Source organism: Mustela putorius, unplaced genomic scaffold (assembly GCF_011764305.1).
Source record: "Mustela putorius furo isolate JIRA1106 unplaced genomic scaffold, ASM1176430v1.1 tig00000743_pilon_pilon_pilon, whole genome shotgun sequence".
Classification (NCBI taxonomy): Eukaryota; Metazoa; Chordata; class Mammalia; order Carnivora; family Mustelidae; genus Mustela; species Mustela putorius.
In genome coordinates, this window is record NW_025421464.1 from 4,252,442 (window position 1) to 4,387,385 (window position 134,944).

Sequence of the window (134,944 nt, forward strand, 5' to 3'; positions counted from 1 at the left end):
CCCAGGGCTTTGGCAGAGGTGGGATCTCGAATAACGGGATTGGCACAATTCTGAGGGTTGAAAGTTTGAATCAATCTCTAGAAGCTTGGATATGCGTGGATATTTGATGGAAAAGGAAACTGAGGCCCACAGAAGTAATACGCCTTTGCTTGAGGCCACACAGCAAGTTTGGGGACAGTCAGGACTGGACCTTAGTTTCCCTGGAGAGGCAGAGGCACTCTGGGGGTTAGATGCATGTAGAGAGTGAAGAGGTTGGGGCCAGGAACTATGGGTTCAGACCCTGGTTCTGCTATTTATTATAGTTTGCAACCTGTAAGGAATCAGTTAGGCTCTCTGAGTCTGTGTCCTCAACTGGAAAATGGGGATAATACTCACCTCTGTTGTTGTCGTGGAGATGAAAACACAAAGTGCTAGAGCAGGGTGCCTGGCGCTCAGTGTTTAGTAAACGTCAGGCAGCCGTCTGGCAGCCGGCAATGCTGGGTACAATGTTTGCTGGATGCATTATTGAAAATGAATCCTCAAAGTGACAGTGAGATGTGCGAGCCTAAGTTTCCCGGTGTGTAAATCGGGACAAATAAACCTTGCCTTGTCACTTTTCTGTCCAGTCCTGGTAGCAATGTGGATTAAATAAAGTCTGAACGCTCTCTAGATGAGCTATTCAGCCCAGGGTAATTCCTCTCCGAGTCCCACTCGGCAAAATTGCCCGTCAGCCTCGCCAATTCCTCTACACTCCCGGGTGCTCCCCTGGAACCAGGGAAGGGGATGTCCTCCACCTCTCAAGCCTGTCCGACTGAGGAAAAACAGAAACAAGAGGGAGAGAGAGGAGGGAGGAGGTTGGTGGGGAGCATGGAGGTGCACGGACGTTGGTGTGGAGTTGACAAAAGGGCTGGGGGACAAGGATAGAGGATGCCAGTGAAAGGATACGGGGGGGGGGCAGTGGGTACGGAGGGAATGAGAAAGATGGGGATCTCGTAGGGGGTGGGGGCTCTCCTCAGTAAGAGGTCCGTGGGTCGCCCTGCGGCAAGGAGTCGAAGCTCCTAGCAGTGGCCTCCCCGGGAGGCCCCCCGAGGCTCGGAGTTGGGCTCCGGAGCAGGAGCCACTAGCCAGCGAATCGTGGAGGGGGTAGGGAGGGGGTATCCGCAGCCTGGGATTGGCCACCGCACCGCCGGCCGGTGACGCGAGGCGGGCGGGCCCCTTTGTGATGTCACAATCAGCTGTTTGAACGTTCCAATTTGTGCCGTGAGCCCAGCAGCGGCAGCACAGTCTCAAAGCCCCGCGGGCGAGCGCAGCAGCTGCGAGCTTCCGAGTCGGAGCCCCGCCGCCTCCCCGTCCAGCCCCCGCGATGCAGCCCGGCCTGTGATCAGCACCGACGCCGGGACGCTCCGCCGCGCAACTACCTCAGAGCCACCCCGCCCGCCGCACCGCCCCCTCCCCCAGGTGAGTCCCCACCGGCTTCGGCCCAGGGGGTCCTGCGTCCGGAGACACGCCCCGCGGTCCCAGCTCCCGGGTCTTTGTTTCCGCCCGCGGCCGCCGGGCTGCATTCCCGTTTTTTGATTGGCTGCCGCAGGCCGGTAGACCGTGACGTCTCCCTATTTGCATATGACATTGAGACGTCACCAAGGCCGCACCGCCCCCCGGCTCGGGTCGCTTGTCCTCCCCTGACCCAGTAGGCGCTGGGTCGGGGCTGGGCCCACGGGTGAGGGACGCAGAAAGGCAGCAAGACCGGAGGGGTCTCTGCAGTTTCCTAAGCTAACCCAGGTGTTGGGGGCAGGCCTCCGATCCCGGACTTTCTCCTTGCCTTCGCGCGGCGCTGCTGGGTCTAGGCTGTGGGGGAGGGGGGGCGGTCCTCAAGAGTTCGGGGGCAGTCCAGAGATCCAGCTCTAGGTCGTTGGGGCGGCACCAGATGGCGGAATACCCTCTCTCCAGCTCCAAGCTCTGCACCCCCCGGGGACAACCCTAACATCTCCCCCATCCCTGTTCTCTGCCAAGCTTTAGCTGATGTCACTCCCAGCCTCCAAACAAGGGGTCTTAGACTCCTTTTCATGGAAGGAGAAACTGAGGCCCAGAGAGGGGAAGTTGATTACCGCAGGTCCTGAAGCCGATTAGAGTCATGCCTACTGAGTGAATGACAAATACATCCGCCACGGCACATGCCTGGTTGGAACTCAGTACAAGTAACAAGTTACACATCCTCCAACACTGGGCATTGACTCTACCTTAGGCTCAGTACCATCCGAATTCGATAGGGCTTTTAGGTCCCCTCATTCCTGGATCTTTTTCCAGGAGGTCTCTGGAGACAGGGTCCCCTTTTGTGGCCTTGACCCTCCCTCTGTACCTTGGAGTCCCAGAGCCCAATAAAATCGCTGCCTCCCAGCTGTTTTGACCACAGAAAGGTGAGTCATTGGCTGCATCAGGGTGTCTCCATGGGCTGACGTAGGGGTGGGATGGAGGGTGAAGGTTCCCTCTGTTTGGCCCTTTCTTACCTTCCCAACCCCCAGCATGTCAGAAGGACTTGACCTGGCCTAATGCTGGTGATGATGAGGCTTATGCTGCCCCTCTCTCTCTGCTGACAGAGAGGGGCAGGAGAAAAAAGTAGGAGGAGAGCTTCCGGCTTTCCAAGTGGATGGGCCCCAGAGCCTGGGCCAAGAGTCCCATCCGAGCCGAGCCGGCTTTGCTAAAGGATGGGGTGGGGTAGAGATGACTTGGAGCTCAAGTGCTATTCTGGGCACAGCTGCTGTAGTTATTAAAGGGAATGGTTCTCCCTGGAGCAGGGCTGGGAATGTGAGAATCAGGAAGCTGGCAAAGATGGGAAAGAAAATCTGGGAGGCTCCCCGCACTGTGGTCGTGAGAGGCGGCGGGCACTGGTTGGCTGGTGCTGCTGTCATTCTTGGCTCTGTCACTTACTTGCTGTGTGACTTCAGGCAGGGAGCTTCCCCCTACCGGGCAACCTTTACCTGGATCTGGGGGTAATCAGAGGAGACACTGCAGGTTCTGCTGCACAGCGGCTGCTCTGGCAAATGCCTGGTGAATCTTGGTGTTAGGAACTCCAAGCCTTTTTACAGCTGGACAGAGGGGTTCTGAGGTTAGCAGTGACTTGGTTAAGTTCTGACTCCTCTCTGACCTTCCTAATCTTTCTTGCATCATTACATTTTGGCGCTTGTTTGCTGAGGTTTTCCTGACTGTGTATTCTCTGGACTCAATGTTTCATGCCCTGGGGCTCCACCTGCCTGGCCACCACCTACCTCTCTGTCTTTGGATAGACTTATTTCCTTGGATTCTTAGGTTGTAAAATGGGCCAGGAGAATATCATGGGCCTGCAACAACTCTCAACTTCGCTTTCATCTTCTCACTGAAGTGGTAGGTCCTTGCAAGGAGGGTGTGCCTCATCAAGGCTCCAATCTTCCCTTCCTTCAGGAGGGGCGGAACTTTCTGGATTTCTGGTAACTGAGCCACTAATTCTCTGTGGCTAACAGATGGGTGGGGATATGTGGCTTGTGCTGGGCAGACACTAGTTGGGGGTGCCCAACCTTTTATAATCTCTGTAGGTCTTCCATCCACCCACCAGAGAAGCCAGCACCCAGGGAACACTTCCTTCTAGAGCCCAGTGTAGGTCTGCAAATGTGGAAAATACTCTGTTTATAGAGGTTGGATGATTCTGGTGGGAAGTGTGAAAACATACCCAAGGAATGGGAGAGGTAGCAGCAAACATAAGAATACCTTGGGTGGTGGACACTTGGGTGGCTCAGTCAGTTAAGCATCTGCCTTTGGCTCGGGTCATGATCCCAGGGTCCTGGCATCAAGTCCTATATCCGGCTCCTTGCTCAGTGGGGAGCCTGCTTCTCCCTCTCCCTGCTGCTGCTTGTGCTCTATCACAAATAAATTTTAAAAATCTTAAAAAAAAAAAAAACAAAACCAAAACCTCAGGAGGATTAGCAATAAGTGTAGGATGCCTCCAGGGAATGGAAGGGTGGACATGCCCCCAGGGAGTTCTGCAGGAAATGTGGAATGATCCCCAGAAGATGGTGACAAGTGTCTCAGTGGCAAAATGGTTGACCATCTTCAGAGGACAGATGTGGAGGCTCAAGTTTTGGGACATATCCAGGGGACTCCCAGCCAGGCCTAGTGCTAAGGTAGACTGAAGTGGGGAGGAGGATAGATCTCTAGCTGCTTCCTTGGTGTCTCCATTCCTGGAGCACGGGTCTCCTTCCTCATTTTCATCCAGGCAAGGACTGATTTGAGGAGCTGGGTCCTGGTCCAATCCTCAGTGCTCATCCTTAAGGGCTCCTGAGGTCTGATAGGCCCCCCCTTCATCATCACCTCCCACTGACCTGCTGTTTTTCTGGGGCCAGCAACTTGATCTTCCTCCTAGCCAGGAATGCTGCCCTTGAGCAGGAGCTTAGGTATAGAGGGTGAGAGGGGGGAGGGCCCAAGGGAATAGGAACTTAGAACCTTGTCAGACAGACACAGTGAGAGCTGTGGAATCACATGGTAGCCGTTCTGTGGGATTTCTGCCAGCTAACACTCTTCAGGCCACACAGGCTCAAGTAGGTGCTCTTAATCTTTGGGATCAAGGAGTGATGTTAGGAAATCAGGATAAAAACTTCTTCCCAGGGGCACCTGGGTGGCTCAGTAGTTAAGTGTCTGCCTTCAGCCCAAATTGTGGTTTCAGGGTCCTGGGATCAAGCCCCACATGGGGCTCCCTGTTCAGCAGGAAGCCTGCTTCTCCCTCTCCCACTCCCCCTGCTTGTGTTCCCTCTCTCACTGTGTCTCTTCTGTCAAATAAATAAATAAAATCTTAAGAAAAAGAAAAAAGAAAAACTTCTTCCCAGAAAAATACTTTGGCCTCCAAATTAAAAATGCCTAATCTAAACTAATGTCTAATCCAGTAAAGCGGTGGATTATAGTGGTTATGGGTGCTGCCTCTGGAATCTGACTGCATGGGTTTAAATCCAACCTCTGTGTCTTATTAGCTGTGAGATTTTGTGCAAGTTACCTTACCTCCTGGAGCCTCAGTTTCTTTACCTGTAAAAAAGGGATAATAATTAGACCTACCTCCTAGAGTTGTGAGAAATACCTGTGGTGATATAGGTAAAGTGCTTAGTACAATACCTAGCACATGAATGTTAGCTATAGTATGACGATGATAATAAGTAATTGCAGTACTGGACAGTTTCTTCCTTGCTTAGAGAACTTTGAGGTCCAGCTGGGATGGATGTCCAGGCCTCTGGAGACCTTTCCTGATAGAATGTGGTCTTATCTATTACTCCTTCCATGTCCCTAGAGGGGGCAATGATTTTAATAACTACTAGTAGATTGGTTTACTGAATGCTTACTCTGTGCCTGAGTATGACTGGAAGCACTTTGTGTTTGGTTCATTTAATTCTTATTAGAGCCCAGAGGAGGATACTATTATTAGCTCATGGAATTCCTGTAAGGGCCCAGAGGAAGGTATTTTATCATTGACACTTGACAGATGAGAAAACTAAAGCACAGAGAAGTTAAATAACTTGCTAAGATCACACAGAAAACAGAAAAAGGCTGAAAACAGACGGACTTACCAGAACGTGCACACACCGCAGAGCTTCCCCACCAATCCCTTGCACTGGGTGGGATCCCGAGCGGAGCTGGGAGTCAGGGGTAGTCGACTAAAGTCAGTGGGGGTTCTTGACTGCTTCTGTGCACCTCCCAGGTTTCTATACTGCCGGAGGACGCCCCCGCCTGAGGCCTTTTCATCCTAGGCCATGTTCCAGCGCCTCACCAGCCTCTTCTTCAGTACTCCCCCTCCCCCCGAGGACCCCGAATGTCCCCGAGCCTTCGTCTCCGAGGAAGATGAAGTGGACGGCTGGCTCATCATTGACCTGCCGGGTGAGACCTGGGTCAGGACTCTGATGCCTGGGCCTGTGGCAGGCGGCCGAGCTGCGGAGGGGAGGGGAGCTGCTAAGGGACTGGGGAGTTCCTCCAGCCTAGTGGGCAAATGGGGTCTAGACAGTGACACTGAAGGCAGGGGAACAGGGCCCCATCCCATTACCAGCCCGGGCGGTCTCCTTGGCAGCGCAGCGTTGGGGCCCACACCTCACGTGCCCTAGGGCAGCTAGTCGAGACTCCTGGCCCGTGGGTGCCCCGTGGGCGCGGCGGGCGGGGCTGCGGGGCTGACTAACGATGCCCTTTCTCTCCCCGCCCCATTGTGTCCGGTGTGTGTGTGTGTCCCTCCCCGCTGCGCCCCCTCCTCCGCATGGCTCCCCCTCCCGCGCCCCGTAGACAGCTACGCGGCTCCACCTAGCCCGGGGGCCGCCGCTGCCCCCGCAGGCCGCCCCCCGCCCGCGCCCTCCTTGATGGACGAGAGCTGGTTTGTTACCCCTCCCGCCTGTTTTACTGCAGAGGGGCCCGGACTCGGGCCCGCCCGCCTCCAGAGCAGCCCCCTGGAGGATCTCCTCATCGAGCACCCCAGCATGTCCGTTTACGTCACCGGCAGCACCATAGTGCTGGAGCCTGGGCCCCCTTCCCCGCACCCCGACGCTGCCCTGCCTGACGGCGACCTTAGCGAAGGGTGAGCGGGCCGGGGACGTGGCCTGGAGACCTGGCTAGAGACTGGGGAGCTAGCCCAGGAGCCCGCCCCGTTCGGAAGGGGCGGAGCCTTTAGAGGCGTGTCTTAGTGGCCAGGGGCGGGGACAAGGCTCGGAGCGGGCCTGAGGGTAAAGGGGCGGAGCCTTAAGAGGGGGCGAGGCCTGGCTTCGTGGCCCGGGCGGGGCCTGGGAGAGACAGCTCGGAGGCTTGGGGCTGATTTGGCCGAGGGGCCTGGTGGAGCGCCAAAGGGGTGGGGCTTTCAGAGGCTGGCACGCCTAATTAGAACCGAATTGGAAGTGGGGGCCGAGCCTTCCCTGGAGTCCGGTTTACCTGTCACGGGGTTTAGAACTGGGGTTTAGTCAGGTTGGCTCGGAAGAAGGGCGGGGCCATAAGCCCATAGGAAGGGCCTGGGCGCCCTGCTAAGAGCAGAGACAGTATTGCGCCAGGGCAAGGGTGCGGGAACTGGGTGGGCGGAGTGTCCGGCCCTGACCGAGCCCTGCTCTGTCCCCGCAGGGAGTTGGCGCCCGCCCGCCGCGAGCCCCGGGCCCTGCACCACGCCGCCGCCGCCCCTCTGCCGGCGCGGGCTGCACTGCTGGAGAAGGCAGGCCAGGCGCGGCGGCTGCAGCGGGCCCGGCAGCGGGCCGAGCGCCACGCGCTGAGCGCCAAGGTGGTGCAGCGGCAGAACCGCGCCCGCGAGAGCCGTTCGCGCCGGCCCAAGCACCAGGGCAGCTTCGTCTACCAGCCGTGCCAGCGCCAGTTCAACTACTGAGGGTCCTCCGGCCGAGCCACAGACCCCTCGCCGACTCCCGACCCCTGTCGGGTCCCTCTGCCGCAGCCAGTGTGTTGCTCGAGGAGCGCCCGCAGCCCACCTGGGTTGGACACTACAACCTCCCTCCTCCTCAAGTGAGGTGGGGTGCTAGCCCCTCTCCCCCCACCTCGATTTTCCCACCTCTGATCCGACTCTGAACCCCCTCCTTTCCTTCACCCTACGACCCCCCATACCTGGCATTTAATCCTCCATGTCCTTCCTCCTTGACACTCCATCTTTCCTTCCTTCTCTGGTCCCTGCCCCCATCTCTGCCTTGACATTCCCCTTCATCCTTGCCCCCTGGTCCTGTACCTCTGGCCCACTCTTCCTTCCGCTAGCCTCTTCTCCCACATGTAGCTCTTTAACCCGCCTTCAAGCCCCACTTTACAAGCCTCACCCTATCTCATGTTTGGCACTATGCTCACTCCTGCTCCCTTATTCATTCCCAGTAATTCCCTCCCAAATGGATGGGGGAGTGGACGCTGAGACCAAAGGGTTCTGCCTTTAGTCTCCTCCTTCCCTCTCCCCTTGGAGTTTTTTAGGCCTGGAAAGGTAAAGTATGTGGAACAGGACTGTGAGATGTGAGTTAAAGGGAGAAGGTGGAGGGAACTGAGGGAAGGAGGCAGCCTACTGGAAATGTAGACAGGACATACAGGTTGAGAAACTGTAGGGAGCAGGGCACTGCACCATGGGAACTGGCACTGTGCTTGCTCAGAGAGGCCAAGCCCTCCTCTTGGGTTTGAGCCTGAAGTCTGCCCCCACTTCCCTTGCCTAGAATCCCAGTTTCCAAATCTCTTCCAGAAATCCACCCCTCTGCACTCCCCTTAGTCTGAAGGGCTTAATATCTTGTTGCCCTACCCTCAACATGTCACCCCAGGGGTAGAGGCTGGGCAAGGCCCTGCCATCCTGACCATCTGTTCACATGCCCAAGGTGCTAGAACTAGTTTAGGAGAGATGCAAGCCAGAGGGCTTCTAGGCAGGTAAAGTGCACACCCCAGAGTAAGAAAGCAGAACGATACTGGGGAGGACAAGCTGTGGGGTGAAGCCATCCCAAGACTAACAGCTCAGCCTTCATGTTGCCTCTGGCCTTGTATTTCACACTCTACCTAGGATGACTAATAAAAACACTCCTGGGTAGGAAGCCAGGAGCCCCACTGGCCCAACCCCCAAATAGTTCCTATCCAGGGTCGGGGCCTCTGGGGAGCCTCTCATTTCCTCCCCCAGGGCTGTTCCTTTCTAGTCTGATGGGGAGAAATGGTTGCCCTATGGTTCCCCTTGCCCTCTCCTCCAGTTAAGTAGCTGGAGGACAGAACCTGGGTGAGAATTCCTGGGTGAGGCAAGAGGGGACACAGGCAGACAGTGTTGCCCTTCTTGTGGTGGGAGTGAATTTTGGGCTCAGACACCAGCAACAGCTTCTTGGGATACCCCGAGTTGCTTCCCTTTTCCTCTAACTGTCCCCTTCTAGTGTGTGCTCTTTTCTCCCTTGAAACTTTTAAGATTTCCTGTTACATACTAACATCGGTCTTCCCCCTCACTCCAATTCCAGGTTTCTTGGCCTCACCGCCAAGCTGAGGCTTGGTGGGAAAACTGCGATCCCATGAGGGTTAAGGTAGTTGCCCTCCCTGATCCTATAGCCCCAAGCCTCAGGTTGGGTATATGGATAAAGGAGCAGGGTAGCCCCATGGTTGCTGGGATGGGGACAGAGGAAGTTCCGGTTGGGGTCTCCTATTCAGTAGAGTAAACCAAATCTACAGTAAAGGCAGATCCAAGTCCCTGCACCAGTCCACTAGTGCCCCGGTAGTTGATAACCTTGCTCCTCTGGCCAAGGTTCTCCTGCAGTTATAGCCTGGTTGGTTTTATTCTTCCAGCTACCCTGTGGTCACTTCACAGCCAGTTAGGGTCTTCAGTACTTCTGAGAACTGAACCTCCCTCCCACTCTTCCTGCCTACTCCTCTGCTGCCAGGCATAGGCTCAGTCCTGGGCAGTCCCCATGATCCTTCTGGGGGGGGGGGGGAGAGTGAGTTATAGGGCATTTGGTTCAAATTTCAAAGGCCCCTCCCTTACCTGTATTTTTGGAGGCAACTGTAGTTCTAGAACCCTGCAGTCTCACCACCTGGCTGGTTGTAAGGCTCATGTGTTTTTGTACTTTCCTATAGATTCTGTAGCATTTGAGTGTATAGATTTCTAAGAACCAATCTACTCAGTCTCCTGCTAGTCTGACTCCTGAAGCATCAGACCTCGTCATACTGTATTGACTGTGTATGTGCCTTTCACCTTGAGCATGCTTCAGGATTTTCTTTTTTTTTAAACCACAGAACTTGAATACATGAGGGAACCTGAATTCACAAAGTCCTATGCAACCTTAGACAGGAGGGGGTGAGAGAGTCTGTCTTGACTGATGTTTTCAGAGACTGTGGAGTAGTTTGTATTAATTGATGTCAATACTACCAGCACTTTGCCAAAACTGAGTATGTCAGAGGGACCCCTGTTTCTAGAGTGAGACCCAAGACATCAAAGGGCGACTTACAGTAATTCCACAATATGTCTGTGTGCTCCCTTCAAGCTGGCTGTCACTTTCCAGCTTTTGCCAGTTTGGCCCCAACAGGGTATCAAGTGTGTATGAATGCAGTTTGCTGCTGTTTTGGGGTATGCCTGCTCCCTAACCCCCACCTGGAACCCTGATCAATTTGTTCTGACCTATAATGTCTTAGGTGCAACAGGGACCCCACTAGAGCTCTTGGATGTCTTCTCAGATCCATGGGGCTTTAATGTGAGGGGACTGAATGCAGACACACCGGAGCCCCTTGTATCTTCCCTCTTGCCTTGCCACCTAGTTCCACATGGAACCAACAAGCTGAGTGTATCCCTCTTAGGTGTTTTGTGTTGAGACTGACTGAAATGAGAAGACTGTGGTTGACCATGTTGTGACATGTTGACAGACTCAAGGACATAACCACCTCAATCCAGTCATGTGGCATGCCTGTGTATGTGTATAACAGGATTCTGATTGTTAGGTTTTAATGTTATTCCTCTATGGGAGAAAAAAAAATTAATATAAAGAAAAACAAATAAAAATCTATTTAAAGCACATTATGCTTTCTGTCTGAGTAGAGCTAACATAGAAGAAGCACTTTGCAATCTCAAGCATAATATTGGCAAGGGATTTAGGCTGGCTTTGGTTCTGCTTGTGTGTCATACAGACACGGAAAGAATAGGGAAGATAGGCTTGTTGGGAATAGAGCCAGACAATTGTGGGGTCTGATTCATCAATAACTACTATTAGAGGATCCTTATAACCCAAGACATACATAAAGGCAGCTGAAACAGAGATGAGAATGAGAGCATGACTGAGACTTACTAATCCTTTTGGTCTCAGGTATTAGGTTCTGGCAAGGTCAAGAAGACTCTGCAGGGGAAGGGACGGACTCTGTGTCTAGCTATAGAAGATACAGCTGAGGCTGAGGCCCAGACCAAGACAAGGACAGAGCCCCAAGCATCAGAGTCTCCTGAAGGTTGGGAGTAGGGTGGGGGCAGAAGCAGCAGGTTTAGAGACTATAATTTTTAGGTAGGAATTGAGCAAGGAAAGGGGAAAACCCAGGCATGTTGATGAGAAACCAGCCCCGAAGCCTGGTACAGATGAGAAATAGTGTACCCAAAAGGTAGAAAGTAGTGGACATCTTTGAAGTATATAAAGTATGTAACACAAAATGACCGCTTCTGTGTGGGAACTGCCTGATCTAACCATAGAATTGGACTGAAAATGGAAAGCTGACCTGAAGTGGGCAAGACACTTGATGCTGTTACAAAGAATCTGGCTGTCAGTCTGGGCTTATCTCTCAAATGGAGAAGACTGTTAACATTTTGTGCACAGAGAATCAGATGTACAAGGTGGAGACAAAGTACATCTGGGTTACTGATGGCTTCCTGTCCCTAGAAAATCCTGGGGGGTCTTTGATCCCAAGTTGATTCTGTTATTTGCAACCAAAACAAATTTGACCAACATTTATCAAGTGCCAGGTACAGTGCTGAAAGGGCTAGTTTCTTCAAAGCAGGTAGAGTAAGGACAAGGTGTGGGATTCTAATTTACAAAGAAGGCTGATCCTATTCATTTATGGTCTAAAAAAAGAGCATGCTCACCCAATAATCCCTTACCAATAACATACATTTATGTTCTAAGACAATGACATTTATTTAACACATTCAGTATTTCACATTGTACAAACCCTTAGATTCTCTTTATTCACTGGTCCATTTCTACAACAAATACATCCAAAACACTATATAATAAAATTATTTACAACATTTCCAAATGAAAAGATTCCTTTAGCTCCCACTACTGCTATTCACACACATAACTTCCACAGCACAATACATCATTAGAATATCTAAAAATGCTCACCCTGTACTCTAGGCTGCTTAGGAAATATGAAAACTAATAACATAATCGCATTAGCTCCTCTCAATACATGGCAACATTTTAGAAACCTTGAACTTCATCTTGTAACACCAAAAGGTTCAACAACTCTGCTTACCCCATTGCACTTTATAAAATAGGTTGCAAGGACTAGGAAAAGGGCCACATTATTAAAATGACTAGCTGTACAGAAATGGATTTTAAAAAGTCACAGCTCAAAATTGCTTTTTGTAAAATTCACACACATTTACAAGGATCAAGTCGCCGTCCAGCTTGTTTACTTGGATTTTCTCCGCTTGGATTGCACCGCGCTGGTTATGTCTGTTGGGGGAAGGAAGGACACGCTCAGTTGAGACAACTCTTTACGGCAGTGATGTTTTAGGCAGTCCACAAGAAGGAGGGCTGACCCTGCTGGACTCTGAATAAATCAAAGGGCCTCAAAAGGAGCACTCGGCGTGGAGAGGGTCTCAGACTTCTATGGAAATAAGGCCTGGCTCTGTATACTAGGGCCTGGCAATCGGGAAGTCTGATACAGGTGGTGGGAGATGAAGCACACATACCCAGTCGGAAAAAGTGGCAGGGTAGGGAGAGCATCTTGAGCTGGGCAATTAACCCTACAGCCTCCATCACCAGTTCTTATCACTCAGTGAAATGACAGAGAGACGGAGTACTTTTGTGAGAAATCAGTTAAGTCTTGCTACAGGTAAGTGAGTAAATTGTGCCAGAGTGCAAAAAAATGGCCTCTGGACCTTTTGGAATCAAGCCATCATTTTGTAGTAAGTGACTCTTTTTGCCTTACTATTGTCAAGCCTCTAAATAACATGACCATGACCTATGGTCAACAAGTATCTATTATGGTCTAGCCAGTAATATCAAGGCTGTGGATACATATAGGCATAGAAACAATTCAGAGCAAGCCACAGCCTGCTCTGAGCCCAGGTGAGCCTGTGGGCTTCATGGAAGAGGTGGGGAACTGAATAACTTATACGCAGAATAACAGTGGCATAAATTGAACAAGTGTGTTTTAACTCCTTTACTTCCTCTTATCATAGTGTCTTCAATCAACTTAATCTTATTCCATATTTAAACCATGTTTTCACATGGGGCACCTGGGTGGTGCAGTCAATTGAGCATCTGATTCTTGATTTTGGCTCAGGTCATGATCTTGGGGTCTTAAGATAGAGCCCCATGTCTGGCTCCACATTAGGCACAGGGTCTGCTTGAGCTTCTCTCTCCCTCTCCCTCTGCCCCCCCTGTACTCTCGCTCTAAAAGAAATAAACCTTGAAAAAGAAAACCTTCCTCACAAAAGTCTTCTATAGCAGGGTATAGTGAATAGCTTGCAGCTCTCCAAATGTAAACAATTCTTTAAAATCTTCTATTGATCTTGGGACACCTAGGTGTGTCTGTCAGTTAAGTGTCTTCCTTTGGCTTGGGTCATGACCCCAGGGTCTTGGGATCTAGATCTGAATCAGGCTCCTTGCTTGGCGGGGAATTTGCTCCCCGCCCCGTCCACCTACTGCTCCCCCTGTCTGTAGTCTCTCTTACTCCGTCAAATAAATAAAATCTTTAAACAAAAAATGTTCTATTGATGTTAAAAATTCACTCTCATTCTTCAAGCTGTTCCATAGATCTTTTGGCTTTAATAAATCAAAGTTTTAAAATTACTTCCTGTCAGAGAGAAGATATTTTCTAAAACGGTAATATGTAAGATGAATCAGTTTTATTGGTTTCTGGAAACAGGCTAAATTTTCTGATGCTGCATTTTAGGTTCAGTGTTCTAAGCAATCTTTTCTCTTTTGTATCATATTTTGAAAGTCCAAACTTACGATGTAGAAGCAAAAAGCAAAAATGTTACTATTAGCTATACTAATTGCTAAGAAGGTCTCAATGACTTTCCAAGAAGTGACCAGCACAATATTTTTGGACTTCTATTGGTATAAATTTCAGTATATTTATCTTCTTGCTGGAAGGTCATGTTGCTTGTGCCATGTGGTAAAGGAATCAGTCGCTCTCTAATTTATTCCTTAGTCTTTTGCTAATCAGATGACAGTCTGACAGCATGTGGAAAAGGTTCTTTAATTTCGTATAAATCAAGAGTTTCACACACCCCAAAGTTCCCTATGATCAACTCGCTAGTCCAACTCTCAAGTTTCATTTTCACTGTAGTAAATTTATCATTTGAGTAAAATATAGAGTTGTGTCTTTTTTTTTTTTTTTAAAGTAGGCTCCCTACCCAGTACAGAGCCCAATGCAGGACTTGAACTCACAACCCTGAGATCAAGATCTGAGCTGAGACCAGAGTAGGAACTCAGCCAACTGAGCCACACAGGGGCCTCTACACAATTCTGTCTTGAGTGTTCATCCTTAGAGAGATATCTGTTAATTAGGCCAACTTTGGGAGCTTCTTCTTTGTTGTGATATGAAGGACCGAGTGCTGTGTCTGAGAAACACCTCTGTGGCTGGGAAAACAGGTGAGAAGGGGAAGGGTGGAGAAGTAACCTCAGGCTCTCCCTCCTCCTCCTCTTTGCTTGCTTTCTCCCATCTGTCACTGCTTCATAGCACCCGATGATCTGGCAGACTGACTATGCTTCTGCGGACCAATCAATGAGTGGGACCACGAGTAAACAAATGTTTTGTGTTAGAAACTTCAGAAAAATAATCTTTTAGATACCAGGGTTAGAGGTGAGAAAGATGGTGTAGAGTGTGCTTTTACACTTCCATGAAGAAAAAAAAACTGCAACGGCCTGATACTGAAGCCTCTTATCACCTTCCCTGGATAAATCTAGGCAATCTGGGTCATAGGGCAATGTCACTTTTGATGTCTTTATAAATCCGTCTGAGAAGGTGAGTTTTTTTGTTTCTGTAGTTCAATTTTATATTTCCTCCAAAACATTACCACTTTTATTACTCCACTGAATACAGTAAGAGAATCCAGAGGTAAACTCTTTAAGGTAAGGAATTCTAGGGAAGTAATGAAGTGGCTGATGGTACATGCAGGGTATACATCAGGTCTGTTCCTAAGGATACCTAAATTCTCTAACTCTGCATAATCCTACTCCCAAGACCCCATAACCAAAACCATACAAGCAAAATAAAAATTACGTACATTGTTGAAAAATCCTGTTTTTTAAACCATCAAAGATTTTACAAGTTAATGTCTTCACAGATATAAAGGTAGTTCAAAAGCTAACAGTAACACCCTTTATATTAATATTTTGAACCAACTACATGGTAAAGAATTGGGTCAGTAACAGTCTTTCAGATGGCTGTCCATACATATCCTTGGAAAACATTTACATTATAATTTGATATGGGCATTTTCTCTCCCCTGATTGCCTCATTTTGACTGTAAGTATATTTGGCCAAACCTATAGCACAAGGGTCTACTAAATCTGTTATTTGGAGTTTACCTTTTAAGGAGTTTTAGAAAATGACCTTGGCCTTGCTCACTTCATATGTTTTTTACTGTACTACTTCTAGCCAAGATTTCTATTTTTTGCAAAAAAAAAAAAATTCTGAACATCTTTCAAAATTTTCATGGCTAATTTCTGAATGATGATGCTACAAGAGTATAGTCTCAGGCAGTTATTGTTCAGGGTTTTCTCCCATATCATGCTTATTTGTATGTCCATAGTAACACTTCCATTTTAAGAATGTTTTTTTAGATCATTGCTTCTCATGTCACAGGCTGAGAGTACGGTAGGGCTATCACCCCACTTTGCTGTCAGAGGCATCTTAAGGCACTTCAGGGATACCCACCACAGCTGCTCTGCTCTGTTATAGGTTGCTCTGAACCTCCTTCATATTGGCATATTTTCCCTGGTTTCAAATTTAGGCATTGAAACCCATTTTTAACTACTGATCTTTTATCCCAATTGAAAATATAACCTAAAACCTATGATAAACAGAAGAGTAAATAAAGATAAATAAATAAAGATAAGAAAGACAAACCATTTCTGTGTTAATAGGGAACACATCATGTCAGGAAGTAGAACTACTCGTTTGCGTTTTTATAACAACACACCTGATTAAGTCCAGTTTTAAAAAGATGCTCATTGATTGGTGGGAGCCAATTTTTTGTGTCTTTAACTAAAAGTGGGGTAGGGGGAACCCAACAACCAAAACCAAAACAACAGAGAATGACCTATCATCCATGTGGACCTCCCTGGACTTGCCCAGAAATAATCTGTCCCACCTGCTCCCATTTGGCAGTATAGTAAGCCTTGGCCAGCAAACTCTGTTCTCCCAGCAGGAGCATGGTTAATGTCACTGGTTCTCTGACAATACAAATGTACCATACTTTTCATTAAAAACTGCTCATAGGGTGCCTGGGTGGCTCAGTGGGTTAAGCTGCTGCCTTCAGCTCGGATCATGATCTCAGGGTCCTGGGATCGAGTCCCGCGTCGGGCTCTCTGCTCAGCAGGGAGCCTGCTTCCCTTCCTCTCTCTCTGCCTGCCTCTCTGCCTACTTGTGATCTCTCTCTGTCAAATAAATAAAATCTTAAAAAAAAAACTGCTCATATTTCTCTGCTTTCAAGATGCTCTGATTTTGTCTGTGCATATATAACCTGAACTATATGAACACAAAAAGGCAAACCTTTTTCTCGCCTCAAAACTTTAAGAAGTATTGATGCTGCAGAAAGATGTTTAGGTACCCAGCACTACTATGTCTCCAAATTTGATTTGCGTAGATTTTGGAAACCACCTTGATATTTTATGATCACTCCCTGGTATGGATTCAAATATGATCACAAAAAGTTATTTTATGACCGGTTCAGAGTTCTGGATACAGCATAGCATATTGCATAGCAAATAATAATGCACATTTATTCTTTAATCTGGATCCAAGAGCTCTAACACTTAAAAATAAAAACAGCTATAGCACTCACTTTGGATTTAAAAGGTAACTTACTCTAAGAGTTAAGAACTGACAGCCTGAGGGCTTGAGGCTGATGTGGAGATCTGTACATGACTATGATTCCTGGGGTTTGGGGAAAGCTCTGACATCCTTTCAGGAGACACTTACCTGCCCCCAAGCAAAATCACAAAGCTTTCAAGTCATTAGGGCTTTGCAGAAGCCACTTGTTAAGCAGGTATTACAACATGACCACCACCACCAAGGGACAATGTCCAGTTTAAGCGTACAAGCCTATTCCCCACCCCTTTCTAAAACAGGTTTCAGCTTTCCATCTTTCCTTGGCTGGCAGTTCCCTACAGACTGGCTCTAATTTGGGCTTCTCTTCTTAACTGTCCCAGCTGCTCCTGTGATTAATTCTTCCTAGTGCACTGTAAATGACACCCTTATTACCTCGAGGGTCTGGGCTCAGGTGAAGTTTCCAAAAATCTGGTATGTGACTTCTCTAAAGACCAACACTTGTTTCCTGCCCACCCCCCACCTTGTTTCCTGCTTTAAATGTAATCACACACCATATTCTACAGCCTAGAAGACCTTGATTCTTTGGGAAGGTGAAGGGCCAAAAGAATACACATAATTGAGGGGAAGCAGATTTTCTCACAGAACTTCAGGAATCTTCCTTTTGGTGGTCTAAATTTAGTATTCAATATACTGAAAGGAGTGCTTCTAAACAAATCTCTGCCTTGGAGAGATTCCCAGGGAGAATGAAGAAAGTAGCTGGTTCCTTTTCTGCATTAAAGTGGGGATACCTAAGAGGACCCTGGTTTATACAGGATGCCTGAAAAGGAAAGGAGACCCTTCCTCTCTGATGGACTGAGATAAGGTAACTTCTACACCTCTACCTCTCTGTGATCTGTGCACCTGTGGCCTACTCCCAGGGGCTCTTGTGAGGATTCGTGAAATTCTCGCCCAGAAGCACAACCTGCCAATGACAGCTGAGTTCCCAGGTCAGTGTCTGGTGTTGGTGCACAGAGCCTGCCCTCATCTTCAGGCTGGCATCCCAATAGTACTTGACTGTTTCTCAGCACCCCTGCTGATATCAGGCACTTAGCCATGATCCCAGCTCTTGCCTAATGTGAGCTACTTAAGCTCAGCACATTTCCTGAGGAGATGAAGTATCATACACTTCCCTCAGATCTGGGCCTTTGCACATGCTGTTCCTTTTGCCTAGAATATTTCATTCAACTCCCATAGCCTGCATAATGCCTTCTCATTCTTCAGCTCGCTTAAACATTTTCTCCAGAAAGCCTTCTCTGATTTGGCAGAGGAGCACAGCATCCCAGCTAGATGCTCCTACAGTACCATGTAATTTTGCTATCACAACATTTAACATTTAACACACTATTAGTCTTTTTGGCTGGCAAATAATTGATATGATGAAGACAGAGACACTGTCTTTTCACTATTATATCCCCAGGGCCTGGCATATGTTAAGTACTTAACATATATTTGATAGACAATTATTAATAATTACTGATTATATATCTCTTTGCCTGAGGCACCATACTAGGTACCAAGGATATGATGATGAGCAAAGCCAGACAACTCCTATCCCAGCAGAGTGCATAGATTAATTACCTGTCATGTAAATAGACATAAATTTACAACTGTGACATTATAAAGGAGAACATGGTGCTATGATTTCTCATAGCAGTGACCAGGGAGCTAGGTAGACAGAGTAGGAAGTTCATGAGGAGAAGAGAAGGAAGAGGGAAGAACATTCCCTGCAATGGGTGTAACATACATACAGACTCTTGACAAGGGATAAGAGTAGCATTTCTGAGTTGCTGAGGGAACTCAAATGAGGCTGGGAGATGCTGACAGAGACCAGACCACACAGAACCTTGTTGGTGCTTTTAGACTTTAATCCTAATTACAATGTGAATCACTGAAGGGCTTTAAGCTACAGTAGCAATGAAGATGGGGCAAAGTGGATGAATTCAGGCCACTTGAGACAAAAGCAGCAGCTTTTTGTGATGATATGAGGGATGTGAGGATGAGGGAGAGTTGCCAAGGAGGGGGTGCCCAATGGACAGATAGTGGTACCATTCCCTAAGGTGGGGAACACTGGCAAATGGCCTACCATTGTGGGTGAAATAGGACATGTTGAATATTTGAAGTCCTGGTAAGGTTGTACATGCAGTTGTCTATGATTTCTAGAGGTCTGTACTAGAAATACAAATTCATGAGTTGTCTGTGAAAAGTTGTAACTAAGAAAGTGAGGCATGAGTGAGATCGGTTGGGGAGAGAAGAGCTGGAGACAAAGGGTGAGTCAGGATTGAAGTATGAGGAAAGCCAACATCTAGTATCTGTGTACTGAGGTTGAGAAGGAAGAGTCAGAGAGGTAGAGAGAAAACTTTCAAAAGCTCTAGGTCAGAGAAGCCAAGGACAGTGAATTCAAAAAGGAGACATCGGTCAATACAGGAGAGAAAATTGATAGTGTAAGGTTATCGACAAGGTTAGAGAAGATGGTATCAAGGAGGCATATGGAGGAACTGGCCTTAGACTTGAGGAGGACAGCTGCTCTATTATGGTAGGAGCAAAGGAGGATCCTGGTAGATTTATGTCTTGGTAGCAAGAGCTGAAGCAGTTTTACTTTCTCTGTGAAGAGGTGAGAATCTCTGCTGGCAGGGATAGAAAGTAGAGAGAGAAAGTAGAGTCCAGAGGAGTGGAAAAGAGAGTTGACCGCAGAAAGATGGCTGGGCCATATTGAGGATCTATGTGAAATGGTGATCATGAATCAATCTGCCCTGCTAGGTTCCTTTTCTTCCCCAATGGTGCTTGCTGCGATGTATACACACAGAAAACACATAGGTAAATGAACTAAGGAAGGACAAAGAGTAGAAGTCAAAGTAAAAGAAGCAAAGATGAAAGACAAAGTCCTCTGCTGTGGTGGTAAAGACCCCATTCTTCTATGTGACCCATAATGGCACCAACCCCCCAATGCTAACCTTTAGTAGAGCTGGAGGCTGAAGCAGGCCGAGAGGATCGCTTGCGATGTCCATTTTCCACACTTTCAGAAGCCACAGTTGGCTCTTCAGTTCGGGAGTTTCTTCTGCTTGGGGTTTTGGACTTTTCAATGATCTCTTTGGGCTCACTGCTGACAAAGGGAAGCACAAAGTTTCCAAGGAGGTGAGGGAATCAAGTCACACACAAAAATGGGTTCTTCAGGTAGAGTTTCATTTGTAAGGCAGGAGATTAAGAACTATACAGTCATTCTGAAGAGAAAATATTCCACCCTGGGACAATAAACACAATTACTTTCTATATTACTGACAATTTAAGAGTGAGTCTAGTTTGTTACACTATTAAAAATAAAATACTAAAGTATATTCCTGGTAAAATTGTGGGAAAACAGGTAAAAGAAATTAAGAACTTGCAACAAAAATTGTCAAACATTTTTTTTCACCCATTTTCACCCATTTTTCTTAAATAACAACATTTCCTTTCAAAAAATAATAGTATCTAGGGGCGCCTGGGTGGCTCAGTGGGTTAAAGTCTCTGCCTTTGGCTCAGGTCATGATCCCAGGGTCCTGGGATCGAGCCCCACATCGGGCTCTCTGCTCAGCGGGGAGCCTGCTTCCTCCTCCTCTCTCTCTCTTTGCCTACTTGTGATCTCTGCTTGTCAAATAAATAAATAAACAAACAAACAAACAAATAAATCTTTAAACAAAAATAATAGTATCTAAAATCCAGGAAATTACTAATACATACTGGTATTTCCCATGAGCCTGGTATAGTCAGATAATGGCATAAGTCACATTATAGAATATACATAAGGATATATTCACAGTTTACTGCTGGGTATACTGACTGCCCCTACCTCAATCTCCCTTTTTTAGTATGCAGAGATTTAAAATAGGCAATATGCAGTACTACTAAAGGCATGGGGAAAGAAACTCTGGATATAAATTATGTAAGCCCATTGTTCTCAAACGTTTTTCCCTCCTAGGAGACATTTTGCAGTATCTGGAGACATGGCTAATTGTTAAGAGGTCTTGACTGAGGCAGGGATGCTACTGGCTACTTTTGGGCAGAGGCCAGACATGCCACTGAACATTCTATAATGCCAAAGACAGCTCTTCCATGCAACCCCACTCACCCCACCCCCACTCCTGCCCCAGGGCAGAGAATTATCTGATCAAACTGTCAATAACGCCCGGGCTGAGAAACGCTGGTATAATCCCCTGGATCAGCAATTCCACTTCTAGGTGCCTAAGGAAACAAATCTTTTTACAACACTCTAATTACACACAAGGATGTCAAACCATTTTATTTATACTAATGAAGACAGAAGACCTAAATGCTTTACAATAGATTATAAAACTAAAACATGGCACATCCATATTCAGTCATGAAAAATCATGTTGTAAGTTTATTTAATGATAAAAACTGATACATTATTGTGGGGAAAAAGTTACCAATATTATGAATAGTATAATCCCATTTTCATCATAACACATGTTGAGTATATATATGTAACCACATATAAATGAATGTGAGATACATTGTGTGTATGCATGATGTACAGTGCTTATATATATATAAAACACTATATAGTAGATATATATAATATATATATATTATAGTGTTTGTATATAAAATACTCCCTATGCGTAGACATACTCTGAAGAGAAGCAGAGGAAGATGAACTAAAATATACACAGTGAGGGGCCCCTGGGTGGCTCAGTGGATTAGGCCGCTGCCTTCGGCTTAGGTCATGGTCTCGGGGTCCTGGGATCAAGCCCTGCATCTGCCTCAGTATCCCTGCTGAGCGGAGAGCCTGCTTCCGCCTCTCTCTCTGCCTGACTCCCTGCCTGTGATCTCTCTGTCAAATAAATAAATAAAATCTTAAAAAAAAAATAAATAAAATAAAATATACACAGTGAGTATTGTTTGAGTCACAGAAATCCTGGTTTACTGGTAATTTTCTTCAAATTCTCTGATCTGAATTTCAAATGTTCTTTAATAAACTTTTTACTGCTTTCATGGTTCAAAAAAATGCATGGCAGAATCATTAGGGGAAAAAAGCTGATAAATCTGCTTATAAGGCATAGAACTAAAATGAAAGTAATACAACAGAGAAAAACAAAAGAAGCTGGTCAAAGGGATGCCTCTTTGGGAAGTCTTCCATGACCTCACTTCCCAAGTGAAGTTGTCTCTTCTGTCTTTTTGGTTCACAGTCTGTTTCTGGCATTCTAGAGCACCCATCAGATTGTACAGCATATTTTCTTTGAATATCTTCTGCCTCCCACTAGATCAGGAGCTCCTTAAGAGGCATGAACCATGGCCTATCAACTATCCCTACCCCTGCGTTTTTGCTCCTGCCCGAGGATCCTTCACTAGTAGCACTATGGCTGGGAATGTGGCCATACTGTTCGCTATCTTGCTTTATATCTAACCACTGCCCCACAAGCTGAGGTAAGTGAAGAAGCAGTGAGGCTGGAGCTGGGGTGGAATGATAAGTCAAGGGGTATTTACATATCCTTTTAGAGATGTTCCGGATGGCTTTCTGGCTAGATGCCCAGAAAATGGTCCAAGCCTCTGAGGAAGAAAGATTCCTAATAGAGGTGCCTCCTTCTCCTGGCAAAACAAGAGTCACAGCAGTACTGTCCTGGTATTTATACGGCCAGTGCTCAGACAGCTCTGGAAACAAACACCCACAGGATATTTTTGATCTGATTATCTTCTTTCTGTAGCCACTTTCTGGCGCATGCTCGAGAAAGGCTAATGAATTCAAGTATTTCATAAAAATGAAGGCAGAATGATGTAGTAGGAGTATCAATAAGCTTGGAAGTAGAAGAACAGGGGTCAAGTCTTACCTATATATTTATTGGCCATTTATTTAACTTTCTCTAAGCTTCAGATTCCTGATCTATAAACCCCCATTTTGTCTGCTGCAATACAGTAAGTGTGAGGGTACTGTGGTCAGAGTGCCCGAATTTGAATCTCAGATGCACCACTTACTAAATCTGTAGCCTTGGGCAATTTACTTAACTTCTTTGAGCTTTAGGTTTCTTATCTTTAAGACAGAATTTACCTTCCTAATAGATATTGTGAAAATTAAGTGAGATAATACCCTTGTTGGGCTTACAGCCCAGTGGATGGCATGGAATGCATTCACGTAAATGTTGGCTCTTATGACCACCTCACAGGGTTGATAGGAGGATTGCATGAGAATATGACTGTGAAGGTGTTTTACAAACTAAGTTGTACAAATATGATAAATTCTCTAAAATGTCATCCTAAATAAGGAAAGACTTTTGAAAAATAGTAATACTTCTCTCCATGGGGTTAATGAGGTTGAAGCCACAGGTGTATTTCACTTTGTTAGGTTGTGGGGCTTAACAGAAAAAGCACGAGTTTTGGGGTCAGACCCCAACTGAATCTCTTATGCTTGGAGGAAAAACAGCTATATTTCAGAAGGTGTTGCAAGGACTACTATTAATGACAAGATATCAACAGCTCCTACATATTGAACATTTACTGTTTACTCAGTATGGTGAGTGCTGAACATGCTCTCTCATTCAGTTTTCAAAACCACCAAAAAAGGGAGAAATTTAGCCACCAAGTTTTATTAAGAGAAATGTTATTTCTGAGGGATGAAGACTCATGACAGCTCCCCCGCTTTTGTAGGGAAAACAGACTGGTACAAAGAGTGAAGGAAAAGGCCAAGGTGAAGAGAGCTTTAAAGGATGAGAAAGCCGATACCCTTCAAAGAGGCTTATGCCATTTTCATGCTGAGTCTGCAGAATGATCATCTTACCTTTGTCCAGAGACTATGGCAGCATTTGCCTCGAGTTCTGTGAAAAATACAAAGCACAGAAATGAGATGTGGGAGCTCCTGTGGTCTATGTCCACTGGGAGAAGCAAGGTGTCTATGAGAATTCTGAATGCCCTATTTAGGCTAACATGTCTCTGTGCCCAGCAGGATTCTCACCCCTACATGGTACAGAGTTGGCAGGGACACAACTCAGTTGCCTGGGGCCTAAGACACTTACTTGGTCTATTTTTACTTCCACTCCACACTGTGAAATAATCCTGTTTGGATCAATAGAACTAAGTTCACACTGCCTGGTTCCTATTTCACCCAGCTATAACTAGGTTAGTAAAATAAGCCTCTTCCTCCCATGTAGAAGAGATTGTTTTCATTCTTAAAATATCTCCACCCTCCTGACACTTGTTTTTAAAGACAGCAATCTTTGAATATGTCTTAAATATCTATTCAGGATGCATTCTCTTCCAAAGGACTTCCTCACTGAGTTTTAGAGGGCAGATTGCTTTGCTTTGAGATAACACCCATAGACTCCTTCATTTTCCTCTCTTCCTCAACTTCCCAGAAATGCCCTCCAAGAAAGGAAAACCTCAGTAATTTGTCTAGCAGGGTTTTGCTTAAATGAGCATTCTTGGGTTTACCAGGCACTTCTTTCTCAGCATCAGCAGGAAAACATCTTCCTCTATTATAGGCCTCTAGGTAGTTCCATCTTTCCAAAAGACTTTGCTGAGTACCAGAGAACAGTGATTTCTCCTGCTTTTGGACTTGCACAGCTCTGCCTGTCCCCCCTTTTAGAAAATTTAGCACCGCAAACTCAGTGCAGGCCTAATCTACCCCACTGATTACAGGTTAACTTCCCTGAAGGCAGTGAAGTCAGAGTACATGGGTTAAAATTCTGACCCCGCTGCTTATTAGCCATGTAACCCCAAGCAAATTACTTGACCTCTGTGCTCAATGCTTCATCTGGAAAAAGGGGACAATCACTTTACCCACCTCAAAGTTAGAAGATTAAATGAGGCAACAGACATAAAAATTCAGTACAGCACTTGGCTCTTAGAAGTAATATTAGCTATTACTATTATTCTTGCTATGATGCTCATGTTGATGCAGCCTTAATGTGAGGAGGCTAGAATACTCTGCTTTCAGTGGAAGACAAGAGAATCCCTGCTTCCCATTTGCTACCTAGCTCCCCATATCTAACCCATAAACCTCGGACACCCCACCACATGAAACAGATACCACCTCACCGAGGACTCTGCTGCCTTGTTGGCTCCACTGGTAACATGTGCTCAAAAATGAAAACAGCCCGAAAGAGGTGGATTACATAAAAACTTTGATTAGCTTGTTAATCTGAAACAGAATTTAGTGCTTTTGAGAACTTTAACACTATCACAGCTAATTCACGTAAGTACAGACCATAGGAATTTGGTGAAGGCAGTTAGTGACTCTGGGGGCATTTTAAGGAGATTCATTTAAGAGAAACTTTTAAAACAAACAGGATTCTTCGGTCAGTTATTCTTAGATGTAGGATATGAAAAAACGCATTTTTCTGGAGTAAAGAACTGAGGCAGGAAATGGAATTCCCTTCTTCCTAGCTGCTTCTTTTCTCACCAAAAATGAATTTTACTATCTAAGCCCCTCTGTGAATAATTCACTCCACTCCTCCCCGTTTCAGGTGCCTAGCACAATCATGTGGGCAGTTGGTAGCAAAGGAAAAATCTGGGTGGCTGAAATGTTTTCAGCTCATCCATTCATTTCAGAGGCCTGATTTTGCTCTGAGTGTGCAACAGAACATAGCAAAGGACATAGCACCTGAAGCCCATTTAAAAATAACTGTAAGAGAAGGTGCCTGACTGGCTTAGTGGGTGGAGCATGTGACTCCTGATCTCAGGGTTGTGGGTTCAAGCCCCACACTGGATACAGAGATGCCTTAAAAAATAAATCTCAAGTTATACCTTAACTTCACTGGCTTGGGCCCACAAAACTAAACACGGTAGTTTTGTTTGTTTGTTTGTTTTTTGCTTATAAATGTTGTCAAGTATGAACTGTAAATGAGATTCTAACCTCTTTGTGGAAAGGTCATAGTTCATTTTATTTTTAAATTTATTTTGGTATCCCTCAATACCTTCAGCGACAGAGGGCCAGGCAAGACTAAACTGTAACATATTTATGATATTTATCTGCTTTGGCATATTTATCTGCCTTACAAAGGCAGTGCTGTTATTGCCATCAAGATCCTCGTGTGTTCAGAGCTGACACAGCATTCCACAACAATTATTTGTCAGATTACCATGGACTCCACCTTCCAGAAACACCATCCCTAGTGCTATTTGCAATTTCTTGGTCATGGGAAGCAACATAATGCCATCCAGAGATGACTGAAATGACTGACTCCCTGGGGAATGGCTGCCTCCCTGTAGCAGAGGTCCTCAGAACAAGCCTCCACTGCTGTCACGAAAGGGCAGTTACTAGCTTAGTGCAGTAATGCTTGCCACCCCAGCGAACTGCCATATGCCAGTCAGTGAGGTGCCAGCTATGGGGGCCAGGCTCATGAGACAGGGCAAACTGTGCAACGGAAACCCAATAGCTGGGTGGCAGGCAGACAATGGGCACTGCAAAGTCCTTCTTGAGTTCCCCGGCTGACACCAGGAATGTATAAGACAGCAAGCTGGTCCAGGAAAAATTACATCAAAGAGTGCTGCACAAGCTCTGCCACTTGGCTGAATTCTGCCTGAAGCCAGTAGGTAAGAGAGTTTCAGCCACTTCTTGGCAACTTGAGGGCAGAAGCAGTTCCTTCATATGTAATCCATTCCACTTGGAGAAGATTTTCCAAAGCATGCCTTACCTGGTCTGGCAACAGACCCCTGCAATGTTGTGGCTGGAGTTTCCTTTGAGATTAAACTCGGTGAAGGGGCTAAGGCAAGGGGGAAAAAAATACAGGCCTTTTAGTTTCTTTTCTCAACAAAATAGAAAGCACTGACTAAATCAATAGCTAAGTAACTGCTAAAATACATATCCTCTTGGAGGAAATTTCAATTGCCTTGAAAGGACATTTCAAAACCTACTTAAAAAATTAGCTACCATACCACATGGTACCACAGACCACCAGCAGGGTTATTTGTTTTTCCCTTTTGTGTGTACAAAGATCAAGGAAGGAGGTGGTCATGAGGACAAAAGCACCCACAATTTTTGCTTCTTAGGGTCATGTTCTATCCAGTACTCTTAAAAAAAACTCCAAAGCATACCTTAGTAGGCAACCCAAACCACTTTCACAGGAACAATTATACCATTCACCTTAGCATTTAAAAACTTGTCTCATCCCTGTAAAGATTACCCCCCTTGAGACCTGAAATGAATCATACTATTTCTTTTATACTTTTCTACAGCACCTGGCAGAGTGTGATGGTCACAAAGCAGATATTCAATTCACATTTGATGAATGAATCATTTCATATGTCATTTACTTGTCTAACAAACAGTTACCAAGAACTCCCTAGAGGCAAGGGACTGTGCCAGGCACCTTTCAAGATCAATTATTCTTTCTGCCCATCAGGAGCACAGTCCAGTATCAAAGATAAGATACACACATGTGGTACACTGGAGTGCACTGGGATGTTATATAAAGATGATTCAAAAAGTCTAAAGTGTTATGGGAATCAGAAGCAAGGGAGATCAATTCTAGATTGAGAAAACTGATGGTACATTAGAGGGATAAACATCTGAATTATGCTTCAGAGGACAGAGAGTACTTAGGTCCTTGAAGAGGAATGGAACAGGATACACAATGTACTCTAGAATGGGAGCTTACTGGATCACACAGTAAAGATTAAGGGCACAGATACACCATAGACACTCAAGGATTATGTCCTCCCATCTTGACATTTCAGCCTAATATCTTAGATAAACCCTGTAACAGTAAGTTTTACCCGATTGTGGAAATTGTCAATTTTGTATATTTCTCTGCCTTCTTAGTCAATAATGCATTTTGTTAAGAATTTATTTTGGATGCTTATCTCATAAAGTTTAAAACTATACACCTTAACTTCTACTTTTAAATATAGTATTGGTTTCTCACATTTTCATGACAAAAACCCAGAAGCCTCTTGAAAAAGAACGGGAACAATCAACTAAAATTGAGATTTTTTTTTCCCCAACTACAGGTTCATCTACCCAAAGCTCATATAGTCCTCTAAGATTATATATGATCCAGAAAAACATATTTTTAACCACTTCACCATTATTCTCTTGATATGTGGGAGGAAAGTTCCCTGAAAGTAAGTACAATAGAAACACTTAATAGCAGAGAGTATGTTTAAATCACACCAGGTTTCTTCAATCTTAGGAGTTACCTACCTCCACAGAACTAGAACCAGAAACCTAGAACCCCCAGACCTGTCTCTGTCTCCGGTAAGGGCAGTGAACTCAAGGGCCTTTATCCCTCCTTGCATCCATCTCCAGCACTGAAGTAAAGAGGCAGAGACAAGGAGAATTAACCTTTCCAAAGCCCTCAGTGAGGTGGTGTGCTGGCCACTTTATGCTAAGTGCTCTCCTTGTATCTGTATAAATTTGGGGAGCAGGAATTATAGCCTCCATTTTATAGGTTTAGAAGAGGTTGAGGAATTTATCCAACTATGACTGGTAACCAGTGGGATTAGACTTTGAACTCTGATCACACCCTGAAGCTTGTATTCTTTCTGCCTCTCCATGTAGGTGCTTACCACTCAAAAATTTTTAGCTGCATTAAACAAGACAGGCACTATTTGCTGGCCTAGGATGTAAGTAAAGGTCTTTCTTAGCTTTGGCAGTGTGTGATTGGTTCCACTCTGTGGAAACAGAGTTTCTATAAAATTTAAGCCTCACAGAAGAAGGAACATGTATATGTGAGAGACAGAGTGTGAAGGGAGGAGGGGAGTTTTAAGGACACCAATGCTCCCATCATATGCCAACCTTCACAGTACATAAGAAATAATCTAGATCTACACAAATTGGAACGGTCTAATTTACAAAGAGACTGCATCAAAGAGAAATTGGTAATAACAATTATTTACATTTATTGATTACTATATTCTGTGCTAAGCATATTATATTACCTCACTGAATTCTTACAACTATTATCTCCATATTACAAAGAAGAAAACTCAAGTTTGGAGTAGTCAAGTAACTTGCCTAAACCCACAGGCGCTGTGATACTAACTCAAGCCTGTCTCTCAACCACTTTGCATCTCCTTTGTCTATTAATAATCATGAAACCTGGGTTTTTGTAAAGCTCTCCTCTGGAGTAGCCAGTCAGAAGGAACAGTCTCCAGGACAGAGCACCATGAGGAAGAGGCCATGAGAACCTGCTCTGAAACTGTCCAGAGCAAGTCATTATCACAGTAAGGCAAACTTGCAGAAGCTGCTATTCACCTTTAAGGGGCAATGTTAAACTGAAGGTTCACAGGATAGACTCTAAACAGATACTGAACTCTGAGCTTCAAGCCTCTCACCCACAGAATGGAGTCAGGGCAACTGACATGATTGGTATGGAGATGATGTGAGATAACGTGTGTAAAGAGCCTTCCTCGTAAAACGCAAACTTTATGCAAATGAAAGGCCTATCCCTATTTCAGGAGCTGAGAGAGAACCATGTTGATGAATGTAAACTTAACACGGGTCTTAAAGTATATTCCCCAATGTACTTCCAATAAATAAAACTCCCACTATTGCCATCTAGCCCATTCTTCTTCCTCCAAGTAAAAAGAAGTCATGCTTTCTTTTGTGGGATAGGTCATCAAAAACCTGACACGAGGAGATGATGCCAGGCCCCAAGTACATACCTATGCTGGGCAGAAGCTCTGGATGGGATCCCACTTTCTCCTCCACTAGGCCACCCGCAAGTGGCTCAGATGTTATGCCAACATGATTGTTTTTTGTGGCCGGCGCCGCAGAGATGAGCTCAGAGGGTACCAAAGTGGTTACTATTGAGCGTACATTGGTGGGGAGAGTACTGCCAGGTAAGCTGGGTCCTGCTGAGGTGGAGCCCGGGCCCACAGGGCTAGAGGTCATTTTTAGCAGAGTGGGTGCTGGGGGTGTTGGGGTTTTACTGTCCAGCTCTGTGGATAACTGCTCTGTTCCCATGAGCCCTGGAGTTGTGGTCTCTAGCCCTTGGCCTTCAGTCTCTCCGTCTGCACCATACTGCTCTTCCCCTTTCTCGAGAGAGCCTGTAACTTTCTTACATGCCTTGGTAAGCAATATCTGGCCGATTTTGTCCACTTTTCCTTTGCCCTTACCAGATGAGACTGGGCTTCGCCGGTTGACAGAGGAGCCTGGACTATTGGTCAAAAGGGGAGAAACCATTGTGGTTGACTGTGAAGAGGGCAGAGTGCTCTGATCTGCTGAGGTGCTCACCTGAGGACTAGCCTCATCTGGATTCAATTCTTTCACTTGCTGGACAGTGGGGTGAGGAGGGACAGCCGGAGAAGCGGTACAAGGCGGGGAAGGAAGCTGAACAGGGGTGGCTCGTGAGTTAAGGACTAAGGGTCGACCAGTCTGTATACTAGGAGCAGTACTACTGGAGGGGGCATTAGGCGGTACAGGAGCAGATGAAAATTTTATGTTCTGAGGTATGTGTAAAGGGCCAACAACTGCAACGGAGGGAGGCATCAAGCCGGAGTTGGTTGTCAGTGGGGCTGCAGGAATTGTGCTTGGCTGTGATCCTTTCATAACCTGAATTATTGAGGATGAATTGATAAAGACAGGTGTGATAAACTGAGGCCGGGCATTGGACTGAGCAGCTGACTGTCCCTCAGAAACCATAACCTTGCTTCCCACATTGGGCATTGTGACAACTGTTGACATCAGTGCAGACTGCAGGTGAGTTGGCAGAGCTGCTGATGTGTTAGCTGAAGTTGTGATAGGATTGGAAGTTACAAAAACAGTTATCTGATTTGGGGGCAAGGGAGTGGAGATGGCGGAAGAGCTGACAGGTCTTGACATTACTGGAGGGATGCTTGGTGCAACATTAGAACTGACCTCACTCAATTCTGGATGCACAAGGGTTGAACACGGCTCATTAGTATGAGGTAAATTTAGGGAATTAGAGGGTTCTTTAGAAGAAGACGGATCCTGCAGTGTGGGAATGACAGATGCTTTTTTCAGGTCCTCCCCAGAAACTACTGGAGGTGTTACTTCCAGATCTGTAAGCCCAGGGGGTTTAATGGTCACGTTAGGAGCTCCAGAGTTGTCAAGAAGTTGACTTAACGATGTCGGTGCTTCCCTCATAGCAGGAGACACCAAATTTTTGTTCTCTTCAACACTGGGCAGTTTGTTAGGATCCGGAGGTTGCCCATCCTTTTTAGATTGATCTTCAGGGACAACCATTTTAACTTCTTGGGCAGGGACTGCTTTGAGCTCAATGTTTACCTGCTCCTTCCTACCCTGGGAATTCTGGCAATCGCTGTCCTGAGGCACATTCAAGCTCTCCTTGTTATCCTCGAGAACACCCGCCACTGCAGCCACAGGCATGGTAGGATTCTGAGGATTTAGCCCGCTGTTGTTAGGGAAGCTCCCAGGTACAGGGGCATTGGCCAAAGGAGTGGGACTGGCCAATACGTTTCTTGGCAACTCCACATTTTGCAACAGGGTTGTGTTTGTTTGAGAAGCCAGAGTAAGTTTAGGGGTTTTTGAATTTTGTCTCCCAGGACTTGGGGTGGTTTTCCTACTGGACCCAGGGCTAGACCTGCGGCTGTTGCTTGGACTAGCCCGTTTTGTTGCTCCAGAATTAGACTGCTTTCCAGAATTCACCACCACAGACTCTAATTTGTGAGTTTGGGGGGCAGCAAAATTGGAAGGATTATTCATGGTAAGATTTGAAGGTGCCTGCCCAATGGCCTTTAGAGTTGTTGGATTTAGGCCCTGTTGATCAAAGCCCCTGTTTAAATTTGGCCTAGGAGGTAAAGGAATATTAATCTGTGGGGGGAAGAGTCCTGCTATGGAGGCATTGAGTCTTTCTGGTGACAGACTGATTTCTGAAGGTTCTGTGCTGGGAGGGCGATTGTTGGGTGTCTGAGGATAGTAGGGTCTGGGGCTGGCTCTGTTTGGTGTTTTAGGCCTAGAAGTCTGGGCCGGAGCAGCCACATTTGGAAAATGGTGGCCATGGGAGCTGGGCAGGGAATTTACAGGTGGTTGCTGGGGAGTTGCTCCTTGAGTTGCTGAAAGGGGCGATGGCCCAGGTTTTGGCCCTGTCATCATTAACTGATTTTGAGAAACTACTAAATGTGAAGGCATGTTGTTTGGGCCTCCTGAGACAGATGGTACTTCACTGCCACTTGCTTCAGGAAGTGAGGACATCTCTCCCAGCGGTGAGCTAGAAGGATTCTGGGGGTTCTCCTGGTATACCATTTTCCTTGAACTGCTTCCCAAAGGAGTATTCACAGGCATTGGCATTCTCTGTTTATCAGGTGACGGTGGCACGGAAGCAGGTCCTTGCAGACTGACCATAACAGGCACACTGCCACTCTGCTGCATGGGCATTCTCTGGGAGTCTGGGTTCAGGGGGCCCCGTGGCGGGTGGACACTCTGGGAGACTGGAAGCCTAACTGATTTGGGGTCCTGCTGCATCATGAGCATCATCATCATCTGCTGCTGCTGCTGCTGCTGCTGCTGCGACTGCGGCTGACTGGGAGGCGGTGGCTGCTGTGGCGGCGGCGGCAGCTGTGGCTGTGGCTGCTGTTGTGGTGGCTGTGGTGGGGCTGCCACATGCTGCATGAGCTGAGGAGGCATCTGCTGAAGTGGCCTCTGTTCAACTGGTTGAGAAGGATAACCTAAAACAAGCCCCCAAAATCAGGGAAGTTAGATTTTCGGCAAGAAAAGCTCTGCTACCTGTAGAGTACCGCCAGGCACTGCTCATCTAGGCAGCCTGGACCATGCACCAACAGCTCAGGCAGGCCCACTCCCAGGGTGGGGGGGCAGCTCCTCATTATCTGACATAGCAAAGGGCACACTGCTGAAGGAAACAAAAAGCGAAGCATCAAGAACCTGCAGCTCCTTAGTCTTCAGGGTGTGAATGAGCTACTACTGCACCATGACTCTGACAGACAGACACTGGGTGCTGTGTGCTCAACGTGGCCAAGTCTGTCCCGGCCACTCATTTGGAGAAAATGAGAACAATTCCCATCGACAGCAAGGAGCTGAGTACCCAGCACTGGGCTCTCACGTGGTCATAATAAATATGCCACTGTCCTTGTGAATGAGCCAAGGCATTTAGGATTCAATTTTTCTGTTATCACTAATTTTTTTAAGGCTAGATTTTGTGAAAACGCCAGCACTGAAGAGAGTCTTTTTATTCTTTCAACAGAAGTAAAACAGAAAATGTAAGGATTCAATTCCTTAAGAGAGATTTAAAATTACTCCAGTCTACTGGCTTCTCTATATACCATGCTGCATCCTTCAGGCTCAATCCTTTGGGGAACCCAACTGAATTAACGTGCCCCTCTGAAGTAAATCAGTTTACTAAATAGTAGGAGCTCATGGAAGCTGAAAATCAACTGAAGGCTCCAAGTTTTTTAAATGGATATTAATTTCCATTTACTTTCTTATATGTTAAAACTCTATTTGGAGAAATATTTTCTATGAATGCACAATGGGAGAATAAGCAAGCCAGAAGCATTGCCCTTAGGAATAAAAAATAATTTCGGGAAAAGAATCTGGGGGATAATGCCTTATAGATTTCCAGAAGGCAAGAGGTCAAATAATTCTTTTATGAAGATTTCACTCAGCATTTTAGAAACAAAGCCTTACACGATCAGCAGAAAAGAAAAATCATTAACCGGGAATAAAGGTGATTCCATGGGAAAAAGTGAGGATATAGCTGGGATACAATTTCAAAAACTAGATTTATTCCATTGTTGCATGAAAAATACATATGGAAAGTTTTAAGAAGGTGCAGTAATAAGAACATCTGGCTCTCGCAGTCGGCAGAAACGATGATTCAAGATTTTCACAGAGCAGCTATCAAATGCTGCTGATCCACAGAGTCAGACCCTATGGTCCATACCTGATCAATGTCTTCAGGCCAAAGATTTCCATGGCACCAATGAATACAATGTGCCAAATTCAGTTTTGAAGATTTTTTAAAAAATCCTTTTCTATTTTAGGTCCAAACTTTTTTACATTTATAGAGCCAATAATGTACGCCATTTCTGCAGGTTTAACTTGGGTTCCCATATTAAAATTGTCTCCTCTGTAGAAGTCCATTTTTGTTGGGCTATGACACAAATGTCTTTTATCTTTCAATCAGCCCACTAGGCAGCACAGTGAATACCAAAAAGAGCAGAACAGGTAATACAGCAGCCTCTCAAAAGTAATAGCTGAGGGCATGGCTGTTATAAAGGTTCCAGCAGCTGGAGGTAACAGTCCAAAGGGCACTAATGCTAAGACAGACTGGAGCTGCCATGACAGAATGGTGGAGAAGGAAAGCCAGAGCACACATGGTATTTATAACATAACCAAATGCCCTATTTATTAGTCAAGGGATGCAAATTCATATGCCTTTAGGCAACAGGCCAGTAGTGAAGAAGAGAAGTGGTGTGGTGTAAGACACTAGTAGTCCTGTGGACAGATCCAAACTGATCAGAATGGATATTTTGTCTAAAGGCATTTAAATTGAGGCTTTTTTGTTTGGTTTAAGACACTGCATGACAATTCAAAGACATAATAGGTCAAATTTAGCCTATAAGTTTCTAGTTTACAAACTATGGAAAAGACGCAATATGAGTGTAAGGATCTCTGGGATTCACATGAGAAGAACTCAGGTATGTCTGAGGGAAGAAAGGACCTTCCTCTTCATAATGCCTTCTGGATACACCTGTCAAGACAGGTGACTTACCCACCTCAACTGAGCTGCTGCATCTCACTGACTGGAAGTGTGGTGTGCCCATACAATTTGTAATACCACGAAGTAATGACATCATGATGTATTTACTTCTTTTTTTGATTCATTTTTAAAATACATAAATTAAGGGTAGATTGAAGTTTATTCCCCAAATAATGTCATTCTCACTTACATGCCAAAATGGTGTAATAACTAGTGAGGAAAAAACAAAACATAATCCTTTGTATACACAGGGGAGAGTGACCTAAGTATAACAGGCTTGTTTGTCTTTAACTGGGTCACAGGAGAATATGGTTACAAATCACTGCTCAGGCCAACAGTAACAAGTATAGAGATACTGTGGCAGCTGGCCTTAGTTCTTCTATAACACCTAAGTTGGAATAAATAAATTTTTGGAGCTTTTTTCCCCCCAACATTTAGAGGATAATATTATTTTATAGTCAGAAAGGGGAATAACATAGAGGGCTTCAATAATACTGACCCTATTTATTATTCAGTTGGGTGGTAGGTATATAAGTGTCTTTTTTTATTACTCTCATATAGATTTTAGGCTTAAAGATTCTTAATAAAATTGCTATTAAAAAATCTTATTGTAAACCCGTTCTTTGCTTTGAGAAAACCCTAGCAGGAAAGGCTGCAAGAAAGGCAGGCAAGCAGGATTAGAGTGAAAACATCTTTCCATTTAATCTTAAATCTGTTTTGATGCCAACTAGAACCTTGATACTGACAAGAATAAAGAGGCACTTGACATTTCAGTCTGATTTTATGAGGGCTTAAAATAATGAAGACTAATCTAAGCAGTATATATACAGTTGACCCTTGAACAATGTGGGGGTTAGCAACACTAACCCCCCAAGGCAATTCAAAAATTCACATATAACTTTGACTCCCCCAAAACTTAAATACTAATAGCCTACCTGCTGTCTGGAAGCCTTACTGATAACATAAATAATCCATTAACATGTATTTTTGTTATATGTATTATATACTATATTCTTACAGTAAAGTCAGCTAGAGAAAAAAATGTTAGTAAGAAAGTAAGAAAGAGAGAATACATTTACAGTACTGTATTTATTGAAAAAAATTTCTATGTAAGCAGACCCATCCATTTCAAACATGATGTTTCAGGGTCAACTGTATATACCACATATATACACAAGCTTCAGAAGTTATGTTTGAAATTTTCACTTACTATCAAAGCAAAGTTTCCAAATATTAGATACATTTTATCTCTAAAGAAGCCTAGTGAGGAGACAAAATAAAATACTATTGTTTCCTTGAAAAGAAACTTTGTACTGCTGTATAAATGATGAAAAGTATATAATCTTTAGCTAACATTTTATCACCTGGTGGTCGGTTTGAAAACTCTGTCAGTTTAGGGCCCGAGTTGTCCAAGTTAATTCCTTGTTCTCCTGGCAATGGCTGCTGATCGGCCTCTTCCAGCCCAGCTGGGCGAGTATCTGGGGTACTAAAAAATAAATTACACATTTGACAGTAAGTTGCATAGTTTATACCATGAAACTAGCTTAACCTCTCCCCTATTTCTGAAGAAGTAATATCTGTTTGCATTACCATCCTTATCAGTACATACATCTCTCTAGTCTGATAAAATAGTCAATATTGGGCATAAAAATAATCCAGCATAAAAAATCTACTTAACCTAATAGTATGGCCATTTATTCGAAGTGCTTTCTTCAAATTTCTGACATGATTTTCATGTAATCATCCATCCTTCAGATGTTTTAAGACCTGATCATAGTTTGCACTATCAACATTACAAAGTACTATTTTTGTGAAACCACACTATCTTTGGTGTAGTTATCAAGGTCAGTTGGGGAGTCCAGATTATTTCTTTTGTGTGGATAATTCATAACACCTTGCAAAAGTTGTAGGCTGGCTGATAAAAATGGTATTTGGACAATAAAGAAAAATGGAGAATACTAAAACAAGCTAATTAATTCTGCTAAATGAGTATTTGCAGACATCCCCATTAGCTTTGGGATGCTTTCGTTTTTACCTGGTTGTAACTCAGAATTTCTAGTGGGGAAAAAGAAATGAAAAAAAAATGTTATTACCAACAACCAAATTCCCAAAGAACCGGCAGCTCATATCCATTTGGTTTGGAATCTTACTCCTAGCTGCACCTTTCTTCCTTATCTTTAGCTTCCCTTTGCCCTGATGTCAGTCACCACTTTTAGACAGTATTTGATCTCATTATATTCTGTGCAGTTTCTAAGTCTTACCTTAAATTCATTTAAAAAAGTTCTAGCACATGGAAATTTAGAATGTGATGCAGGTCCTTAGCACATCCAGATGGCTGTATCAATTTGTTTCTTCTATGACTTCCCCCTCACTTCAAATTGTAAGGATTCTGTAGGTCTCTTTGCTTACATAGAACTGCACTGCTAAAAAAAATTATCAGATATCTGATCCAGCCACCTCATGTTATGGACGAGAAACAAAGGCCCAGAGAGGTGTAAGAGGCCCATGGTTCCACAGTGAGCTACTGGTAGAGTTAGGAGCAGGTGCTCTTCCTATTATACATACTGACTCCCTTTCCTAGAAACCCTGATGCTATATAAGGGCCTTTTCACAATTTCTGGCTTCAAGAATTAGCAATCTCTCGGGGCTGATGAAGACAGCAAGAATGCATACTAAAGGCAACCAAATAACCTTGCAATTTTACTCTTAGACTACTGGGAGGAATAAATACCCTCCCAGTATAGCAGGTTGATAGCCGTAAAGAATTTAACTTAGAGTTACTGGAAAAATTAGATAATTGAAGGTCTTATTAGGTCTGAATTCAGGAAAATATAGTTTGTTAATATACAGTTATAGACTTTTAGAAGATTTAAGAAGCAGCAAGTGAGCATGGTGTAATATTAAAGTCAAAGAAATATTGTGGGAAGGCATGGAGACAGTCTGTTTTACTTTGAACATTTATGGCTATTTAACTAAAACTTGCCTATTCTACAGTTCTAGCAATTTGTTTTGATTAACCAATTTTTACAACTGTTAGTCACTATTCCCTATTAACAAATGTCTCTGAATTCTAATTTTATGATTTAAGGCAGAAAACCCAGTTTAATCAATACTCCTTCTGGAAACATTTTATCAAAGCCAAAAATGTGATTATTAACTTAGTTTCAAGACATGCCATACAAATTAATTTTTCTTCCTGCTGTGATCTTGTGAAAGAACTCACCCAGAGAAACTTTACTTAAAGGGTAACAAATTTAAAACGTCCAACCAACGTAAAACGAAGTTTTAAGCTTCTATGGATGATGGGAGCCTTTTAAGGAAAGGCATTTGTACAGAAAAACTATTTCTTTTTTTTTTTTCTTACAGTAGGCTCCATGCCCAGCACACAGCCCAACACGAGGCTTGAACCCACAAGCCCGAGATCAAGACCTGATTTGAGATCAAGAATCAGATGCTTAAATGACTGAGCCACCCAGGCACCCCTGAAAAACTATTTCTATTTGAGACAGCGAGGAATCTCCATAAATTGTTTATATATCTAAAACACACTTGGACTTTCTGGCTACCCAACAGCCATTAATAGCCTGAACTGCTTTGTGGAGGTACAATATGGTAGCACTGGCTACTTTTCAGTGTCCATGTGCCACAATCCCCCTAAGACTATAGACTTAAGAGACATTTATCAGTCAATTGCAATATAAACCATGTCTGAATCCTTATATGAACAAACTATAAAAAAAAGAATTAAGATAGAGAAATTTGAACATTGTCCAAATATGTGAGAATATGAAGTACTGGCTTTTCTACATGTTAATGGTATAGTGTATTCATTAAAAAACAAAAACAAAAACAAAAACCAACCATCCTTATCTTTCAGAGATACATAGTACTGAAATATTTAAAGTCAAATCAAAAAGGTAATGGGGAAATGAAGGCAAGATAGGCTATGAATTGATAATTGTTGAAGCAGAGGAATTTCATACTGTTCTAATTTTATATACGTTTAAAATTTTCCATCAAGTAAGTCCACATAGAAATAAATAAGATTCGAGGTGAAACTACCACAACCTACTTTAGGTCTTGCTGACTATTTTTCTTCTTCCGAGGGGGTTTCTTCTTCTTCGGTTTATTTGCGTTGGTATTATTTTGCTTATTGTTTACCCCAAAATGGCCCGCAGAGATGTCACTCTGCAGTAAGTTGACCAACAATGGGCTTGTTAGTGTGACATCCTTATTGACTGGGAAGCCTGGATTCTGACCACAGGACATCTGATTTCCATTGGGTGCTCCACTGAAAGGTGCATTGAAAGGCATCCCGTGGCCTGAGAAGTGGTTTCCCGAGGCACTGTTTCCCTGCATGGCCTGCACGTGGGGGGGAACCATGTTGCTTTGTTGCATGCTAACATCAGGCATCATCTGAGACAAACTGACATCGTTGTTTGCTGTAGTAGCAGGATCACCATGCTGCTGGGCCAAGTGTGGGCTGGGTCCTGGTGGTCGCAAGACCTGCCCCTGAATCCCCATAACCTGAGATGGACTGTTGTTCACGGGCCCTTGCTGTGGCAGCATCTGTCCTGATATCTGTCCCGTAAACTGCACCATGTTTCCTTGCATGTTTGGAGTTGGTCCCCTCATTATCTGTGCTGGTCCCGGCATGACATTGGATTGGTTCTGAGTGTTAAACTGCTGCTTATTCCCCTGCATCTGATTGGTCATTATCTGCTCTATCATTGGGTTCTGTTGGAGTAAAACTTGGCCCTGAGGCCCCATCATCTGGTTATGTGGTGCCATCATTTGTGGGCCCTGCTGGGGAAGAATCTGCTTGGGTGGGGTCATCCTTTGAGGCGAGGGCCCAAGATTTTGGTTTTGAGGGTTCACCATCATCTGGCCCTGAGGCATAAGCTGGGCCCTTGAAAGGATCATAGGGTTCTGAGGGTTCAAGGTTCCTTGTTGCTGGACCATCTGGCCCTGGGAGGGCACAATCTGCTGGTGCATGCTCATCAGCTGAGATGGTGGGCCCTGCTGAGGCTGGCCTTGCATGTTGCCGAGGTTCACCTGAGGAACCCCAGAACTACCAGCCTGCTGGTTGTTCATGTTGCCATGAATTCCCATGAGGCTGGGCTGCATCATATTGGGTGGCCCATGAGACACCTGCATCTGGTTTTGAGGAGGACCAGCTCCTTGCCCACCTAAAAAGAGAAAAAGAAAGGACAGTTTCAAAAAGAAATAGTCTTATCTTATTGATATTAAGATACTCAAATTATTAATTGGAAAAACACTGATCACCCACATGTCCACTGACCAACAAAAACAAATATGTTGGGGCGCCTGGGTGGCTCAGTGGGTTAAGCCGCTGCCTTCGGCTCAGGTCATGATCTCAGGGTCCTGGGATCGAGTCCCGCATCGGGCTCTCTGCTCAGCAGGGAGCCTGCTTCCCCCTCTCTCTCTGCCTGCCTCTCCATCTACTTGTGATTTCTCTCCGTCAAAAAAAAAAAAAAAAAAAAAATCTTTAAAAAAAAAAAAACAAATATGTTGGGCTTCACATATTTTCTGTGGCTTTTATTTTTTTTTTTAATTTAGTGAGTGAGATTCATTTATTTGAGAGAGAGGGAGAGAGAGAGATGGCAAGAGGGAGGGGCAGAGAGAGAGGGAGAGAGAATCTCAAGCAGACTCCCTGCTGACCTCAGAACCCAACGTGGGGCTCAATCCCAGGACTCTGAGATCATTACCTAAGCTGTAATCAAAAGTCAGATGCTCAATGAACTGAGCCACCTAGGCACCCCTTCTGTGGCTTTTCTAAGTATGGAGCTATGACTTTGGAATGATTGTTTACATTCCCAATGACCATACAAGAGAAGGGGAAATTGTTTCTTTACTCCTATTTGTTACCTTAAAGATAAGATTACTCTTTTCAGATTAAACAGAAAGGCAGCTTCTCATTATTTAAAAATGACATGTAGCTACTTTAAGGTGAAAAAAAAATTAATGAAAAGCACTGTAGGCTAGTGAAATAAGCTCTGCTTTAGAGAAGTCCAGGAAACAACAAATGTGATGCATTCTCTTGGAAAAATCTTGACAATATTGAGAAGATATTTAAAAAATGCTTCTTGGAAAATGAATGACTCTCAAAGATTATATGTGTTGTACCTGGATGCTGTACATGAAAAGAAAGAACACTTAATACCTCCTGAGGACAGGTCTTCTCTGCCCCAATGTGGTAATATTATTATTTTTTAAAAGATTTTACTTATTTATTTGAAAGAGAGAGACTGACAGAGCAGGAATGGGGAGAAGAAGGAGAAGTAGGTTCCCACCGAGCAGGGAGCCCAATGTGGGGCTCAATCCCAGGACCCTGAGATCATGACCCGAGCCAAAGACAGAGGCTTAATCCACTGAACCACCCAGGTGCCCCAGGTAAAAATTATTTAATCCTGATCTGGAAGCTGGGACTCAACTGACAGACAACCCAGAAGCTGCAGACAGAGAACAATTAACAAGGGATATTACAACTTCACTGACCCTCCCCTATGGTGGTCCCTGATGGATCATATGGGACATGTCCTAGTTGTCTTGGTTCTTTCTTTTTTTTTTTTTTTAAAGATTTTATTTATTTGTCAGAGAGAGGGAAAGAGAGTGAGCACAGGCAGACAGAATGGCAGGCAGAGGCATAGGGAGAAGCAGGCTCCCTGCCAAGCAAGGAGCCCGATGTGGGACTCGATCCCAGGACGCTGGGATCATGACCTGAGCCGAAGGCAGCTGCTTAACCAACTGAGCCACCCAGGCGTCCCGTCTTGGTTATTTCTAATTTAGACAAGGACACTGCAGCTGACTTGCTACAGTGTTTACTTATTGCTGAGTCTTTGGGATCTTCCTATAGTTGCCTGCAGTATATCCCCCTTTTTACTGAATAACCCTCTAGAGTATTTTATCTCTCTTTTCTTTGTAACTTTTAAGTGTGGACTAGAAAGTGGCAGCCATATGAAGTTATGAGACCAGTCCATGCACCAGCCAGGGAGACACGGGATGAACTCTACCTTGTTTACATTACCTAGAGTTTCTAAACTAGCCTTGTAAACTCTTTTAAAAAATGTTTTTGGGGACGCCTGGGTGGCTCAGTTGGTTGAGCAGCTGCCTTCGGCTCAGATCATGATCCCAGCCTCCTGGGATCGAGTCCCACATCGGGCTCCTTGCTCGGCAGGGAGCCTGCTTATCCCTCTGCCTCTGCCTGCCATTCTGTCTGCCTGTGCTTGCTCTCTCCCCCCATCTCTCTCTGATAAATAAATAAAATCTTTAAAAAAAATTTTTTTAAATGTTTTTGTTTCATTTTTATTTTTGAGAGAGAGAGAATGGTGGTAGGTACGGAGGGAGGGAGAGAATCCCAAGCAGGCTCCACGTCCAGCACGGAGCTGGACATGGGGCTCAATCCCATAATATAAGCAAAATCAAGAGTCAGATGTTTAACTGACGGAGCCACCCAAGTGCCCCTAGCCTTATAAACTCTTAACTTGAACCCCGTGACCACTATATATACCATACACACTGAAAATACCAGTTTATAGTCATTTGATCAATATTTATTTATTGAGCACCTAATATGTACAAGATACTTCTGGTGCTAAAGTAGTATCAGTAACAAGATAAATCTCATCCCTGATTCCTTGGAGTTGGCAAGAGACACTAACAGAGACAAGCATTTTTTCAGGAAGAAGTAAAAGCTAATAAGAGAAATAAAGTAGGGTAAGAGACAGGAGTAGAACTAGCTTAGGATAAATGGGGAAATCGGAAAAATACGTGCATGTAGAGGGCACCACATAAAAAGAAAAAATAGCTGGCTTGGGTGAAAGAATTATGAATGATTTTATCACTGTTTTATAACCTCCTACAAAACTCATGAATTCACATAACTCAGGAATGCAGTTTTGCCATTAGCAGATAGGGCAAGTCAAGTAGTTTGCCTACACTTCTCTCACCCTTAATGAGGTAGTTTGAACTTCTAAAAAAAAAAATTAAGTTAGAACTTTCTTGCTCTTTAGTGATTTACAGTTAAAGTTGGAACCACGTAACTAAATTAATTCCAAGTGGGTTGGGGAATTCTTCACAGAAACTATTTATGCTACCTCAGTCCAAACTGAGAAACGATAAGATTAGTCATGTGGTACCTAAGTAACCAGGAACACAAAAGCTGGGCATATATAACACTGCTTGTGTTCTAAAAAGAACACAAATTCTTTTTAGCCATTACAAATTCTTTTTTAGCCATTTTTAGCTATTGTGTTCCATCCTATTTCCTCTCCAAAACTACTTATAAACAATACACTGTTGGCATTAAATCTATTATTGATTGAAGTCTGGCCTTCAAACACTACATTGTAAACCAGAATTTAAACATTCTGCATAAACAAAGCTAATATGTACTGCAGTTAGATTTAAAAAGTTGCAGTTCCTCCAAAATGCCATGTGCCTCTGTGCTTCTATACCTATAGTTTCCTTTGCCAGAAATGTCTTTTGCCCTTTTATTAACTTGGGAGCTGGAAAACTATGGCCCATGGGCCAAATCAACTGCCAGTTTCTAAATAAACAGTGTTTGGGACACTGCCATGCTCATTTGTCATATTGTTAATGGCTACTTTTGTGCTATGACAGCAGAGTTAAGTAGTTGCAATAGTGACTATATAATCTGGAAAGACTGAAATCTTTACTACCTGGAGTCCTTTACAGAAAAAAAAACCGCTGATCCCTGCTCAAACTCAGGTTTCATTTTTCTTTTCTTCTTCTTCTATTTTTTTTTTTTTAAGATTTTGTTTATTTATTGGAAAGATACAGAGAGAGAGCTAAAGAGCACAAGTCAGGGAGAAGGACCAGCAGCCTCCCTGCAGAGCAGGGAGCCCAATGTGGGACTCCATCCCAGTACCCTGGGATCATTACCTGAGCTAAAGGCAGATGCTTAACCGACTGCACCACCCAGGTGCCCCTCAAGTTCCATTTTCTTTCCGTAGGTGCTTTTAGGTTCCCAAGACACTGTACCTACATTTGCCGTATCAGTTATTGCCCTTTAAGAATAATTTTGGTTTGAGATTAAGGGAAAGGGCCAGGATTTATACTTATCCATATATTCTTATTGCCTATCACGGTATCTAGCACACAATGCTCAATAAATGCTGTCCGAATAAAGCACAGAAAACAAACCTGCATGCTGGACATTTTGATTTGCTTGCAGCTGAGGGGCTCCTGAATTCCCAGGGGTGGTTGCTGTGGTCGAAGGCACCTGACCTTGCATAAAGTTCGGATTGGCCTGTCCTGCTGAGAAGCCAGGTGGGAGGCGTTTAGGCATTCCTTAATAGAAAACAATGAGTAAGGCAGTTACCTAGCAAATTTATACTCTTGCTTAGATGTGGAATGAATAAGGAAGGATGAGCTGCATGAAGTCTCCACTGGCTTAGCTTTCTCTGTCACACTGGTAGGATCTTTAATAATAAGGTTGGGAAAGATGGTTAAAAAAATCAACACAATCTCTTACATGAGCATTGTCAAAATGAAAAAGAAATACTAAAAAATTTACACTTAGAACATGCCAAGGAAGAGATGGCAATCTGCTCCCTAAATGTGATCTGAGGGCCACGTCACAGCAAGGTTTAGGGCTCACTTTTCACTATAATACAACAGACCCCAAAACTTTACATACTTTAACATAGGCACCAAACGAATATGCTAAATTCTCTCATATTCAAACAAATTGATCAGAGATGCTATAAAACAAAGAGCTGGGTCCTGATACTAATGACAGGTGATTTTTTTTTCCATTGAAGGAAATGGATGACAATCTCTTTTGTGGAAATTTCCCCAAATATTGTGCTTATCTCTTGGGAAGAGACAGGAAATTAGAAACAATCCATAGGAGCTTCCAAGTGAGGCTATATTAAATTATCATCATGCCTTCCCCTTTTAAGGTTTGCTGTAATTCCGACAGCTATGGTACCAAAAGCCGTGCTCTAATGGAATCTTACGAACATATTACTTCCTCTTATAGGAAAGTTTAATTTCAGAAAACAGATCTGTAAGAAGGAGGATCTCAGAACCCACTCATTGTTTATAACACAGGCCTTGATGTGGCCAGATCACCTAGGTGAGCACATCATCTGCTCTATGAAAGCATCAAGACCTAAAGCTCACTTAAAAAATTTTGTATTAGTCCATTTATTTTTAAGGACCAAATTTCAATGTCCTGAAAACACTGTGTAAACAAATATACACTTGTCCTTTCCTTAGCAGTGACAAGCCTCCATTTGCATACTTCCACTGTAATTAAATCAGTAATCACATTTGTAGGAGGGACTACCCCGCTTCCACTGATCCAGAGCTACATGCCCAGAACAGTGAATTTGGAGCTGAAACATTCTTGCATTTTCTAAAAACTTCTTAGGATTCAAATATTATAGCCTGCAAGTCAGCAAAATTAATTACAAGAGAGTGAAAAGACTGATGAGCAACTTAATTTCACCAGAAACTATGAGAACATGCCTTTGCTATGTTGCACTAAAGATAAAGATGCAAGGGGTTTTTTCTGGGTAGGCAATGGGTGTCTTTTGGTGGGGACATGTTTATCAGATGACAGTATTACTGATACTCTCTATACCTTACTGAAAAGCTCCAAGCACATTCATGTGCACTAGATCAATGATTAATAAGAATAAATAATAAACATGGAGATGGATAAGTTTTACTGTAATCGTTTTACCTCTCACACATTAAGCTCCATTGCTTTTTCTTCATACAAGAGGCACCTTACAAAATAAATAAATAAATCTCCTTTAGGTATAACTGGTGGAACTCCCTCTCTAAGGAGCAGGCATTGGCATTATAAAATTATAAAAGTCAATGATTTCTGAACTTATTCCCCTTTAACACTTTAATCAAATTTAACAAATACCATGCTTACTACTTTACTAAGATTATCAAAATTGGAAACTTGAAGGGACTTTTCCCCCAAAGACCCTGTATTTATTTTTTCATTTTTGCTCTACTGCACACTCTTACTTTTTTTTCCAACAGCTGAGAAGTTTAAGTTAATACAATGCATGTTTCTTCTGGACATCTTAATTTATTAGTCCAAGATCAAGCAAAAATAATTTGAAAAACAAAATGGAAATTTCTATATTGAATTTTACCTGCATTTTTATCCAGAGGGCTAGCTTAAATGTAATCAGTAAGATGCTGCATAATGTATCAAGTTAACTAAGTTATATTAAGTGTCACCACTACATCCACAAAGTCAAAAAATTACATCCTCCCTCCATTAACTCTAAAGATTGAAGTTCTATTAAGATCTATCTCCAGTAAATTTACCAACACAAATAGCTTCAGTGTTCCTCACCTCCTAGGCCTGGATGTAAACTCTGTGGCCCCTGGTTTGGTGGTTGCTGCTGCATCACCATGAAGTTAGGTGGCACATTTCCCTGTTGAACCATAGGATTCCGACCGGGAGAGCTGACAGGCTGCTGAAATCCCTGGGGAAGTGGGTTATTTTGAGGTGGCCTTGGTCCCATCTGCTGCTGAGTTTGGTTAACCGTTGGGGAGGATGCAGGGGATCCCTGCTGGAAGGAGGAGGGTGAGGAGGCAGGAGACTTGTTGGTGAGGTGGGGCTGCTGCAGGGGGGTTGGGACCCTGGAGGGCCCTCCCTGCAAGCTCTTCATCTGAGGAGCTGTGAACTGGCCTGGGTTGCTCATCTGAGGAAAGTTTGTATGGGCTTGTGAGGCCTGCTGGCTGCCAAAGGGATATGGAGGGGGAGGGTGGGAAGGTGTCTGTACCGTGGCTAAGGATGGTCTTGCCTGGAGTTGCTGTTGCATTGGGCCAGGCAAGGGAGCCTTCTTCCACCCTTGGCTTGCAGTCATTGCGCCCAGAGAACCCTGGGCTGGAGGAGGCTGAAGGGCTCCAGAAGGCAGCTGGTTCCAGCCTGGAGGAACAGGCACCTGAGTTGGGGCAGTAAACTGGGTTCGAATTCCCTGTGGCTGTTGCTGCTGATGTTGCTGTGGGGGTCTTGCCTGTAGCTGCTGCTGCTGCTGCTGCTGTTGCTGCTGTTGCTGCTGCTGCTGTTGCTGCTGCTGCTGCTGCTGCTGCTGCTGCTGCAGCTGGGGAAAATTAGCTGGGTTCATTTGTCTGTTCACAGGGACAGGCTGCATTGGGTGGTGCGGGGGAGCTAAAGATCCTGAGGGGTGATTCTGTGGCTGTATATGGAGCCCAGAGAGGAGTGGATCCATTGCATCTGTTTAAAGACAGTTAACAAAGCAATAATTAAATTACTGCAACCTAGATCCTACAGCAGTAGTAAATCTCCTGGTTCCTTCAATGAGATGCTTGTTAGCACCTTCTATATGCAAAGCAACATAACAAGGTGACGGAAAGGTAAGTATTATCTAGAAAGAGCTTATGGTTCAAAAGTGGGTAAAAGAGCCAAAAATAAAATGTGGAGAGCAGTATTTTCCAAAGCATATCCTGGAGGAACTTCTTCAGTCATTAGCGTTACAAGAAAACAAAATAACAAAATAAAATATAGTCAGTTAGGTTTGGGGAACAATTGAACCTAACCAGCTTAGAAGGGCTTCTTCACTGCAGGACTTTTAGCGTCTCCAAGAGGTTAACTGTGAATCTCTAAGAGGAAGGATAAAGCATGAAGCATTTACGAAATTTATTACAGAATTCTCTGCCATGAAGTATCCTGCAGGACTATGTAGCTGAAGGATTGCATTTTTAGGAATGTTGGGTTATAATTGATAAGAGAATGAGAAATTTTTAGAGGAAATGATGACTTTTAGCTTGAAGACATAGTGGAGCTTTCATAAAGAAGGTGGCATTTAAGTTGGGCACTTAAGAACTTGATATCTAAGATAGCTGAATTTTGTAATGATATCTGCAAAGAGTTCCAGCCTCTTCAAACCACAAAGACTGGAGGTCATTACCTGACTGAGAAGCAGGGCGAGGAGTCCTGGGCTGCAGCTCTGAATTGGGGCCTGGTGCCATCATGGAAGATGACACATTTACATTCTGTGGGATCATAACAGTGGCAGGGCTCGTCATCCTTATTAATCCTGAAGGAAAAAGAAAATCCCTAGAATAGAGTACTGGAATTGGTACAACATTTGTTTTTAAATAAAATATTTCAAGAATGTAAAAAGATACAGAAAATTTCTGTACCCATCATCTACTTTGTTAAAATCTCCCCCATTCCCTTCAGATACGTAAGTAGATACAGCAGAAGCCCCCTACCTCTTCCCAATCTCATTCTATTCCCTCTCTCTTACCTTTTAATTGGGATTAATAGTTCCATGCATGTTTATCTTTATTACATATGTAGGTAAACTACACAGCATTTTTTGTACACTTTTAATCTCTGTATAAGTGGCATCATACTCTGTCTTCTTCAGTTTCCTTTTCCCCTTAATATTACGTTCTGAGATCCATCCATCTTGACTGCTATAATAGTGATCCATTTTATGGAACCCATACATTCATTCTGCTAATGAACAGTTAAGGTTCTCCCTCCCCCACCCCAATTTTCATTCTTACAATTCTGCAGTGTCATGTATTCTTGTGGACATGTCTTCAGACTATATACTCCAAATTCCTAGGTTTTAAGTATAAAGCATCTTCTATTTTATTAGATATTGGCAAACTGCTCTCAAAAATGGTTACACCAGGGATGCCTGGCTGGCTCAGTGGGAAGAGTGTGAGACTCCAGATCTCGGGTTGTGAGTTCAAGCTCCATGGGGTGGGTGCAGAGATTTTTTTAAATAAATAAACTTTAAAAAGAGTGGGAAAAAAAGCGATTATGTGAATTTATGTTCCAACTGGCAGTGTGAGAACTACTCTTGTTCCATATCCTTCTAACTTCCATACTATTAGACCTCTTGGGATTTAGCATCCATATTAATAAGACATGATCATCTCTTCATGTCTCTTTGATTTTTGGCATCAAGATTAAAATAACTTCAAAAAATAGCTGGAGAGCATCTTTCTTCTTTGTCTATGCTCTGGAAGAATTAATCTGTATCTATTCTTTAGTTGTTTAGTAAACTCACCTATAAAACTATCTGGGCCTGTGAGTTATACTAATTGATTTATAGGGAGACAAATTTTTAATTATTTCAATTTCTTAAGTAGTTACAGGTTTTTATAACAGCAGGGGTGGGGGCAGAGGGAGAAGCAGACACCCCACTGAGCAGGGAGCCCTATGTGATGTGATATGGGGCTTGATCCTAGGACCCAAGATCACGTCTGAGCCAAATGCAGACACTTAACTGACTGAGCCACCCAGGCACCCCTCTATTATTTTAAGTTTCCTTACATCAGTTTTGGTTAAATTATATATTCAAGAAAATTGTTAATTAGCTGATGCTTTAAAATTTATCAGCATGAAGTTATTTACAACTTTTCCCATTTTAAAAAATATAATTCATATATTATAAAATCTACCCTTTTGAAGTACACACTTTTCTCCTTCTTTACATTGCTTATGCCTTCCTTCTCTTTTTTTCACCATGTTCATCAGTTTTAATTGTTTTTTTTTTTTTTTTCAAAGAAACATCTTTGGTTTTCCTACTTTGTTCCATTTTGTTTTGTTTTGTTTTTAATACTTTACTTATCTCTGCTCTTATCTTAATTATTTCTTTCCTCCTAAATTATTATTACTCTGCTATTCTTCTTCCCAATTTTTAGGCCAGACACTTAATTAACTTAATTTTCAATCCATGTTCTCCTCTGACACAGTTTTCTGAGGGCTTAAATTTTCTTCCACGAGCCATACTGGCTACATCTCACAAATTTTGATACATACTATTTTCAATATTCCACTTTCGACATTTTTTGCTGTCTATCATGGTTGCTTTGAAAAAACCAGGGATATTCAGAATGTATTTTAAATTTACCAAAAACACGGTATATTTTTGGTTAGCTGTTTTTTTGTTTTTGCCAATGACTTAATTGTACTGTGGTCAGAGAACATGATCTGTGTGATACCAATATCTAGTATTTACCGAAAATTGATTTTAGCAAAATACACGTCAATTTGTATAAATATTCCATTTATGCTTGAAAAGACTAAGAATTTTTGAATTATTAGTGCATGGTTTCTACGTATCTCCTCCATTATATCAATCTACTCTACTTAGGTCATTCAAGCAAGCATTATCCTTACTAATTTCCAAAATCAGCTCAATACATCAATTAATAACATAGGTGTGTTAATATCCCCCCTAAGGTGTGATATCCCCATACAATCCTGTCCACTTTTGCCTCACATATATTTTGAGACTAGATTATTAAGTAATTAATAATTAGTTTGTAATAAAAGTTTAACTGTCTTCCTGATCATTTCCTTTTACATCATAAAGTGGCCCTATTTATCCTCAGTAATGCTTTTTATCTTGCTGTTTTATCTGATAAAAATACCCTTATGCCCCTTTTCTTGGTTAATATTCACCTGGATTATCTTTTATTCCATTCTTTTAACTATGAATCAAATCCTCATGTTTTATGTGCTTCCTGTAGGAGCACATAACTAGATCTGAGATTATTCAATCTGATTAATCACTGTCTCTTTATCAGTGTTCACAATATATTTACCTTTATTATTAATTGCTGATATATTTTGATTTCCCTTCTTTTTTTTTTTTGATACCTCTGCTTTTTACTCTTTCTTTTTCTACAGTGTTTTCCTACTTTTTTCTATGCTGTTTTCCTAATTTGCCTGATTATTGGATTTTTTTCCAACATACCCTTCCTTTCTACCCCTCTACTACTAACTTAGAAGTTATACACTTTATTTCTATTATTTTATTTTTATTTTTAGCGATTTTATTTGATACAGTGCATGTGAGCACACACCAGCAGGGGGAGGGGCAGAGGGAGAAGCAGACACCCCACTGAGCAGGGAGCCCTATGTGATGTGATATGGGGCTTGATCCCAGGACCCCAAGATCACGACCTGAGCCAAATGCAGACACTTAACTGACTAAGCCACCCAGGCACCCCTCTATTATTTTAATATCTTTTGTCAACAGACACACTTGACTTAAAAAGTCTAAACATGTGATCATTATTGCTAAATGAGTCAATACTTATTAGATTTACCCAATGTTTACCATTTAGCTCACCACTCCTTCTTAGATCTTATTTCTTCCATCTTAGGTTCAATTTTCTTCTTCCTGAAGTAGATTCTTGAGCAGTTCATTTAGCAAGAGTCTGTTAATGGTACCTTCATTCAGTGTCTTCAAAAATGTCTTTATTTTATAATACTCTTTATAGTATAGGTAGGCTTAATATTCTAGGCTGTCAATTATTCTCTCATCACTTTGAAAATACTGTTCCAACATTTCCTGGTTTTCAGTGTTGCTGCTGAGAAATCAGCTGTGATCTGATAGCTTTTTGTTTGTAAAAAATTGGTCTTCTGAGTTGCTTTTAACATTCTCTTTGCTTTTTTCATGCTCTACACCCTTACAATTTTGTGTCAAACATGGATTTATTTTTATTTACCTTCTCAGGATTTCTGAGGATTCACATCTTTCACCAATTTTGGAAAAATTTCAGCCATTCTCTCTATTGGTCCTCCTAATCCTAGAGCTATTCTTTCACTAACTATATGCAACTTGGCCAGACTCTTCCCACTCTGGTTCTTTAGCACTAGCAATAGCATCATTATCTCTCATCAAGCTACCACAATACCAAATGCTCAGACTTCAGTGGAGAACTCTAACTACTGACCCTCTACTATAGATACCAAGTTGGTAGTGTACACCTTCTATGCGGCATTCCATAACAGCCCAATTGCACAGGTCCTGACATATAATAGGAACTCTGCAAACATCAGCTTCAGGGCTCAGGGCTGATCCACCTTCAAGCATGAGCTCAAAAGACTGAAGGCATTATTATCTCACTTGTTTAGGTGAAGAACTGCTGCTTGGAGAGGTACAGCGATTACCTTGAAGTAACCAGAGAATGGTACTATTAGGATAAGACTTATAGTTTCAATTTTATACGGCCAAGTCTTTAGCTACAGTTCAGAACAATGGCTTTATAAATCGATGCTCTCCATTCTTCTGTATTTCTTCAAGAGCTATCTGGTACGAGGGGAGGTGAATGACTGGGTATAGTTTCAGGAGGTTACTATGCTTCAACCAGAGTGGCTGTGCTTTTCTGGTTTAGTTGAATAGAAGGTCCTGCAGCAGAAAAAGTTTGAAAGCCACTACTACAGTGAAAAGAATATTGGACTCGGTGTTAGGTCTGTGATACTAGGCCACTGCTACTTGACCCTGGGCAAACTACTTCCTTTCTGTGAGCTCCAGAGTTTCCTCAGCTTTTTTTTTTTTTTTTAAAGATTTATTTATTCAAGAGAAATAAGTGAGAGAGCATGTGCATGCATGGGGGAGGGGCAGACTCCCCGCTGAGCAGGGGGCTCAACACAGGGTTCCATCCCAGGACCCTGGGATCATGATGTGAGCTGAAGGTCATGCTTAACCGACTGAGCCACCCAGGCACCCCTGAAGTTCCCTCAGCTTTAAATGAGAGCCAGCTCGAGAGGTGGAAAGGGAGGGAATAGCAAGTCCTATGGGAGATTTAAAGTTTGGGACTGAGAATCCAAGATGGGGGAGGAGAAGGTGACCTTAGTTTTGTTTGGTCCCAGGAATTCAGCTAGATAGCTGTCAAATCATTCTGTACACTTGTTAACTCAACTGGAGATTTAAGAAAAGGATAGCTACAACTCTACAAATAGAAAAGCAACCACTTTCTGCAAGAATGACAAGACAGAAAAACTCACCTCAAAAAAAAGAATAAGAGGCAGTACTAGGAGTTGGTTATCTGAAAGAATTAATAAGATTGATAAACTCCTGGCCAGATTTATCAAAAGGAAAAGAGAAAGGGCCCAAATAAATAAAATGAGTAGAAGAGGACAAATCATAACCAACACTGAAGAATTACAAACAATTATAAAAACATATTATAAGCAACTGTTTGCCAACAAATTAGGCAATCTGGAAGAAATGGATGCATTCCTAGAGATGTATAAACTACCAAAACGCCCCAACGTCTATAGCAGCAAAGTTCACGAAAGTAAAACTATGGAAAGAGCCCATTGACAGATGAATGGATAAAGAAGATGTGGTGTTATATATACAGTGGAATACTATTCAGCCATCAAAAAATGAAATCTTGCCATTTGCAATAACATGGATGGAACATGGATGCTAACCAAAATAAGTCAGTCAGAGAAAGACAAATATTATATGATATCACTCATATGTGGAATTTAAGAAACAAAAAAGAGGGTCATAGGGTAAGAAAGGGAAAAATAATGACAAAATTAGAGAGGTAGACAAACCATAAGAGATTCTTAATCATAAGAAACAAATTGAGGATTGCTGGAGGGGAGGGAGATAGAAAGGTTGCTGGAGGGGAGGAGGTAACTGGGTGATGGACAGTAAAGAGGGCACATGAAATAACAAGCACTGGCTATTATAGAAGACTGATGAATCACTGATCTCTACCTCCAAAACTAGTAATACATTATATCTTAATTAACTGAACTTGAAAAATTAGTAAAAATTGTTTTAAAAAATAAAGCTTGGGACTCACCAAAAAAATAAAAAATAAAATAAATGAGAGCCAACTCAATTCCTTTTCTCTTTTGGGAGTGGAGGGCAGAGACAGAGAGAATTCCAAGCAGGCTCCATTCCCAGTGCAGAGCCCGATGCACGGTGTTTGATCTCCCAACCTTGAGATCATGACCTGAGCTAAAATCAAGAGTCAGATGCTTAACTGACTGAACCACCCAGGTGCCCCAAGAACCAACTCAATTCTAATATTTTGTGATTCACAGACTATTGAGTTCAATCTCTAAAGAAGAAATTTCAGTTTACTGGAAAAGTTAGCAAATAATTTATAGCCCTCTCAAATTCTAAGTACCTAAAAACACATATTCTTCCACATATTTCTTCAGATTCCACGTAAGCACACAAGAACTCAGCTCACAGATTCTCAGCCTCAGAGAAAAGTGGGAGATGAAAAGCTACATTCTCTACTATGCTATAAACTTCTGAGGGTAGAAAATATTTTATTCATTTCTATCTCCAACACTAAGCAGAGGTCATGTCCTACAAAAGGAACACAATAAAAGTTGCTGCACAGCTCAGTGCTCATCTATCTACCTTTAAGCATGAGGCCATGCTCTGACTCTACCCTCCTAAGAGTGATTTAAATCTTGCTTTCCTAAACCAGAAAACAGAGATGTACGAGAAACCCCCATCTATTTTGCAGGACCCAAATGATCATACATTAGCAAATAAAGGGAAAAAAGCAAACCAGTAAAATGTCATATAATTGAGTGGGAGATCTCACCTGGACCACCTGCCATGGGAAATGCAGCCTCCATCCTAACGGAATTTCCTGCTCCCATGGGTCCATTCATTCTCACATCTTGGCTTCGGTTCTGAGCCAAAGCTAGGTTGATAGCACCTTCCCCTGAAAATGACAGGTTATAAAAAGGAAACCATCAGGATAAGATGCAAATGTGGCTTAAAAATAGGTATACAAGACTTCAGTTTTCTGTGTTTTTTTTTTTTTTTTAAAGATTTTATTATTTATCTGACAGAGATCACAAGTAGGCAGAGAGGCAGGCAGAGAGAGAGAGGAGGAAGCAGGCTCCCTGCTGAGCAGAGAGCCCGATGCGGGACTCGATCCCAGGACCCTGAGATCATGACCTGAGCCGAAGGCAGCGGCTTAACCCACTGAGCCACCCAGGCGCCCCAGTTTTCTGTGTTTTTGAAGAATTATGTAAGTTTACCTTCAGAGAAAGGGTAAGTGCAATACAATACAGATCTTCCTTCAACTTCACCTGAGCAGGTTTACTTACAGGATGCACACAGAGAACATAATCAATCCTTACATTACAGCAGATGGGCAATCACTAACGATGTATGGTGTCAGGAGACAGCTTGTAACTCTGAATGTGTATTTTCAACTGCTCACAGTATGTGCAAGTGTGCATGTGTGTCTATGTGTGAGAAGGAAGAAAATGTTCTCAAAAATTCTCAAAATCCTAGATTACCTTTCAGGAATTTACAATCAGAAGGTAGAGACAGAAGTAGGTTAAATGGATAAAGAACATATGATAGTACAGATGGTACAGGGACACTGTAGTATTTGTGAGCAAAATACCATTTCCCTTTCAAAAACTGTAATATAAAGAGATACCCATTAGAGATGGTAATACAATGAAGAGTAGATAGATTGAAACTCTTACAGCATCTAATGATAAGACAAACATTTGTATAGAGTTTTAATTTTTATTATTTTTTTAAAGAGTTTATTTATCTATTTGACACAGAGAGAGAAAGAGAGTAAGAGAGCACAAGCAGGGAGAGCTGCAGAGTGAGAGGAAGAGCAGACAGACTCTCTGCTGAGCAGGGAGGCTGATGCGGGACTTGATCCCAGGACCCTGAGATCATGACCTGAGTCAAAGGCAGAAGCTTAATTGACTGAGCCACCCAGGTGACCCTATTTTTATTTTCTCAAGATTTTATTTATTTATTTGGGAGAAAGTGAAAGAGAGAGAAAGAGCACACAACTGCCAGGGGTGGGGGACCTTGGGGTAGTAGAAGGAAGAGGGAGAAGCAGACTCCCTGATGATGATCAGGGAGCCTGATCATGACCTGAGCTGAAGGCAGACTTTTAAATGACAGACCACCCAGGCATGCCTGTAGAGTTTTTAATGCTTACAAGATTTTATCTCATTTGAACCTCATAATATTCCGGTAGGTAACATCAATATAACTGTTCCAATTAATTAGAGTAACTCTTAACTTAGAGATAACATAAATTTTACTTGGTTTAGTGATAAAAAGAAATTTCAGGATACTTCCTGCACTTAATCCAAAAATTTTGACTATTGTTACTCTGGATGACAGCACCACCTTGTGGATAGATAGAAGTATAGCTAGCCGGTGGCTAAGGCATTGCACTGATTGGTATCTTTCCAGCATCATTCCATATTGTGGGGTCCTGGTTGAGCCAGATGAGAAAGCAGGAAACTAATGAGGACACAGTAGCTTCCTCTGTCTTGTCACTGATAAAGTCACCGTTTTGTATTGGGTATTTATATTCAATAGACAGGTAGACTGGACATAGGACACAAGCATCCTACTAAGGGACCAATTTCCAGGGGCTATATGATACTCTAAATTGCCTATAGGAGACAGGAATGAAAGAAAAAGAGATTACAGATCTTGGCGGTTTCCAACAAATGGAAGGAACTATTAATATACCAAACTTGCTAAGACACTGTAAGCAGAAAGAGTATTATTCTTTTCTTTTTAAGATTTTATTTATTTGACAGAGATAGATCACAAGTAGGCAGAGAGGCAAGCAGAGAGAGAGAGAAGAGGAAGCAGGCTCCCTGCCGAGCAGAGAGCCCGATGCAGGACTCGATCCAAGGACCTTGAGATCATGACCTGAGCTGAAGGTAGAGGCCTAACCCACTGAGCCACCCAGGCGCCCCCAAAGAGTATTCTTCTTGAAATAGACATCAGATCATGTCAGTTCTCTGCTTCAAATTGCTCCATTCCTTCCTGCTGTTGTAAAAATTAAAGCCAAACCCCTCTACACAGGATATAAAGGCCTTAAATGATCTACCTAGTCCAGTGCTGTTCAACAGAAATATAATATGAGCCACACATATCATTTTAAATTTTCTAGAAGCCGCAGTAAAAAGGTTAAGAAACACAGGTGAGGGGCGCCTGGGTGGCTCAGTGGGTTAAGCCGCTGCCTTTGGCTCAGGTCATGATCTCAGGGTCCTGGGATCGAGTCCCGCATCGGGCTCTCTGCTCGGCAGGGAGCCTGCTTCCCCCTCTCTCTCTCTCTCTGCCTGCCTCTCCATCTACTTGTGATTTCTCTCTGTCAAATAAATAAATAAAATCTTAAAAAAAAAAAAAAAAAAAGAAACACAGGTGAAATTAATTATAATATATTTTATTTAACTCAGTACATCTATTATTTCAACATGTAACTAATACAAAAAGCTAATGAAATATTTTACGTTCTTTTCTGGGAGTGCTAAGTCTTCAAAATTCACTATGTATTTTACTTACAGCACATGTCAGTTTGAACTAGCCACACATCCAGTGCTCAACAGCCACATATGGCTGATAGCTGACATATTTAACAGCCCAGATGCGGCTCTTGCCTACCTCTCTAATCTCAACTACACTATTTTCTCCTTCAATAATAAGGATTCAGCCTCAGTGACCTTTTTTTAGTTTCTTTATTTTTTTTTTAGTTTCTTAGGCACAGCAAATTAAGCTGCTTCTCACCTCAGGGCCTTTGTATTTGTTGTTCCCTCTGCTTACAACAGTTCTCCTGCTGTCTTCACATAAGCCAACTTCTCAATTTTCATGTAAATATAATTAAGTGTCGCAGGCCCCTAAAGACCTTCTCCAATTGTCTTATCCAAGGGTAGGTCACCCTTATCAGAACATATTATTATTTCTTCAGAGCACATCCATGTAATTACTTACTCATTCACTTGATTTCTTGTCTGTTTTCCCCATCCCCATATAAAAGTAACCATAAATCTGCCCTAGTTCCTTTATACCCGTTGTTCGAGGAGAGTTATTAATAGCACCCTTTTTACTCTCAAAAGTGTCAATTTAGATGATAAATTGTATGGTGACCCTAATTATATCCTTAAGACACAGAACAGTGTCTAATACTCATTAGCTATTTATTGAATATATTATGAGTTGTCATCTCATAACTTTACAAAGAATTACACGCATTTTTCTATATGATGAATGCATTGCTGGAAAATCCCACATTCCGTAAAGTCTCACACTGAAAATTACAGATTTTACAGGAAAAAAACAGTGTTGTTGGAACCAACTCAAAACCTATGTGGCTTTTCTAATAAAAATAGTAACTGGTGGAGACAACATATCCAGAAACATTTACAGGGGTGCCTGGGTGGCTCAGTGGGTTAACGCCTCTGCCTTCTGCTCAGGTCATGGTCCCAGGTTCCTGGGATCAAATCCCACCATGGGCTCTCTGCTCCGCGGGGAGCCTGCTTCCTCCTCTCTCTCTGCCTGCCTCTCTGCCTATATGTGATCTCTGTCATCAATCAATCAATCAATCTTTAAAAAAGAAAGAAAGAAAGAAAGAAAAGAAACATTTACAGTGGCAATGCCTGGTCACAGGTGCTGAGATAATGCAGAAGCAAAAGAGCTCAGAGCCAGTGGGGCTGCCATTAAAGCAGGCACAGGAGGACGTGAAACTTGTCACAAGCCAAGAGCCATGCTAGTCTGGGGGTGCACCTCTGAAGAAAGGTATCTGAGTGTCAATTCTGATTCTTAATTATCTTAAAATGGAACTGAAAGGACTCCCACCTATGCAGCAGCTAAGCTTGTCTGTTGTTTTCTTCCTGATAATCATCCTGTTTCCACTATTTCAGCTTCCCTTACCTTCTTTATATGAATAGACAGAATTTGCACATTCTAGTGCTATCATTCCCCTATTTGCCAACTGCATATAAGCTAACTGATATCAAAGAAACACATGTGAAGTTCACTGCAGGCTCCCAAGCTCGCTGATTAGGGGTCAGCAAACCACGGCCTATGAGCCCAACCCAGCCTGCTGCTGTATAATTAAAGTGTTACCAGAACACATCCATGTTTATTCACTTACATATGCTTATGGCTGTGTTGCACCACAACCAGACTGGAATTGTTGTGACAGAGATCTTAGGGCCCACAAAGTCAAAAAAATTTATTCAGAAAAAGTTTGCAGACTCTGCTTTAAATCACCATGAATGAATTAGAGGCATCACAAAATGTCCTCAAAAATGATGTCTTCCCAACTCCCTGGCCAAAACTCAAGAACGAAGGGTACAGAGAGTATTCTTCAATGGAAAATAGGCTGTTGGGGAACAACCTGTCCCTGAACCCCTGCAGCAGACACCATGGCAGTGGCAACATCTCCTCTTACGATATACTAAGACATCAGCTTGTTACCAGTTTCACATAGGCAAAGCTGCTGCCACCCCTTTCAATCTTGCCTAAATTCAGAGGGAGTATGGAGAAAAGGACATCACCTGGGATACACATGTGTATCCTAAAAGTTAAAGAACTCTCTTCTGTAATGTGATAATCATTGCCATATATGAATTTCATAATTTCTTGAAACACATTATCTATTTTACTTCTTTGATGGTATTTATGCTTTAATTTATGGCTATAACAATAAAGGGCAGCCCCTTATCCTTCTAAAAAGAACTCACAGGAAATAGCTCTGATTAAAAGAAGAAACTGGTGTTTCCTTTTTCCATTAGAAAACACCACAACATAAAGTCCCAAAGCCCTTTTAACTCACATAAATAGGTAAGAGAGACTATAAAACATTTAGAGTTTTGGGGCACCTGGGTGGCTCAGTCAGTTAAGCATCTGCCTTCAGCTCAGGTCATGATCCCAGGGTGCTGGGATTGAGCCCTGCATGGAGCTCCCCTGCTCAGTGGGGAGTCTGCTTCTCCCTCTGCTTCTCCTACCCCCCTTCCCTCCCCCATGCTCTCTCTCTCTCAAATAAATTTTTTTTTTTTAAGATTTTATTTATTTGACAGAGAGAGAGAGCATACAAGCACAAACAGAGGGAGCAGCAGGCAGAGGGAGCTCTCTGAGTAAGGCAGATGCTTAACTGACTGAGCAACCCAGGTGCCTCTAAATAAATAAATTCTAAAAAAAAAAAAGTTAGGGAATGCCTGGGTGGCCCAGTGGGTTAAGCCTCTGCCTTTGGCTCAGGTCAGTTTCAGGGTCCTGGGATTGAGCAACACATCAGGCTCCTTGCTCAGCAGGGAGCCTGCTTCTCTGGCTCCCTTGTCTGCTTACTTGTAATCTCTATCTCTCTGTCAAATAAATAAATAAAATCTTTAAAAAAAATTAGAGTTTTTAAGAAACAACTACGTGTTCCATAAAACATAAGCAGCCTCTATAGTTTTATTGTAGCCAAAAATTGCTTTACTAAGTTCATCCTATATCCTTTAGATTGCCATGGATTAATTTTACTTTCCTGGGTCCTTTTAAATAATCCAACATTTTTCACAATAGACTGATTGTTCTTTAAACCACTATTCCCTTGTTTATCAAATGATGGGATTTACCCCATTTTTCAAAATGCACATAATCCTTTCTAACCTCCTCTGTGTTCTCCCATACCTGGTACTTGTATCTCTCACGGTCTGTCTCCCTCACCAAGGTCAGGAGCTTCTTCTGAGTTCATAACAGCAAGGACCATATTATACCGATCATGGTATGCCAAGTGCTCAAGCAAAGTGGTGCTATTCTGTGTGTGCTTTCCTTGTTTTCATTCAACATCTGTTTACTAAGGAACCTAACATGTTCCAGGCAAGCAGAACTACAACAATGAACAAAATCAGACATGGTCTCTGCCCTACTGGAGCCTGCAGTCTAGGGGAGAATAAAACAACAGTCAAATAATTGTTCTGATGAAAGCATTACATAAATGATCTAAAAGAAAAAAACAGACTTTTGTGAGAGCACATAAAGGACACTGACTTCATCAAGGAATTCAGAAAATATATCCTCAAGAAGATTTAAGCTGACCCTTGAAGGCTTGAGTAGGTGTTAACTAAGGGAAGGGGAAATGGTAAGGGACAACATTCCATATGGAGAAAACATAAATGCAAAGGGCCTGCGGCAGGAGGAAGAAATGCATTTTCAAGGAACCAGAAGAAAGCTGCAGAGGCATGAACAGACAGCAAGGAGGAGAGTTGTATGAGTTAAGACTGGATAAGAAGGGTAGAGGTCAGACCACACAAGGCCATGAGATAACTCATGGTAAGTTTAGTCCTCATTCTGTAAACAGCAGCAAGCCATAGTGGGGGTGGGTTTCGTGCATGTTTGTGTGTGTGTGTGTGTGTGGGTGTGTGTGTGTGTGTGTGCAGCATATTTTCATTTTGAAAAGACCACTCTGGCAAAATATTTGAAAAATGAATACTGCTACAAAAGGACCATTCAAATCCTCCTAATCTCTGTTAGATGAATAAAGAAATAAATACTAAAGCTTATTTGGTAGAAGGAAGCAAATGAAATTAGATATTCTTTAAAAGACAAATCAGTTACTGGTCAGGGTGCCAGTAAAATCCTAATTTGATGGACCGACAGACAAAATCGGACAAGGGAATGGAGTCTGAGGCTGTGGATGCTGAAGCATCAGGACCCAAACAAAGCATCAATTTCTCTTTATCCTAAGGTGTTGAGATGTGAAGTGCAGGTTACATGAGTTACTTGGCATTCTGAAACATGAGAGGAACCAACAAGGCAGCACAGAAAATCATGCTACGTTATGCTGTTGTTATGATTTGGGTCCAGAAGGGCACCTTCAATCTGGACGGAGAGAATCCCCAGATCCCGAAGCTGCTGGTTGTTGCTCTGAGCCAGCATCCGGAGCCGCTCCGCTGCTTCCCGGGGGATGTTGAATGTCACTCGTACACTGTTCCAGGGCTCCACCTTCTGTACCTTTAGCTTGCTGGATTCTTGGTCATGAAAGAAAGCGAATAATATTAGTAGTCTTTTCGCCACCAGAAATGGGACAAACACACACCACATATGACAAACCAACCAAAAAAAAAAAAGAACAAGACAGAGCACTGGCTTGGAGTAGCTGTGAGAGCTTAGTCTCTGGCATTAGCTAGATTTCAAATCTAATCCCAGCTTTACCACTTAGCACCTGGGTGGTTATGAACAAATTATTTAACCTTTTTGAAAGTAACCCGTCTCTTCTTTAAAACCAGTATGACATTGTGAGTACTATATGAGAACATATATGCCAAAAACCTAGCACAGGACCTGATGCACTAAATACATGGAAAGCAGTAAGATGGAGTAGGGAAGAGAGAAGAAGAGAGAGATAAGTTTAAATCAATAGACTTAGGTCTATTTCTGGCCTCAATTCAATGTTTATGAACTGGCATCATGAGAACATTTAAGTCTCAAATTTCAATAAAATTCTATAAAAAATATGGGATGCAGATTATGCCAGTTCATACTCATTTTTAAATATTAACAAGTATCTCTGTGCAAGATATTCATAAAGACAGGGAGAAATCATTTCTTCTAATTTAAATTCTTCAATTTAAATTTTTATCTTTGATTTTAAATGTTCTTCCTGCTTTAAATAAGAATATAATTTTCACCGAAGCATACTGAACTGAAGGGAAAAACAATGTAATTTCATAACAAAGCTTCAGTTAGGATATGAAAACATTATATTTCACCAAGTCTAAAAAGTCAATGCAAACTTCAGGACATGTTTTTAAAAGAAGAGATAGAAGTTAATTGAGGAGGTTAACGTTGCTTGTAATTGTGTTTTACAGATTCAAAGTAAATCGTAGGCCCAGTTAGCTGATAAAAAAACCTTTTTTCAACAACCCCAGACAAAATAATTTTCTCTTTTGTTATGAACTTGGCTAAATGGAAGTCTTTGGTATCTTCTACTCAGATATACATTACAATATAAAGAAAATGGGTCATACAGGTATATGTGTTGTCAAAATCAGATATATCTACGGATAGAAGAAAGTGCCTGCATGTTGCTTAAAGCCCCTTCCAGCTCCAAAATCAGTATGAAAGTGGCTGACATTGAAAGGTCTAACTTACTGAAACATGGAGTTCCTTTGTTCTAATGTGTAAAAAAGAGACAACTTGCTAAGAGCAGTTAGAGAATACAAAGCAATTGAGAAAGGATTAGGCAATATTTAGTTCAAGTCTATTTTACAGGTGAGGAAACAGGTCAAGCAAGTGATCTGCCTCGAATCCTGTGGTTACCTAGCAGCATCAGAGATGGCATTAACATCCACCCCTGATTCTCAGGTCAACTTCCTTTCCATTACACTTATGCCTCCAAATAGCAAAACACAGGAAGCTAGGGATCTTGGTTACACAGAGTACAGATGCTATAGGGCTTCCTCCCAATCTAAGGAGTACTAGAATCTTATACAAAGTCCAGACAAACATCAAATTTGCTTATGATATTATCTATTTGTGATATGGTTACCAAAAAATTCCTTGCCTATATTGTGGTTATATTTTTTCAGACGTTTTTTAAACTTCCATCATATTTGAAAAGATTTGACAAAAAATACTTTTGGACCAAGAATACCATCTAATATATGGTGATAACATCATAAATCTGGGTTTGGTAATTTATTTGAAAGCCATAAACTGATTCAGCTATCTAGCTATGTATGTTTTATTTTTTATTTTTTTGATGTAAAATTAAAGCCCACTGTGGGGCTTGAATTCGCAACCCAGAGATCAAGAGTCAAAAGCTCTACCAACTGAGCTAGCCAAGAGCCCCTGATTCAGCAATCTAAGCCAAGAAAAAATGTGGGTTATTAAGAGCAAAGATCAAATTCATGCTCATTGACACTTACCTCTGTGTAATATGATATATTACGATTATAATATAGATTTAATTACATGTATGCTGCTGTAGCCTGGAAAAGCTCTTATATTATATTGTGACCATGATTATGATGACAATGATGGGGATTACTGCAACTTTTAACACATTAAATTCTCTAATACTACGCTTCACACAGGGAAAAAAAACTGTTGAGAAAATGACAGCCTCCCTCCTGACATCAAATCTCAGAGGAAGAAAAAAAAACCCACCAAGCCTAAAAAAGTTAATCAGCACTTGATCACATCAGGATTTGTGATAAAAGGATAAAATCCAGGCGTGCCTGGTGGTGGAGTCAGTTAAGTGTCCGGCTTTTGGTTTCAGTGCAGGCGGTGATCTCAGGTGGTGAGACTGAGCCCCATGTTGGGTTCTATGCTGGGCGTAGTCTGCTTGAGATCCTTGATTCCTCTCCATCACCCTCCATGCTTCTCTCTCTCTCTCTCTCTCAGGAAAGAAAGAGAAAGGAAGGAAGGAAGGAAGGAAGGAAGGAATAAAATCTAGGCTTTGTACTATGTCTGATGAGAGTGGGTTAAACTGTGCTAACCAAAATGATGCAGAATATCTAAACCAAAATTCAAAAAAAACGAATGCCCACAAGACCAAGACAGGTAATCTAAATGTATGAAGAGGTCACAGGGGAGCGGTGTGAGTTGAGGGCCTGCCCCAAATAGCAGCTGCTTTTCATCACTGGCAGGGAAAGAGAGTTCAATGTTATCAGATCTTTCCATTTCTGGAGCTAAATCCAAAGTCGTCTATATTTGTATGTAAAATACTTCAATTTAAAAAACAATGGTAATGAAATTCAAACATTAAAGAAACAGAAACTAAGGTAGAGCCATAACACATGGCTGCAGGCTGGATCCTGCCAATTGGTAACCTCTGATCTAAAATTTAAAAAAATATATTTCACATACATTTTAAGTAGAAACACAAAGTAAAAAGATCTTTCTAAGCTTTAAGGGGCCTTCAAGATCCAGTATTGAAGGAAGGAAGAGAAACTGAAGATCAGAGAGTGAAAAATAATAAATATGAGTCTTAAGAATTAACTCCTATCCACTAGAGCAGACAATTTAAGGATCACTATGTTAAGCAGTATCTTACCATGTTCAGTTTCTCCATGTTAAAAGAAACACAATAGCATTGCTGTTAAAAAAAAAAAATTCTAGCTCTCTGATTTCAAGCTATATTACAAAGTTATAGTAATCAAAACGGTATAGTACTGGCACAAAAACACACAGATCAATGGGACAAAACAGAGAGCCCAGAAAAAAACCCACCTGTATAAGGTCAATTAATTTACAACAAAGGAGCCAAGAATACACAATGAGGAAAGGACAGTCTCTTCAATAAGTGTTGCTGGGAAAACTAGACAGCCATTTGCAAAGGAATGAAACTGGACCACTACCTTTACACCATACACAAAAGTTAACTCAAAATGGATTAAAGACTTGATATAAAATCTGAAACATTAAACTAGAAGAAAACACAGGTGGTAAGTTCCTTGACATTGGTCGTGACAAGTTTTTTCAATGGCACACAAAAAAGCAAAGGAAATAAAAACAAAAACTAATAAGTGGAACCACATCAAACTAAAAAGCTTCCACAGAGCAAGGACGACTAACAGGTACAGGGAAGGTGACCAACATCACTTATCATCAGGGAAATGCAAATCAAAACCACAATGAGATACCACCTTATATCTGTTGGAATGGCTATTAGTGACCAACAAACAAAACAAGTGTTGGTGAGGTTAAAGAGAGTTTTGGTGAGAATGCAAACTGGTGCTGCTACTCTGGAAAACAGTATGGAGGTTCCTCAAAAAATTAAAAATAAAACTATCACATGATCCAGCAATCTTACTTCTGAATATTTATCTGAAGAAAACAAAAACAATAACTCAAAAAGACAGTTGCACCCCCATGTTCACTGCAGCATTATTTATAAAAACAAAGATATGGAAACAACTTAAGTGTCTGTGGATGGATCAATGAACAAAGAAAATGTGGTGTAAATATAGAAAATGGACTATTATTCAGCCATAAAGAAGAATCTTGCCATTTAAAACAAACATGGATGGACCCTCAGGGCATTACGCTAAGTGAAATAAGCAGACAAAGTAAAATATAATATGTGGAATCTTAAAAAACAAAAACAAAAACAAAAAAACACCAAGCTCATAGATACAGGGAACAGACTGGTGGTTGACAGAGGTCAGGGAGGTGAGGGGAGTGGGTAAAATGGGTGAAGGAGGTCAAAAGGTACAAAGTTCCAGTTATTGTCACAGGGATGTAATGTAGAGCATAGTGACTATGATTAACAATACTTTATTCCATATATGTAAATTGCTAAGACAGTATATCTTAAAAGTTCTCATCACAAGAAAACAAAATTATAACTATGTATGGTGACAGATGTTACTAGATTTATTGTGGCGATCATTTCATAATACATACAAATATGGAATGGTATGTTGTATATCTGAAACTAATATAATTTTATATGTTACTTAAAATCCTGCACTTATAATCAGCTTTTCAATCCAGTATAACAGTTTTACTCCATAAAACTCAAGATAATCATGGAGGAGCAAATACTTTTAAAAAAGAATAACAAAAAGAAGAAAATAATAAAGCAAATTACCCATGTGTAACAAATTAGGCACATTCTCCAATATTGTGTCCAATTTCCATTTGAAGTCTTTATCATCTATATTTCCTTTGAATGCCACAAAGATTGTGGAATCCTCCAAAATACTATCACTTTTTGTGTCATCATCTTCTAATCCAGAATCAAAATCCATCTCTGAGTCTTCCATTGTTGATGAACACAAGGAAGTATAGATGTCTTCTAAGTTTGGAAGGTCATCCAAAACCATGGTGAATATTATTCCAGTAGCATATGCCAAATGGAGAATAAGAAAACCTTTAAAAAAAGAAGATATAAAAAGGGTATTACAATGCATAATTATAGAATCAACAATGTATAATCCACTGTTCCACGAAAACTGTAATTTATTTGCCAGTAATAAGAAAGCACATATAAAAAATTAAGAAATTACAGAGAGGATAAACTAAGATAGTCTATAATAATTAACTCTTAAAAATAGGGCGCCTACTCAGCAGGGAGTCTGCTTCTCCCTCTGCCCCAACCCCTGCTTGTGCTTGCTCTCGCTCCTTCTCTCTCAAAAATAAATAAATAAATAATTTTTTTTTTTTTTTTAAGATTTTATTTATTTGTCAGAGAGAGAGAGAGGGAGAGCAAGCGAGCACAGGCAGACAGAATGGCAGACAGAGGCAGAGGGAGAAGCAGGCTCCCTGCCCAGCAAGGAGCCCGATGTGGGACTCGATCCCAGGACGCTGGGATCATGACCTGAGCCGAAGGCAGCTGCTTAACCAACTGAGCCACCCAGGCGTCCCTAAATAAATAATCTTTAAAGAAATACCTGAAATAAAAATTTAGCAGTTTTAAAGAAAGTTCCTTTTATTATAATGTTTATGTCTATTATGTCATAGGTTACCATTTGGTAGGCCTACAATATGGGGAGGAGGGAACAAGAGATCACAAGAAAATAAAACAAGTTATATTTAGAGAATTTTTTAAAAAGATTTTATTTAGTTATTTGAGAGAGTGAGAGACAGAGAGAGCAGGAGTGGGGAGAGAGAAGCAGATTCCCAGCTGAGCAGGGAGGCTGAAGCTAGGCTCAATTCCAGGACCCTGAGATCATGACCTGAGCCAAAGGCAGATGCATAACAGTCTGAGCCACCCAGGCACCCCAAGAATTAATTTATATAAACTTTTAACTGACCCTAGATAGCAAGGGGCTCCCCAAGGCTCCCCTTATTCCTGTCATGACAAAAGTTTCAGTGGAGCCAATGATTTTAGAGCCATTCTCTTTCTCTAATCTGAAAAGCACAACCTGATCCAACTAAAAACATCCAGAGGACTACCTAAAATCCTAAAGTCTTGAGGGGAGCCTGGGTGGCTCAGTCATTAAGTGCCTGCCTTCAGCTCAGGTCGTGATCCCAAGGTCCTGGGATTGAGCCCCACATAGGGCTCCCTGCTCCGCGGGAAGCCTGCTTTCTCCCTCTCCCACTCCCCCTGCTTGTGTTCCCTTTCTCACTATGTCTCTCTCTCTGTCAAATAAATAAATTAAATCTTTTTTTTTAAAGATTTAATTTATTTATTTGACAGAGAAAAAAAAAGATTTAATTTATTTATTTGACAGAGAGACAGCGAGAGAGGGAACATAAGGTGTGGGGGTGGGAGAGGGAGAAAGCAGGCTTCCCGCGGAGCAGGGAGCCCGATGTGGGGCTCAATCCCAGGACTCTGCGATTATGACCTGAGCTGAAGGCAGAGGCTTTAACCCACTGAGCCACCCCAGGCGCCCCTAAATAAATAAAATTTTTTAAAAAATTAAATAAAAAAAACTTTTAAAGGGTTATTAATAGTACTATGGCTAAAAATAATAACTCAGGAACAAAACAAACAAAAACATTTAAAAATACTTTTAGGCAAGGAAAATAAGTGGTTAACATATGTTTATGGAGGGAAACAACTGCATCCAGGACAGAACTAAATTACTTTTTAACTTTTAGATCTAGAGAAGTCCCATTATCTGCTATTTTCAGTTATGTTGTCTACCAAAGAGTACCTGTACTGAAGTTCACACCATGTGGCCATTTCCTCCATTAGCTGTGGGACTGAAGATCACATTCTTAACCCAAAAGTGAGTGAACATTAATTTTTTAGCATCTCTGGTAAGTGAGGATGACATGGAAGCATAAGAACCTCACATAACTCTTCTAATTTCAAAACATTCTATACATAAACTGTAATTACAACTATGTATTTTTTAAAAGATGGATAAGAAAAAAGGGCTGAAAAAAAAAATCCACTAAAATACAAGAGGTTTGATTGTGGTAGGCTGGTAAGATCACTAGTTAATTTTCTTTTCCTATTTTCCAAATATGGTAGAAGTCACTGGGGACATGCAAAACTTTCCAAGGCAGAATGAAGTAGATTCCCAAACTAAATCATTTCAGGGTAATATTTCAGGATAGCCAAACAGCTCCAGTTGATAAAGGAAAGCTCTTTTTTTTTTTTTAAGATTTTATTTATTTGACAGAGATCACAAGTAGGCAGAGAGGCAGGCAGAGAGAGGAAGGGAAGCAGGCTCCCCGCTGAGCAGAGAGCCCGATGCGGGGCTCGATCCCAGGACCCTGAGATCATGACCTGAACCAAAGGCAGAGGCCCCAACCCACTGAGCCACCTAGGCGCCCCAGGAAAGCTCTTTTTTATTAAAAAAAAAAAATGAACTTAAATATAAAAATGGCATTAGAAAAATCACAATTTTGTGATCTCTAATAAAGTAATTCAGAAAAGGATCATTAATAAGAGTAAAAACAATATGTGAAAAGTTGACAGAGAACTAACTGGATATTCACATGATGTCAAAGTATCATTCTAGAGATTTGCTGCTTGGCAAAGGGAAAACTAACTTCACAGTGGGTGGCTCTGGCTGTCATCACCTAAACACAATGCCCAAACCACATCACTAACAGAAAAAAACCCAGAAACTATGTACAATATTAATTGCACAGTATTACCCATGAAATATTCCTGCAGGGGCACCTGGGAGGCTCAGTTGGTTAAGCAACTGCCTTGGGCTCAGGTCATGATCCTGGAGTCCCAGGATTGAGTCTCACATCAGGCTCTTTGCTCAGCGGAGAGTCTACTTCTCCCTCTGACCAGCCCCCCATGCACACTCTCTCTCAAATAAATAAAATCTAAAAAAAAAAAAGAAAGAAAGAAAGAAATATTCCTGTCAAAAATGTTTAACCTGACTCTAACAAGTCTTTATACAGGAGAGAGACAAGAACTTAAATAACTCTGTGAAGAAGTATTCAGACAAATCTAGAGGGTAGGATTTCTAGAGCATAATGGGCTTGGCCTCTTCAGTAAGTAAATGGTCATGAAAGAAGAAAAAGGTGCGTGAAAATATTCTATGTTAAAAGAGATTTAAAAGACTTAAAAATCAAAAGCAGTGTATGGGGGCGCCTGGGTGGCTCAGTGGGTAAAGCCGCTGCCTTCGGCTCAGGTCATGATCTCAGGGTCCTGGGATCGAGCCCCGCATCGGGCTCTCTGCTCAGCAGGGAGCCTGCTTCTTCCTCTCTCTCTCTCTCTGCCTACTTGTGATCTCTCTCTGTCAAATAAATAAATAAATAAAAATCTTAAAAAAAAAAAAAAAGCAGTGTATGGTCTTTTATTTGTTATAAAACAAAACAAAACAAAACATGGGATGCCTGGGTGGCTCAGTGGGTTGAACCTCTGCCTTTGGCTCGGGTCATGGTCTCGAGGTCCTGGGATTGCCTGGGTGGCTCAGTGGGTTAAAGTCTCTGCCTTTGGCTCAAGTCATGATCCCAGAGTTCTGGGATCCAGCCCCACATTGGGCTCTCTGCTCAGCAGGGAGCCTGCTTCCCTTCCTTTCTCTCTGCCTGCCTCTCTGCCCACTTGTGATCTCTCTGTCAAATAAATAAATAAAAATCTTTTAAAAAGTAAATAAAAGTAAAAAAGATTCACCCATCCATCCATTCACTTTGAGAGAGAGAGAGAGAGAGAGAGAGAAAGAGAGCGCGTACAAGCGCAGGGGGAGTGGCAAAGGGAAAGGGAAAGGGAAAGAGAAAGAATCTCAAGTACACTCCCCACTGAGCACAGTGCCTGACAAAGGGCTCAGTCTCTTAACCCTGAGATTATGACCTGAGCTGAAATCAAGTCTCAGATACTTAACTGACACAGCCACCCAGGTACCCTGGGGAATTACTGCTAATTTTGTTAGGTGTGACAATAATGGGGTTATGGACAATGTTTTTACTGTTAAAGAGATGCATATTGAAACACTCTGGGGGGTAAAATGTCATATGCTTATAATTTACTTTAAAATAATTAAGGGGGGGCATCTGTGGGGCTCCATCAGTTACATGTCTGACTTCAGCTTGAGTCATGATCTCAGGGTCCTGGATGGAGCCCCATGTCTGGATCCATGTTTAGCAGGGAGCCTGCTTGTCCCTCTCCCTCTGCTCCTCCTCCTGCTCTCTCGCTCACTCTCACTCTTTCTCTCTCAAATAAATAAAATCTTTAAAAATATATATATATTGAGGAGAAAAACAGATTAAGCAAATATGGCAAAAGGTTAATAAAGGTTAAATATAGATGATGGGTATATAGATGTTCCTTATACTTTTGTTTGTAATATAACTTTATAAAATGTTTGAAATTTTTCGGGGCACCTGGGTGGCTCAGTGGGTTAAAGCCTCTGCCTTTGGCTCAGGTCACGATCCCAGGGTCCTGGGATCGAGCCCCGCATTGGGCTCTCTGCTTAGCAGTGAGCCTGCTTCCCTTCCTCTCTCTCTGCCTGCTTCTCTGCCTACTTGTGATCTCTGTCTGTCAAATAAATAATAAACACAATCTTTAAAAAAATTTTTTTTAAATAAATAAAATGTTTGAAATTTTTCATAATAAAAATTAAAAAAGAAAGAAAGAAAAGAAAAAAGCAAGCATACCAGCAACACAGCCCTGCTCCAAGGTAAAACTCTACCAGACATTGGGAAGGCTTAGAAGCTTACTTATGAACATGTTCCAAATCACAGTAGGATTAAAAATAAATAAATATATTTAAACATATATATTTGTAAATGTGTAAGTTTATATTACTTATAAGTATATAAATTTATATAACATATGTATTATACATATAACCAGCTAATATACACCAGATTTACATTTAAATCTGAAGAGAAAGGGCTGGTGTAGGTAGTTGAATAATGAGAAAAGACTGTCACACGCCTTTCAGATTATCAACTTGACTGCCATCTGAACAAAAGATGATCTATATCAGAAATCACAAACTCACATACTCACAGGGTCAGGCAGATAAAATAAGAGAAGAACACTGGATATTAAATGCATTTGCACATACTGTATGAATGATTTGGGCAATAGAAAATTCACATACCATCTACGCTAAGTAGTCACTGCTCTGCTCCAGCTTATTACTTTAATTTTGGAAGATTGGGAGGCCTTGTGCCAGGCCCAGCACTAGTAGATGTTCTGAATTTTAGGAAAAGACTAAAATCTATTCAGTGAAGTCTCCAGATTTTAAAACAGTTTTACATTTTGGAAAATACTCTGCAGGCTAAATGAAACATTTTAACTGTATAAGGCTCAGGCACCACTTTTCAATTTCTATGACTCACATAACTGACTAGTCCAACACTAGGTCTGGGTAAACTATGCTGGGTTTGGTATAGTGCTAAAGGAGACCAGATATGTAAAATGCATTTCGGGGCACCTGGGTGGCTCAGTGGGTTAAGCCTCTGCCTTCGGCTCAGGTCATGATCTCAGGGTCCTGGGATCGAGTCCCTAATCAGGCTCTGTGCAAAGAGAGGGAGAGGGAACCTGTTTCCTCCTCTCTCTCTCTCTGCCTGCCTCTCTACCTACTTGTGATCTCTGTCAAATAAATGAATAAAATCTTAAAAAATAAAATAAAGTAAAATGCATTTAAATGTTGTGATGTACCAGGATGCCTGGTGGCTCCATCAGTAGAGTGTCTGACTCTTGATTTTGCCTCAGGTCACGATCTCAGGGTCACGAGATGGAGCCCTGCATGGGAATCCTCACTGAGTGTGGGGTCTGCTTGAGATTCTCTCTCCCTCTGCCCTACCCACTTGTGCTCTCTCACTCACAAATAAATAATCTTTAAAAAAAAAATTATGATGTGCCTCCTGACAGGTCTGTGGGCTCTCTAAGAGAAAGAAAAAGAGATCAAGGTCTCAACCCCAGAGGAACAGAAGGTACTCAAACCTCAAACTTAGTGAATTTTGGGCTTCATTAAACATAAAGATGCCTCCCATTAATAGGCTGAAGGACCATTTTCTCCTTTGACAAAATGCCAGATGATGAAGGAAACAGTTTTTTATCTGCAGTGTAACTTTGGTAAAGTCATTCTGTAGTATGGAAATAAGCTGAACCTTAACCACTCTTTTACATAAGATTTCACTCACCAAAAGGTCTTTAATTTTTATCATTTATCCATGTCATCTTCTAAGTCCAAACAAGCTGGCATTTTTAGGGTTGGTATTTCAAGGCAGCGGCCAAATAAAAATTCTAATAAAGAGTGAGAGAGGAAAATAAATTTTCAGTATTATATAGAAATTAGAAATTTCAGAAGTGACGTCTTTGTAATCGAAGTCAATACAAATATCACAAGTTATCATCAAGTCAACTTACACATCTTTAGAGGATATTAAAACAGAGTTTTCATTAACTCTACAAAATATATCTTTTTTCTGAGATTAAACCACTATTCAACAAGCATCTCAAAGAGTATGGAAGCAGAACTCAGGGACATATACCAGCTTCACTTAAGAATTATGAAACTGGGACAAAAAGCCTTAGAGCCCTCCTCCTTTTACTTCCACTTTTATATCTGTCAAATTAAAATGAATTGATAGCATCTATCACACTGTTTTGCAGCTACTTGAAGCCAAAACCAAAATATTTTGTATACATGCTAAATGTAAGACTTGTTCTAACATAATTTCAAAATTCATCTTAAACTCCATTAAGTATAGATTTAAGTTTTTTTCCTATTTTATACATATATCTATACATTTTATTTTTCATTAAATTTTGTTTTTCTAGGGGCGTCTGGGTGGCTCAGTGGGTTAAAGCCTCTGCCTTCAGCTCAGGTCATGATCCCAGGGTCCTGGGATCAAACCCAGCATCGGGCTCTCTGCTCAGCGGGGAGCCTGCTTCCTTCTCTCTCTGCCTGCCTCTCTGTCTACCTGTGATCTCTGTCTGTCAAATAAATAAATAAAATCTTTAAAAAAATTTTTTTGTTGTTTTTCTAAGTATTCTTTATGGTATACATAAGAATTTTGCATGGATACTGCTTAACTTTGTCGTGCTTCAGAAAAAATTCTCACTTAAGGTAATATCAGTGTACAACATCTTCAACTTGGCTGTTATGGTTTTACATTATCACCAAATATTGATTTTATAATCTCAAAATTTTAGATGGATATATGTATTACATATTAATAATTATTAGAGAAAAAACTATGACTTAATTATTTTTTATTTTAAGAAAAAGCCATCTTTTTAAGTCTCCATGGAACGTTAACAAAAACTGACCTTAAGAGAGGCCAAAGAAAATCCCTATAGAGTAGGGGATTAAAAGTACACTTATCTTGATGAGCAATGAGTAATACATGGAATTGCTGAACCACTACATTATATACCTGAAACAAATGTAACACTGTATGCTAACTATACTAGAATTAAAAAAAAAAACAAAAAAAAAACCTTGATAAATCCAAAAGTAACAGTGGGATAATATCCTGATGACAATGCACTTAATGAAATTATAAACATAAAAATAAAATAAAATAAAATAATGAAGGCCTTTAAAACAACAACAAAACCCTTGGACTTTGGCTAAAAACGAAATCAATACTGCAACATTTCTAGAAAATGCCTAAATAAGGAAAATGTGACATATTAGAACCTAAAGAATATAGCTGAACCAGTAAAGAAGAAAATTCATAAATATGTACGAATCAGGGAAAAGGGACCAAAAAAAAAAAAAAGAAAGAAAGAAATCTGACTCCACATCTAACTCAAAAAGTCAGGGAAAAAACCAGGAAGGTGAACTCAAAGAAATCAAAATGAAGGAATTAGGGAACCTGGGTGGCTCAGTGGGTTAAAGCCTCTGCCTTTGACTCAGGTCATGATCCTGGGGTCCTGGGATCCAGCGACCCCCCCACACCACCCCCCCATTGGGCTCTCTGCTCAGCGGGAAGCCTGCTTCCCTTCCTTTCTCTCTGCCTGCCTCTCTGCCTACTTGTGATCTCTGTCAAATAAATAAATAAAATCTTAAAAAAAAAAAAGAAGGAATTAAACACAGCTAAAAGCAGAAAATAGAAAAACAGCAGAATAAATCAATCTAACAACTGGTACATTGGAGGAAAATCAATAAAATAATTAAACCACTAGCTAATCTAGTAAGTAAAAAGGGAGAAAGTCCAAATATATAAAATATGAGATAAGTAACCACAAAAACAAAGGAAATTAAAAGGACCTTAGAGACTATTTTCTTCAAGCTTTTGCTCAATTTATCTATGTAAATATGGTATGCCCCCCAAAAGAACCACACACAGATTTAATGAAAATATTAACCTTTTAAAGAGCAGATAAATCAGTGATCTGAAACTATTCCAGAGCATGCCAAAAAAAAAAAAAAAAAAAAAGAGAGAGAGAGAGAGAGAGAGAAAGAAAAAAGAAAACTTCCTAAGTCTTTTTATGAAGCAAATATAACAAGAGTATTAAAAGCTGATACAGGGGTGCCTGAGTGGGTCAGTCAGTTAAGTGTCTGCCTTCTGCTAGGTTGTGATCCCAGGGTCCTGGGATGGAGCCCATGTCAGGTTCCCTGCTCACAAGGAACCTGCTTCTCCCTCTGCTCCCTGCTCAAGCACCCTCTCTCTCAGATAAAAAAATAAAATCTTCAAAAAATAAAAAGCGGATACAACTGCAGGCAGAAAGCTATAGATCAGTCTCTCTTATATTGATGCAAGATTCTAAATCAAACTTTAAATAGAATACAACCATACATTAGAAGCATAATGCATCAAAATTAAGTGGAGTTTGGTCTAGGAATGCAAGGAAGGATCACTATGAGGAAACTAAGGGAAAAAGAAAAAAATATCTCCACAGATATTAAAAGCCACCCGACAAAATTCAACACTTCCTGATTTAAAAAAAGAAAAAATCAAATAGGGGCACCTGGGTGGCTCAGCTGGTTGGGTGGCTAGCTCTTGATTTTGGCTCAGGTTATGATCTCAGGGTCCTGGGAATAAGCCCTGTGTCCGGCTCCATGCTCACCACGGAGTCTGCTAGAGGATTCTTCCTCCTTATCCTTCTGCCCCTTCCCCCAGATCACATACACGCTCACTCTCTCTAAAATAAAAAAAAAATTTTAAGAAATCAAATAGGAATATACAAATACTTCCTTGGCATGACAAAATATCTTTTTAGTCCTAAAGTCAGCAGCTTGCTTAGTAGAAAAAAGTTGGGAAGACAGATATCCATTATGTGTTATTAAACACTATGCCAAAAGTATAAAATCAGTTAAATGAAACAAGATTAATAATAGTAAAAAAAAATGGGAAGAAGAGTATAGAACTATCACTATTAGCAGATGATATATATTTGTATTCTCAAACATCTTAGAAAGTCAACCAAGAAAAATAAGAAAATTCAGTAAAGTAGAATGGTACAAAATATACAGAAAGCAACAGTTTTTATTACACATGCAATCAATCACCAGTAGGTGGGGGAAAATCTAATTAATAACAGCAATAAAAAATAAAATATTTAGGAATAAACTAAAAAGAAAATGCAGAACTACAAGATGAAATTTTTAACACACTAATGAAAGATCCAAATATAAAAGACTTGAACAAATGAAATGACATGCCAAATTCCTAGAAAATAAGACTTCTAAATAGCAATTCACCATAATTTAGAATTTAATAATCCCAATAAAAAATGCTAACTTTTTTTTAATGGACAAATTGACTTTAAAATTCATATGGAAAGAAAAAGAAAGAAAAAAAAAACTCTGAAAAATAAGAGTAGTAAGAGGGTAAATTCTATCAGATACCAAAACACAATGCCCCAATAATTAAAACTCTGTAGTATTGGCACATAAACTAATGGGAGACCAAAAGAAGACTAAAATCCCCCAAACTGATGAAAATGGATATGGAATTTTAATGTCTCATAAAGGTGGAAAAATTTGATTTTTTCAGTAAATGGGAGCAGGTAGCCACCTAGGGAAAAAACAAAATTAGAGCTACACCTCATATCATCAGAACTTCAAATGGACCCAAAACTTCAATGTAACAAACCCTACAAGTATTAGAAGAAAATACAGAAGAAATCTTTATAACTTTGGAGTTGGTAAGGATTTTCTAACCATGACTCAAAATTCAAAGCCATTAAAAAAACTGATAAATTTGAATACATAGAAATCAAAGAATTCTGCAAAGCAAAAAACACCATAAGCAAAACAAAACCCCAACAAACAAAATGACAAAGTAAGAAAAATATATTAGCAATCGTATCACTGAAGAAAGAGCAAATCTCCCATATATAAACATACTATAGAAAAAAAAACATAGGTTTGTATGTGTGTGTGTGTGTGTGTGTGTGTATGCATGCATGTGCATATATATATAAAATAAAGAGAACAGTAATTTGGACAAAGTATTGTGCCCAGGGGCGCCTGGGTGGCTCAGTGGGTTAAAACCTCTGCCTTCGGCTCAGGTCATGATCCCAGGGTCCTGGGATCGAGCCCCACATCGGGCTGTCTGCTCCGCGGAGAGCCTGTTTCCTCCTCTCTATCTCTGCCTGCCTCTCTGCCTACTTGTGATCTCTGTCTGTCAAATGAATGAATAAAATCTTTAAAAAAAAAAAAAGTATTGTGCCCAAAAATGGACATAGAATATGATCATAAAATTCACAGAAAAGGAAATACAAATGAACTTTAAACATACGAAAAAATATTCAACCTCACACGTAAGAAAAATTTTTTTTCACTCACCAGATTACAAAAATCCAAAAACCTAATAATACATTCTTCTGACAAGGTTATAGGAAAACAGACACTCTCATTCATTGCTAGTGGCAGTCTAACATCAGCAATTAGGTACTATCTATCAAAATTATAATTATATATACCATAATGAAACAATATAACTTCTGGGTAGTGATCCAGTCCAACAAGTACACCTGTTCCCACAGTAGATGACATATATACAAGGTTATTCACTAAAGCATTGTTTGCTATAGCAAGATAGGAAATTACCCAAATGTCCACCTGATTAAATTATAGTACATCTAATAAAAATGAAATGCAGCAAGAATAAGGATGCTCTCTATGCAGTGATATGGAATAATCTCCAAGATACATTGTTGAGAGAAGAAAAAACAAGGAGTAAAACATTGACTACAGTATGCTACTTCTGGCAAGAAAAGAAGAGAAAAATATCTTTTATATGTTAGTATCAAAACAAAATACTCTAGGGATGCCTGGGTAGTTCAGTAGGTTAAGCGTCTGCCTTTGGCTCAGATCATGATCCCGGGGTGCTGGGGTCAAGTCCCACATCGGGCTCCTTGCTGGATGGCGAGCCTGCTTCTTCCTCTATCCCTCCCTCTGTTTGTGTTCTCTCTTTTTCTCTCACACACACAAATGAATAAAATCCTTAAAAAAAAAAAAAGCTAGAAAGAAATATTTTTTAAAAATAGAAATTATTATCTTCATGGTAAATTTTTTTTTTAAGATTTTATTTATTTATTTGAGAGAGAGACAGTGAGAGAGAGCATGAGCGAGGAGAAGGTCAGAGGGAGAAGCAGACTCCCCGTGGAGCTGGGAGCCTGATGCGGGACTCGATCCCAGGACTCCGGGATCATGACCTGAGCTGAAGGCAGTCGTCCAACCAACTGAGCCACCCAGGCGTCCCCTTCATGGTAAATTTTTAAAAATCATGTTGTACCAGAAGGCAAAAGAAGCACTCAGACCAATAGGGAGCATGTCACAAGGACCCAGAAGCCAGTTTTAGCAAATTTGAGATAATTTAAGAACTAAAAATAATAATGACTAAAAATCATGATAATATCATGAATAAACAAGAATCCACAAATACATAGTAATAGATAGCTCAGATAATTTTTAAAAATTTCTTAGAAAGTTACCTTTAGGAGTTAACTATGACATCAACTCCTTACTCTGAAGACTGATAAAGAAAAAGAATGAAGCAAAGAATTTACTTCTTTTAAGAAAGGTTCATCCTTGGTAGAAAGGGAAAGCTCTCCTTTACATTAGAATGCTAGTTAATAAATGCAGAAGGAAAGAATTTTTAAAATCATCATTGTGCAACCTCCAATGAAATAAGTGATTCATTCAGGCAAGGATGATCAAGGGGTGCTAAAAATCATCTTGTGAAAATTGTTGGGAAACAGAAGATTTGCATGGTGCTAAAGGATTATTCCACAGATTAATTCCTAATTGCAAAAGGAAAACAATACTTCACAATGGAAAGCTACGATAGTTACCAGTTTAACCTGGTGATCAAACTCAGTAACAACGAGAGTGAGACCTTTTATTTATGACTCCTGAAGTGATGTAACTGAAGTGCCAGTCATCATCTACAATGTATCATTACCCAAAATGCCTAACCTAGGTCTAAACACATCTTTAAACCTAATTTCTCCTTTATAGGAAATTCAGGAGAAAGAGCAATGAGAACGATTGCAAGAAGTATTCTATTACATGAAGAAATAACCAGATCTAGAATGTGGGACTTGCTACAATCAAACTGATCTGGTCTCTTCAAAACCCAAAATCTTAAGGGAAGAGAGAGAGGGGGAAGATACAGTTCTCAATTAAAAGACTTCAGAAATATAACCACCAAATGCAATGCATGAATGTTACTTAGACCCACTTCGAAGAAAAGAGCCAGAACATCTTTTTTTAGATAGTGGGAAAAACTGAATGTGAAGTACTAGAAGATATTAAAATATTCTTAAAAACATTCTTGGGTGGGGACGCCTGGGTGGCTCAGTTGGTTGGACGACTGCCTTAGGCTCAGGTCATGATCCCGGAGTCCCGGGATCGAGTCCCGCATCGGGCTCCCAGCTCCATGGGGAGTCTGCTTCTCCCTCTGACCTCCTCGCTCATGCTCTCTCTCACTGTCTCTCTCTCTCTCTCAAATAAATAAATAAAATCTTTAAAAAACAAACAAACAAAAAAAAACCAACATTCTTGGGTGTGAGGAGCCTGGGTGGCTCAGATGGGTTTAGCCTCCCGCTCTTGGTTTCGGCTCAGATCACGATATCAGGGTGTTAAGATCGAGCCCCCTGTTGGGCTCGCCCTGTTAGGCTCCCCTTGTTGGGCTCCCCACTTGGCCAGGAGTCTGGTTGAGATTCTCTTCCTCTGCCCCTTCCTCCACATGGGCACGTGCATGTGGGTGCTAATAAATAATTACTGGATTCCGTGAGGGGGAGGAGAAAGAAAGAGGACTAGAAGATATAGTTGAACAAGTTCTCCATGAAAATTTTCCCAATCTGGCGAATGGAACCAGTATTCGTGTACTAGAGGCAGAAAGGTCTCCCCTGCCCGCAAGATCATAGAATCTAGAAAGACCTCGAAACATCTGATTGTGAAAATGATGAATCATAATTTTAGACAGGAGCTCTTGAAAGCAGCTAGGGGGAAGAAATTCCTTACATACAGAGGAAAGGCCATCAGAATAACATTAGACCTGTCCACAGAAACTTGGCAAGCCAGAAAGGGCTGGCAAGATGTATTCAGGGCACTAAATGAGAAGAACATGCAGCCAAGAATACTTTATCCAGCAAGACTGACATTCAAAATGGATGGAGAGATAAAGAGTTTCCAAGACCGGCAAGGCTTAAAAGAGTATGTGACCACCAAACCGGCACTGCAAGAAATATGAAGGGGGGTTCTATAAAAGAGGAAAAAACCCAAGAATATCACTGAACAGAAATATATAGAGACAATCTATAGAAACAAAAGACTTCCCAGGTAACACAATGTCAATAAAAACGTATCTCTCAATAATCACTCTCAATGTGAATGGTCTAAATGCGCCCATAAAACGAAACAGGGTTGCAGATTGGACAAAATGACAGGATCCATCCAAATGTTGTCTATAAGAGACCCATTCTGAACCTAAGGATACATCCAGACTGAAAGTGAAGGGATGGAGAAGCATCTTTCATGCCAATGGGCCTGAAAAGAAGGCTGGGGTAGCGATTCCCCTATCAGATAAATTAGATTTTAAACTAAAGACTGCAGTCAGAAATACAGAAGGACACTTCATAATTCTTAAAGGGACTATACACCAAGAAGATCTAACAATTGTAAATATTTATGCCCCCAATATGGCAGCAGCCAATTACATAAGAAAACTGTTCATCAAGATAAAGAGTCATACTGATATGAATACATTAATAAGAAGAGATCTTGACACGCCACTCTCACTAACAGATCATCATCCAAGCAGAAAATCAATAAAGAAACAAGACCATTGAATGACACATTGGACCAGATGGACCTCACAGAAATGTACAGAACATTCCACCCTAAAACAAAAGAATACTCATTCTCCTTGAGTGCACATGGAAACTTCTCTAGAATAGATCACATACTGGGTCACAAATCAGGGCTCAACAGATACCAAAAGACTGAGATTATTCCCTGCATATTCTCAGATCATAATGCTTTGAAACTGGAGCTCAACCACAAGAAAAAGTTTGGAAGGAATTCGAACACCTGGAAGTTAAAGACCACCTTGCTTAAGAATGCTTGGATCAACAGGAAATCAAAGAACTTAAACAATCCACAGAAACCAATGAGAATGAAGACACTTTGGTCCAAAACCTACGAGATATAGCAAAGGCAGTCCTAAGGGGGAAATACATAGCCATTCAAGCCTCCCTCAAAAAAATTGAGAAACCCAGAATACACCAGCTATCTCTACACCTTAAAGAACTGGCGAATCAACAATAAATTAAGCCAACTCTACACACAAGAAGGGAAATAATCAAGATTAGAGCAGAGATCAATGAGATAGAAACTAGAGATAACAGTAGAATGCATCAATGAAACTAGAAGCTGGGTTTTGTTTTTTTTTGAAGAATCAGTAAGATCAATAAACCATTGGCCAAACTAATCCAAAAGAAAAGAGAGAAGGCCCAAATTAATAACATTATGAATGAAAAGGAAGAGATCACAATTAACACCAAGGAAATAGAAACAATCATCAGAAATTATTATCCACAGTTATATGCCAGTAAGTTGGCAACCTAGATGAAATGGATGCATTCCTGGAAAACTATAAACTTCCAAAATTGAGCCAGGAAGAAATTGACAACCTGAATAGACCGATATCTAGTAATGAGATTGAAGCAGCGATCAAAATCCTCCCAAAAAACAAGAGCCCAGGACCTGACGGATTCCCTGGGGAATTCAACCAAACTTTCAAAGAAGAAATAACACCTATTCTCCTGAAGCTGCTTCAAAAAATTGAAGCAGAAGGAAAACTTCCAGACTCTTTTTCTGAAGCCAGCATTACCCTGATCCCCAAACCAGGCCAAGACCCCATCAAAAAGGAGAATTTCAGACCAATATCCCTGATGAATATGGATGCTAGGATTCTCAACAAGATCCTAGCTAATAATATCCCACAACACATTAAAAAGATTATCCATCATGACCAGGTGGGATTCATCCCTGGGTTTCAAGGATGGTTCAACATTCGCAAATCAATCAATGTGACAGAACCAATCAATAAGAAAAGAGAGAAGAACCACATGGTCCTCTCAATTGATGCAGAAAAAACATTTGACAAAATCCAGCATCCATTCCTGGTTAAAACGCTTCCAAGTATAGGGATAGAGGGAACACTCCTCAACTTCATAAAGTCTATCTATGAAAAACCCACAGCAAATATCATCCTCAATGGGAAAAAGCTCATAGCCTTCCCGTTGAGATCAGGAACACAACAAGGATGCCCACTCTCACCACTCTTGTTCAACATAGTATTAGAAGTCCTAGCAACAGCAATCAGACAACAAAGAGAAATAAAAGGTATTCAAATTGGCAACCGAAGAAGTCAAACTCTCTGCACCTGGGTGGCTCAGTGGGTTAATCAGGTCATGATCTCAGGGTCCTGGGATTGAGTCCCACATCGGGCTCTCTGCTCAGCAGGGAGCCTGCTTCTCTCTCTCTCTCTCTCTGCCTGCCTCTCCGTCTACTTGTGATTTCTCTCTGTTAAATAAATAAATAAAATCTTAAAAAAAAAAAAAAAAAGAAGTCAAACTCTCTCTCTTCACAGAAGACATGATACTTTATATGGAAAACCCAAAAGACTCCACCCCCAAACTACTAGAACTCATACAACAATTCAGTAATGTGGCAGGATACAAAGTCAATGTACAGAAATCAGTTGCTTTCTTATACACTAACAATGAAAATACAGAAAGGGAAATTAGAGAATCGATTCCATTTACTATAGTACCAAGAACCATAAGACACCTGGGAATAAACCTAACCAAAGAGGTAAAGGATCTGTACTTGAGGAACTACAGAACACTCATGAAAGAAATTGAAGAAGACATAAAAAGATGGGAAGACCATTTCATGCTCATGGATCAGAAAAATAAACATTGTTAAAATCTCTATACTGCCTAGAGCAATCTATACTTTCTTTCAATGCCATTCCGATCAAAATTCCACTGGCATTTTTCAAAGAGCTGGAGCAAACAATGCTAAAAAAAATCTTATAAAACAAAAATGGGGTGCCTGTGTGGCTCAGTTGGTTAAGCATCTGACTTTGGCTCAGGTCATGATCTCAGGTCCTGGGATCCAGCCCCATGAGTCTTGTCTTTTAACCTCAGGTTCAGGGTTTCTTCCACCATATACCAAACTCTCTCTCTCTTTTTTTTTTTTTATTAAAAGATTTTGTTTATTTATTTATTTGACAGACAGAGATCACAAGTAGGCAGACAGAGAGAGAGGAGGAAGCAGGCTCTCTGCCGAGCAGAGAGCCCGATGTGGGGTTTGCTCCCAGGACTCTGGGATCATGACCTGAGCCAAAGGCAGAGGCTTTAACCCACTGAGCCACTCAGGCGCCCCCCAAACTCTCTTCTTATCAGGGCGACTCTACCCTACTCATAGTGTACAAGTGGCAGAAACATCAGAACCAAGTGATCTCATTTATTTCAGGCCAATACACACTAATTAGAAGTGTCTCAACTACTCTAAAATGACTGAAGTCAGAATATTTGAGATCAAATGAGTTTATGCTTTGAAAGAACTTGAGTAGTTCTCAACTTTGGCTACACATTATAATTATTTGGGAAACTTTAAAAAATAATGCCTTAGTCATACTAGGTCTGCACTGTGGCCTGAGCACTGGGCACTGAAACACTATCCAGGTGATTATAATATGAGGCCAAAGTCTAGAACCACACTTTTCAAACATTATTTAATTTACCTTATATGAAGAAACTGAGTCAGGTGGGGAATGTAGCTTAAGAATTTGCTCCAAGAAAGTGATGAAATGAAAGCTTTTCCTTCTTTTCCTTATTATAAAATTTGACGGTTTCTTTAAATTTGTTTTTTAATATAATACAGACCAAATTATTTGTGAGAAAATCAAATAAAACACTAAATAGAATCTAAAAGTGAACTATACCATCTCGGTATTCCAACCATCTCGGCTTTCTTCTATGCCCTTGGGAGTCCCATTTCTATGTCCTTTCTATGACCCTGGAGTCCCTTAAACCCTTCTTAGCTTCCATGTTGTCATTTAGAAAACAATGGCCCAACATATTCCAGATCTAGGGACACTACGATTATTTTAATCCTTGGCTATTTGACTTCAGCATTAATCATATTTTCCTGAGGAACTGGAAATCATTTGGTCAATATCTCTCTTTATTCTTCCATTAGTGGCTGTTTTCTGCACTATTCTCTCAGCTTCCTCCTTTCAAAAATTTAATCCAAGCTGTAAATTAAAACAGAGGCTACCTAACAACACCTGGTTCATCTCTATCATTGCCTCCACCCCAATTTTTCATTGGTATTTTCACTGGTGTACTTAAGGAAACAAAGAGAGTCAAAGATACTAACAATTCTGGAAATTAGGACTGTACAGCTCAAAGAACTGTTGGACTCAAACATTACTTTCCTGCCCAAAGAAGGAATGGGGCTTGAAATACAACAAAAGAGCTAGGTAGGCAGGTAACAGATTTCTAACCCCCACATGTCATACCACCTCCTCCAACACGTGCTCTAAAACAGCTTTTTCCAGAGGTACCTAGGTGGCTCAGTCAGCTGAGTGTCTGACTCTTGGTTTCAGCTCAGGTCCTAATCTCAGGGTTGTGAGATCGAGCCCTGCATCTGCTTTCTGCTCAGCACAGAATCTGCTTGGGATTTTCTCCCTCCCTCTCCCTCTGCCCCACCCCGCCCCCTGTGCTCACTCTCTCTGGCTCTCAAATAAAAAAAATCTCTTTAAAAAAAAAAAAGCTCTCTCCAGAGCTAGCAAAGGCAGAGGTGTTATGTACCACACTGGTGTTATGTACCACACTACCATGACAGACCCACTTAGAACAGTCAGCACTATTACATGCCCATGGCTTTCCCTCTCTACTTCAGGTTCTATAATACACAAAGTAGTACACACATCTTGGAATTTGAAGACAGATACAGAAGACGTGAGCAAGCATAAGCCCTAGGAGCATTACATTCAGGAACCACAGGTATTTGTAGCTTAGGCTTCAAATTATCAAAAAAAAATTCTTTTCCAAAGTCAAATTACCCATGCCTGTGATCCCCCTGTCCCCCTTGGGCCCTGTCCCCTCAATTAAGTAGGAGGCACATTAATGACTGTTAGATACAACAAGTATTTCAAAACTATGGGCACCAAATAGTCCTTTACTTTAACATCTGAAAGGACAATTTACAGTACCTACTTGTTGGTGCCTATCTATCCTGTTTATTTGGTAGGTGCTAGACTTATATATCCCTCTCCTTTTTCAAGGAAGAGTAACTGAGGGGATGTGACATTCCACAGCATAAGAGAAACTCTGCATTTGTAATTCAGAAAGTGAATATGTAAGGAGGAACAGGTTAAATTTTAAACATCAACTACATTATTCTCAACAAATGTGATAAAACACTGAAGTGAGAAATCAAAGTCCATGGACAGGAATGAAAAGAAGTAATTGAAATGCAAAAGTGGAAGTTAGAGAGGGGAAAAAGCAAAGGAAAAATAATTTAAAAAGTAAATATGCCAACTCAGATTTCAAATCTTTCCTAGAAGTTGTGAAGAGTAGAATACTTAATTAGATGTATGGGGATGACAAATTTAAGAAATTTCCATAATAGAGATGGAAAGGACAAAGTAGTGGAAACTATGAGAGAAGACTGATAAGGAGAGAAGAGAGAAATAACTTTCAAATAATAGTTATCTCTGAAACAAATAAACAGAAACCATAATCAAAGTTTTTGTTTTTGTTTTTGTTTAAGTAGGCTCCATGCCCAGCATGGAATCTGAACTCACAATGTGAGATCCAGTCGCATGCTCTACCCACTGAGCCAGCCAGGAGCCCCAATAATCAAAGGTTTTTAGAAAGGAAAATGAATACTTTCCCAAGTCAAAGAATGTTCTGCATCTCTAGCTCAAAAGAGCTCACAAAATACCAGGCAACTAATGAACTAGTGTTCAGAATCACTGAACACTACATCAGAAACTAATGAGGTACTATATATTGGCTAATTGAATTAAAAAAAAATGGGCAAAATTACTGAAAAGATAGTGACAACTAGATTTTTTCTGGTGAACCTTTTAGATTTCGAGCTTCTTTGTCACAATCAACTGACAAAGAAAAAGAGAAGTCATAGAGAACCAAAAATCAGGTTGGCCTTAGATTTCTCTGTAAGACCAGAAGACAATGGCAAAATAGCAAAGAAGAGGAAAATAATGTGACATAGTAATTCTGCCCTCTCCCTGACCAAGACATCATTCAGTGTGAAATTAAATATAAAGACAGTTTCATCTAGTACTTTTCATAAAAATATTATCTGAATGATAACCAAAAACAAAGACCTTGAGAAGGGATTAAACATAGAACAAAGTCTAAAAAATTGTTATAAATGTGATTAGCACCAATGCTATTTTTTTAAATCATACAGTAAACTTCTAATTGTTTAGGTAGAGTTCTGCTACCTCTTACTGCCTTCCATTCTACTTCAAAAGTCTATCAAATGTTCAGGTACTTAACAGCCTTCAACTCCCTTCTAACCACAGGGCTAAATGTGTTTTTCCTATTCAGCTTCATAGCCTCCATAGGAAGATAAGCTCTGAGCACAAATAAAGAGTGTGAATTCTGGGCCTTTGATATCCAACACCCAGGAAGTGTCTATAAAGGTACAAGATCATCCCTACTCTCGTTACATAGCCATCAGGGATTGGCTACTTACCATGTCTACTCCCTCACAGCCATTCTGCATGATGATTAACACTAACCCCATCCCTAACTCATAACCCTAATACTATCTTAATCACCTTATTAAGGAATGGAATATTATGCTCCTTATCCTTAACAATTAACTATATCAATTACTTGGTATTGTGATTGATTTTTTTTCTTTCCATATTACTTTTTAATTTAGTCAACGTTGCTTTTTTATTGAATAAAGAGTACTGAATAAATGCTACTTTTTATAAAATATTGAAAAGATCTATAAAATATGAAATAAAGATGAACTATTACTAATCATCATCTTCATCTGAGTACTATCAACTAGTATGTTAATATGCTCAACAATTCTGTTGTTAATTTAATGGGATAAATCCACCTATAATAGGGTAAAGAGTTTTAGTCTAGGGTCGAGGTGCTTTGTCTGTTCTAGATATCTCATAAAATAGAAACCATATAATAACTGGTATTTTGTGACTATCTTCTTTCACTTAGCAATAGTATTTTCTTTTTTTTTTTTTAAAGATTTTATTTATTTATTTGACAGAGAGAGATCACAAGTAGGCAGAGAGGCAGGCAGAGAGAGAGAGGAGGAAGCAGGCTCCCTGCTGAGCAGAGAGCCCGATGCGGGACTCGATCCCAGGACCCTGAGATCATGACCTGAGCCGAAGGCAGCGGCTTAACCCACTGAGCCACCCAGGCGCCCAGCAATAGTATTTTCAAGTGTTGTAGCAATTAACAGTTACTTAAATTACCAAACAATACTCCTCACCAAAAAATATCAGATTTCCATTTCCATTCATTTATCAGTTGATAGACATTTGATTTGCCTCCACTTTTCACTATTATGAATAATGCTGCTATGAATATTTGTATACAAGTTGGTTTTTTTTAAAGATTTTATTTAATTATTTGACAGAGAGAGCCCAAGCAGGGGGAGCAGCAGGCAGAGGCAGAGGTAGAAGCAGACTCCCCACAGGGAGCCTGACATGGGGCTCAATCCCAGGACTTTAGGATCATGACCCAAGCCGAAGGCAGCCACTTACCCAACTGAGCCACCCAGAACCCCCATATACAAGTTTTTGTGTGGATGTTTTCATTTCTCTTGGGTATGTATGTGTACACACACACACACACCCTAGGAGTAAAACTACTGGGTCACATGTTCTATGTTTAACCTTTTGAGGAACTGCCAAACTGTTTTACAAAGCTGTTACACCATTTTATGTTCCAACCAGCAATGTACAAGGGTTCCAATTTCTCTGCATCCTCACCAACACTTGTTACTACTTTTCTGATTATAGCTATACTGGTGGGTATGAAATAGTATCTCATTGTGATTTTGATTTACATTTCCCTAGTGCCAAATGGTGTTGAGCATATTTTCATGTTTATTTGACACTAGCATGATTTGTTTGGGAGAAATATCTATTCAAATTCTTTGCCAACTTTTTTTTAAAAAATTGGGATATTTGACTATTACTGAATTATATGAGTTATTTTATTTTTAAGATTTTATTTATTTATTTATTTGTCAGAGAGAGAGAGAGAGAGAATGCACGCACAAGCAGGCAGGGAGAGAAGCATGTTCCCCACTGAGCAAGGAGCCCCATGTGGGACTTGATCCCAGGACCCTGGGATCATGACCTGAGCCGAAGGCAGCAGCTTAACCGACTGAGCCATCCAGGTGACCCATATATGAGTTCTCGATATATATTTTTCTAATCTTTAACATTTTATCATTCTTTTATTTTTATCCCAGTATAATTAACATACAATATTATATTAGTTTCAAGTGTACAATATAGTGATTCACTAATTCTATACATTACTCAGTGATCATCAAAATAAGTGTATTCTTTTTTTTTTTTTTTTTTTTTTTTAAAGATTTTATTTATTTATTTGACAGAGAGAGATCACAAGTAGGCAGAGAGGCAGGCAGAGAGAGAGAGGAGGAAGCAGGCTCCCTGCTGAGCAGAGAGCCCGATGCGGGACTCGATCCCAGGACCCTGAGATCATGACCTGAGCCGAAGGCAGCGGCTTAACCCACTGAGCCACCCAGGCGCCCCAAAATAAGTGTATTCTTAATCCCCTTCACTTATTTCAGCCATCTATCCATCCCCCCCATCCCCGTGACTACCAGTATATTCTCTACATTTAAGAGTCTGTCTTTTTCCTTTGTTCATTTGTTTTGTTTCTTAAATTCCACATTTGAATGAAACCATATGGTATTTGTTATTCTCTGACTGACTTATTTCACTTAGCACTGTACCCTCTAGATCCATCCATGTTGTTGCAAATGTTAAAATTTCATTTTTTATAGAAAATATTCTGTTGTGTATATAGATCACATCTTTACTCACTCATCTACTTTTTAAAAAGATTTATTTGAAAGAGAAAAACAAAGAGAGCGAGAGAGCCGGGGGAGGGGCAACAGGGACAGGGAGAGAGATTTTTTTTTTTTAAAGATTTTATTTATTTATTTGACAGAAAGAGATCACAAATAGGCAGAGAGGCAGGCAGAGAGAGAAGGGAAGAAGCAGGCTCTCTGCCAAGCAGAGAGCCCGATGCGGGGCTCGATCCCAGAACCCTGAGATCATGATCCGAGCCGAAGGCAGAGGCTTTAACCCACTGAGCCACCCAGGTGCCCCCAGGGAGAGAGATTCTTAAGCAGACTCTCCGCCAAGCAGCGCCCGACACAGGATCTCATGACCCTGAGATCACGACCTGAGCTGAAACCAACAGTCAGAGACTTTAACTGACTGCAACCTATCCATTCATCTATTGATGGATACTTGAGCTGTTTCCATAATCTAGCTATTGTAAATAATGCTACAACAAACACAGGGTGCACATATCTTTTAGAATTAGTGTTTTCATATTCTTTGGTAAATACCCAGTAGTGGAATTACTAGATCATATACTAATTCTATTTTTAATTTTCCGAGATGGATGCACCAGTTTGCATTTCCACCATTAGTGCACGAGGGTTCCTTTTTCTCCACATCCTTGCCAATATTTGTTTCTTGTGTTTTGTTTTTAGCCATTCTGACTGGTGAGAGGTGGTATCTCATTGTGGTTTCGATTTGTGTTTGCCTGATAATGAGTGATGCTGAGCATCTTTTCATGTGCCTGTTGGCCATGGGGATGTCTTCTTTGCAGAAATGTCTGTTCATGTCTTCTGCCCTTATTTAAACTGGATTATTTGTGTTTTTTGTTTTGTGTGTGTGTGTTGAGTTGTGTAAATTCTTTATACATTTTGGATATTAACCTCTTATCAGATATGTTGTTTGTATTATCTTCTCCCATTCAGTGGCTATCTTTTTGTTTTGTTAATTTTTCCCTTCGCTGTGCAGAAGCTTTTTATTTTGATAATAGTTTATCCTAATAGTTTATTTTTGCTTTTGTTTCCTTTTGCCTCAGGAGACATTATCTAGGAAAACACTGCCAAACAGCTGATGTCAGAGAAATTACTGCCTGCACTCTCTTCTAGCACTTTTTTGGTTTTAGGTCTCACAGCTAAGTCTTTAACCCATTTTGAGTTTATTCTTGTGTATGGTGAAAGAAAAGTGGTCCAGTTTCATTTTTTTGCATATAGCTATCCAGTCTTCCTACCACAATTTGTTGAAGGGACTTTTTTCCATCGCATATTCTTGCCTCATATGCCATAGATTAATTGACCACATAAGTGTGGGTTTATTTATGGGCTCTCTATTCTGTTCTATTGTTTTATGTGTCTACTTTTCTGCCAGTACCACACTATTTTGATTACTACAGCTTCACAGTATATCTTGAAATCTGGATTGTGATACCTCAAGTTTTATTCTTCTTTTTTAAGACTGCTTTGGTTCTTCGGAGTCTTCTGTAGTTCCATACACATTTTAGGATTATTTGTTCTAGTTCTGTGAAAAATGGTGCTGTTTTGCTAGGGATGCACGAAATTTGTATATTGCTTTGGGTAGTATGGACATTTTAACACTGGTTCTCCCAATACATGAGCATGGAATATCTTTCCATTTGTTTGTGTCATCTTCACTTTCTTTCATCGGTGTTTTCTAGTTTTCAGAATACAGGTCTTTTACCTTCTTGGTTAAGTTTACTCCTAGGTATTTTATCCTTTTTGTTACAACTGTAAGTGGGATTGTTTTCTTAGTTTCTCTTTCTGCTACTTCATTATTGGTGTATAAAAATGCAATGGATTTCCATATATTAATTTTATATCCTGCAATTTTATTGAACTCATTTATCAGTTCTAGTCATTTTTTGGTGGAGTCTTTGCGGTTGTTTTTGTTTCTTTTTAAGTAGGCTCCATGCCTAATATGGGGCATGAGTCCCATGCTCTACAGACTAAGCAGCCAGGTATCCCAGGGTTTTCTATATATATATCATGACATCTGCAAATAGTGACAGTTTTACTTCTTCCTTACCAATATGGATGCCTTTTATTTCTTTTTCTTGTCTGATTGCTGTGGCTAGGACTTCCAGCACTATGCTGAATAAAAGTGGTAAGAGCAAACATCCTTGCCTTATTCCTGATCTTAGGGGAAGAGCTCTCAGTTTTACCATTATGAAATTAGCTGCATATATGGCCTTTATAATGTTGAGGTATAATCCCCCTAATCCCATTTTGTTGAAGGTATTTATCAAGAATGGATGTTGTACTTTGTCAAACACTTTTCCTGCATCTACTGAAATGATCATATATCATTATAATTTCTCTTACTGATGTGATGTATTACATTGATTGATTTGCAAATACTGAGTCACTCTTGCATCCCAGGAATAAATCTTACTTAATCATAGTGAATCATTCTTCAAATATATTGTTGTATTTGGTTTGTTAATTTTTTTGCTAATATATTTTTAAGTAATCTCTACACCCAAAGTGGTGTCTGAACTTGCAACCCTGAGATAAAGAGTCACATGCTCTTCTGACTGAGCCATCCAGGCATTCCTGCTAATATTCTGTTGAGGATTTTGCATTATGTTCACCAGAGATACTGGCCCATAGTTGGCCTCTTTTTTTTTTTATGGTGTCTCTATCTGGTTTTAGGGTGAGGGTAATGCTGGCTTTATAGAATGAATTTAGAAATTTTTCTTCCTCTTACATGTTTTCAAATAGTTTGAGAAGGATAGGTATTAACTCTTCTTTAAACGTTTAATAAAATTCACCTGTGAAGCCATTGGGTCCTAGACTTTTATATGTTGGGAATTATCTGATCACTGATTCAACTTCATTGCTGTTAATCATTCTGTTCAAATTTTCTATTTCTTCCTGATTCAGTTTTGGGGGGTTATGTTTCTAGGAATTTATCTATTTCTTCTAGGAGGTCCAATCTGTTGGCATATTATTTTTCATAATATTCTCTTATAATCCTTTATGTTTCTGTGGCATCAGTTATTTCTCCTCTTTTATCTCTGATTTTGTTTGAGTTCTCTCTCTCTCTCCTTGTGAGTCTGGCTAAAGGTTTATCAATTTTGTTGATCTTTTCAAAGAGGCAGCTCTGCTTTGTTAATTGGTTTTATTGTTTTTTGTTTCTATTTCATTTATTTCTGTTTATTCTTTATTATTTCCTTCCTCCTACTCGTCCTGAGTTTTACTTGTTCTTTTGCTAGCTCCTTCAGAGGTAAGGTTAGGTTGCTTATTTTAGATTTTTCTTGCTTTTTGCAGCTGGCCTATATTGTTATAAACTTCCCTCTTAGAACAGCTTTTGCTGCATCCCAAAGACTTTGGACTCTGGCATTTTCATTTTTATTTCTCTCCATGTATTCTTTAATTTCCTCTTTGGTATCTTGGTGGACCCATTCATCGTTTAGTACTATGTTATTTAACCTCCATTATTTGTGTTCTTTCTACAATTTTTTCTTATGACTGATTTCTAGTTTCATAGCATTGTGATCAGAAAAGATGCACTGGATGACTTCAACATTTTTTAATTTGTTGAGACTTGTTCTGTGACCTGACATGTCATCTGTTTTGGAGAATGTTCCTTGTGCTATTGAAAAGACTATTTATTTGGCTGTTTCAGGATGAAACAGTCTGAATATATCCGTTGGATCCATCTGGTTCAATGTGTCATTCAAAGCCACTGTTTCCTTGTTGATTTTCTGGTTAGATGAACTATCTGTTGATGCAATCTTGTTGAATTGTTCCCTTTATGATTATGTAGTGTCCTTCTTTTCTTCTCTGTCTCTGGTTATACTGAGTTCTTGATATAATTTATATACAAATCCGTTATCAGATATATGAATTGCAAATACTATCTTACACTTTGTGGGCTGCTGTTAGTGACTCTTTACTTACTTGTGATTGTTCATTGATGAATTTTGTGTCACATTCCTTTGTGGGGGAGGACAATTTTGTAGTTTAGGACAAACTGGTCAAATATTTGGAAAAAAAATTTATTAAATGCTCATTTCACAATTGTCTGAGTCTGTCTGAGCTGCTTAACTAAGTACCACACACTGGGTAGCTTATAAACAACAGAAATTTATTTCTCCCAGTTCTCTGGAGGCTGACAAGTTCAAGAAAATTGTGCCAACATAGTGGAATTCTCGTGAAGACCCTCTCTCAGGTATTGCTTCTCCATTAAGATTCATCTTTTTCGAAATATTTAATATTATGAGGGATGCCTGGGTGGTTCAGTCAGTTAAGCATCTGCCTTTGGGTCAGGTCATGGTTCCAGGGTCCTGGAATCGAGTCCCGCATCAGGCTCCTTGCTCAGTGGGGAGTCTGCTTAAATCTTAAAAAAAATTTAACATCACGAGAAATGTTTTAAATGTCTTAAATATGAAACTACATAAACTATATTATTTCAATTTTCTTAATTGTGTATGTTTATTTTTTAAAGATTTTATTTATTCATTGGCGGGGGCAGTGCACAAGCAGGGGGAGTGGCAGGCAGAGGTAGAAGCTGGCTCCCTGCTGAGCAAGGAGGCTGATGCAGGACTCCATCCCAAGATCCTGGCATCATGACCTGAGCCAAGGGCAGATGCTTAATGACTGCGCCACCCAGGCATTCCGTAATTGTGTATGTTTATGCACACATAGGGCAAAGACAAAGGAAACTCAATAATAAGACAAACAACGCAATGAAAAACAGGCAAAAGATTTGAACACTTTACAACAACCACATAAAAAGATGCTCAACATTATCAGTTATCAGGAAAATGGAAATTAAAGCTACATAGAAATAACACACCTAAAATAACGGCTTAAATTAAAAGAATGATAATATCAGGGGCACCTGGGTGGCTCAGTTGGTTAAGCAACTGCCTTCGGCTCAGGTCATGGTCCCAGAGTCCTGGGATCAAGTCCCACATTGGCTCCCAGCTCCATGGGGAGTCTGCTTCTCCCTCTGACCTCCCCTCTCATGCTCTCTCTCTCAAAATAAATAAATAAAAATCTTAAAAAAAAAAAAAGATAATATCAAATGTTGACAGGGATCTAGAGCAACTGGAACTCTCATACTGGTGGGAACATAAAAATGTACAAACAATTTGGCAGTTTCTTATAAAGTTAAGCACTTACTTATCACAAGATCCAGCAATCTCACTCCTAGATATTTATCCCAAATAAATAAAAACATGTCTATACAAAGAATTCTTAAGAAAGTTACTAGCAACTTTATCCATATGAGACTGAAACTGAAAGTAAACTGGACACAGCCCAAATATTTATCAATTAGTAATGGATAAACTGTAGTACACCCATACAGTGGAATACTGCCCAACAATAAAAAGGAGCAACTATCACAAGGATTATCTACCAGTAAAAGAAGAGGATTTTTGTCCCCAACAAGTGGCAATGTGGAGACGTTTTTTTTTTTATTAAATTTTATTTATTTATTTGACAGAGAGATCACAAGCAGGCAGAGAGGCAGGCAGAGAGAGAGAAGGAAGCAGGCTCCCCACTGAGCGGAGAGCCCCATGTGGGGCTCGATCCCAGGACCCCGAGATCATGACCTGAGCCAAAGGCAGAGGCTTTAACCCACTGAGCCACCCAGGCGCCCCAATGTGGAGACGTTTTTGATTGCTACAATCAAAGGAGGGAAGGGGAGTGCTACCGGCATATAGTGGACAGACGTCAGGGATGTTAATATCCTACAAGGCACATGGCAGTCTGAAAAACAAATTATCCAGCCCAATATGTCCATAGTGCCAAGGTTGGAAAAACTGAGCTACTGGCATGTGCAATATGGGTGAATCTCAAAACTTACTGATTATCAAAAGAGTCCAAACATTTCTGTGACATTTTAGAACAGGCAAAATGAACAGCAATAGAAACCAGATGGGTACTTGGCCTGGGACTGGGGTGGAAATTAATTAAACAGGGGCACAAGGTAACTTGGGGTGAAAATGTTCTACAGCTTGATTGGTAGAATACAAACATTTGACAAAATGCAAAGTAAATACAAAATAAAATGAGTGCATTTTATTGTATGTAAATTATACATAAAAGATAGGTTAAAAAAAAACTTAATTTGTTGAAGGTGGGTAAAAGTACATAGAGGTTCATAAAAGTATTCTACTTTTGTATCTGTCTCAATTTCCATAATAAAATGTTTTTTTTTTAAATAATATATAAACACTGGGGCACCTGGGTGACTCAGTGGGTTAAAGCCTCTGCCTTTGGCTCAGGTCATGATCCCAGGGTCCTGGGATCAAGCCCTGCATCAAGCTCTCTGCTCAGCAGGGAGCCTGCGTCCCTTCCTCTCTCTCTGCCTGCCTCTCTGCCTACTTGTGATCTCTGTCTGTCAAATAAATAAATAAAATCTTTAAAAATAAATAAATAGGGGCACCTGGATGGCTCAGTGGGTTAAAGCCTCTGCCTTCGGCTCAGATCATGATCCCAGCGTCCCGGGATCAAGCCCCGCATCAGGCTCTCTGCTCAGCAGAGAGCCTGCTTCCCTTCTTTCTCTTTCTGCCTCTCTGCCTGCCTGTGATCTCTGTCTGTCAAATAAATAAATAAATAAATAAAATCTTTAATAAATAAATAAATATAAATAATATATAAACACTAAACGATTCAGGAAGAGGTCTTAGTTGAATCTCTCAAAAACAAGAATAGCCAAGATAAAAATCTCACTGTGAGTGTGACCTTGTTCTTGAAGTAGGAGAGGCTGATGTGAAAGACAGGAGGAAGAAAGGCATACAGTTTGATAAAGGAAAGGTAAAGAAATTTTCACAAGTTACTTTTCCCCCCAGTCCTATCTAGACCTAGCCAGGCATTAAGCCATGCCTTCTTTGGGAGAAGTATTTCTTTTTTTTTTTTTAATTTTTTTTTTATAAACATATAATATATTTTTATCCCCAGGGGTACAGGTCTGTGAATCGCCAGGTTTACACACTTCACAGAACTCACCATAGCACATACCCTCCCCAATGTCCATAACCCCACCCCCCTTCTCCCTGGGAGAAGTATTTCTAAGATGGCCACTAATTTATTCCAGTATTCACATCCTTGTGTAATCTCCTCCCCATGAGTGTGGGCTAAGCAAGCTAGTGACTTGCTTATAACAGATGTTGATGATGGGATGTCACTTCCATGATTAGATTATAAAAGATGGTGACTTCTATATCCCCGAGAAGACGTTAATTATTGCCTTCTCAGCATGCCAAACTGGAGAAGTCACATGGCAAGGAACTGATAGTAAGTAGCTTCCAGCTCATAGCCAGCGAGAAACCAAGGCTCTTAATTCAACATCCCTTAAGGAAGTAAATTCTCCCAATAACCAAATGATCTCAGAAGCAGTTCCTTCCTCATTCCAGCACTAAAATGAGACTCCAGCCCTACCTAGCAGCTTAACTACTGCCTCTGAGAGACTCCAACACAGAGGACTCACCTAAGCTATACCCAGATTCCTGACCTATGGAAACTCTGCCACCATAAATATGTGTTGTTCTAAGCTGTTAAATTTGTGGTAAGTGGTTATATGCAACAATAGATAACTAATGGACAGATATCCTGCTGAACATTCACTCCTTTAAAACTGTTTGGCAAGGGTGCCTGGGTAGCTCAGGTCATGCCTTCAGCTCAGGTCATGATCTCAGGGTCTTGAGATCAAGCCCCGCATCAGGCTCTCTGCTTGGCAGGGAGCCTGCTCCCTCCACACCACTGCCTGACTCTCTGTCTACTTGTGATCTCTCTCTTTCTCTGTCAAATAAATAAATAAAATCTTTTTAAAAAATTAAAAAAATAAAAAACAAGTAAAACTGTTTGGCAGTTTCTTAAAAAGTTAGATATACCATACAACCCAGAAATTCTATTGCTGGGATTTACCCAACAATAAATGAAAATATGTCTACACAAAGACTTGTGTAAAAATGCTTACAGCAGCTTTATTCACAATCATCAATCTGGAACCAACCCAAATGTCCATCAAAGATAAATGGATAGGGGCGCATGGGTGGCTCAGCGGGTTAGAGCCTCTGCCTTCGGCCCAGGTCATGATCCGAGGGTCCTGGGATTGAGCCCCGCATCGGGCTCTCTGCTCAGTGCAGAGCCTGCTTCTCTCTCTCTCTGCCTGCCTCTCTGCCTACTTGTGTTCTGTGTCAAATAAATAAATAAAATCTTTAAAAAAAAAAAAGATAAATGGATAAATAAATATGTTATATCCATACAACAAGATACTACTCGGCATTAAAAAAAAGAATGAACTACTGACAGATGCAAAAACATGGATACATATCAAAACTATGCTGAGGGAAAGAAGCTAGACACAAAAGAGAACATAATGTGTGAATTTCTAGAACTCTTGAAAGTGCAAAGCAATATATTGGTGGGGGTGCTGGGATGGACACACTGCAAAAGAGTATAAGGAAACATCAGGGAGATGGAAATTTTCTGTATCTTGGTTGTAGTGGCTGTTTCATAATAAACGGTATAAACTAATAAATACATCTGTCAAAACCCACTGAAACATGTTTCACTTTAAAATCGATGTTGGGGGGGGGGCATCTGGGTGGCTCAGTGGGTTAAAGACTCCACCTTCGGCTCAGGTCATGATCCCAGGGTACTGGCTCTCTGCTCAGTGGGGAGCCTGCTTCTCCCTCTCTCCCTGCCTGCCTCTCTGCCTACTTGTGATCTCTGTCAAATAAATAAATAAAATCTTAAAAAAAAAACTAAACTAAAATAAAATAAAATCGATGCGGGGGGGGTCCCTGGGTGGCTCAGTTGGTTACTGCCTTTGGCTCAGGTCATGATCCCAGGATCCTGGGATCAAGTCCCCCCATCGGGTTCCCTGCTCATTGGGGAGCCTGCTTCTCCCTCTTCCTCTGCCTGCTGCTCCCCCTGCTTGTGCACTCTTTCTGTCAGATAGATAAGTAAAATCTTTAAAAAAAAAAAAAAAAAGAAAAAGAAAAGAAAAGAAAAAAGAAAAAAAAATGGATGCAAGTAAAAATAAATAAATAAAATGGATAATCTGTGTGTAAATTACACCTCATTAAGTTGACCAAAAAAAAAAAAAAAACAAACAAACCCAACACCTTCGTCAAACCTTAACTATATCTAATGCAACTGTTTTCATGATTCTGACTTAGCCTTCAAACAGTATTCTACAGATAAATTATCCAAAAGGCAGAGAATCCAGGGTGTCTGGAATTTTTCAGTAGCTACAACTTACAGATTATATATCAGGCACTGTTCTAAGCTCTTTGCATTATGAACTCAATTAGTACGCCCAACAATCCCATGAAACAGATTCTATTACCCCCCCCCCTTTTTTTTTTCAAATGAGGGAACTTAGGCACAGAGAAGTAATCTGCTTATAACCATACTGCTAGTAAGTGACAGGGCCATTATTCAAGTCCAGGCAGTCTGATTCTATCTAGAGGCTGGTCTTTCCACTCCACTCTCTCAGACCCCTGGAGTATTCACTAACAGCATACTCTCACCTCACTGGAGACTGACAGGTTCATTCACTCATTCAACAAATATTTAGGTATGCAGTATATGCCAGATATTGTTCTAAATGCTAAATATACAATGATTAAAAAAAATATATAGACACAGTATCTGCTTTTATGGGGCTTACATTCTAGTAAGAATTTAGGTTTAAAGCAACGGATTCTTTTTTTTTTTTTTTAATTACCATAATAATGTATTGTTTCAGGGGTACAGGTCTGTGATTTGTCAGTCTTACATAATACCCAGCGCGGACCACAACACATACCCTCCCCAATATCCATCACCCAACCACCCCATCCCCGACCCGCTTCCTCCAGCAACCCTTAATTTGTTTCCTAAGATTAAGTCTCTTATGGTTTACCTCCTTCTCTGTCTTCATCTTGTTTCATTTTTTCCTCTTCCCCTATGATCCTCTACCTTGTTTCTTAAATTCTGCTTGGCAGTGAGATCATATGATAATTGTCTTTCTCTGACTGACTTATTTCTAAAGCACGGAGTTCTTAAATCAAAATATTTTTCCTCTTATTTATGGAAAAAAAGTCACAAGTTGCAATAGTGGCCAGATCTGCTTTAGCTAAAGTTGTGGTTCCCAAAATTGTCTGTACTTTAGAATCACCTGGGGACCTCTTAAAAGTTCCAAAACCCTTGTCATACCCCCAGGCCAATTAAATCACAAAGGAGTGAGGAGTAGGGAAGGAAGAGAGGCAAAGGCATCAATAATTTGCCAAGTTCAACAGATGAGTCCAAGGTGAAGACAAGTTTGAACTTGGCAAATTATTGATGCTAGGGTTTTTATCTGATTGAATAATGACAAAATTCATTCATGGTGACAGAGTAAGACATAGATGAATGGGGGGCGGGGAACAATGCCAAAACTCTATATACTTGTCTTTCTCTGAATCAGAGATTGCAAGGTACCTTTTTCCCCAATGTTATAAATTCTGAAAACATGAGAAAGAGGGCCATATGTTTTCCTTCTTGGATTTACTCAGGCCTCCATTCCCCTCCAGAGTCACAGACAAATAAGATATTCAGCTTTTAATCTTTTCTTAGTACTTTCCAATGAAACCAATAAAGAATTCTGCCATGTTACATATATTCAACATAACTGAAAAAGGTAAGGCTCACTTGCTTTTCTGTTAAAAAAAATGCTTTTCTAATAGGCAGATCTCATTTAATTCAGTTGCTCTGGGTCCCATTTACATGTAAAATGCAGCCTACCAAACTAAAATGCCCCACGGACACTAAGAACAAAATGCCTTATTTTTAAAAAGTAAACTCTATTTCTAACTAATTCAATCCTTTTCTTATCAATTGAAATTAATTTTTTTAATAAAACAAGATTGCATTTGTATTCTATATAAACAACAGACCTGTTTAAGAACTCTCTGACCAGTCTCAGAAAAGATAACAGATGTTCAGTAGGACCCCTCTCCATTCCATCCAGGACCTAGACAGAAAGGGAAAAGGGCAAAGAGGAACAAGAGAAACATCAGAAGAAAAGACTAAATATATAAGCCAAATAAATCTATACAAAGTAAATTTTTGTAACTGGCCAAATTCCTTCTTTCTACCACTGTTTCTGCTAATTTCACTCTAAAAAGGCTTGTTAAAATACATGAAATTACCTATAGTCTCAAATCCAGTGTTTCTTAAAAAGAAAAGTTTTCATAATCATCAAGAAAGTTTTTTAAAGGGGTGCCTGGCTGGCTCAGTGGGTTAAAGCCTCTGCCTTCTGCTCGGGTCTTGATCCCAGAGTCCTGGGATTTGGGCTCTCTGCTCTGCAGGGAGCCTGCTTCCTTCTCTCTCTCTCTCTCTAACTGCCTTTCTGCCTACTTGTGATCTCTGTCAAATAAATAAATAAAATCTTTTTTTTAAAAAAAAGAAAGCTTTTAAAAAAACATCATCAGTCCTTATACAAGTGTGTTCATTTTATAATTTACTATGTGTATCATTTGGGTACTCTGCATTGTATGTGTTATACTTTAGTTAACAATTACTAAAAAACAGATAAATCTGTCTTGGGCAGAAATCCTGAAGGATTCCAAAGAAGTATGAAGCAGAAACAGTCACACAGAGGTTACATGATTTGCCCTAGATCATGTATGTAGTCAGCTACAGACTAAATCTTTCTTGTCACTTTCCTACTCTTTCTGTTGTAAAACTATGAATGTACTGATAATAATATACTTTTTAATTTAATATTTATTCTCCTACTTATACTCTGAAAAAATTTTCATCACAAATGACAATGCAAAAACCAAACAAGCAAGTAAACAGAAAATATAGATGTCCTATGTTCACAACTGTGCACTATCTACATAAAGAAGTTTAAAAAGCCTAATTTAATTATTATTCTATCTGCTTTCACTTTAACCAATGAATATCTCTATTCAAATGTTTTAAATAGATTTGTAGTGGGCATGGGAAATGGGCAAAATGGGTGAAGGGGAGTGGGAGGTAGGTCCAGGCTTCCAGTTATGTAATGAGTAAATCATGGAGATGAAAGGTACAGCTTAAGGAATATAGTCAATGATATTCTAATAAGAGTTTTATGGTGAGAGATGCCCCTTATTGTGAACTCAGCACAATGAATAAACTTGTCAAATCACTATGGTGTACATCTGAAACTAAAGTCACATTAGTGTGACAACTATACTTTATTTATTTTTTTTATGATTTTATTTATTTATTTGACAGAGAGAGATCACAGTAGACAGAGAGGCAGGCAGAGAGAGAGAGAGAGGGAAGCAGACTCCCTGCTGAACAGAGAACCCAATGTGGGACTCGATTCCAGGACCCTGAGATCATGACCTGAGCCGAAGGCAGTGGCTTAACCCACTGAGCCACCCAGGTCCCCCGACAACTATACTTTAAATAAACAGCTTTGTAAAATGAGAATCCTAGAATTCTTCTGGATTCTCCCTCATAAATAAAAGCATATCTTCAGCTTGTGCCAAATGTAAGTAGAGCATGTGACTCTTGATCTTGGGGTTTTAAGTTCAAGCCTCATGTTGGGTACAGAGATCACTTAAACATAATATCTTAAAAAAAAAAAAGATGGCTAGTAATAATTTCCTTAATACTTTACCAAGAGACTCTTCTACATGAGTTTTTAACTTTATATTTTGAAATCATTTCAATCACTTCTCAGCCTTTTGGCTAAGATCAAGTGAAATCATTTCAAACTTACAGACCGTAAGTTATTATTTTTTTAAAAACTTTATTTTTCAATAATCTCTATACCCAACGTGAGGGGCTTGAACTCACAACCCAGACATCAAGAGTCACATGCTCCACCGACTGAGCCAGCCAGGCACCTCCATGAGTTATTGTTTAAATAGAAATTATGTGTAGAGAAGTCCCTCATAATTTCTAATCCAGAATTTGAATACTTCCAATGGATGCATTCGTTCAACTACCTTTTACCAATTGTGTATTATGTACCAAGCAGGACAAGTACTTTCTTGCTCCTGAAGTTACTATATAAGAAACAATAATTTTGTAGAATGAGAAATTTAAATAACATTTATATGAATGCCTAAATCTGGATATTATTTACTACTTACTAAGTACTAGTAAAGTATTACTTTACTTTAGTACTTAAAGTACTTATAATAAGTTGACTTGTTAACCACATAGACTTAAAAGTTTCAGGATAATTTGTAAGGCATTTAAAAAGTGAGTAAACAGGGGCGCCTGGGTGGCTCAGTGGGTTAAAGCCTCTGCCTTCAGCTCGGGTCATGATCCCAGGGTCCTGGGATCAAGCCGCAAATCAATCTCTCTCTGCCTGCCTCTCTGCCTACTTGTGATCTCTGTTTGTCAAATAAATAAGTAAAAATCTTTCTTTAAAAAATGGGTATATAAAAGCAACCAAATGAAACACTCAAAGAAGAAGAAATAAAATACATTCTGGGTGCTTTTTGGGTGGGTATGTAAAACAAATGTAAATCCAACTTTTATGAATTTGAGATCTATCCCAGTTTCAAAAAAAAAATGAAACTGTTGATACAAGAGCCTTATGTGTTTTAGGTTTCTCTACTTAGAATGTTTTTTATTTTTTATTTTATTTTTTAAGGTTTTATTTATTTATTTGACAGAGATCACAAGTAAGCAGAGAGGCAGGCAGAGAGAGAGGAAGGGAAGCAGGCTCCCAGCTGAGCAGAGAACCTGATGCGGGCCTAGATCCCAGGACCCTGGGATCATGACCTGAGCTGAAGGCAGAAGCTTTAACCCACTGAGCCACCCAGGCGCCCCTAGAATGTTTTTTAAAAAAGGAAACATGTCTCATTACAAAATCTCATCAAAAGAATGTCCCCTATTATATATTTACAATCTGTATCTTTTTTGGTTAAATTATATTGGATTTCAGCCATATTTTGAAACTTGAAATTTATCTATTATAAAAACTCACTGTTACACTAAATAAAATTTTTAAACACACTATGCAAAAAGGAAATTACCAAATCTACACTGAACAAATGGTCAAATTATATGAAAAACTAGCTCAAAGAAGATTTTAAAAATACTCATCTTAATAAAAGTAAAAAATATATTTGCTAGTCAGAGAAGAAAACAGTGTAACTTCACAATAGATCTGGAAGTCACAACCTTAAACCTGTGATCAAAGTTATCATCAATAGTGGGACAACTAAACATCTGTGTACCTGTGATATGAGGTAATGTGAAGAATATTTAAGTATTTTTGCCAAAATGTTCAGCTAGTATCTAATCTAGTCTTTGAACCTTCCAGTTTAGGCAGATATAAGTAATAAAGGAATAAATATCACTAAGAAAATATCAGATAAATCCACAATGTAGGAAATTAAAACTGCTCTGGTCTCAACAAATCAATGCCCATGAAAAGAATTTTAGAAGGTAAGAAAGCAGACAAGGACAGAGAACTGTTCCAGGTTTTAAAAAGACTACAACTACATAAATAATAACATGCAAATGCAATGCATGGTCCTTAAATTTGATTCCACTTGAATAAGTCAGCTATTAAAGTCATTTTGGAGACAGTGAGGGAAACTTAAATACAGACTTAATGTTAGATAATATCAAGGAATTACTGATAATTTGCTAGGTGTGACAACAGTACTGTGATTATGCGGAAGAATGTATTTGAAAGAGATTCATGCTAAAATGTTTAAAGGCATAGTTTCATGATGTCTTTATTTTTAAAAGGTTTAACATAATAAGTATTTTGTTAAGCATATGACTATACATTAAATATAAGTGGTGGGTAGAAGGGAGTTTATTCTACAGTTTCAGGGTTGTTTTGTATATTTGAAATTTTTCATAATAAAATATTTAAAATATTTTAAAAATCCACATATTATACTGGAAGAAAAAAATATAAAAAATCCAATAATAACTAGTGGCAGTGGCAATATAAACTGCTAGTTATTCTAAAGAATAAGCTGACAAGATAGCTAAAAAGTGATTATCCTCAAACCAAACTGTATCATTTTAGAGACTATATTCTAAGAAAAAAATTGAGGGAAAAAACCTTTATAATAACATGTTACAGCAGTATAATTGAGAATTGCAAACCAAAAATAAAAACAAAATGGAAATCACCCAAATGCCAAATAAACAGAGAATACTTAAACTTTGGTTATTGTGTATCCGATAAAAGTAAGTATATAAACATGTGGAAAAGTACCTCAATATATTGCCAAACGAAAAAACTATTTAAAAAAACTATGAATTAAACTTGTAAAGACTGTATCCATATGCTAATGACTAGAAAGTGTTTTGTTTGTAATATTTAAACACAATTTTAAAAATTTCATGAGGACACAAGTTCTTTGAGAATATATTAACAATGCGAATATACAATCAGGAAGAACTGCCTAGAGACAAATAAGAAAAAGCACCTGAGCTCTGCTGTTGACCACAATTTGAATGGGCATTCAAAATTTGAATAAAGTCCTATTGTGGACAAAAGTCAACATAACTATTACTAAAAGGACAAAGAAAAGAAGCACCTGGCTGGTTTAGTTGGTGGAGCATGTAGTTTTTTATCTCAGGGCTGGGAGCTCAAGCCCCATACTAGACATGGAGACTATGTAAAATTAAAAAAAAAAAGTTTTTTTTTTTAAGGACATAGAAAAAAAGTGTAGCATTGGCTTGGACAGTACACAATCTTTCTCAATTCTTTCGATTAGTCAGATGTTTAGAAAAGATACGGAAAGACTGAAGAGAGTTCTGAGAAAAATCAAGAGATAAAAAAAGGATGGAAAAGAGGTGATTTTGAAGAAAAATTTGAAAAAAAAAATGAAGAGCAACATGACTATTAATACTGAAATCCATGGAGAGGCTTCTGAATAGAGATCCTTAAAAACTGATGTATTTCAATGTCCATGGATGACAGACCAAGAGGCTAAAGAACCCTCAAAGTTTGTTGTTGTGGTGTTTTTCCAAGTGCTGCTTTTTATATAAGTTGGATTCCCTGACTGTCCTGGTGAAAAGTTACGGGCATAATTGGCATTGGCAAACGAGGGAGGCTCAGTGTGTGAAATCAACAACCATCTGTTTTTCTTCGGGGTGTCTACTTAGCCATGATCACTAGGTTAGAGAACCTCCTTAAAGCTTGAATTAGCTATCCAAAGCTTGAATCAGTTACCCACCTTATTTCAAAATTTTGCAGTACCATCCTGTTCCCACATACTACCCACTCAGCAACATTTGAATGTCCTAGCTCTGGCATCTAGGGCCCCAACAAACTACTCTGGCTTCATCTCCCCACAATGCTCCCACATAGCAGGGAGTCTGCTTGTCCCTCTGCCCCTTGCCCTGGCTCATTCTCTCTCTCTCTCTCTCAAATAAATAAGTGAAAATCTTAAAAAAAGAAGAAAAGAAACATCAAGAACTGATGGAAGCTAGGAAGAGGCAAGGAAAGAGTCTACCCTAAGTCTCAGAGAGAACATGGCCCTGCTGACACCCTAAATTCAGGTTCCAGTTTGAATAACTGTAAGAGAATAATTTTTGTTGTTTTAAGTCACCCAGCTTGTGGTAGTTTATTATAGCAGCCCTAGGAAATATACCAGCATTTCCATGAAGCCTCCCCTGATCCTCCAACTGGTAGCAGAACTCTCTCTCTTTAATTTCCATTGCATTTACAGTGCATTTAAAACATTTATGCTCCCCCACCCCCCTTTTCATTTATGTTCCTACCACTTTCCCAGATGAATTAGTTTCCTAGAAGGCAGAAACTAATTACTCACCAACTGGATATACCCCTCAACACTGGTAAGCAGTCAATATATACTATCATAATCACATTTTCCTCCACACTTAATTATTCTGATTGCAATGCTTCTGAATGAGTCATCTCCACACATACTAAAGAGTTGAACATAATCTAAAAGAACTCAGCTGAAGGCTCATTCTTTTTAGGAAGCATTCCTAGATTCAGACTTATACCAGCTATACCAATGTATTTCACACAGATATGTGCATACATGTAGGTGCACATACTGCTTATATTATACTTAATATCCACAATGGGAAAGAATATTTATTTAACAAATCCATTATTTGGGTCTATTGATTGGTCTCTTACTAAGCCTAGTCAGATGCTGGTTTACCTAAAATCTTCTCACCTATACTAGCATTTGGTGGTTAACCACAATGTCTTTGATTTCTCCAAGTGTTTGAACTTTTTTTTTTTTAAGATTTTATTTATTTATTTGAAAGAGGGAGAAAGAGTACAAGTAGGCAGAGAGGCAGGCAGAGGGAGAGGGGGGCGCGGGCTCCCCACTAAAGAGGGAGCCCCTTGTGGGACTCGATCCCAGGATCCCGGGATCATGACCTGAGCCGAAGGCAGACACTTAACCGACTGAGCCACCCAGGAGCCCCGTGTTTGAACTTTTTAAGTCTGTATTTTATAGTAGGGACACAGTCTTACTTTCACATAATATTTAAAATTATAAGAGACTTCATCTAATGAACAATTTCCTTCTGTAAAATCCAAAACAGGATCTGATTCACAAATTTGCAACTATTTCCTCCTGTGAGAAACTGCTGCTGTCTGGTCTTTAGAAAATATACATAATGGTATTATAGAACTCATATCCAACAGGTTCAATACTGGTAAAAGTGCCAGCTAATGGAAGCTTTTGTTGCCTTTCTGTGTGTGTTGGATTGGGAGGGGGCAGGGGTGATGGCTGTAGTTGGTTAATGTTAAATACAAACTTACATATCTATTTGAAGTATGAATGCCCTCTGAATTTGGTGATCATTAATATTATTAGTGACAAAGATTTTTTTCCCCTGGCTTTATTGAGATATAATCAACATACAGCACTGTGTTAGTTTAAAATGTACAATGAGACAGATACACATATACACTGCAAAATTACCACAATAAATTTAGTTAACACATCCATCACTTCATATAATTACTTTTTTTTCTTTTTATTCTTTCAGCAACTTTCTAGTCTTTAATACATTACTGTTAATTATAGTCACCATCCTGTACTCCAGACCCCCAGAAGTTACTCATCTTACAACTGGAAGTTTATATACTTTGACCTTGATATCTTCATTTCCCCTTCATTTCACCAAATTCTAGGGCTATGTTACTCCCTCCAACAAAGCCACAATACTCCCTTAATGTACACATCTACCTATATCTCTAGTCATTTATTAATGATTACTAATGACTTATTTAATAATGATTTATTAATGATTATTGATGATTAGCAAATACTGAGCTCCTAGGCAGCCACTTCAAGTTCTTTTTAGAATAAAGTGATGGAGAAAAAGATTACATTTTTTAAAATAAATGTGCCAGACAACACAATAGGTAGATAATGGAGGTGAAGGAAGAGAGGGACAAACAGACACAGGGTCAGTTCTGAAGGAGCACTAAATCTAGCGAGGAGGAAACGAGTAAACTAGTTCCACATTTCTTCTTTCTACTCATGCTGTTCCTATATTCACTAGCAGGCTTACTTTCTTAGGTACAGATCTCATTATGTCACTGGCTAAAAACTTTTGATGACTCCCATTACTTAGTCGATCAAATCTAAACTTCCCAGCCTGGAACTGAAAAGGATTCAAAGCCTTCCCTTATTCACTTGTATAGCATACAGAGACTAACACAGGTCTTGGAATTAGACTGCATGGACTCAAATTCTTTCCCCAACAAATGTTAGCTCTTTTCTTCAGTTTATCTGTAAAAAGGTATAAAAATTAGTGCCCTATCTCACAGGGTTGTTGTGAGGACTAAAAGAAATACTAATTAAATGCTTGGAAAGGGGAAAGCAGGAAGCCTGCTTCTCCTTCTACTACTCCCCTTGCTTGTGTTCCCTCACTAGCTGTTTCTGTGTCAAATAAATAAAGAAGTAAAAAAAAAAAAAAAAAAAATGCTTGGGAAGTTATCCGGCAAATAGTAAACATGCAAAAAATGTGAACTACTACTATCATTATTGCTATTGTTGTTCAATCTCCATTTCTAGCCTGACCTCCAACCACAGCCCTGTAAAAATCCTGTTCTGCAGCCAAACTGGACTCTTTTTACTATTTCCTAAATACACATCTCTACACCATTCTTGGCAGCTCCACTAAAGGCCACCTCTTTCAGGTACCATTCTCTGATATTCCAGCTCCATTAACACATTACCTCTATCCCACACGACACTTTAACTAGAATCATCTTTGTATCCTGGGGAGTTCTAGCCTAATGCACATGGTAGGGCTCAATAAATGTATCGTAAATGAATGAATTCCTGTTTTTCCTTCCTCTCATCCAACCATTCTCTTGGAAAACAGCTCCACATCACAATTAAAAAGATCTCTTCTGAAATGTTTCATAAAGCTAGCCAGCTAGTTTTCTTTTCTACCACCACCATGGTAATTTCTAATGTACCCAGCACACAGATGGGATGCCTAAATATTCAGTGATTTGAAATGAATTTCATCTCATCTTTTAATTTCAATCATCATTTTATTCATTATGATCAAGAATGACTCATCCTTAGAAATAGTTTTTACTTGCCCACAAACTCATTTGCCAATTTCTGCCTATCTGACCCTTATCCTAACATATCATTTATTGGGTTGGAAGAGAGAATATTTAAAATCTCAGTGAAGTAAGAACAAGAAAATGAAATGCCTACAGAGTAATAAAAGTAAATGAGCAAAACAAGAAAGTAATGAGGACCGCAGAGCATTAGAAAACAAACACCCATCATACCTAAAAGCTTTAGCTTTTACTCTGTTGCTATGAGAGAATATGAGTTTGGTGTTGATAGATCTTCCAAATTTTCAAGGTAAGTCAGAAATCTGTGGACATTTGAGCCAAACAAAACATGTTTGCAGGTCAAATCCAACCAGAGACTGCTGGTTTGCAGCCTCTGTTATAGAAGTTCTCTGCAAAAGAAGTGATGGGGTAAGAGGAGTTCCATCCCAGCAGAAAGTCTGAAGCGGCAGCTAAAACTGCAGAAACTGGAAGCACCTCCTGTAACACTCAGTTTACCTCTCACAACCATTCTGTTTTGATCTGAAAACCAAATTAAACAGACAATTGTGTTGAGTATGTCGAGTCCCTACACTATGCCAGGTGCTGGATAACAGAAATGAACAATAGTGCTAACTATAAGCTAACCGCATTCAGCAACTCCTAGGTGCCACACTGCTTGACACGTTACATGAATTAACTCACCTATTCCTCACAACTCTATGAGATAAATACTATTATCCTTATTTTATTTTATTTTTTTTAAGATTTTATTTATTTATCAGAGAGAGAGGGAGAGTGAGGGAACACAGGCAGACAGAATGGCAGGCAGAGGCAGAGGGAGAAGCAGGCTCCCTGCTGAGCAAGGAGCGCGATGTGGGACTCGATCCCAGGACACTGGGATCATGACCCGAGCGGAAGGCAGCTGCTTAACCAACTGAGCCACCCAGGCGTCCCCTATTATCCTTATTTTAAAAGCTGAGGAAACCTGGGACATCTGGCTGTCTAAGTAGGTAGAGCATGCGACTCATGATCTTGCAGTGGTGAGTTCAAGTCCCGTGTTGGGCTGGCTGGTGAGCTAACTACATATATACATACACAGGTACGTAATACATATATTTATACATACATACATAAAATAAAAGCCAAGGAACCTGAGCCACAAAGAGGTTCCACAATTGTCCAAGGTCACATAATTAGCAAGCAGCAAAGCTAGAATTAGGACCCTAGTCAGACTCCACCAAAAGAGCACATAATTTGAAAACAAAGTGCCATTCAATAAATGGTGCTGGGATAATTGGTTATACACACACAAAAAATGAAACTGGACCATACCTCACATGACATAGTAATTAGAGATCTAAACATCGAAGGCAGAACAGTAGAGATTCAAGAAGATAAAGAATAACTGCAAAATCTTGGGGGAGGAAAAGATCGATAGATTTGACTATGTTAAAATTCACAACTTCTTTCAGTAAGAGAAAAAGTGATTTAAAAGATTAACAACCTGGGGCGCCTGGGTGGCTCAGTGGGTTAAGCCGCTGCCTTCGGCTCAGGTCATGATCTCAGGGTCCTGGGATCGAGTCCCGCATCGGGCTCTCTGCTCAGCAGGGAGCCTGCTTCCTCCTCTCTCTCTCTCTGCCTGCCTCTCTGCCTACTTGTGATCTCTCTCTGTCGAATAAATAAATAAAATCTTTAAAAAAAAAAAAAAAGATTAACAACCTGGAAATTATATCTATAATACACATAATCAACAAAGGATTACAAATGAGAAAACATAAAGACATCTTTTGAAAAAGACAACTCAACAGAAAAATGGCAAAAAAAAAAAAAAAAAAAAAAAAAAAAAAAAAGTCCCAGCATGGTCTAAGCTGCAAAAACCTGTCACTACCACAGCTGCCACATAGCAGATCCCACAACAGACCCTGGCATCGCTGACCAATATAAAATATTCAGGGCTCTATGGGCGCCTGGGTGGCTCAGTGGTTGGGCCGCTGCCTTCGGCTCAGGTCATGGTCTCGGGGTCCTGGGATCGAGTCCCGCATCGGGCTCTCTGCTCAGCAGGGAGCCTGCTTCCTCCTCTCTCTCTCTCTGCCTGCCTCTCTGCCTACTTGTGATTTCTCTCTGTCGAATAAATGAATAAAATCTTTAAAAAAAAATAAAAAAAAAAAAAAAATAAAATATTCAGGGCTCTATATCATACTGCAGATACACAGAGCATGGAGGACTCAGCCAGAAGGACAAAGCCAAGATGCTTATTCTCCATTTTATAGGAACTAGATGGCAAACCAGAAGCTGAACATCTAATCCCCAGACACTGATCAGATTGGCAAGCATCTTTAGTAAAGGGCCAGAGAATATTTTCAGCTTTGTGAACTGTATATCTTCTCTCTAAAACTACTCAACTCTGCCATTGGTGGTGTGAAAGCAGCTAAAGACAGTACGTAAATAAGTAACTGTGCCTATATTGCAATAAAACTTTTTTTACCTGAATAAGTGGTGGGCCAAATTTGACATGACCCAGAGTTTGCTGACCTCTGAAACAGACAGCTATAATTTTTCTACATTCCCTACTTCCCCTGCTTTTTATTAATTGGAAATTTTCTTTTTTAAAAGATTTTATTTATTTGAGAGAGAGTAAGTGAGAGTGAGCACAAGCAGGGGGAGAGGGAGAAGCAGACTCCCACTGAGCAGGGAGCTGACATGGGGCACAATCCCAGGACCCTGAGATCATGACCTGAGCCAAAGACAGATGTTTAATCTCTTAATCTAGTGAGCCAACCAGGCACCCCTTTCCCTGGTTTTTATATCTGCTGACACTTACCTCTGATTTCCTTAAGTGAAAACTACACCATGCTTGACAGCTTTGCAATGGTTTCCAAGTCTACTACTCTAACCCAAAAAACTCTTCTCCCTGATTTGTGACAATTATCACTTCATTTTCTTTTCACCCTTTTTATAACCTCTTTGACAGCCACCATCCCAAATCAATAATCTAAAATATTCTTTTTCTCTTACCACGTGCAATGTCAATTATCAGCACCTGAAAATTCTAATTTTGTTCAAGGCTCACAGCCTCTGTCTTGACTAGGCCTTCATTACGCCTTCCCTGCTCTCCAGTCCACCCTCCATTCAAAGAACATCCATTTATTTCCTAAAATTTAAACCAAATCATACACTCTTCTTCCTTGGACAGCATGAATGCCTCCCTATCAGCTAAAGATTCTGTCTAGCAAAGTCCTTCTCAGCCAGGTTCTGAACAACAGTCCCTGATCACTTTTTCTGCACACATATTATGCTCCCGCCACATTCAACTGTATCTCCTGAAATGCATAACTTTACCTGTAAAGCTCTTTTTTCCAACTCTTCAATTGGCAAACTCCTCCACCTTTCAGGACATGTCTCAAGTATCACCCTTTCACGAAACCTTCCCTAACTCCTAGACCTGAGTTGTGCCTACTTCTGTGTTTTTTCAACCTTTGATACTGCTTTGGTATTCATCCTGAACTATCACTGTTAATATGCTCATTTCTCTCATGAGACTGAATATCTAACGTGAAAAGACCCTGTCTTAAAGAACTTTGAATCCTCACAGCCCAGCATAATGCTTGAAATATCTTAGCGTACAGTAAATATCCGCTGAATGGAAGACATGCTTGGTGGTAGAAGTAGGGTTTCTTAACCTGGGGTTCACAGATGGAAATCCACAAACAGAATTCAGAGGGGTCTATGAACTTGGATAGGAAAAAAGCAGAACAAAACTATCTCTTTATATTCACTAACCTCTAACTGAAAGTTACCATTTTCTTCAATTATGAGTTATAGCAACAAACCACTCTAGTATCGGTGGTTATCTGTGACTGTCACAGTTATCACAGATATCTTTATATCATACTACAGTTGTTACTGATATCTAAAAGTCTTACTTATGTTCATGTGTTTAAAACTGTAATTGTCAGACCCATCACTAGATCCGATTTCTTAATGTACTGATAAAGTATCTATATTGCTATTTTATAATTTGTGTATTTCGGTATTTCAATATAATGGTTTTCTCTATAACATGGTATTTTGTTTTACTCAATTAAAAAATGTTATTCTGAGAGGGGTTACTATTTTTCTGAGCAGCTTCACCAGATGCCAGAGGGGCCCACTGCACAAAGGCCTTCCTGCATTATCCCAGAACAAATGAATCTTGATGCCTTATATACGTATGTATGGTATACATGCATCAAACATACACAGAAAATCTTACTTGCTATGGGCATCTTTATAACCTTTTGTTTAAAGTCCTTGTTGCTTTTATGGGAGCCCCGAACTACCATTTCATGACTGATTTGCATAGTTTTCCTCAGAATTCTTCCATAACCCATATGAACTTTGCACTCTTCCCTATTTTTTTTTTTAAGATTTTATTTATTTATTTGACAGAGAGTGAGAGAGATCACAAGCAGGCAGACAGGGAGGGAGAAGCAGGCTCCCTGCTGAGGAAAGAGCCTCCCAGGACCCTGAGATGGTGACCCGAGCTGAAGGCAGAGGTTTTAACCCACTGAGCCACCCAGATGCCCCGAACTCTTCCCTATCTTAATCAAACTTTTAACTGAAATTTGATCATGATAGAGATCCTGGGTGTGTACCATTCATTGTTCACAGTTATCTTTTTTGGCTTTCTGTGTCCCCTTGCTGTACAGTAAACACCTAAAACAGAAGGAGCATCTCTTACAACTCTAGAAAGTTAGAAGTCAAGAGGGTCCTGAAGATAACTTCTTTGCACAAATGGAGGGAGGCTGGAAATGATCAAATAGTTGGTTACCTGCACTTTTTTGGTATCCCCCTTCAGTTTTTCTGACAAACCAATTACCAAAACAAAAGAGATTAACAGTTCATTGATACATGCTGCAGAGCTCACCTTAACACTTTTCTCACAGCTAACAAATTCCTCTAAGGCAGTGTGTTGAATGAGGAGGCAGAGGACCTCCTTGGCCAGGAACTTGTGAGATCTTGAGGAGTCATCTTTATCTTTCTATGTCTCTGCTAAAATCACTACATGATCTGAAATTGTTACATGATCTCTAAGACTCTTGTAGTTTTTACACATTCATTTCTCTTCAACATTCTTACTGGCTTCAAAACGCCTTTCTGATGACCTCCCCAGGTGACCCCGCTCTTAAAACAGTGGGCTGTCCCCTTCCTGGGAAGACACCTTGGGTCACCGCCCACAAACAGCCCGGTCCCTCCTTTTAAAGAAACACACAAACTCCCTAAGTTGATGGAGGCTCTTTCTTCTTGCCAACCAGTTCCAGTCCATACACCCCATTTGTTGGCCAGCTCCGGCACCCAAACTTCGGTCCCTCTTTTCCCACTTTCTCATCAAAGTCTTACTATTTTCTGTTGCTCTTCCCAATAGGGAGTAGGGGAACATATGCCTTCAGTCTCTGTGGAATTATAAGGCTTTGCAATTCGGCGCCGCGACTCTGAGAACTGCCCAATCTGATACTCGCGCCTGCATCCAAAGGGTCCCCATTTCTAATATTTCTAATCAACAGCTTCCCCCCCACCCCCCACCCTCCACAAAGAACTGTCTCGGCTCTGACAGCCAGAGCTTAGACCCCACGCCCTCTGGGTCCTGACTGCCCTGGGGTTCTGAACACGAATAGCCTAACCAAACTCCAGTCCTGGCCTCCAGTCTCACGGACCCTGACCCCAGTTCCGTTTGGACTCAGTGTCCCTTCTCGACCCCCGGCCACAACCCTGTGGTCGGCTCCCGCCGGTTCCTCGGGCCTGGAGCGCCACCCTGTGCAGACCCCGGCCGGCCTTGCACTTCCTCAGCGCCCCAGACCCCGCGTCTCGCACCCTCCCTAACCCCGGCCGGCCCCCGCTCCCTCTAGCACCCCCGCCCGCAGGCCCGGGGCCCGCTCCCCAACATGGCGACGGGGACACGAGCGCGGCGGGCGGGGCGGCTCCGGGCCGGGCCCGCACAGGAGCCGTGTTCCACTGCCGGCCGGCGCCATTTTCCCGCGCCGGGCCCGGGCGGCGCCTCCTTCCCGCGGAGCCAGCGGGGCCGGGACCCCAGACGCCCGGCGGGCCCACCCCTTACGGGCCCGCGTCGCCGTCACCTCACCTGAGCGCGGCCCCAGCCCTCCCGGGCGGGCCTTGGAGCAGCGGCCCGGGCCGTGCGTGCCCGCCGCCCTCCGTGTGTCCGTCAGTCAGTCCTCGCGTGCGTCCGTCAGTCCGGCCGTCGCCCGGCCGCCCGCAGCCCGACCCGGCAGGGCCTCAGGGAGCCGGTGGGGAGGGGGATGGGCCGGACCGGGCCGGGGAGGGAGGGGGAGGGAGGGAGAGAGGGTGGGAGCGCGGGAGGGGGCGGGGCGGGCGGGGGCGGGCCCTGATCACGTGGCCAAACGTCTCCGAGAGCGCGAGGCGGAGCGCGCGCCCGCTCATTTGGGTGCAGAGCTTAGTGTCGGTTTTGGGAGAGTCTCCGTCTCCGGAGCTATAATATCATTAGTAGCTCTTGGCTCCTCTTTGGAGTCAGTGCACCGCCCTATAGGAGCCCTCTGCAGCCTCAGTGTACGTATCTGAAATATGGGGATAATAGTAGTGTTTGCAGAGACAAAATGAGGGAAGACGTGGAAAGCACTTGGCACAGTGCCCGACACATAGTGTCTAATAACGTTAATGGTGATAAAGATAACCTGTAGCCTTTTTTATTATTTGCCTGTAAGTCCCTCTCTACTTTTTCCCATCACCATCATCCTAGTGAGCTTACGGGAATGTGGCTCCTCTCCTTCCCAAAATGTAGGGACGCCTCCCCAGCACTGGAATTGATATTTCTCATATAGGCCTGGGTTCAGAACTGGCTTTCACTCCTGATTTTTATGTGACTATCTCTGCTCTGAACCTCAGCTTTTTCATCTGTAAAATGGGAGTTATAGAGTCTGTCAAGAGCATCACGAAAGATAGAACATGAGCCAGTGTATTGTAAACAGATTGCATACTGGTCAGGTGTACTAGTAGTGTCATCTAAGGAAAGAAGTCTGTAGTCCTTTCATTCCATTGAGCTTACACGGTGTGCTTGGACTGCTGCAGTAGTGATCCTCCCTGGCTCCCCTTCAATCTTTTCTCCCTGCTGTCAGAGTAATGTTTCTACCTCAGAAAGTTTACCACATCTCACCCCTACTTAAAAGTGTTTGATGGTTCATATTGCTCTTAAGATAAAGGTCAAATAGATGTCTTACTCTTGCCCTTGCCAAAACTCTAGACTTACCTTAGGGCCCTCTTCTTCTCTTTCTGGGCTGTAATTACAGTGATCTTCACACATTGTACTTCCTCCCTTCTCAGGACCCTTGAACACGTGGATCCTGCTGCCTGATATGCTCTCCCTGCTTAGGTAAACTCATCAGCCTTCAGATCAAACTCAAAATCACTACCTCAAGGTCTCCCTCCCTGACCATTCCCAAGACAGGTTCTCTTACTTATCCTCAATAGGACTTACTAGGTTGTTTATTCCTTGTCTTCTCCACTATACTGTGGACTCCAAAAAGAGGGAGACATTATCCATCTTGTTTACCACCGTTTTCTCAGCATATAGCACAGTCCTGACACAGGGGAGGTGCTCAATAAATATTTGTTGTGTTTGGGGGCACCTGGGTGGCTCAGTCGGTAAGTGTCTGCCTTCGGCTCAGGTCATGATCCCAGGGTCCTGGGATCTAGCCCGGCATTGGGCTCTCTGCTCGACGCGAGGCCTGCTTCTCCCTCTTCTACTCCTCCTGCTTGTGTTCCCTCTCTCGCTGTGTCTCTCTCTGTCAAATAAATAAATGAAATCTTTAAAAAAAAAAATTGTTGTGTTTGTGAATCTTGGACACTGTGCTAGGTGAGGGACCCAAGAGGGCAAAGAAAAATAAAGAGGGCCACAAGGAGGTATCTCAGGTTCTTGAGTCTATGAAATTAACAACAAAAGATCTGACAAGATCCTTGGGGGGGGGGCACTTTTAAGCTTTTTCTTTTAACTTTTAAAAAGTGAGGTATAGGGCACCTGGGTGGCTCAGTCGTTATGTGTCTGCCTTCTGCTCAGGTCATGATCCCAGAGTCTTGGGATCCAGTCCAGCATCAGGCTCCCTGCTCCGCGGGGAGCCTGCTTCTCCCTCTCTCTGGCTCTCTGCTTGTGTTCCCTTTCTCACTGTCTCTCTGTCAAATAAATCTTTTTTTTTAAAGTGAGGTATAATTTACATACAGCAAAATGCAAACATCCTAAGTATACGCATGATAAATTTTTATCTGTGTTCTTGTGTTGCCACCACCCTGATCAATTTATAGAATTATTAACCCAGAAAGTTCTTTTTTTTAAAGATTTTATTTATTTGAGAGAGAGGCAGTGAGAGAGAGCATGAGCAAGGAGAAGGTCAGAGGGAGAAGCAGACTCCCCATGGAGCTGGGAGCCCGATGTGGGACTCGATGCGGGACTCGGGGATCATGACCTGAGCCGAAAGCAGTCGTCCAACCAACTGAGCCACCCAGGCGTCCCCAGAAAGTTCCCTTTTGTATCCTCCTTTATGTCCCTTTCCAGTCGATACATGCTCTCCCAGAGGCACCACTATTTTGACCTCTAGCGCCTTAGGTAAAGTTTGACAATTCTTGAACTTCATATAGACATATACACGTATATTCTTTTATGTTAGCCTAGAACTCTGACATAGCTAGAGTGACTCTTCAGATAATGATAAAATTAGTTACTTGATTAGTGAATTAATCTGAAAGGCTGAATGAGAAACTAGTTAGACAAAGCTCCTGCCAGAAGCCAGCCCAGAGACTGAGATGACATCATCCACAAACCTCCAAGTCTCACAATTTCTAGGGGAAGAAAGCTCTGAAAGATTTTAGAAACTCAACAACAGCATCAATAAAAGTCCAATTTAAAAATGGGCCAAGGGCTTGAATAGACATTTCTCCAAAGAAGACATACAAATGGCCTATAAGCATGTAAAAAGATGTTCCATATGTCATTAGGGCAAGGCAAATCAAAACCACAATAAGACCATTTTACAGCCATTAGGATGGCCATTATAAAAGGAAACACACACACACACACCAGAAACTGTCAAGTGTTGGTAAAGATATGGAGAAATTGGAACACTTATGCATTGCTGGTGTGAATGTAAACAGTGCAGCAGCTGTGGAAAACAATTTGGAGGTTCCTCAAAAGTTAAACATAGAATTACCATTGATTCAGCAATTCAACTTCTGGATGTTTACCCCCCAAAAAGTAGAAGCAGGGACCTGAGCAGATTTTCTACACTCATGTTCATAGCAGCATTATTCACCAGAGCCAAAAGTTAGAAGCAACCCAAACGTCTATCAGATGAATGATAAACAAAATGCGGGGCACCTGGGTGGCTCAGTGGCTTAAGCTGCTGCCTTCGGCTCAGGTCATGATCCCAGCGTCCTGGGATTGAGCTCTTAGTCCAGCACTCTGCTCAGGAGGGAGTCTGTTTCTCCCTCTGACCCTCTGCCCTGTCGTGCTCTCTCTCTCTCTCACTCTTTCTGTGATTTAAATAGATAAAATCTTTTAAAAAATAGTTAAAATGGTGAAATTAATTATATTTTTTTACCACAATTTTTAAAAATGCCAGAACTTGAGCCACTATGCTAATTTTTACCTTGTTATCCATGTCCTTGAATGGAGAGCCATAAGTTTTCCTGGGATTAGCAAGGATGCAGGGAGGTAGGACACAGGGGCCTACTTGGGCACCCACACATTCTGTAAATGCAAATAGCAGAAGCATAGGCAACATAAATAGTTGTTGTCTATAGGAAGTCAGCAAAGGGACAGAAACAGAGTATGAACTGGCACTAAATATAGCATAGTAATCACAAGTTTAGGCTCTGAAACCAAAATATCCAAATTCAGATTCTAGCTCTGCCACTTATTAGCTATGTGACCTTGGGAAAATTCAACCCTCTTGCTATGCAGATGAGGAAACTGGGACCAAAAGGAGAAAAATGACTTGTCCAACAGGGCCCAAAGTATTTCCCCTTTTGTTTGTTTCTTTTTCTTTTTCTTTTTTTTTTTTTTTTAAGATTTCATTTGTGAGAGTGAGAGAGAGAGAGGAGGGGGCGGGGGAAGGGGGAGCAGCAGGCAGAGGCTGAGGGAGAACCAGGTTCCCTGCCAAGAAAGGAGCCTGATGTGGGACTCCATCCCAGGACTCTGGGATCATGACCTGAGCCAAAGGCAGACACTTAACCAACTGAGCCGCCCAAGCGTCCCCCTTTGTTTGTTCCTTAAACCTTACATGGTTTTTATTTTGTTTTGTGTCTGTAATGGACTGTAAGCTCCCCAAAGAAGGTATTTTTGTAATATCATCACTTGTAACATAAATGAACTTTTTCGTGCTTCAGTTGCCTCATCTGTAAGATGCAGATAATAAAGGCACCTTACAGATAAGGAGTAGAGGATTAAGTGAATTAGTAGAAATAAGATGTTTAGAAGAATACCTACCACTTATGATGGCTTCAGCAATGCCAGATTCACAGAGGCGTCCTAGCAGGGTATAAGGCTATTTCACAGAATGTTTAGAGCAAAAGAAGTCGTCCTAAGACATCCAGGATTGTTCTGCATTCAGACTTTGGTAAAGAAAAAGCAAATCAAATGTTCTTTGGCATAAACAAATTGGTTAGCATTTATTGAACTTTTGTTTTCACATGTTAGTTCAAATGAGCTTAAACTTTGATAGTGAATACCTCAGCTATGTCTTTAAGAACAATATCAAACGGATTTCATCAATCACGCCTCTGTAATGAAGCCTCCATAAAAACGAACAAAGGACAAGTTCAGAGAGCTTCCAGGTTGGTGAACCTGTGAAGGTATGCTAAGCAGGATGCACTGGGGGAAGGGTGGAATCTGCTTTTCCTTCTCCAGACCCTATGCTTGCATCTGACATCCGAGTTATATTCTTTTGTGATAACTGGTGATCTACAAAAGGAAGTGGGGGAAAAAAGTCTCAAAAGACCAGCAAAGCTCCAAATGGATTTGATTTCTTTCAAAGGACTGCATAGCACTAGCCTGAAGAAGAATAGTCAACCTCTTTCAAACTTAGAGGGACTTGATTTAGTGGTATTCGTCAGACTAGAAGTTATAAACCATCAAGCCAATGGATCTATTTCCTCAGGATTGTAAAGCTGGTGAAGGTGTAATCTGTGTTGAGTCTTCTTGCAAAGTATGAGATGTACTGGTATTGCAGACAATGTATACTATGACAATTAGAGCACATTGATTATTTGTACTACACAGAATTGAAACACCAATATAAATCATCTATTTGGGACTCAGGCTTTGTAAATTGGGAAGAGCAAAAAATCACAAATGTCCACTGAAGCATGGGTATATAGGAACAGAAGACCTGCTTGCAAAACCTGAATGCCTTTCTGCACCTGTATCCTGATGTGGATTGGTTCTTCCTCACCAGTCTCCTTCCCCCATATTTAGGGACATCACCAGTGGGCCAAAGCACTCTTTTCCTTGGTGCCAAGACAGAACCTACCTCAGAACCCTTCTCAATAAAGTCTCCACGCCCAGCGTGGAGCCCAGTGCAGGGCTTGAACTCACAGAGATCACGACCAGAGCTGAGATCATAAGTCAGGCGCTTAACTGACTGAGTCATCCAGGTGCCCCTATAACCAACTTCTAAATTTAGGAATGAATGAAAGCACCTTTGCTAGAGATGATAAACCAGGAGTTGCTTAGGAAACGGTGGCAGTTCATTTTAAAGTTCTTAAAATATTGCCCCCTCCGTATATGTTTTGTTAATTTTTCAGTCCTGACACGTATTACCTCCACTTTGAGAAATATGTTAATCATAAATACTGAAAAAAAAGAACAATATCAAACAGGAATAAAAAGAAAGAACAAAACCATCTAGAGAGTGTCAACGTTCTACTGTCTACAGGGTCCATCACAAACGTGCCAAACAACAAGTATACCACATTTAGTTGGGCGAATTGTGCCTTGCAAGAGGACAGCATATCTAAGTGGGAACTATTTACTGGTAAACACAGTAATTTATAACTTTATTGTGATAATTTACCAGTAGATGGCAGTAAAGTACCTTGTTATTACAAAATAAGCTCCACAATTTCAGACAGCAAGAAATAAAGGCGCGTTGAAGAGGAGTCACTTCTACTTTGCATAAGGGCTTGATATGGGCAAGTAATGGCTCACTGTTAGGAAAAAAATACTGAAAAATAGAAAAGAGTGATAACTACAGAATTTAAAAGAAGTGGCAAAAAAAAGGAGAAATATTTTTAGTACTTAAAAACCTGTTTTCAGGCACCTGGGTAGCTCAGGCGGCTAAGTGGCTGCCTTTGGCTCAGGTCATAATCCCAGGTCCTGGAATCGAGTCCTACATCTGGCTCCTTGCTCAGTGGGGAGCCTGCTTCTCCCTCTTCCTCTACCCCTCCTCCCTGCTCATGCTCTCTCTCTCTCAAATAAATAAATAAATAAATAAAATCTTTTTTAAAAAACCTGTTTTCAAAAATATTCTGAAATTTTAAGTTTTTTTATTACAGTATAACATAAAGACATAATGATACACAAGTCCTAAGTGTAATTCCTGATGATTTTTTAGAAAATGTACAATGCTTATCTATGCCTAAATTGAGAAATAGAACATTGCCAGCTTCACAAATGCCCCTTAGTGCTCCCTTAACAGTCATTACTCACACCCCTGAGGGTAAACAGTATCCTGACTTCTAGATTAGGCATAGATTAGGCATGCGAGACATTGAACTTTATACAAATGGAACCACAGAGAGTACTCTTTTGAGTCTGGCTTCTTTTGCTTAGTTTTATGTTTTTGAGATTCATCTATATTGTTAACATATAGTTGCAGTTTGTACTTTTCATTGCTGCCTAACATTTTATTAATTGAATATATTGCAATTTATCCATTCTACTGATGGTGAATTTCCACTTTAGGTCAATTTCTTAAAGTGCTACAGTGAATATTCTTGTATGTCTTTGGATGAACATCTGTATAGTTTTCTGGATATTTCATGTATATATATAGATATAGATATATATCTCTCCAGCAGAAAACTATACAGATGTTCATCCAAAGACATATCTATCTATCTAGATAGATAGAGATATATATCTATAGATAGATTTATATCTATAGATATATATCTCTCCACAAACCTAGGACCAGGATTGCTGGTCATAGAATTTGCATGTGTTCAGCTCTAGTGGATATTGCCAAATCCTCTCTTTTATTTTTTTTTTTAAAGATTTTATTTATTTATTTGTCAGAGAGAGAGAGAGCACAAGCAGGCAAAGTGGCAGGCAGAGGCAAAGAGAGAGAAGCAGGTTCCCCACTGAGCAAGGAGGCTGATATGGGACTTGATCCCAGGACTCTGGGATCATAACCTGAGCCGAAGGCAGTGGCTTAACCAACGGAGCCACCCAGGCGTCCCAAATCCTGTCTTTTAAAAACTGCTTTACTGGGCGCCTGGGTGGCTCAGTGGGTTAAGCCGCTGCCTTCGGCTCAGGTCATGATCTCGGGGTCCTGGGATCGAGGCCCGCATCGGGCTCTCTGCTCAGCAGGGAGCCTGCTTCCCTCTCTCTCTCTGCCTGCCTCTCTGTCTACTTGTGATCTCTCTCTGTCAAATAAATAAATAAAATCTTTAAAAAAAAAATAAATAAAAAATAAAATAAAAAAAAAATAAAAACTGCTTTACAGAGATAGAATTCACAGACCATACAACTCACTTATTTAAAGCACATAATTCTGCTTTTTAGTACAATCACAGGTGCAACCATCACCACAGCCAATTTTTATCACTTCAAGAAGAAAACCTGTACCTTTTAGAGATCGCCTTCCTCCCAATCCCCCATTCCCCAGTCCCTAAAAACCACTATTTTGCCTTCTGTCTCTACCAATTCGCATGTTCTGGATATTTCATGTATAAATGGAATCATACAGTATGTGACATTTTGTGTCTGGCTTCTTTCACTTAGCATAATGTTTTCAAGGTTCACTCCTGTTGTACCGTGTATCGGTACTTCATTACTTTTTTATGGCTACATAATATTCCATTGTATGAATATACCACGTTTTGCTTATCCATTCATCCACTGATGGACATTTGGGTTGTTTTCACCTTTTGCCTTTTGTGCATAGTGCTGCTAGGAACATTCATGTGCAAGTTTTGTTTTGAACACCTGTTTTCAATTCTTTGGGTGTATATAACTTGAAGTGGAATTGCTGGGTCATATGATAATTCTAATCATTAAATGCCAAACTGTTTTCCACAGCAGCTGCACCCTTATATTCCCACTAGCAATTTATAAGGGTTCCAATTTCTCCAAATCCTCACCAACACTTATTTCCTTTAAAAATGATTTTTAAAATAATATTATTATAGCCAACATAGTGTGAGGTGGTATTTATTTCATTGTAGTTTTGATCTGAATTCCCTCTTGACTTATGATATTGAGCATCTTATCATGGACTTATTGGTCATTTGAATATCTTTAGAGAAATGTGTAGTCAAATTCTTTGCCCAACTTTTAACTGGGTTGTTGAACTGAAGTGTGATTAATAAGCACACCCCTGATAAGGGTCTGGGTACTAGACCCTTATCCCATACATGGTTGCAAATATTTCTTTCATTTGGGGGGTTGTCTTTTCACCCTCTCGATAGTGCCCTTTAATGCTCAAAAGTGTTTAGTTTTGATGCATTTCAATTTATCTATTTTTTCTTCTGTTGCTTATGTTTTTGGTATCATATCTAAGAACCAATGCTAAATCCAAGTCATGAGGATTTCCTCCTATGTTTCTTTCTAAGACTTGTCTTAGAAAACAAGTCTTTCTAAAGACTTGTATAGTTCTTATGTTTAGGTCTTATATTTAGGTCTTTGATCCATTGTGTGTTACTATTTGTATGTGATATGGGGTAAAAGTCAAACTTTGTTCTTTTTTATGTGGATATTCAATTGTACCAGCACTATCTGTTGAAAAGACTGTTCGTTCTCCATTGAATGATCTTAGCACCATTATCAAAATTCAATTGATCATACATATCTACGTTTATTTCTGGACTCTCAATTCTATTCCAATGGTATGTTCAGCTTCATGCCAGTACCAAACTGTTTCTAAATACTGTAACTTTGATTTAAATGTTTATTTTTTTCACTTTTAAAAAAATTTATGTTTTTATTTACTTATTTTTAATAGGCTTCAAGCCCAATGTGGGGCTTGAACTCATGACCCCAAGATGAAGAGTTGCAGGCTGTACCAACTGAGACAGCCAACACCCCCGTAGTAAGTTTTCAAATCAGAAAGCTTCATATCTTAATCAAAACATGAAGGAAATACCCAAAATATCCAGTTTAAGAAACAAATAATAAACAAATGGCTTTGGCTGCTTTTGCACCACCTCACTTGTTCCCACTCCCAACACAGCCAAACATAAATCAATCCAGAGCCGTGGTTAAGCAATAGTCTTTCTTTAATTCCCCTTTGCAAATGGAAGCCCCTGAGCTGGTCCCCACCCCCACCCGTACCCACAACCTGCCCCCCCCCAGATGCAAGGCCCCACTTCAACTTGGTGGGAGGAAGAGAGGAGCACCCCCTCCCCAGGATGGTCCATTAAAAAAATCCTAGTCATTTAAGAAATGAGGCTGGGGACAGGAGAAGGGAGCTGGAAGACAAGGTCCAGGTCAGGCCAGACTGGAGATGTTGGGGTTGTGAGGACCCTTGAGAAGGGTTTGCAAGCACATCCCTAAGCTCAGGGCCAGCATGGCTGAGGGAAAGGAGACAGACAGACAGCCTGACTCCTCAAGGAACTGTCTGCCTGGTTGTGGACATGGACATTCACCACCACCACCACCACCATCACCACCACCACAGGCTTCTGGTTAGAGAATTTTCCAGTTACTCTGGGATAGGGTTTGTTAAGTAACCCCTCTGGCCCATGATCTAGGGCATCCCTGGGGTCCCCCTGAGACCAAACCTGGGAGAAGGAGGGACTCTAGGAACATGCAAAGCGGGGGAACAGAGACCCCCGCCCCACCCCGCTGCTCTACAGGATGGTGGCTCCAGCTGCGTCTGGGCTCCGAGGGTCCTTCACACCAATGATGAAGTTGTTGGTTCTCCGGCTGCCATGGACCCAGGATAAGACATCTACTTTCTCCACATGGTGACCCCTGGCTTCCAGGAACTCAATCTCTTCCTCTGTGAACTCACCTGAAAACCATCCCCCCAACATATATACATTCAGTGTTCAGAGCACTGACTCAGGAGTCCCACGGTCAGACCTGAGTCTTGGTCCTGGATGCCCACTGTATGATCTTGGGCAAACTGCTTTACCTCTCTGAGCCTCAGCCTCCTCATGCATAAAATGGGGATTATATGAGAGCCTACCACATGAAGTTGTTGTAGGGATTTAAAGAGATAAAATACAGAAAGCACAGAGATCAGAATGCTTCATATAGTATGTGATCAATAATATATTTTCATTCTTAATATTGAAAGAAAGGGCTATGGGCTCTTCATCGCCACATGCCTAGGCCAAACCGCCATCATTACTTGCCAGGATAGCCAAAATGCAGCCATTACTGCATAGCCCACTGACTGGTCTTTCTGGTTCCAGTCCTGCTTCCTTATAGCCTAGTGACACAGAGCCAAAGGGATCCTCTTAAGCCATTAGTCAGACCACTCACTTCCCCTTCTCAAAAACTTCCAACATCTTTGATGACTCTTAGAAGAAAATCCAAAGTCCTTACCAAGGCGTCTAAGGCACAACATCATCTGGGAGCTCACGACCTCCCTAAACTCCTCTCCTCACTTCCTTCCATTCTCTCCCTTAACTCTGCTTTAGCCTCCTTGCTGTCCCTCAGGTAGGCCAAATATGCTCCTGCCTCAGGGCTTTGCACAAATTCTATTTGGAATGCTCTCCTCCTAGATAGTCACAAAACCGGCTTCCTTACTTCATTCCAATCTTGGAGGAGGACTTCCCTGACCGCTATCTAAAATGGCAGCCCTGTCATCCTCACCTTGCTTTGTTTTCTTTCCACATACTTATTGCTACTTGTTTACTTATTAATTTATTTACTATGTCCCTCTCCATTAGATTATAAGCGTTTTGAAGGCAAGGATGTTGTCTTGTTGGCCATCGATGTTCATTGCCTTTACATGGATAAATGAAGAAATCCCCACCCTCTTAACGTAAGTTCAGGCCCTCGCATTTTTCTTGCTTGGTCCTTTATCTTAGTTGCCTCTGTTTCCCCAACTTAAATTCTCCCCCCTTCAATCCATTTCCCCTAAATAAAACATTTCAGGTCTATCCCATCTCCAGTCAAGTGGATAAGCCCATGCTTCTTACCAAGAACCTCCAGGATAAGCCCTGTAACCTTACCTCTTACTGCTCCTCAATAAAGATCTGGCCTTCTTACTTCTGCAGATAGGATAAGGTAAAGATATAACACTGAATAGCCGTGAATCACCAAGTCAAACGTGTTTTTCCTTAACAGTTCATTTTCAATCCTTTAGATGATGGCAAAGACTAAGTTTTAGTCTGGACCCTAACATTTCTAACCTCCTTCTTCAATAGAGAGAGCAGGGCTCAGAGCCTTCTGTGGGCACCATATTCACGGAAGATCTACAAACAGTTGCCTTGTCGTAGTTACTTATCTTTTATTTGTGGCAAATGATGCTACTTTTCCATGTGTGATTATGATATTGGATTTATTTATTTTTTTAAGATTTATTTATTTATTTGTTGGACAGAGAGCGATCACAAGTAGACAGAGGCAGGCAGAGAGAGAGAGAGAGAGAGAAAAAGAAGCAGGCTCCCTGCTGAGCAGAGAGCCCGATGCGGGACTCAATCCCAGGACCCTGAGATCATGACCTGAGCCGAAGGCAGCCTCTTAACCCACTGAGCCACCCAGGTGCCCCTGGATTTACCTTTAAAATACACTTATGGGGCACCTGGGTGGCTCAGTGGGTTAAAGCCTCTGCCTTTGGCTCAGGTCATGATCCCAGGGTCCTGGGATTGAGCCCCGCATCGGGCTCTCTGCTCAGTGGGGAGCCTGCTTCACCCCCCTCTATCTGCCTGCCCCTCTGCCTGGTTGTGATCTCTGTTTGTCAAATAAATGAATAAAATCTTTAAAAAAATAAAAAATAAATAAAATACACTTACACTGAAAAAGAAGTCCATTTATAGAGGTACATATGTAAATAATGGCTCAGATGGTATGTAAATGTGGCAAAATTCATGAAGGTGCTGGATAAATTCTTAAGTTTAAGAAACATGGTCTTTAGGAGCCAGCAGGCGTCCTGGCTGCTTTCTGAGTCATTCTTTCTGGCTTTTGACAATTTGTCCAGAATGTTCTGGGTTCTAGACAAGCCAAATACCTAATCATACTTCAAGACCCAGCCCATAGCCCTTAGTGGATGAACTTTCCCTTTGCTAAGCCTCTGCTCCTCATGTTCCTGTCTTAGACTGTGAGCTCCTTAAGGGAGGCTAGGATGAACCAAATCCAACCATCACCCTACCCTGGCCCAGGTAACTTAGCATCATAGGGCCCCACATTCAGGAGAGATCAGAAGTTATTAGTTGGGATAGCCTCATTATCATCATGCCAGGGTGTTACCAGCCAGACCACAGGGTGTGATTGCTGAGGATTTAGGTCTGTGACTTCTAATGTACTTTAGTCTAGGAGACAAGTGGTAAAAAACTGAGTCTTTGGTATCAGCTAGGTATATGCTCTAATCTCAATTCTGCCACTCACTGACTGATTTTTAACCTCTGTGCGTATCAGTTTCTTTGTAAAATGCGGATGATAATACCAACTAGGCAAGAACCATGTCTCATTCAATGTTTTATCCCTTTTGAACTTGCATAATACATCGTCTGTTGTAATAAAAATTCCTCAAAGCTGTACCTACTTTCCCATTTACAAAATTAAGTTGTGTCTAAAATTAGGCACCTTTCTTAGAGGAAAGTCTATTTTCTCACTGTAATCTACAAGGTCCATGATCTGGCCCCAACCTGCCTCTCTGGCCTCATCTCACTCTCACTCATCATGGTCTACTTTTTACTCCTAAAACATGCCAAGCCCATTTCTGCCCTGAATTCTTTGCATCTGTTCCCTTCGCCCACAAAACCTGCCCCAGTTCTTTGCACGGTGGGTACCCTCCTACTCTTCAGATCTCAGCTTAAATGTCACCAAAGAGAAGACTTCTCTAGTCACTGAGTCAGTCTCTATGTCAGCCTGCAGAGCATTTATTTTACTTTCTTATATTGCTTTGATTATTTATTTTCCTCTCTATCTGTAAATGCCATATCCTCAGCACCTAAGATAATGCCTGGCACACAGTGTAGGTATTCCATACAAACTGATGAATGAAAGGTTTGCAGAATGAAAACCGTATCTCATTTTACAAATGAGAAAACTGAGGCTCAGAGTGGAGACATGAATTTCCCAAGACCACACAACCAGTAAATGACAGATCTGGTTCTAGTCCCCAGATCTTTCACTGTCCCAAAGGAGTTAGCTGGAAGAGCCCAAAGATTCACTGGCAGCAGTTTTGCTGGTGGAGGCATGGACACCCTTGGGAGGAGCCCCTTTCTCTACCCGGCTTTTTGCCCATCCCATGGGGATCTCTGCTCTGCACTCACTGTCCACCTGCAGGAGGTTGGACTGCAGGTCTGGATGCAGACGGCCATGGGCCAGGCTGTCACTCAGGTTCCGGTTCAAGGTCAGAACATTCAGTAAAACCTGTGGGCAGCCAAGGGGTAGAAGTCAGGGCTGCCCCAGGGATGGGGATTCAGGATTCCCCAGATCTCACCCCTGGGCCAGACTTCTTACTCTTTGGAACCCTTATTCTAGGAGTATTATCTGAACAGCCTCAAGACAATCATTCTCTCCTCCCTTCTCCCTGGCCAGGACAGGGATAATAGCTGGAGTAGTCCTAGGGCACAGCATGGGTACTTTTAGCTTAGAGGTTAGGAGTGTGGGTATGCTCTCAAAACAAACTCTCTGCCCATTCTTACGCAACTGGACCTAACTTTTTAACCTCTTTGGGCTTTAGTTTCCTCATATACAAAATGGGAATAAGGATTTCTCCCAATGTTGGGAAGGCTAAAAGAGCAAGCACATGTAACACCATGCCTGGTGCTTAGTAGAACTCCATAAAGGTTAGCTGTTGTTACTGCATCCATTTTACAGATGAGGAGACTGAGGTTCAGAGAGGTTAAACGAATGCCCCATCATGCACTTGGAAATTGGCAGCACTTGGGTTGGGGCCCAGGACTGTCTGATTCCAAAGCTCAGGTTACTTAACTCACCACCTGCCAACGTAAGTGCCTGGCACATAAATCAGTTGCTCAAAACATTCGTGTAACTGTTGTGAGACATTCTGGAGAGTAGACACTTCCTTTCAAAATCAGACTCTAAAGAGGGCTGCTTGTCTCTTTAGATACTGAGCAGAGGCATCATGGGACTTGAGGTTGACAGACCTAGGCTGCCCAGGTGCTAAATCACCTCTCAGTTCCACTGACCCGTGATTGCTCATCCAATCTAGAAGTCAGGGAGCTTCAGGGTTCCATTTTGGCTAAAAAGCTCAGCACAGCCTATGCCCCCAGTACCCAGGATGGGCCTGTCACAGCAGCCTCCGCCTATGTTTGTTGAGCTAGGGATGAGACCAAGCCAGAGACAGGAGGGCACCTACAGTTTAGGGCACAGCTTGGCTACTGGCCACAAAGTGCCTACCATGGAGGAAACCTCACCTGGGTCAGTCCGCTGAGGCCCCGGGCAGCTCCATTGGCCCCCAGGGCGAGGTAGGTCCCACAGAGCCCCTCCGCTGGCCGGACCACGGTGGGCAGCAGGAAAGACAGTGGTCGTTTCCCTGGCTGCACCGAATTCTCCTGTTGTCAGAGCACGGAGACCACAGGGAGATAATAGGTGGGGCAGCTTTTCATGGGAGACTGGTCCCTTCCCAGGCCACAGTTTGCTGTCTATGAAACAGGCAGGGTCCCTGGATAACTGGGGTGGATGTGGACCCACTGAGTTGTTATGGGGCTACCATGGGTGCGAGGGGAGGGTACCAAGCCAAGACAAATGGCTAAAGGGAAGAAGAGGATAATCTCCACCCTGGTCATCCCTATCTCTCATTGTCCTGGCAGGGCCCCAGCATGCCCTGAGAGTAAGAGTATTGGCCTCCAACTAGACCAGAATTCCTATCTCCTTCCTCCTTTGACTAACAAGAGGGCTGAGGCCAATCAGCTCACCATCACAAAATCGTAGACCACTGCACTGAAAAGTGCCAAAGCATCAGATGAGGGCTAATATCCTTATTGTACAGATGAAGGAACTGAGGCCAAGGGGGGGGGCAAACTTTCCCCAGGTCACACAGTGAGACAGGGACAGAATGGGACGGGGTTTCTTCAGGCCCAAGCCCCAGACTTGGGCTGCAGGTGAAGCAGACACTTTGTTTAGGCTCCTTTTCTTTATACTAGAAGTTCCTAGAGGAAGTAGGGAGGGAGGAGCAGCCATACTGCTATACTTCCTACCTAGCTTCAAGGTCCCCAAGGGAGGAGGGATGCAAGGCCCTACCAGGCTGGGTGCAGAGTGGTTAGCAGTCCTGTTGGGCCACGAGAAGTCTAGCATCTGGCTGTTGAGCAGGATCCCCGAGGGGGTGATGAGGCCACTGCCAAAAGGGCGGTTCAGGGAGCTGGGGATAGAGATTGGAGCCAGGTAAGCCCTGAGGTCACCCTCATTCCTATCTGGCTCCCAACTCTTCCTGGTCCAGATGATCTCCAGTGCCGGGTTCTGTGTCTGAGCTGGCATACCTGACCATGGCCACAATGAAGTCGTCAGGGCCCATGATCAACACCTGAGCAGCTGTGGGAGCCCCATCCAACTCGTAGACGGGCAGAAGTGGGGCAGGGGCCGCCTGGGAGTCATTGATGTGGCCCCGGAGGTAGGCGGCTTCTACCTTGCTGAAAAGACAAGGGGTAGGAGATTAATACACAGCAGGCTCTTATTACACCTCCCCTACCACACTATGATGTCTGTTTGTGCAATTATTTGATTAACGTCTCCCTCCCCCACACCCTGGCCCGGAACTATTAGGTCTGTGAGAGCAAAATCTCTCATTCTGAGCACATGGGAAACATCCAAGAAATCATTGTTGAACTGACTGAGTTCGTTTAGGTGTTATCCAGATTCACTTTTAGAGCCAACTTTTATTTAGTGCTTAAATCAAGAGTCTTTTAGTTACTTGACTTTATTTACTCACTTAATCTTCTCTCTGAAAGTACCTGGGGCATAGTGGATGCTCAGATAATATTTGTTTTGAATGAACAAACAATTTATTTAATCTAATGTTTGTAGTTTCGAACTAGTTTTTTTAAAGATTTTATTTATTTATTTGACAGAGAAATAGAAAGTGCACAAGTAGACAGAGTGGCAGGCAGAGTGAGAGGAGGAAGCAGACTCCCTGCTGAACAGAGAGCCTGATGTGGGGCTCAATCCCAGGACCCCAAGACCATGACCTAAGCTGAAGGCAGTGGCTTAACAACTGAGCCACCCAGGTGCTCATGAAGAGTTCAGTCAGGGGCACCTGGGTGGCTCATCGGGTTAAGCCTCTGCCTTCAGCTCAGGTCATGGTCTCAGGGACCTGGGATCAAGCCCCGAATAGGGTTCTCTGCTCAGCAGGGAGCCTGCTTCCCTGCCTCTCTGCCTACTTGTGATCTCTCTCTCTCTCTCTGTGTCAAATAAATAAATAAAATCTTTAAAAAAAAAAAAGAGTTTAGTCAGAGGAGGGTTTGTATAAAGGGATTTTATCTACTATTAGAATTCTTTTTCAAGGCACAGGAAGACTTGACATACAGTCAACCCTTAATAACTATTCGAAGAATTACTTGGGTGAATTTAATATAGGGGTGTGTGTGTGTGCACGCGCGCACATGTGTGTATGTTAGAGCTAGGCTGAAAACAACATGAAATTCTCCAGATCTTTTAAATTTGGGCTGAGGGTTTCTTACTTAATGACTATTAGTTTGGTGATTCTAGAACATTAGAGTGACAGGTTACCAAGGATTACTGAAGACTTTCATTCCGTTTTCAACCACAAATTTTGTGGAGGCCACGCAGAAGTGGTACAGAGGGCTTTGTTTCAAGTGGATTGGGTGGGGGGACAGAGGCTTAGCTTTTAGCCCTTATCCTTGTGACCCTGAACTGTTTACTATTTTTGGTTGTTGCTTTTTTTGCCTTTTAATTATAACCTGTTCATTTTAGTTTCATTGTTTTCAACTTATTCATAGAGTTGTTTGAGTAATACTACAAATTTATGCTAACTATATTTTGGGGTTCTGATTTTGCCCTTAGCTAGCCTTTCAGTCAGTCAGAGTAGCAATCAAATAGCAACCATTCTTACCCACCCATATTGCCAATTACTAATACCATTTGTTGAATATTTATTATGTGCCACACAACGTGTTTTGCACGTATGACCTTATTTTGTCCTTACCACAACCTCGGTAAGGTGACTTGCCCAGTGCTGCTTAGCTAGTGGATTGTGAAGCTGGGATCTGAATTGAGTCAGTCTGACCACAGCCCATAATCTTACTATACTGTTATGCTGCTAATGTGGAGACATTATGGTAAAAATCCTCATCACCTCAGGTATTTGCTTGGAGACTTTTCATTGTTCTTAAGTTTTCTTTTTCCACTTAAAAGGGGGCACAGGTGGGCCCAGATATGTGCCCTGCTAGAGTCAGAAAGTTTTAAGAGCCAAGTGATGCATACTAACTCATCAGACAAACAGGCAAACTGAGGTAAGTGCTGTGAGAGGCAACCAGTGTCACACTGAAGTGTAACTGAGCTGAAATTGACTTGGGACTCCAGGTCTTATTGCTGTACCAGCTGCTTTTGATCTGATCCCTTCCTCACACCCACCACCACCTCTGCCACGCTGAGAGTCCTGCCCTGGGACCCACCTGAGCATGTCATCCATGCTCTCAGTGATGGTAGAATCGTAGACAGGATCTCCCAGTCTGCTGGCCAGGGCTAAAGCGATCTTCAGGGTCTGAAAATGTAACAGGAGTGTGGAAGAGGCTGCCAGGCTCCTCCCAGCACCCACACTAATGATCCTCATGTGAGAAAACTTGGAGGTTAGTTCTGTCCCATGGCAGTAGCCCATCCCCCCACTCCCAGTATACCAAGACCCAGGGCAGGGTGGAGGGGTTGGCCTTGCCTCTGCCACCCAGTGAAGAGCCTGTTCCCGGGACACCAGCGTGGTGAGATTGAAGCCTTCAAGGATGTTGAGAGCACTGATGAGGGCAGGACCCGTATGCGGGGGTGGGGGACTGAGAACCAGGTGGCCTGGAGGAAAAAAAAAGAAATGACTAGATGGCAGGGGAGGGGTCAAAGCAACTCCACATTCCACCATCACGCAGACTGAGACTACTGCATTGGCCCCTCATCAGACAAGGAATCTGCCTTGAGAGGCAAAGCACGGAGAAGCAAAGGGACCCACACAAGTTCTCTCAGCAAGTCAAGGGCAGGGCCAGGACTCCAACCTAGAACACCGGCCTTCAGTTTCCTCTTCTGCACAAGGAAACTAAGGTCCAAGAGGACTGTAGTCTGCCCAGAGTCACACTGTAGCCAGAACAGGGACAGGTGTCCAGATGTCTAGATTCCTGGCCTATCATGTGTCTCCTTTTAGCTCCTCCCACAGGCCAGAATTCTATTCAGGGCCTCTTATGGTCCCATGACCCCCAAAACTTCTTGGAGGTGACAACCTCCTCTTCCTATTTGAGGCTCCTATTATTTGATGTTTGGACATTGAAGTAATAATGATAATACCTGATGCATAACATTAACTGATTAACTCATTTAATCCTCACAATGGGTATTGTTATCATCCTCATTTTACAGGTGAGGAAAGTGAGGCACAGAGACGCAGTTGGTCCAAGTTTACAGGAGACAAAGGGAACCCAGAGCACTCAAGGTACTGGCATTGCCAAGAGAACCCAGGCTTGGGAGGAGAAACGTAAAATCAAATAAGCATTCAGTATCCACTCTGATCAGGGCAGCTTTCAACATCATCTCCTCAAATCTTCATGGGGGCCCTGAGAGGTAGGCACCGCTATTATCTCCATTTTCAGGAGGGAACCATGGCTCAGAGTGAAAAGTGACTTATTCAAGGTGAATGGGATAGCTGGTACTCAAACCCAGGTCTTCCTGGCTCCAAAGCTACGCTCGTCCTCTGTTCCATATACCATCACCTCTGGTGGAATAATCAGGCTAGAAGTTGAGTCCTGGAAACTTGAACTCAGAGGGGAACTATTTTGGGGCTTGAAGTGATCCAGACCTCCTAGGAAGGAGAGAATCTGAGAACCTGGGAACCTTCTGAGGGACCCAGGAACCCACCACTTTGGGTTCAGCAAACATGGACTTCACCCATGTCAAAAGTTTAGCTTTCTGGGCTCCTTGCTGGTTTGAGATTGCTAGGTTAAGTTCCATTCTATCCTTTGGCCTCAGTTTCCTTTTGAAACAATGAGGGGACAAGTCTATAATTGTCTTGAAAAGTTTGTTCAATACGAAGCTAGATGGACTCATGAATTCTTCTTAAGAAGTACAGGGCAGGGGTGCCTGGGTGGCTCAGTGGTTTGGGCTGCTGCCTTTGGCTCGGGTCATGATCTTACGGTCCTGGGATCGAGCCCCGCATCGGGCTCTCTGCTCCACAGGAAGCCTGCTTCTCTCTCTCTGCTTGCCTCTCTGCCTACTTGTGATCTCTGTCTGTCAAATAAATAAATAAAATCTTAAAAAAAAAAAAAAAAAGAAGTACAGGGCATTGAGAGTGGGGCTGAGGCAATACAGAGCCCAAATCAAGAAAACCTATGACCAGAACCCCAACTCGCAAGCCTGAGCCTTTGACTAGACCTCCCACCCCATATCCTAAATACTTGGGGTAACTGACACCACGAATACTGTAGAAGGTGGGCTGGCTCTGGCTTGTTTCAACAGTTGGCTGCCCAGGCAAGCTCACTGCCTCAGTTTCTCTCCTGAACAATGGGGAGGAGTCTCTAGGCCAAAAGGAGGTGGCCATGGACTGGGAGGCTTCTCCTGAGCAGGGACCCTGAGAACTGAGAGAGAGGTCACCTCTGTACACGCCACACACGGGATTCTCCACGAGAGCACTGTAGTTGCTGAAGTCGTCCTCAGTTATGACACCCCCTGCGTGCTGGGCCTGCAGGGGCGAGAATGACCCACAGTTGTGAGCCACACACCAAAACTGTGGGCATGTGGGCTTGGCCTATGGTATATGTTTGAATCAAAGACAGACTTGATGTTTATAACTTTTGTGCTTTCTGCAATTTCCATCATGACCTTTAGGGACCCAACTAGCCCTGGGTACCCCGGGAAAAAGGAAGGGGAAAAAGCACAAACACTGAGCACCTGCTATGTATCAGACATTCTTTGAATGACCTCCTTAGATTGGCATCCAAGGCCCTTTGTGATCTGGCCCCCACCACCTCTCCCACTTCATGTCCTGCTATTCCCTGGTGAGCTCTGTACAGCCACCTGGAGTGACCTACAGTTTCTGAACACATGACTCCATGGCCTTGAACATACTACCTTCTCTGCCTACGTAAAAGGAACATTTTCTGGGATGCCTGGCTGGGTCAGTTGGAAGAGCATGCAAATCTTGATCTTGCGGTCCTGAGTTCGAGGCCCACATTGGGCGTAGAGATTACTTGAAAAAGAAAAAGGAACATTTTCTACTTACAGCAGAATTTGTTTATAAGATATCAAAACTAGATTCTTCACTTCATTACAATTAACTAAATCCACTCCCAAACCATGAACCCTGGACGATCCAGATAGGAATGACTCTCATTGGAAATAACTAAGCACTCTACTGACCAATGAACCAATTTTGTACAAATCGATGGGCTCATCATTTCCAGCATGGTAATTTTCATTTCTAAATTAGCATAACCACTAGGAATCTTCTCTCTTTCTCTCTCTTTTTTAAATTTTTTAATACTTGAAACCCCTGACTTCTAATCTACCCACAGTGAACTATACACTGAATTTCTTGG

The 134,944-nt window shown here is 41.4% G+C and overlaps 3 protein-coding genes across 18 annotated transcripts in view; 1 reads left to right on the forward strand and 2 right to left on the reverse strand.

Moving 5' to 3' along the window:
- The first annotated feature begins 1,197 nt into the window (after positions 1–1,197).
- On the forward strand, positions 1,198–10,460 carry TP53INP2 (tumor protein p53 inducible nuclear protein 2). 5 transcript variants are annotated; one of them, XM_045084108.1, is made up of 5 exons: positions 1,619–1,758; positions 2,284–2,393; positions 5,690–5,865; positions 6,259–6,547; positions 7,078–10,460. In XM_045084108.1, exons 3-5 carry the CDS (start codon positions 5,742–5,744, stop codon positions 7,331–7,333), a joined length of 669 nt encoding a protein of 222 aa, XP_044940043.1. In that variant the 5' UTR covers positions 1,619–1,758; positions 2,284–2,393; positions 5,690–5,741; the 3' UTR covers positions 7,334–10,460. The 5 variants fall into 5 exon arrangements, with proteins under 5 accessions (XP_044940045.1, XP_044940041.1, XP_044940042.1 ...); XM_045084109.1 differs by having other exon boundaries at positions 1,679–1,696; XM_045084110.1 differs by lacking the exons at positions 1,619–1,758; positions 2,284–2,393 and adding an exon at positions 1,198–1,437 and having other exon boundaries at positions 6,379–6,547.
- Positions 10,461–11,536: 1,076 nt separating this feature from the next.
- On the reverse strand, positions 11,537–114,183 carry NCOA6 (nuclear receptor coactivator 6). 10 transcript variants are annotated; one of them, XM_004746583.3, is made up of 17 exons: positions 113,961–114,183; positions 99,243–99,319; positions 71,894–71,996; positions 65,475–65,756; positions 60,751–60,906; positions 53,712–53,834; positions 47,282–47,410; positions 46,133–46,587; positions 45,700–45,832; positions 43,515–43,661; positions 38,401–39,517; positions 35,693–35,814; positions 29,293–32,277; positions 26,322–26,390; positions 23,468–23,504; positions 19,653–19,801; positions 11,537–12,107 (listed from the first exon to the last, which is right to left on the reverse strand). In XM_004746583.3, exons 4-17 carry the CDS (start codon positions 65,707–65,709, stop codon positions 12,064–12,066), a joined length of 5,901 nt encoding a protein of 1,966 aa, XP_004746640.1. In that variant the 5' UTR covers positions 65,710–65,756; positions 71,894–71,996; positions 99,243–99,319; positions 113,961–114,183; the 3' UTR covers positions 11,537–12,063. The 10 variants fall into 10 exon arrangements, with proteins under 10 accessions (XP_004746640.1, XP_044940039.1, XP_004746639.1 ...); XM_045084104.1 differs by adding an exon at positions 112,749–112,891 and having other exon boundaries at positions 45,700–46,587; XM_004746582.3 differs by having other exon boundaries at positions 43,515–43,625; positions 45,700–46,587.
- A 9,154-nt stretch (positions 114,184–123,337) lies between these two features.
- Positions 123,338–134,944, reverse strand: part of GGT7 (gamma-glutamyltransferase 7) — a 22,731-nt gene continuing 11,124 nt past the window's right edge. The window contains exons 8-15 of one of the 3 annotated variants that reach the window (XM_045084111.1): positions 134,001–134,088; positions 132,091–132,218; positions 131,834–131,922; positions 129,683–129,832; positions 129,447–129,564; positions 128,621–128,758; positions 127,511–127,610; positions 123,338–124,074 (exon numbers count right to left, since the gene is read on the reverse strand). In XM_045084111.1, the coding sequence (XP_044940046.1) occupies positions 123,911–124,074; positions 127,511–127,610; positions 128,621–128,758; positions 129,447–129,564; positions 129,683–129,832; positions 131,834–131,922; positions 132,091–132,218; positions 134,001–134,088 (975 nt within the window). In that variant the 3' untranslated portion in view covers positions 123,338–123,910. The remainder of the gene's footprint in view (positions 124,075–127,510; positions 127,611–128,620; positions 128,759–129,446; positions 129,565–129,682; positions 129,833–131,833; positions 131,923–132,090; positions 132,219–134,000; positions 134,089–134,944) is intronic. The other 2 variants (XM_013053371.2, XM_045084112.1) reach the window with 2 other exon arrangements.

Excerpts from the sequence above, each read along its gene's own strand:
- TP53INP2 (XM_045084106.1), top strand. The coding sequence starts at position 5,742 with ATGTTCCAGCGCCTCACCAGCCTCTTCTTCAGTACTCCCCCTCCCCCC. Across the intron at positions 5,866-6,258 it reads GCTCATCATTGACCTGCCGG|ACAGCTACGCGGCTCCACCT; the intron begins GTGAGACCTGGG and ends CGCGCCCCGTAG. Across the intron at positions 6,548-7,077 it reads GACGGCGACCTTAGCGAAGG|GGAGTTGGCGCCCGCCCGCC; the intron begins GTGAGCGGGCCG and ends CTGTCCCCGCAG.
- NCOA6 (XM_004746578.3), bottom strand. The coding sequence starts at position 65,709 with ATGGTTTTGGATGACCTTCCAAACTTAGAAGACATCTATACTTCCTTG. Across the intron at positions 35,815-38,400 it reads AATAGTCAGCAAGACCTAAA|TACCCCAGATACTCGCCCAG; the intron begins GTAGGTTGTGGT and ends TTTATTTTTTAG. Across the intron at positions 23,505-26,321 it reads GGGGTCTGTTGCCAGACCAG|AACTCGAGGCAAATGCTGCC; the intron begins GTAAGGCATGCT and ends TATTTTTCACAG.